The sequence below is a fragment of the Eumetopias jubatus genome, unplaced genomic scaffold (assembly GCF_037043125.1).
Source record: "Eumetopias jubatus isolate StellerSeaLion01/CBP00866 unplaced genomic scaffold, mEumJub1_p1.0 scaffold_3, whole genome shotgun sequence".
Lineage (NCBI taxonomy): Eukaryota > Metazoa > Chordata > Mammalia > Carnivora > Otariidae > Eumetopias > Eumetopias jubatus.
In genome coordinates this window covers 92,843,942-92,988,120 of record NW_028274809.1, presented here as the reverse complement: position 1 = coordinate 92,988,120, position 144,179 = coordinate 92,843,942, and the positions used below count along the sequence as shown (strand labels likewise).

Genomic DNA, 144,179 nt, shown 5'->3' with positions numbered 1-144,179 from the left:
GGGGTACCGGCACCTCCCCTGTTCTGGTCGCTTCTGCCCGCTCGGAGAGCGCTCTAAGTTTACGTGTTTGTACGTTTAAGAAAAAGCAGGTTGAAACTGGACTTACACGGAACCCGTCCATGGTAACTGCTCGCTCTCCAGCCGCAGTGGCTACTGGAGCAACCAAGTCGTCGGGGTCACTTTGCTACCTGCTGCCGCAGACAACAGACTGAAGTTTCTGGGTGAAGCTGGACTTTTATAAAAACACGCTTGGCAGGCGGCGCATGCGCCGCGCGGGTGCACGGGCGGGGCAGGGAAAAGGGAGGTGGGGTGCGGGAGAGGGGCCAGACGTGGGGGAGGAGGGCTTCTGGGAGGGGCGGGGGCAAGCACTCCTGCAGTCCCAGTGAGGTTAATTGGGGTAAACCTGGGAATCCCCTGAGCGGCTGCTGTTAGCTGGAGGTCACCTTGTGAGTCTTGAGCTGTGGAGGGCCTCCCGGAGGCGTTCCCAACTTGGGAAAGCTGCTTGCGCCTGAAGGGAGGTGGGAAGCGCGGGCGACCAACGCGTCCCTATGTGGCGCATCCATCCTTGCTCACGTGGATGGAATTCCAGACCCGGGAATGCTACAAATGGAGACACTGAGGCCCGGAGAAGGGTAGTGACGTGCCAGAATAACCCAGCCAGTAGGCGGCAATGCTGGAAGGGGGTCCAGCGTCTGACTCCATTCCCTGCGCTTTCAGCAGATGCAGTCCATTCAGAAAATAAAATGATTCTTTGGAGCACAACTGTATGTAACTATACACGCACCCACAGTAGTAGTACCGGCATCAGGTATACATAATAAGGAAACACTTTCAGAAGAGGGTAGGATTATTTGGCATAATTAGGGAGGGAGCCGGTGATAGAGAAGTAGATGTGTATTTCCGAGCAGCCAATTAGTGAATGGTACTCAAAAAAATACGTTGTGTGCTTTTATTATAAGACAAATTTAGCGAATAGTATTTTTTGTAACATCACGAGTTAAACTTGCACAGAATCACTGATTCATTTTCACAACAGCCTGTGGGTGTTACCATTACAGCGATGCATTTAGTCATTTAGATATTTACTGAGGGCCAATGTGTGCGACTCACTGTTCCAGACGCTGGGCATATAGCCCTGAAGCAGAGGATAAGGCCCCCATGCGGAGCAAACAGAAAGCTGCGGAGATATTTCAAAATAGCAGGTTTGGCCCAGGATTCCAAACGGACTTGAATAATTGTCCATGCCACCAACAGTCAGAGGCCAAGGAAGCTGTTGGCTGAAAAGGTGGTCTACGTTGGCGTCTGGATACCTGCTCTCCTGTTGACCATTCCTGATTTCATCTTTGCCAATGTCAGGGAGGCCGATGGGAGGGATAAGAAATTAGGTTGAAGGTTGGGCGGGGTGGGGCGGGGGTGGGGCTAGACGTTTAAAAGTGTCCCCGACGTACTGGGGTTTGCAGTGAACGCCCAGACAGTGCTATCCATCCTCGCGCCGCTTCCCGCCGGCGCGGAGCCTGGGTGGGGCAGGGGAACGATTGAGGGGCGGGGCCGAGAACTGGTGCGACCGCTGGCGCGGTGACCGCAGCAGTGACTGCAGGGGACCGGAGATATGAGCGTTAGCCAGCGAAAGCGATGAATGCGCCGTGACGCGCACCCCGGGACAGTCCCAAGAAAAGAACTTGCCCAGACTGGACCCGGAACACCAACCCCTTTACTTCAGATAAAACCTTTCAGTCTGGAGGTGCTTCAGAGATAGTCTGGGAGCCGGGAACCATTTCTCTAAAAAGCGTAGTTTTCCTCTTTTGTCGGCACCCCTTCCCTAATGTTTGTTGGTGAAGGTCCTCATCTACTGAAAGCTGATGTTGGGGTCAAGAGGTGGGACTCTTAGAAACGGCTAATTTAAGACACAATAATGATATTGTAATATTACATTAGGTAGAATTAAAAGAAAACTTTTAAAAGCACTTTTATTATGTCACTGAGTAAAACTTGGGATCCTCACATTTTCACATCCTAGGATAGGAGGCGATATGAAGGACCAGAATTTCAGACAGGTTCCATGACTTGCTTTTCAAAAAGCTCAGTAGTGGCAGAATCATTATGTTTTGACCCAGAATGTCAGCTGCATTGTACTCAAAACTTTTCTCTTCATTATGGTGGAAACCTGAAAGGTGAAATCTTCCAAACCTGCCCCCAAAGGGGAGAGAGAATAAATCCAGAGTAAAATGATTTGCACAATAAATATTTGTTGCTTGCAGACAAAGGAAAGGTTTTCCTTTATCTGTGGGCTACTTTAGATCCTTTAAGGTATATCTGCTAAAAGGAAGCAGATAATTAAGAGAACAATGAAACGCTGTTCAGTGACTGTCAAGCAAGAATTTTTCTTTTCAAAAGATAATATCTGGATATTAAGATAAGACCAGGTGTCTCTCCCTTGTGGCTGGTGGGGAATGTGGATTGGACATCCTTTCTCTTTTTTTAGATTTTATTTATTTGACACAGAGAGAGACACACAGTGAGAGAGGGAACACAAGCAGGGGGAGTGGGAGAGGGAGAAGCAGGCTTCCCGCTGAGCAAGGAGCCCTATGCGGGGCTCGATCCCAGGACCCTGGGACCGTGACCTGTGCCTAAGGCAGACCAGACGCTTAACGACTGAGCCATCCAGGCGCCCCTGGACATCCTTTCTGGAGAGCACTTTGTAGTCAGTAGAACCTTAGAACAGTAATTCCACCTATAGAAACATCCCAAGGAAATAGAATTTTGCCACAGAGGTATTCATGGAGACATTATTTATAACCCTAAATGTCCTTTAGTGGAACAGTAGAGAAGATTTTGGTATATCCATATGTGGAATTCCATATATGGCCATTGCCAATGATGTTTGTGAAGAAGAATTTTTAATGACACGGGAAAATACTTATGAGACATTAGGTGCAAAAAGTAGGACCAAAACTATGTATATAGTGTGAACTCAGTTATGTTATAATATGTACTAGCGAAAGATGGGAAGAAAAACCAAAAAAATTTTTTTTGAAGATTTTATTTATTTATGGGGCGCCTGAGTGGATCAGTTGGTTGTGTGTCTGCCTTCGGCTCAGGTCATGATCCCAGGGTCCTGGGATTGAGCCCTGTGGGCTCCCTGCTCAATGGGGAGCCTGCTTCTCCCTTTTCCACTCCCCCTGCTTGTGTGCATGCTTGCTCGTGTGCTCTCTCTCGCTTTCTCTCTCTGTCAAATAAATAAAATCTTAAGATTATTTGAGAGAGAGACAGAGAGCACAAGCAGGGGGAGGGGCAGAGGGACAAGCAGATTCCCCACTGAGTGGGGAGCCCAACATGGGACTGGGTCCCAGGACCCAGAGATATGACCTGAGCTGAAGTCAGACACTTAACTGAGCCACCCAGGCATCCCGAAAACCAAAACGTTTGTAGGAATTTTCACTGGGTGCAGAATTATATTTGATTTTTTACTTTCTTTCTTGCATTTTTCTATGCTTTCCAAATTTTCTGTAATAGGCATGAAACATTTTCATATTCAGAAAAAAGTCAATGTTTAAAAAGGAAACAGAATGCCTCCCTTCTCATACTTTCCCACTTCCTAAAGTATTCACTAGATAAGATGACTTTTTCCTCCTTTCTTCTAAGGAATGGTCTCTCCTTATTTTCCCCTGGGCAGAACCTACCTAAACTACTTTTTCAACTACTCTATGATGTTCTTCAAAAGAAAACAAAGCAAAAAACTCAAACATTTGTTGAGTGTTTGTATTGTGCAGCTGACCTCCTATAATCCCTTTAATCACTCCGCAAGGCATATGCCATCTCTGTGCCGCTGGTAGGGAAACTGACATCCAGAGAGTGCAAGGAACTTGGCGGAGATCACACAGTGAGCATCTGCACCCAGTCTGTCTGGCTCCAAAGCCCAGCTCTCTCCACTACATCACAATGTCTTCTTTCTCTAATGGCTGCTATTCACCCTATGAAAGCTCCCGCCTTGGAAAGGTCACCTGGCATCTACTTACATACTGCTTTGAGTGACATCTCTTGGGATGTTATTCAATGTTTAAATGAGTATATGTCTTTTCTCCTCTTCCTCAAATATTCTGGGTTCCTTAAAGTGAATGCTCAGATCTCCTCTACGCAGCTAGCCCACTGACGAACAAATAATGGGCTCTCTAATCGTTTACTGAAGCTCTATTTAATGAATTAATGACTTTCCTGTGTGGCTCTGGCAACAGAGCGAGATTTAGGGTCTGTCAGGGCTTTGGCAGCGTCCCCAAGTTCTCAGGCTGGCTTTAGCCCAGGGAATAACTAGCCTTGGCGACGGTGTGGAAGGGATGCTTGCAAATCCAGTGACATAGTGGCAAGCATTCTGCCACCTCCTGTTGCTCCGTGTGTAGCTGGTTGATTTGTGTGTGAGTGTGTTTGTATGTGTGTATCTGTGTGTGTATGTCCCCAAGGAGGCTCAAAGCCAGTCAGTCAGAAACCTTAGGGACGGACAGACCTCTTCCTGATGGTGGATGGTAGGAGGCAGCAACATCACAGGACTTCTGAATGCACCAAGTCCCCTGTCCCCTCACTGGCTCCTCCCGTCTTTTTTTAAAAGAGAAATTGCCACTTTTGCTTCTGAAAGAGAAAAAAAATACAAACTTCATTGATGGTAGTAGGGAATACTTCAAGGGACAAAGTTAATGTTTTCCCAACTCATTAAAAAAAAAACCCAAAACAAAACACAGGAGACTATTTCCCAAGGGGCATGTAATTCTACCAGAGGGTTACAAATCTCAAAGAGACAGTGCTATCAAATGTCAACTATTTCCAAGCTGGTGTTAGGTGGAAACAATGGTTCCTCACCCCACTGCAGAAGGTGGAAACAATGGTTCCTCACCCCACTGCAGAAGGTGGAAACAATGGTTCCTCACCCCACTGCACCCAACCCACTCCTCGTTTCTCAACTCTGTATGTCTCTAATGCCTACAAGTGAAGAATGACTTTGGGAAATAAACAAAATTTAGGAAAAGTATTACTGGTTTTCTGGGTACCATTTTTATCTTACATCTAAGTTATATTTTGAATTTCTAAAAGGTCTGACTTCACTGAAGTCAGATTATTAGTGATTTCCACTGAAGCTTTGTAGCAGTCAAGAACAGTCAACAAAATCTATACAGAGAGAAAAGCTAGATTGGTAAACAAATACAATTTAGAGTCACCCTGGTAAGTCACTTTAACAAAGCCACTTAATTAACAATGCAATGATTATTATTTGACTAGTTAGTTCCACTGCTAGGGAATGCACTGCTCTCAAAGTTGGCTGTGCTCATGTGGCAGGTTCAGTGTGGCTTTGTGGATCTGAAGAACAACAGACTCAGTGCTGTTTCCTCAAAAATTATGGTGTCAAGCTGGGAAAGAGGGCACGACTTTAGGAAATAATTGAGTGAGCAAACTCCGTTCTCCATGGAAAAGGCTTGTCCTTGTTTTCCTTAAACCAGTAATTTACTGGCGGTGACCTCAGGCAGCTATATAACAAGAGGAAGTGTCTACAGTTCTGTGGATGATCTACTCTCTAAAGAGAACTATGCATCCCATAGCAGAGCCAGGGGACAGCCAGAAATGTGGTGATCTGATCACCCATACAGATGAGCTTTGAGATCTCGCTGAGATCATTCTACCAAGAGTTTTATATTAGCAGAATGATAGGGTGGGAATTATTTGTGTGTGTGTGTGTGTGTGTGTGTGTGTGTGTGTGTGTGTGTGTGTGTGTGTGTGTTTGTAGGGGGATCCATGCAATGTTCGTGCAAGAGCAATTTTCTAAATCCTGAGCCATGATTGTGCCTTTGGAGCTACTTACAGGTATAAGGCACAAGTGACAAACCCTGCAGATATTGTAAATAAACAAGGCCATAGGGAGTGGTCGGGACTGTGGAGAACTGGGGAATCTAAAGGGGATAGCCACCACCCTTGATTTTCCTGTGTGGGAGTTTGGGCCATATCTTCCCAATTGTTAAAGAGAAGCTGAAAGGTCTGATTTTTTAAGGTGAAATCTCTTGACTTTAAAATGTTGATTCAAAACACACAAGCAAACAAACAAAAACTGTATGAGCTTCCATTTACACTGGCCTAAATTATGATACAAGGAATCAAAAGAAAGACTGGGGCTTGGGGGACCAAGAAGGATGGAACAGATTCATAAAAGACAGCAATGGAAATAGCCAGAGCTGTCCACAGAATTCTTTTAGGATAACCCTGTGCCATAATTTGTCCATCACTTTGAGACTGAAATTAATCACTTTGGATTTCCTGAGTTGGTCCTTCTTTGTGGCTCCCAACTGCACTCAGATTAATATCTGGGACCCTGAAGATGACTAACTCAGCTCCACTAGGACTCTATTATATTCCCTCAACCTCTTCCCCATCCTCGGGCTCTTAGTCTTCTCAGTTACCTCAATGCATGAGGCAAATGGATTGCTCCCCCATTACCCATAGAAGGGAGGTGAAGGGAAATGGAATCTTAAGTAAAGTGTGAAATGTTCTTACTTCTAATTATGGGGCAGAAGAAAGACTTATGTGGTGGGGGAAGGAAAGAGAAGTAATGAAGATTCTCAAATGTGCCTTGAAAGCCCTCTTGTAGTTGCAAAGACTCAGATTCAGGGTTGGAAGGGCTCTTTGGACCCCTTTGGTCTCCATTCCAAGGAGCTCCTTCTACAACCATATGGGACACTCCCACCTCTAAGGACTCGCAGGGATGGGCAGCCCATTCCTCAGAAAGTGAGCTCATCCATGGCTGGGTGAACTGAGCACTAGAGAGTCCTGTTCTCCAAGCACCTGCCTTCCCTATTTTCTTTCCTCTGTGTCTAATTTAACTAGAGTTTGGCTGGATGAGATGCCGTGGGAGGAAACCACAGTGAGCTGCAGCCAAAACCATCCCCAGGCTAAAGCAAAACCTGCCTTTCCAGAGATACTTATTCCTGCAGCCACAAGGATGAGTCTAACGAGAGCCCTCTTTATTCCATTAGCAAATTTGAGAGCGGAATTGGACCAGGTTAGGGTTTCTTTTCATAAAGGAAATTATCCCCAAACATGGAAGATTTGGGGGATTAAATGACTCAAAAGATTTAGTGCTAGACTTTAAGGCCTCCCGAGACTTTCAGATGTACTTGCCTGGAGAGAAAATGTGGGGAGGCAGCAGCTTCGGAAGCAGGCTAATAAAGAGAGAGATTAACCCCATCTCTGCTTGGCATTACATTAGGGGAAACCAGGTTAAAATGAAGGCTTACAAAAATCATCTGAAGATTAACTCCTAAATGGGAATTCTTTTCCGTAGGTGCTGAGGGGTACTTGGAGAAGACATTGCTTTATCATCCAGTTGCCTCTCATACTCTTTCCAACCAAAAACATAGGACTTTTCCTGGAATGCCTGTAAATTGGGGATGGCTTTGTGTTGGAGCAGTTTCTTTTCAAACAGAGGAAATGAAACAGTTTTCAGAGTCATTTAAATATACCAAGGTGGCGTGTTTCAGGTTTTCTTACTTGTTTTTCTACTCCTTTATTCCTGTAATCAGCAAGTTGTGGGATCATCCTCTGAGGTACGTTTACTCGGGTCCAATTTGCTGAGTGCTGCCCTCCAGGGCCCTGCTTGCCTGTGAGAGCACAGGTGGGGCAGCCCCTCAGAGGGAGCAGGGATGGAATATCCCATCTCTGCCCCCGTTGTCCCTTTATGGTTTGGAAATTGGCTCATGTGCTGCTACTTGATGGCTTGTTTGGGGCAGAAAACAGTGACATCCACAGCAACAGTTTGAACAACTTGGAACAACTTGGATGAATCCTTTTCACAAACAGGTCCCCATTTGCAAGTCCAGATTGCTAAAAGCTTTATCTTTGATGAAAGTGGGAGGGTATCCATCTCCATCTTCAAGCTTCTCCCCAAACTGATTTAAATTAAGCTCCCCAAGATTGAGGGGGATTTGTTCTCTGCCAAGTAAATTTTCACTTCAGGGTTAGGGTCCTGGCGACCAGTTATTTTTTTTAGGGGGATTTTTCCTCTCTTTTATGCCACCCCATATGGGGCGTGCTCAGGTTTTTGTCATAAATTGGTTATTTGTCATAAAAGAACCACTCTCTGTGCCCTTCAACCAGAGCCCCTCCCCCAACTTCTTTCTTTTTTACACACACACACACACACACACACACACACACACACACACACGAGCGCGCATGTCTGCCATCATAATCAACCATCCCACAAAACCAAGTCCTCTGGTGTTTCTGGATTTTTTTTTAAAGATTTTATTTATTTATTTCACAGAGAGAGACACAGTGAGAGAGGGAACACAAGCAGGGGGAGTGGGAGAGGGAGAAGCAGGCTTCTCGCTGAGCAAGGAGCCCTGTGCAGGGCTTCATCCCAGGACCCTGGGATCATGACCTGAGCCGAAGGCACGTGCTTAACGACTGAGTCACCCAGGTGCCCCTCTGGATTTTTTGATGTCCCAGCAGCTCCTGCTTTCTCTCTTCTCTGTCCTGTGTCTGCTCTGAGCCTTAGCCTTGGTTCAGGTAAGGGGAAGGCCTACTCTGGCATTGCCATGAATTTCTATCTAGGCTTCTGTTTAAAGAGTTTGGGTGTGCGAGGTCACCAGACTGGCCCAGAAACTGAGAAGTCCCCAGTTCCTGGTAGGGAAAGACTTCCTCTGCCCTCTTATGCTAAATATAAACATTTAATCGACCTCGTTTCTGATAGGTTCCAGGAGAAATCTCCAGCCTCTTCCTTGAAAGTATGAATATACAGAAGGTATTTCTTCTGTGCATTTCCCCCCAATCAAGAAAGTTTTGTTGAACTTTACCTATTTTCTGTGGTTTGTATTGTGAAAACAAACTTTTTTCCCCCAAGTCTGAAAAAAATACATAATTAGGTATATTTTTTCAAAGTGTATGCTCTTTTTTTTTCCCCTTGAAAATCTTTGCTTTACCCCCACCTTAAGTCACAGAGAACCACTTAAATTGGTCTGATCTTCTGACCTGCTGTCTGTGGTCTCTGGCCGCATGCCTTGTGTCTCCTGTGGATAGAACAAGCTCTTTTGAATAAATTCTGCAGAAGAAGGAGCTGAAAATGCAGGCGTGTGAGGCCTCCACAAGAATCTGACAAAAATAAGCCAATACAAAATCAGAGTTTCTCCCCTACCCACCTGCTGTCCCACTTTGTTGTAAGTATAAACAGTTCTTTTCTTTTCTCCTGAGAGCAAGGGATGTGGGTTTTATTATGCAGCTCTCCCTTCCCTGTGTTGCCAGGGACAGATGTGTATAGATGAATGTCTGTGATTTATCACTGGCCAGGGTTGTGGGTCCCCTAATCTCCCTGGTCCTGAGTCCTCTTCCAGAACTTCCATAGAAGCTGAGGCAGCCACAGAATGCCAGGTGTGCCTGTTCAGTGATGGATATCCCCTATCCCCCAGAGAGGAATCTGCAGAGTCCTTTCTATGCTGCTACTCTGGTTTCCCCCCTCCCCCACCAAGAAACCTGGCTTATAGAGGTGAAGATTGTTAAGAGCTAAAAGAATTCTACCCAGAGAACCATATGTGCAAGGACATGGAAGTGTAAAGCAGAAGGCTGCGTCCTGGAAAATGTAGTAGAAGGGTTTCCCTGAGTATGACTTGGCATTAAGGGAGTAATAGAAACGTGAGGAAGTACCGACAAGATGACTGTGTAAGATGAGGAGCTTTGCAGACTCTAAAGTGGCAGACATCTATCAGAGAATTGTAATTTATAGGCCAACTTTGTAAACTGGACCAACATTAATTCAGAGTTAACTGTTAGAGAGATAAGATGTTTTAAATAAATCTAGTTGAAGTGTAAGACGAAGGTAAATTTCTATTCATAAATCATAGGGACCAGGTTTCAACCTGAAGACCCTAGCCCTATTCTGAGAGGTGGGGAGATAAGGAAATAATAGGATCTGCCACTGGGATCAAATCAAGGTCAGTGTTAAGTCCTCTCATGGTACAAGCAAGTGTTCTTGGTTCTTCTTCCCTACAAATCTGGAACACACCCTCTCCCACTACCGGGGATCTGTCCAACAGCATTTTATTTAATTTTTTTCCATTTCTCTTTTGGAACTGCCTTCTCCTTCCATAGTGAATTCTCTTCCAGCTCTTCTTGGCCCCTTCTGAGCTCCTTTTTTACTTCTAAGAACATTTCATTCCCTTCCTTTCTCCTTGCCCACCACCCCCACCCTTCCTTCTTTCTGTAAACTGTTTGAATGCCTGCAGTGTGCAGAGCTCTGCCAGGCACTGGGACACAGTCCTTAGTCTCAAGACATGTAAGGGCAACCTGGGAGGTGATAAGGAACATAGAGAACTATAATACAAGCTAGAGCAGGATGGACAAGACACACAGAGTAGAAACAAGGTGCAGAAGGGAAGGACAAGGACTTTCACACAGCAGGATGTATATGAAAAATAAGTAGGATTTTGATGTGGAGAGAACTGAGCAGGAAGGAGGACATTTGGGGTGAAGTAAGGAAGCACAAATAAAATGTTGGCGCCAGCAACAGGGATCAGCCAGTTTGATTGGACTATAGTTGGAATTATCTCTGGGGAGGTACATTGAAACTAGAGCAGAGATGTTTTATAGGCAAGGTGAATAGGTCTGGACTATATTCTGGCAAGTAACACAAAAGCCATGAAGATTTTGAGTTGGAATATAATATGGTTAGAGTCATGCTTTAGAATAACTAGTCTTAAATAGAGTGTAGAATGGGTTGGAAGAAGGAAGCTGAGGTGGAGGGAGCAGACAAACCTATCTGGATAGCTTGGGCAGGGGATTGTAAAGGTCTGGGCTAGCTGGGGAGTGGTGGGAGGCTGATAAATAGAGATCTTGAGAACTAGCATCTGGTGCTCACTGATGTGGGTGGGTGGAGGACGAAGGAGATGACTGGAATTTCAGCTTGGATATGATGAAGAGAGGTCAGGGAGAGAAGCTATTTGGGAGGGGAGGTGATGCTGTTTGGAGAAAGTCTGAAGGCTGACCTTTTATTTTTCAAAGTCTGGGTGTTGGTTTCTTACCAATACCTGCGTCTGACTTGTGGGCCAGTGATATCCTGTTACTGATGTCATTGGGGTGACTTCATCTATTCGCACCTCTTGAAAAGATAACCATCAGAAGTGGCAAAACTTGAGAGACCAAAACAAAAAAATAATAAGGGTAGGTTTCAAGATCCTTCCATTATATGTCTAAGTTTTCTGTCTAGGAATGAGTTGGAGTTGATTCTCTGGGGTAGGACACTATGTCAGATCAAAGCATATTGATATGTGGTTTATTGAACACCATTTAAAGGTGGTGCTATAGGAGAAGAAGCAGAAGGAAAGGATGCAACTGTCTGAAGAGACTTAAGGTTCACATCAACATCTGCACTGTAGTAACAGTTCACATACAGATGTTCATAACTTTTATGGTCACAAATGAATTCTACAGAAAACAAGCAGCTGATGACACCTGCCCTCCTCAGACCTGCAGAATCAGACTTACCAGGGGTGGGGCACAGTAGTTCAGAGGAAGGAGCCATTTTAAACCAGGGTGCCTGGGAAAAGCTTTGCAAAGCAGTTGGAATCTTACAGGGAGTCCACAATGCCACTATGCGTTCACCTCCTGGTTGGGCACGTAGATGGGATGTCCTACCCAAGACACTTGCAGTTAAAATCATTTCAGGGATCCTTAGCTACAAAAATAAACTTTATCAGAACATTGAAAATAAGTTGCTGTACATTTGTGCCTTTACTTGTGAATTGTGCCACAGTCATTTTTAAGGAAGATAGGAACTTTTCTTTCCAGTCTTTACTCCACTGTAATATAGTTGCTTTGTTGGGTGTTCTGGTCTACCTGTGGGTGTCCAACTTTGGTTCTCAGAATGTGGCTAATGGTTATAGGCAGAGTTTATCTTCAGGTTCATTTTTTCCTTTCTTCTTGATCTTATATCACTTTCCTGGCCCTTTGGCTACTCACTGGTGGCTCATTTCAAACACTGCTGTTCTAGAATTGAATTCTTTGGGTGATATTTACTATTCAGCAGCAAGTGAGTGCAGGTGGATGGGCTACTGGACTTTGACCCTGACAGGGTGGCACATGATATTTCCCAATCTTCAGGTGCTGGATCCCCAGGAAAGTTTTTGTAAAGGGTACACATAGTCAAGTCCCAGATCTTACTTCAGACTGAATAAATAATGCACTACAACTTTTCAGATGCATGTGGATGCTTTGTGATTAATAAAATATCAAATTTTTTTGAAAGTGTCTTGAATTTTTAGTTTTGTTAGTTTATTTTTGGGTGTGGGTGTGTGCGCATGTGTGTTTAGAATGTTCTCCATTAACAGACACTGACAGCATAACCAGCTTTCATCTGGTGATTCACGAAACTTTGTGGTTGTTAAAAGTGATCTTCTTGTTTGACAGAAAAAAGGCAGCCCTGGAGGAAGTGCGTTTTTTGTCTGGTGCCTAGAGCTTACCCCTATTGGGGCTACCAGAAAGAGAGCTGGGGAGATAACCAATATGGAATGGGACAGAAGGAATATTTTTCTGTATACCAATTACTACTCAGCTTGCAGGAGGGAGCTACCAACCAAGAACCAACCAAATAAGAGGGTTGTTATTTAGAAGACAGCTCTCGGTCCTCTAAACCTACCATCTACCTTGGGCAGGAATCCTTTATGGAAACTTGTGGAAAGGCGAACATCTAGCTCAGCCCAGGCCCCCCCACAACAGGCAGCTTACTATTAGGCAAAATCCAGATCCCTGGACCTCAACCTTGGTGTTTCTGATTGGGTTGGGCTGAAGTGGGGCCTTTGACATTATGTTCCAGGTGATTCTGATGTCAGCCAGTGTTGAGACACAGGACTACCATGAAAGGACAAAAATACTCCATTACAATGCTTTTTGTTTGTTAAGTGCTCACTAATGCATGAACAGCATCATGGTGAGGCCCCTGTGGGCTTTATGTTTACACCCCTTTTCTTACTTCTCACACCCACCCTGGTAGATAGATCCCTATTTTAAAAAACCCCGAATGAATTAGGGCCCAGGGAAGTGAAACCAATGTACTAGCTGGGGAGTGACAGTTGGAACCCCAATGCACAAATGAAACCCGGGAACACTGGGTGTGACAAGCTCTTGAGGAGGGACAAACAGTTATGATCTCCAACCCACAGTTGAGACTGGTGAACATGAAATAGGCATTAGCCCATTAGTAAGAGACTGATGCTGCTGAAATCAGGGGAGGGGAAGTGCTCTGTAAGAAGCTTCTGACACACCCAATTCCTTTGTGCATCCAGTCTACCTTTGGCACAGGAGCAGAATCAGTTTAAAGCTTGGGTTCTGGAGCTAAGAGACCTGGGTTCACTAACCAAGGGGCTTTGGCAAGTTATTTGATGTTTTTAGGGCCTCAATTGCCTCATCAAAATGGAGATAATGCCAAGTGCTACCTACCTCTCACCGTGAGTTTAGCCATCAACATCAACATTTATGGCACACCTGCTCTTTGCCAGTCCTATGCTGGGGATACCACTCTTTAGAAGCTGATAGAAGCCCATGTCAAAGATTCAGGGGAAGGAGGAGGACAAGGGTATCAGAAGCTCACATCATTCTTTATGTGAAGGAGTGTAAGACCAAGGAAGCCAGATGTTTGCATGTTCTCTCTTGCACTGCGTAGTGGATGGATGCCTCACTGGGTTCCCCCAGAGGCTGGTGGTGAGCAGGAAGATGGTAGCCACCATTTCTCATGGCTGCTGCAGTGTATGACAAAGGGTTGCTCCCAGTGCAGCAGCCCACCCCCTACATTGCCTGCCTTGTCCCTGACGAGTGGACTTCTCATTAGGAGAGACTCTTCTTTTGGTCACAGGGATCCCAAAGATCACTGGGACTTGGGTTGTTTCAGATGCCATGTGGAAGTTCAAGTCCACTCCCAGAAGGGCCCAGAGAAAGGGATGGCTCCTATGGTGAAGACAATCACATGATATATCCTCATCTATATGGGGCTTTGCTGCCTTGTGTGCAGTGACATCTTGGCCCATGGGACTATTGAGATCTCTAAACTTATAACCTCCAGGTGACCTTCCCCTGGGGAGGAGCAGAACTATCATGAGCCAGTCTAGGACTCTTATTTAGAGAGAAGTCACACTTTTCTACTAAGTCTGCTCTAGGTTGGAGTTGAATGCAGGCAGGTATCCCTAAGAGTATGCTTCCTTTCTCTTCCAGCCTCTCATTTTCCTGGCTATTCCTCCAAGATAATGTCTTGTGAGAATGGTGTGAGTCAACGTTAGATACCTGCTGTGTTACCCCAAGGTAACACCTTCTGCCTTGAATGTGGGGGAGGGGCATATTTTATATCCCCACTTCTATTGTTCTCTGTGCCTCATTGTTCCTCCTTCACACCCCCTTCTCAGACAAATCATTTTGCTCCTTGATTTTGATAATTCTGTGGATGAGCTCTAAGATAGCAGAAACTGAGCCCTTGCTGCTGTTGACAATTATAGTTCTTTTTCTCGGAACTCCTTTCTTTTTTGTAAATGCCTACCAGGTGCCCCCAAGTGAAAGATGATACTTGTTTGTTTGGTAAAGGCCTCCAGATAAGAAGAGTTAGAACCAACAGCTCTCCAAAGAGAAGTGGTTTCCTTCTCTGAGTCACCACATTAAATGTTCATCCTGGCTCACTGGCTAAAATGAATCAGTGGTCCTTTTAGAATTCCCTTTAGCACAGTGTTTCATAGAAATCTGTAATTGAGATTGCAATTCATTTTTTCTTCACCACAGCTGACTATTTTGCATTTTCCCAAGGTGAAACTCAGCCTCTTTTCCGGTGTTGAGAAGAGTTGAAACTTAAAGTGGAGGAGTGAAAAAAAGCCCTGCTACCAAAGGGAAGCCCCAAAGATTTCATTGCCAAGTACAGGAAAATACTTCTCAAAATCGGATTCTAAAACTGAGTGAGTGGTTTGCTGTGTGCAGCTTTCTTGTGCCTTGGATTTTTAAAATTCTCTCTTTTTTAAAGGGTGACACATCTTCCTTCTGGTTGCCATCATCCTCTTTGCATCCCTGACCTCCCTTGTTGGTCTACCCAATAGCACCTTCCTAATCCTCTTCATCAAAGGTGACTGTTCTGTTGATGGGAACTGACTTTTCACCGGCCCAGATTGTGATGATTTTTCTATAGAGGTGGGATGTTATCCACCAATTTCTGGACGACCTTCTGCGTTGACACAAATCCTTCCAATCTTAGAGCTCACCCTCAGTCCCACTTGCTGACTAAAATGTTCCCAATGGACATTCAGGTCCTTCCTTCCCCAGACATTTACCGAGCACCAAGTATGTTCCAGGTACTAGACATGGGAATAAAACAGTGCACAAGGCCGGCCAGGAGCCTGTCCTCAAAGAGCTCACAGGGACCTAGACAAGTGCATAGGCACTTACAGTGCAACTTAAACTAAATCCAGGAAGGCTTCCTGGAAGAGACAAACTCAAAACTAAGATAAACCAAGTAACTTAACCAGGTGAAGGGAGTAAAGAGGGAAGAGCCTTTCATTTTTCCTGTGCTCACGCTATTAAGCATCTTCTTATACCCTGCTTTGAATTAGTTTGTATCGTTTGGATGCCGAATGTGTACATGTCGTTACTTTCAAGATATAGTAACTGCTTGAGGACAAGAGCCTGCGGTACTTTCCCACTCATCCTTATCAGGGTTTGGTACAGTGCTAAATACTTTGCAAGGAAGGACAGCAGCATATATTATGCCTACTCTGTGCCCATCAGGTTGTGTGCAAGTGATTGTTTGAATTACCATGTTGTGGGGCGCCTGGGTGGCTCAGTCGGTTAAGCGTCTGCCTTCGGCTCAGGTCATGATCCCAGGGTCCTGGGATTGAGCCCCAGCGTCAAGCTACCTGCTCGGTGGGGAGTCTGCTTCTCCTTCTCCATCTACCTGCCTCCCTCTGCTGGTGCTCTCTCTCTCAAATAAATAAAAACTTTAATAAATAAATAAATAAATTACCATGTTACTGAAAGAAATTGGAGGTAGTATGACTACGGCAATAATACCCACAGCCTGGAAATCAGGATGCTGAATAGTTGTGTGACTTTGGGTGAATCTTGAAATTGCATCCCGGCCTTGATTTCTCCATCTGTGGAATGAAGGGATTCCACTACAGTGCCTCCTAGCTCTGTAATCTACTTTCTCCTGTGGCCTCACAGGGCCATCTGGTTGTCGTTGGACCGGTAGGAAGATAACTGCAAAAGGTGGTTCAGGGGTTGAGTCAGGAAACCAACATGGAAATGAAACCACAGCCCCAAATGCTGAAGTGCTAGGCCAGTTGGAGATCAAGGAAAAGATGTCCTTAAGAAATGACCCCAGCGTGAGCCCCAGCACCTCTATCCTGTTCTCTGTGCCCAGTGCCCAGCATGCACAGCGCAAGTTGCCAACTAGGGAGGAACAGTGCTCACTGGGGCTTTGTTCTGAGGGGCCAGTGGAGCTTTCACTCCACAGCATCAACACCTGCAGTCTTGGAACCTAGGCTACAGAAATAGCAAGTGGGTGCGCAGAATGCAAGTTGATGAGATAGTGCTGGGTACAGACGCTCACAGCAGAACTCACTGCTAAAAACATCGAGTTGAGGACATCATGTACCAATTCAAGGGTGCCCCCCCTTTTTTCTCTCAAATTTTTCAAAACAGGAAGAAAGTTTTGTTGAACTGCAGGCACCAATAACCTACGTCCTTCTAGAGAGATCTTTCTGGAAGCCATCCAAGAAAGCTACCTTCACTAAGGGATGCTAATCACTTTTTTTTCTCTTTCTTTCTTCTTCCTCTTCTTTTTTTTTTTTTCTCTGAGCTTCTGGTACATTTTGGAAGGTTGGCACAAGGCCACCTGAAACCACAGTGGGGTGTTAGGTAATCATGTTCTCATTAAAATGCTGTTCTGTGGTTTAATTTTCAACGGTTTCTTTGCAGCTTGGAAACACACATACTATATTTTTGAGGCAAAGAGACTGTTACAAGGCAAAAAGGCGGGAAGATGGGCTGCTCATAAGCCACTTCCTTATGTGTTTCCAGAAAAGAAACAGCTGTTTTCGTTCTAGAGAAGGCAAACTGAGTGGAGGGTAGCACTCATGGGGCTTCCTAGAGATTGATGATATTTAATTGACCCTGGGAACAATACCTCCAAAACATCCCAAGACTGTCCAGATTGAAAGTATCAAGTAGCCTCTATCCATGACCATTTGTCCACTTAGTCGTTGAGTTGAGCACTTTAATTGAATGTCTACCAAATGTCAGGCACCAGCCTAAGTCCTAAGGACAGAGAGATAGAAGCCAGCACCCACAAGGAAATCACCACCAGTTGGAGTGTCCAAAGAGTAAGTGGGCAATGCGTTATGGGTAAGTGGGCCCTAATTCTCCTCATTTTCACCTCTGAGGAATTTCCACTTGGGGCCTTTGAATTTTATCAGTGAAGACGACAAACTAAAGCCCAAGGTTATCATTTCCTTTTTATTTTTATTTTTTTAAAGACTTTATTTATTTGTTTAACAGAGAGAGCGAGAGAGCATATGCAGGGGGAATAGTAGTGGGAGAGGGAGAAGCAGGCTCCCCGCCAAGCAGGGAGCCCGATGTGGAGCTCGATCCTCGGACCCCGGGATCATGACCTGAGCTTAAAGCAGACGCTTAACCATCTTGAGCCACCCAGGTGCCCCTCATTTCCTTTTTAAAAGAGAGCATGTGAAGCCTCCAAATGTTCCCATTAGATAGTCTTCTAGAACTGCCCCTGATTTCTCCCTTCTTCATCCCAGCCACTGTTCCCACCTGACCAGCTCTGGCTCTGTGACCGTGACAGGTCCTTGACTTGGCCACTCCTCCTCTGCTATTTGTGCATTCCCAGCAATAGGATCTTGGCTTCCTTCCTAGTTCTTCAATTTGGCTCTCAGCTTTCCCGGAGCCTCACAGGAACCACACTGGCCCCTGTCCTATCCTTTCAGAGGGACGTACAGAAAAGTAGCCAGAAATGCTATCTAGTATGATGAAAATGGTCCCAGGTAAATGGAACTGAATAAATTCAGCCCCAGACCTGGGACTCTGGGCCTGCTTTGAGCATTTCAAATCAGATGAGCATTACCAATCAGACCTATTCTGGTAATAGGTGTAATTCTACCTGTTCCAGAAATGGGTGAAAAAGAAATCCATCTTTGGATCTTCTTTCCTTCTAATGTCCTTCCTCTTTCCTCCCCCTCTGCCCTCACTGGTTGTGCTGTTTCTCTTTTTCTCTCTTTTGTTTGACAGTGTTACTGTATGCATATTAAGGGAGAAATTTGCATAGTTACTTTTGGCCTTTGCTTTGGGGGATTCAGGCTTTCACAAAGCACCTACAATGGGTTGAAATTTAGAAGTGCCTTTTTTTTCCTCTCTCAACCCTTAAATACTTAACTGAAATGAGACATTCTCGCAGGGATCTTTAAAAAAACATTTTAAAATCAACATGAAGGCTTTGGATTTAATTAAAAACCCTCTCATTGGTGAGCATTTTTGAGGCAAGTCAAATTTGCTGACGCTTCACTGGAGGTTTTTATAGAGACCAAAAGGTGAACGTGAAGTGAAGTGGACTGATTTAATGCTAGTTTCTCAAAACATTGACTTTAAAGCAGGTAAAAATCAGTGTGGTTTTCTTCATGGGGGGTTTCGCTTTGACTTTCAACATTGAAATCTAAGGGTTTGATGAACCCAGAAATGCAAAGTGAAACTTGGGAGTGTGACTGCACATCAAGCCAAACAGACTTCTATGAATGGAAGCTGAGTTCCAGGTAGTTTCTTATCACCATTTATTAGATGTCACCCTCTACTCAAAATATAGTCACAAAAAAAATATAGTCCCTTGTCTTTAAGGAACTTATATTTTAAAATAAGATATATTTTCAGTCAGCCATATAGCAAGGCATTTTCTCATTCTCCTCAAAGTTCCCACTCATAGGATCACTTTATTTAAACCAGAGTTGCCATCCTTGGAGAGTGGATTGCAGGGCCTTGATGCCTCTGTCTTCTGAAAGATTGGAGGAAAGGGAGTAGTGAAAGGCAAAAGCTCTATCTAACTTTGTTATCCCCTCTGGGAGAGGTCCCTCCCTCCCTCCCCTGCAGCTCCTCCCCTCACCCTCCTCCTCCTTTGGCTGTGGCAGCTCTGGAAAGCGATGGAAGGGCCAGAGAATGTGGAAGGGAGGCCTAGGGCCACAGAAAATGCATTTTTCTGTCTTGCCACTTTTGACTTGTTGGGCTGAAGTAAATCAATAAAAGAGCATAATGGAATCCTACCTAGCATATTGCTCTTGAGTATACATTCAACATCTTGAATGCTGAATTCACTCAGACTCCTGAAAGTAAAATGTGGAAAATGTACAGAAGAATATTTTGTTTTCATAACACTTTAAATGGATTTAGTGGTGTGGATCAAAGTGGATCAAAATGGATGTCTGGGTGTTTGCCTGTGCAGTGAATGTAGCCTGTAGGTCCTAAAATCCCGTTGAGTCAGGGTACCTGAATTGGAAAGGGCTCTCTCCCCACACCTCCCCCTGCCAATTGCTTGCTTACAGTTGTCCAAGTTTAGCTGAGGACGGATCAAAATCAGTGATTGAATAGCAAGGTGCTATCGTATGGCTCTGTGAGAGTTTATACATGCTCAGAATTTCAGACGTGATTGACAGAGGAGTGTGTGAATCAAACCCCTTGTTTGGTTTCGTGGTCACAAAGAGCCCTTTCCCTTTGAAACTCAAGAAGGTCCTTTTCTCTGGACCTGTGGAGGAAATTAGGCAGCAAATAACCATGAATTTAAAAAAAAAAAAACAACAACCCATTAAAACTTTAATCAATGTAGCATTTATGGGGCATTTAGGAATTTTAAGATGGCTTTCTTATCCTACCTTCTGAATGAAGCCACCTATAGAGAGCACTAATACTAGTAGGTGTATCATCTTCTCTAAATTGTCTGATCTGACCGTGGTTATTATTTAAACTTTAAATAAATTGATTTTGATCTAATTAGATGATACTAAGAGAAAACTGACCCAGTGATCAAAGGCTCTCTTTCTCTCTCTTTTCCTGATAATAATTCAGATCAGAATCCTGCATAGAGATTAGTGACTCTTTGGAACAAAGATTTTGTGTTTGGCTTTCAGAAATGGCTGTGCAAATATTCTGTCTGAAAGCCCTTTTAATGGCTGAAGATGGAGGAGTTGACAATCTGGGAAAGGCCAGGTGGACCTGAACTGGGATGAGTGGTTTCTTGGCAGGGAGCCCATTCTCATGATGAAAGCTGGGAAAATTTGCTTGGGGAAAGTAATCCAATGATATGAAAGGATTAGGCAGGCTTACATTTAGCAAACTCTAAACCATGAATCTGAATGGTGCACCTCTTCTCCACACAGGCAGCTGCTTTCCTTGTAAAATAGAGCGACCACAATTAAATGAGAGGAGAAACTAAAGAGAGAAAGGTGTTTCGAAATGATATTGCATGCATAGAAACCAAGTTTGCCATCAGTAATTCCTGATCAGTGCTAACAGAAGAGTCATCTCAGCAAAGAGAACAGCTCCCCGACACCACCCCAAAGACAGGTGGAAACTTATACCACCTCAAACTTGCACAGACTTCAAGTTCATCCTCCATCTCTTGCTCCTATTGGTCCAGCCACTTAATTATTTCACCTCGGAATACTTAGCTATTAGTGACACTAATTAAAACCCGCCTTGCCCTTAGATGTATTATGAAGCTGTTTGTAAAATGCTGTGAAGGCGAATTGTTCCAAGAGCTATCAATTCTGGTAGAGGCCGTGTCAGCTTCAGTTATGTGCTCATAAATGCAAATCCAACCTGGTCAATAATCTCCAGGGATAGTCTGAATTGCACAGCTGGCTTTTTAGAAAATGTGTGTGGAGGAACATGAAAAGATTGCTGAAAATGCCTAAGTAAGGTCAGATAATAAGTGGAACTATATGGGCAGGGGGAAGGCAGAACAAAGAAGATATTATTGGGCATCAGATATGTACTGTATTGTACAAAGGGGTGATTTAGGCTGGGTCAGCAAGGTATTGGGGAGGAAATTATTAAAATAAGAAGTCAGTACAAAGCATAATAAGATTGATAACACAAGTTCCCAATTGTGCCTGCTCCAGATGCTTTTTTTCTTTTGCTGGTTGCCCTCTTGTCATTGCCCATGGAAGCACTGGGGAAATAAAGGTGGAAGACGACTCCTCTAGTCACCAGTGTGTTGGGTCTATGGACTTTCATCTTAGGACTCCTTCTCCAGAATATTATTTCACATAATATAAATATAAAACTTATTCAGTCCTTGAAGTAGATAACAAAACTCACTCACTAGTATGCCTGGCTTTCTCATATGATGGATGCATAAATACATGATGGATACAGAGGTGAATGGATGGTTGAATGGATAAGTCAAAGCGTCATTCATTGAGTTATTCAGCAAGTATTTAGTAAGTGTGTGCTTTGTGCCTGGCATTGTTCTAGGTGATGGGGATACAGGGGTGAAAAGACAAGGTGTCTGTACTCAGTGAGCTTATATTTCAATCAGGAAGACATACAACAAACAAGTAGACAAATGTATGTGATAATGACAATGAGGATAATAAAACGGGGTAAAATTTGTGACATTATGGATGGACCTAGAGGGTATCATGCTAAATGAAATAAGACAGAGAAAGATATTGGCAATCTTTCATTAAGACTTTCATAATCTGTTTGTATCAACTTGAGTCATCGATCTGGGCTATACCAGGTACTCTTTTTTTTTTTTTCTTCTTTTATCTTTTCTTATTTCTTTTTTTATATTTTCTTTTTTTCCTATTTTATTAAATTAGGAAATCATATCTCAATTAGAAAGTTTGGGGAAAAGCACATATATTTGCTTCTGGATATCTCAGTCTTACACAGATCCAGAAATTTTGGTGAGAGTGCTCTCTGAACACTGCATCTGATGTTTATCAGATGCTCAGTGGATGAGCTTATCACACTTAAATGTGGGACAGTTGGATGCTGCAAATGTGGAGATAATGGCAAATAGATACCTAGTCTATTCTTGGGTTCCACTGGGCTCTGGAAAGTATTTATTTATGTCTTATTGTCACATTCAGGTGTGTGTTTAAATATATAAAATAATACATAGTAGGTTTTGCTTTCTCATAAGTGAGGAAAGCCTTTAAATGCTAGCAATGAGTAAAAAAAATATTATTATTATTTGTATTTTTGAGCTGTTAACAGCACATGATTCAGTCTTTAAAAAAAAAATCCGGATATCTTATCCTTCACATGTCCATACAGGTTGAGGCTACTGATAATGCTGAATATGTCAATGACATATATGTACCTTATGCAAGCCGATGGAAATCATAGAATTAATCATGAAGAAATTATTATTTTTTATTTTATTTTATTTTTTAATTTTCACTTTATTTAAACTACTTCATCCAATCCCTGCCTCTGGCAACCACCAATCTGTTCTCAGTATCTATGAGCTTGGTTTGTTTATTTAGAAAATTCCACATATAAGAGAAATCATACAGTATTTGTCTTTTTCTCACTTATTTCACCTAGCGTAATGCCCTTGAGGTCTGTCCATGAAGAAATTATTTTTATCTCATCTTTTGTTTCAAAACCTCCTTCCTCGTGAGTAGCCAACATATGTCATTATCTACCGGTGACTGCAATTTCATAATGTTCCCACTTTTCACCATTTCCTTTGTGGTGGGTGCTGTGGTGTCCACTGCACAGATCTCCCTCCAGAAATGAAGGACTTGTTCTCTGTCCCCCACATTTCCCAGTTGCTGGGAGTGCAACCAGAAGGCAGTTCTCAGCCGTCAGCTCTCATCAGTTCTCGTTGAAATGATGATGATGAAGAAAAATGCCTCATCCAAGGTCATTTCTCCTTCTAGGGGCTGACTGATCAGTGTGGGGATAGAGAGGCTCCATCTGATGTTCCAACTGGGGACAACTCTGAAGGGTCATCCCAGCTTCAGAACTCCCTGTGGGGCTGACTTAGGACTGAATCACAACTCAAATTCATTCCCTTTGCCCAATCCTGCTTCCTTTCTCTCTTTTTTGTAAGTGTTGGTTGTGAGAGTAAGCCCTAATAAATGCCCTGCATGTTAACATCTCTCAAATCTATTTCTGGAGGAAATCTAATATGTGATAGCTGGCACCAGAAGAGATGGGAGAAAGCAGTCACTGGGGTGGGAATTTGGGCCCAGGTCACATGCTGCGTGGTGGTAACAAGAACCCCCATCACTGGTGTACGTGGGGCACAGATAGCCACTAATTTAATGTGATAGCACCCCTGAAAGTCTTACCAGTGGTGAACTGGGATGATACGCAGATGGAAGACAATGTGATGGCTCATGCAATGTCTTAGGCTTTTGAGAAGTAAGGGGGAAACGGTAGCTTTAAGGATGGTGGAATTTGGTAGCTAAAACTAAACTTCACTCTGGAAACAGGACCAAAATCAGAGAGTCATTAACTGGTAGTTAAAATCTAATTGTGAAATTCAGAGGGCCTCCTTGGTAGCATACAAAGAGGTTTTCATCTCCTTCAATAGGAGAGAATGCTGAGGATCTGGCCCAGGATCTAATTTTAAGAGTAATTGAGCTCTAAAAATGTATTAAAATCCCCAGTCAAGGCTGGTGTGCTATTATAAGGTTAAGGTCTTGGTTGGGAAAAAATGGGACACTGAAACATGGGTTTGAGACACCTGGGTTGATACATCCAAATATCTTGAATCCTGAGAATCACCTGAGCCCTCTGAACCTGCACAGGTGGCCCACATCTCCCATTTGCCTGAAGATGACACAGAGACCTTTCCCTATAAGACAACATGCATTTCTCCCTTTCCTTCCTTTTCTGTTCATTAAATCAATGACTAGGGCTAAATCACAACATAATCCAGGTGAGGACATGCTGGCCATGTCCAGGGAGGGAAGTGCAGGACCTAGCCAACTTGTACCAACAGGATCCAGGAGAGCACTGGATGCTGAGAGTGCAAGGCTGAGAAGGGCGGAACATACATCTGATAAAAGAGAAGTTTATCGACATGGGAGCACTCTGCTAAGATACCGGATTTAACACCTTGGTAAGGACCCCCAGGAAATGATACAAACACGTGGCTAAGATGGCTCTTAGAAGCTTGAGAAAAGTGATGGTCTATACTAGTTGAAGCAGAAATGACAGAATTTCTGTGGCAGATGGTGGAAGAAGGAATTAAAAATGCTCAGAGAAGTGGGTACATGAGAGTGGATATATATATATAAGGGTATAAAATCCACACAATGATTATGTTCTTTGGAGGGGCCAGGAGGACCCACCATTGACCAAAGCAATAAGGAATGCTAGTGCATCACTAAGAAGTTCAGTGGTACTTGTGTTCTGTATTCCAGGCCTTACAGAACTGGGTTCATAGATATCGGGGATCAAAAGAATCCAGAACAGTAGAGGCTGTTGGCAGTGCTTTACTGTCAGAAACCAGGTGGGGACAATTATTGTAATGGGCAGCAAGGTCAAATGGCATCCAAGGAGGCCACCTGACCCACAGGTCATTGTAGAGGTAGTTAATAGAGCTCAGTGTCCTTAGGGGCAATAGAATTGGGCAGCCCATAAGTGTGCTACTCTAAAGGAATCCTGGATGGATGATCAGGAGCCATCATTTCAATAAAAATTCATGATCTTTTGCCCAATTTCTGGACATGAGTCAATTTTTGAACCAGGAACCTATCTACTGAAGGAGGCCTCCAGGAGGAAGGATCCTGAAACACCTCAGTGTGTTCAGAAATGAATCCCTCAGTCCTTCCCCAAAGGGACTGTGGCCACTTACTCTGATAACTTTGCATTGGGAAAAGGGGAATGCTCAAATATTTTCAAAGACTGTTGCACACAGAGCCAGAGTTGACACTCTGGAGACCTAGAGCATCATCTTGGGCCCCCTTTGATAGTGGGGGTATATGAAAGCTACTAATAAATGGAGTTCTGGATCAGGTATGGCTCACAGTGAATTCACTGGATCTGTGGACCCACCTGATGATTATTTCTCTAGTCCCTGAATGTATAATTAGAGTAGATGTACTTAGTAGTTGGCACAACCCCCATATTGGATTCTTGGACTGCGGGGTAAGAGATATAGTAAAGGTCAAATGGAAGCTCCTGAAATGGCCTCTCTCTACCCTGCCCACTGACAAGAGAGGAAAGCAGAAATAATATTGCGTTCTGGGGGTAATAGCAGATATTAGTACCCGTCTTAAATATACCAGATGGTGGTCCCAGTCATATCACACCTTATAGACCACCTGGCACCTGAACACAGCAGATCAATTCTGAAAGATAACAGTGAACCACTGTAAACTTAACCAACTACTAACCGCAACTTCAATTTCTTTGTTGAACAAATTCCCATGGCCTGAGGTATATGATATGTGGTCATTCCTCTGGCTATCACTTTCTTTTTCAGCCCTATTAGAAAAGAGAATCAGAACCAGCTTGTATTGACTTGGAAAGGACAAGAATATCCACTTATGGTTTTGCCCCAAGGCCATGTTAATTCTTCTTCCCTCTGTCATTAAATAGTCTGAATTATCTGGACATGCTATAGAATATTACTTTGGTCTACTGTGTCAATGATATCATGCTAATCAGGTTGCCTAAGTCTTACTTTGGTAAAAGGTATACACTTCAGAGGGTGGGAGATAAGCCCTATAAAGATTCAGGGACCCACTATATCAGTAACATATTTAGGGGCTCCTACTCTGAGACATGCCAGGATATCCGTTCAAAAGTGAAGAACAAATTATTGCATCATATACCTCCCACCACGAAGAAGAAAGCATAACATACAACTCTTGGTAGGCTTCTTCTGGTTCTGGAGGCAATGTATTCCATATCTGGGAGTACTGCTCTAGTTCATACAGTAGATTACATGGAAGGCTGCCAGCTCTGATTGGTGCCCAGAGCAGGTACAGGTTTAGGCCCTATGACCAAGTAGGCCCTGTAGTATTGGAGATATCAGTGGTGGGAAAAGATGCTTGTGGAGTTTATGGCAAACCCAGTAGGAGAATTACAATATAGACCCTTAGGTTTCTGGAACAAAGCAATGCTATCTGCAGTGAAAATTATATATAGCTTGTGGAGTCTAATAGAGACTTTATTCTTGACCATGACAGTACATCAAGTGACCATATGGATTGAATTCAGTCAGACTCCTAAGGCTGAGAAGACCTAATAACAGTCCATAGTAAAATGAAATTGGTACATCCAGGGTTAAGCATGAATAGGACTAGAGGGCACAAGCAAACTGCAGAGAAAGGGAATCCAGAGCCCCAGGTCATTTACCATGGTTGCACCAGTGCCTTTCCCTTAGCTCACTTAAAAAAAAAAAAAAAAGATTTTATTTATTTATTTGAGAGAAAGGGAGCACACAGTGGGGGGGAGGGGAGGGAAAGGGGCAGAGGGAGAGAGGGAGGAGCAGAGGGAGAGGGTGAAGCAGACTCCCAACTGAGCAGACTTCCTGCTGAGTAGGGAGCCTGACTTGGACTCCATTTCAAGACCCTGAGATCTGGGCTGAATGCAGATGCTTAAACTCCTGAGCTACCCAGGCACCTCTCCCTTAGCTCATTTCTATAACTATATAGACTATAACTTCTGTGACTATGACCAGCTGATAGAAGAGGAAAAGCTCTGAGCTTGGTTTGTGCATAGCTTGACTTGGTATGTTTAAACTGAAATTCATGGTGATTGCACTATGTCCTCCTCAGGGTGGCCTTGAGAGAAATGGTGATGGAAAATTCTCCCGATGAATAGGGCTTCTAGTGTACACCTTTGTGTAGAAGAAGTGACCTCAAGGTTAGAATATATTCAGACTCTAGATCAGTGGTGAATGGGTTATTAAGGGGCTGGAAGGAGAAAGATGGGAAGGTCAGAAACAAGGATGTCTGGGGCAGATTCATGTGGATAGACATATGGGATTAAGAAACAAGGGAGGAGAGCTTTGTTTTTCATGATAAAGCTCACAGAGAGCATCCAGTGTGGAAGAGGCACTAAACAACCGAGTAGACAAAGCAACTTGGCCAGATGACATCAGCCAGCCTCTGTCATCAACGCCCCCAGTGCTAGTCCAAGGGGGCATGAATAAAGTAGCCATGGTGGCCAGAATGGCGGCTGTGCATGGGCCCAACAGCATAGGCATTCATGCTTCTCATCCCCAGAATTCTGGCTTTATGTTTGAGAGATCCTGCTCCTAAAGGGGACCATGAACACTTCTGTCAGGTCCCATTGAACTAGAAGCTATGGCTGCTACCTGCACACTTCAAGCTCCTTGTGCCAAGTGATCAGCAGGTAAGAAGAGGAGTCACCATCTTGGGAGGGGCACTGGTCCTAATCATGAGGAAGAGGTAGGGGTGCTGTTACATAATGAGAGCAGGGAGGAATATAGCATTCAGGTGATCTACTGGGTACCTCTCTGAACTTCCTTATCCAATTTTGAGGGTAACTGGACAAGTTCAGTCACCCTGGCCTGAGACAGGCATGATGACCATTCACTTGTGAGGGTCTGTGTCATGCCACCAGGAAAACCAGTGAGACTAACCAATGTGCTAGCTAAGGGGGAGGGGAATCCAGAACCAGTTGTAGAGGTGGGAAATTTAGTTACAGTCCTGAGACCAGCTGCAGTGATAGGGGCAATAGTTTATCTCACTAAATCCCTCTCCTAAGTTTCCAGAGAATGTCAGAGTTGCTCCCCGAGTCATGTGAAGAAATGGATCTGAGTTGAGCAAGGGGTGGAGTGTGCTGGATACGAGGACGTACTTCCCAGATCTTCCCTTAGGGCTGAAGGACAAATTCCTCTTCCTGCTGGGAATGCTGCTAGAAGATGGCTCTCAGCTTTTAGCCCCTTTGGGTGATTGACTTAGCTAAAGAAACTTCCTTGCCCAAGGGACAGCTTATATCCAGTGACTGATCCATAAGGGGGTATGAAGTTTCAGTCCCATCCCCTCAATTCAGTTAAGCCCCAAGGAGCTATCTCCTAGATCCATGGCTCCATGGGGGATGGCTGAGGACTTTGTTGGTATACTGCAGCTCAGCTGCTGTCTCTGCTCAATCTTGCATCTTTTCTTTCCCTTCAACAGGTGTTAATCCCAAGCATATGCCTTAATTATAGCACACACATCCTATATGCTAATCTCCACCTCAGAGCCTGCTTCCTGGGGAAACACCTTCAAAACCATCAAGGCATCAAGACATGTTGCTGATGGCCAACTGATCTCTTTGAGGGAAGCAGTGAATAGATTGGTGTTCAGATGTGCTATCTTCAACTCACTGGGAATTCCTTCCTTGAAGCACAGAGATGGAACTTCGCCAAAATTGATGCGAATTTACTTTCCCACTTTACATCACAACTCACAAAATAAGTGTTGAAAATTGTCTTTACATAGAACATGGATTCTTCAGTGATAAACCATCATCAGATGGACTATATCTCAGTGAAAAGAGTCTTATAGATAATGGTGATGGCTGCACAACATTGTAAATGTATTTAATGCCACTGAATTGTTTGCCTAAAAATGGTTAAAGTGGCAATATTTATGTATATATTTTTACCACAATTAAAAAAGATCAATAACTCAACATACCCAAAACCACTGACTTGTGTAAGTGGGTGAATTGTATGGTATATAAATTATATCTCAATAAAGCTGTTAAAAAAAAGAGGCTTGGGGGAGTACTTCTCTTTCATATATGTGCCGTCTTGCTGCACTGAATTTTGTCCATATAGGAAGTGAAATATCTACGCAGACATGATACAGCTTTTTCCTATAGATATACTACTGTTATTATGCAACATCTACCAATGTTCTTTCACAGAGAAATCTTGCTGATAGTTCTGCTTCCCAACATAATCATTACCTTAGTAGCTGGTTTTACAAACTTCCTGGCAGTAGTGCGGCATATTCCTATTTTCTGTGAAGAGTACATCCTTTATGATGCCTCTGTAGTTTTGGTTTCTCCATCACTTTTAGCAATAAAATTCATCAGTTTTGTGTTGAGAAGCACTTACAACGTTTGAGGCTATTCTGAAAAACTTTATTGTTCTATCAAAGAAGTCATTGTACTTTGTGGGAAAAGACCACTGAAGTTTTCATGGTTTCCTGCTGTTATTGGAAATCATTTTTAGAATGGATGTCACCCTGGAGGGCTAGGGGCAAATGCATCACCAGTCCACTACAATCCAGTTTTCACATTTTTCTGGTCATACTTCCTATTCTTACAGGCTTACATTTTTGTTAGCTTATTATCACAGTCATAGTCTCACTTCTCCCAGCACATATTGCTTTACCTCACTTCATTCGTCCTTGAATCTGTTCTTTATATCTAAGATGTTATCTTGAGTTATGGTATTTACATAACTATTTTCATAAGTACCACTTTTGAGTCATTGATCTGTTTTTGTCAATTAGAGATAATCATAATATTAAAGACTGAACATACAAATTCAATAAGCAAGAACAATGACATATGTTAGCTGAGACAAAATATACTTACACTGTAACGGAACGTTGGCTAAATTGAGCTGATGTGATGCTGGGATAACCCAGGGGGTTCAAGAATCTCATTTTGATCAAACACACCTGTTCTTTTCTCTTTCCTTCTCTCCTTTTTTTTTTTTCCTTGTTCTAGCTGGTTTCCTCATCTACCTTCTTCACCTTCTTACTCTTCTTTCCTTTCCCCATTCCTCTGTGGTTTTTTTTTTTTTGAGTTATGATATTAAAATGGAAAGAGATCCTGTGATCATTAAGTCCAATGACTTCCTTTAGCAAGTGAGAAAAATTGAAGTCCAGAGAGGTTCAATGAACTAATCCAAGTCAGAAGGATCAGACCTGGTCTCCTGGCTCCCTTCACTCATGGCCAGTGTGTTTCCATTTTGCTGGGAAGCCTCCTCCTTCAGCTCTTCTTCCTGGTCTTTTCTTAGCACTGACAGTGGTTGGACCCATAGTGATTAAGGATGTTCATTATCAGAGCTAAGAAAGTAGCGTGTTAAGTGAGTCAAACCTTCCCTCTGTCTCCTCTCATCCCTGCCGCTATAGAATATTCACTCACAGTCTCTGCATTCTCCCTCTGAACATGTTTCGAATTTTTACCCTATGCTGGTACCATTGCCCTAATTCATGCTGTCATCATCTTTCTCTTATACTACTTCTACAACCTCTCTTCTAGTTGCTCTGCTTTTAAGAACTACTTCCACCCCTCAAGCCCTAAAATCCAAGTATCCATCCATCCAAGTATCCATCCATCCTTCCATCCATCCATCCATCCATTTCGCTGTGGCCAGAATGGCCTCGCAATGTCATTCTCATCTCTTTGATGATTCTTAAATCCCTACAAGATAAAGTCCAGCCTTTGAACAAGGCATCTGACCACCAAGTCTCTTTGTGGTCTGGTCTCTGCTCTCCTGTCTGGTGTTATCCTTATCACTCTATATTAGGCTAAGTTATGATATACTAAAAAAAAAAAAAAAAAAAAAGCTCCAAATCTTAGTGGCTTAATACAACAAAGGTTTATTTCTTATTTATACAAAGTGTGTTGCAAGTCTGGATGACTCTCCAAAGGGCCTGTTTTCTATGCACTGATTCAGAGATCCGGCTGCCATGACAATGAGGCATTTCCATTTCACTAGGTTTCCTCCACAGTTGCCATGAGGGAGAAAGAGAGAGCTGGAAGGTGAGCATGAGTTCTGTGCTTCAGACTGAAAGTGACACCCACAGCCCATTGACCAGTTTATCACTTAATTGCAAGGGGGCTGAGAAACGGGGGAATACTATTTCTACTGTGTTCCCTCCTTGCAACTAGAGATCTGGAAATACCTGACTACTTATTTCCTGAGTACAAACTCTTTTAAAGCCTCCTTGTCTTTCCACCAAGGCATTCCACCCTGCCTAGAATATCCTTCTTGCTGACCTCACAAACACAAACTCAAGTCTCTGTTTCTTCTAAGCCATAGCTGACTTTCTCAGGCTAACTTGGTGCTTATTCTCCAGTGTTCCCACAGCATCTTGTAATTACCTCCACCTTCGCTCTTTTTATATTGTTATAGACATTTGCCTGGCTGTTCCCCTCTAAATGAAAATTTCTTTGTGGATAGAGAAAGTGTATTTTCATCTTTAAGTCTTCAGTTTTAATACAGTGGAACATAGAGACTTTTCTTATCTGTGGTTGAACAAATAAATGAAAGCGATGACTAAAAAAGTGTAGTTTATTTTGTTATATCACACCCCTGCCACTACCACCTTAACCCAAGAAGCAACCTTCTCTTGCTTGGAAACCACAAGACCCTTTCTGATATTCCTCTTTCATTCTTGCCCATATCTAGCTCACTCTCCACTCAGCAACCACATCATTATGAAACATGAATCTGAGTGGGGCTTCCTATTTCCTTAGAATAAAATCCAAACATTTGAATTCCTTCCCATGACCCCCTGCCTGCCAATCTGGCTTGAGCTCACCCTCTATCCTGTGGCTCCCACAGTGGCCTCCTCATAGTTTCCTGAACCCACTAAGATTTTTCTTTCCCTAGGGCTTTCTCAGGGCTGGTTCCTATGCCTGGAATGCTCCTACTTCCTCTTCTTTCTTGGTTAGTTCTTTCCCAGTCTTCAGCTTAAATGTCACTTCTCTAGTAGTTATGATTGTTTTGTTTTCATTGCAAATGAGAAAATCCCACTCGAACTACTCTAAATAAAAAAGGGAATCTATTTGTTCCTGTATCTAACAAGTCCAGGAATAGTGCTTGCCTTCAAGAAAGGCTTGATGTATGTCACTGAGGACCCTATTTCTCTCACTTAACTGTATAGCTGTAGCTCTTTCCTCATGGTCACAAAATGACTATAATTGTTCTAGACTCACATCCTCACAGCATCATCTCCAGGAGAAGAGAGAGGATCTCTTCTGGTAACTCCTATTCAAGTACAGGTGTTCTCTCTCTTATTGGCCTAAGTTGTATCACATTCCTGTGTCTAAACCAGTCACCTTGGGAGGGACATGAAGACAGTGGGGAGGAATTGGACTTGCTTATACCAGAAGGACCCTTCTTTGGCATTGTGGATGGGACCCCACATAACCTAACAACATGTCTGCATATGATGGAGAGTTTACATTTCTAAAGGACAAAGAGTACTTTGGGTGGGAAAAGTGGAAAATAAATGAATGGAATTCAACAACAAAAAATTCATTATTCTTTCTCAGAGGAGTCTTCATTGTCCACCCCCATCTAAGGAAGTCCCTTCTGTTATCTTTTTTTTTTTTTTTTTTTAAGAGAGGGAGGGAGAGGAAGGGCAGGGCAGGGGAAGGGAGAGAGAGAATGTTAAGCAGGCTTTATGCCCAGGGCAGAGCCCGACGCAGGGCTCACTCTCACAATCCCGAGATCATGACCTGAGCTGAAATCAAGAGTCAGATGCTTTAACCGACTGTGCCACCCAAGTGCACCCATCTGTTATCTTCTGTTACTGAATCCTTCACTTCCCTCAAAGCACCCGCTACCGTTTGTACTGTTGATTTGTTTACCCGTTTGTAGTCTGAATCTCCCACCAGGCTCTAATTTCATGAGACCAGATACCACACATGATTTATGCCCTAGTGCTGAAACATACTAGAAATTTCAATAATTACTTTCTTAAAGAAAAATGAGCAATTTTCTTCCTTTTCAATTGAGCCCTGGTTTTTACCAAGGGACGAAGGAGAGGAGGAGGCGTTGGAAGGATAAGCGTGAACGTGAGTACTCTTGAGGGTTCATTTGGCTTTTCTTTGTCTAGGAGCTTCGTCCTCTTTCCCTCCCAATAATCCCTCAAAGTCCCCATCCCCAAATCTTTTCTCATTAACCCATCTGCTCCTGGCTCTCTGGTAATTTGATGTTCCTTTGCGTTTTTCTTTTTAAACCTAGCTTGAATTAGAGTCTCAAAAGGAATCTTAATTTTTAAAGGAGACTTAGTTAAATTATGTTTATTCAGAGAAGACAGGAACCAAGTCTCTCTCTTTGTGTTTCCTTAGCTCCTACAAATGTAGCCGGTGTGCTCTACAGAGTGAAAATTCAGTCTCCCTCATGGAAATTGACACTGAAGTCGATGCCAGGTAGTAGCAAGAGAGAGGAGAGGTAGCAGTGAGCCAGAAAAAAGAAAAAACTGCCAGGAAAGAATAAAGGTTGGTAAACAGTGAAGTGCGAAGTCTTTAGGTTAAAGGGACATGGCTCAAGAGAAGGAAAGTTAGAATAAATTTGGGAAAGGAGGCAAAACGTACAAAATAAAAGTAGAGCTGGAAGGATCTTCTTTCCTTCTTACATGTACCCATTTATTCATCAAGTATTGAGCATCTAGTATGTGTCAGACACTCTTCTAGGAGCCAAGGATACAGGGGTGACCATAACATACCAGTTCTTGCCATCATGGAGCTCATACTGTAGTGAGGGAAGATAAGGAGACGGAGATGATGGGCTGTTGGATACAGATGTCAGATTGAAAATGCATCTGCTTTTACTCCCTCCTGAGACCCCACAGAATGAAACAAAGGCACTTTTTAAGGCATAGATACTCATGGATAAGACAAAGGGACAAGGAGGTGACAGGACTGGGGCGGGGGGAAGCTGGAAGGCAAACTTGAGTTTACATCCTCAGTGGGCAGAGAAAGCTGAGAACCAACCCAGTTTGCATGCATCACCTCCCAATGTGCAGGAAGTGGTATGCCAGGTGAATCTGGAATAGTGTGTGTGTGTGTGTGTGTGTGTGTGTGTGTGTGTCTGTGTGTCTGTGTGTCTGTGTGTCTGTGTGTGTGTAGGAAACAGAAAATAAAATAAAGATCACCAGTTTGGAGTCAGCTCTCCAGACCCTCTTGTCTTTTCCACAGAGAACCAGACCCCTCTGGCAGGATGATGGAACCATATTCTCTGGAGATGACTTCCTGCCCTGTTGAGGATGGCGGACACAAATCAGAGGATTAAGTGAGTATATGTATACTGGATGCTGAGGCCCTCTTTCTCCAAGAATGATGGCAGCCAGGCCTATACCCTCCAGCAGGAGTTTGGAGAAATGCTCTCTGGAGAGCCTGACCATTTCAAGAGAGTAAGACCTAAAGACACTGATATTGGAGTTTTCCAACCAAATAGTGCAACCTGATCACACCATAGAGTGAAACTCTGTAGTCAGCAAACCCCACCTGTCTATTCAGAGCTATCAATCAGCATTTTGTTCCCTTTTCCTCAGAGAAGCAGATGGCCAAGGATTACCAGACATCTGAGGACAGGTTCTCTTAAGAAAGACCAAACGAAAACCAAATGCATGGGAAAAAGCAACCTGGAGGAAACAGACTATGTAGGAAGAAGAAAACTTATAAGAGAGAGGGAGAGAAAGGGAGAAAACTCATTAAGTGCTTAAAGAGATAAAAGATATTGCAACTTGGGAATAAGAACAGGATGCTACTTAAAAAAAAAAAGTAATATTCAGGGGACAAAAAGCAGTTGGAAATTAAACATATGTTGGCAAAAATGAAAAACGTAGTAGAATAATTGGAAAGTTGAAGAAACCTCTCAAAAAAGTAGAATAAAAAAAAAGGGGGTGGATAAGTAGGGGAGAAAAGGGGAGAAAATTAGAAGAGTAGCCCAGGAGGTCCAAATAACGGGGATTTGAGAAAGAGAAGAGAGACGACAAAAGAGGGGGAGGACTGGCAAAGAAGGAATTCAATACAAACTCCTAGACTTGAAAAAATGTGAGTTTCCGGATTGAAAAGGCCACCAAGTGCCCATCACAATTGCACAAGGGGTGGAGATGGTCCCACACTCACAGCATCATGAAGTTTCAGAACACTAAGCTGAAGGGCTTAAAACCCAGACAGCAAAAACATGTCACTTACAAAGGATCATTAATTAGAATGGTTTCTATTGAGAAACTTTGGGAGCTGGAATACAATGGAGCAATGTCTTCCAAATTCTGAAGGAAAATGATTTCAGACCTAGAATTCTACTTCCGGCCAAATTATCAATGAGCTGTGAGGGCAGAAGCAAAAGCATTTTCAGAAGTGCAAGGTCTCAAAAAATTTTTTTTAATAAATTAAAAAAGGAATGTGTCTTCCATGCAGCCTTGCCTGGGAAGCTTTCAGAGCATATGCTCCACCAAAATGACAGAATAAACCAAGAAAAAACAAAGATGTCAGAGTTGGGAAACAGAGGGTGCCTAGGATGGTAGTGAAGAGAAATTCTAGAAGTCAGCAATGTCCCACAGATACAGGGAAACCGTTTTATTATTATTTTTTGAGGAGTTTATTTATTTATTGAGAGAGAGAGAGAGAGAGAGAATGAGCGAGGGGGAGGGGCAGAGGGAGAGGCAGACTCCCCGCCGAGCAGGGACCCAGACCCCAGGGCCCTGGAATTATGACCTGAGCTAAAGGCAGACGCTTAACTGACTGAGCCACCCAGGCACCCCAGGGAAACCATTTTAGTCTGGACCATGTCAGAAGGTAAAGGGAGGATAGTGCTCCAAGAAATTAAAATGATGGGATACGTAATGTATTTGAATGCCTGTTGAGAACATTTAGGTCACTGGTGAAGTTTGGCTTTTTTTAGTGATAAGGACACAGAACTAAGGAAACAGTAAAATAGGAAACTATAAAATGAGTAATTCCAGGCAAACAGAAATAATTGTAAAGAAAAAGTAATAATATAATATTATATGATTCATTACATTTTCATAGTCATGGTTAAGTAACGCTGACTGTTGACCAATCTGTAAATTCTATATATTAAGAATGCAGAGGGGTGGAAATTGTGTGCTCCTGTGTGAGAGCAGAGGGAAGAGGGTCAAAATCCTCACCTTCCATAGTAGAAAATCAAGAGATAATGCCTAGAAGTGTTTTGGTTCTGTTTTGTTTTGTTCTGGATTTGGAAGCAATAACCAAAAAAAAAAAAAAAAAAATCAGTTACAGTTGTTGAAAGTGGTTGGCTTGAGTAGGGGGTATGGAAGAGGTAGGAAATGGCTGCTTTTCATAATAGATCTAGTTGGTTATTTAACTTTGTACACGATTAACTCTGAAGAAGAATAAAACCAAAAGAGGGGAAAAGGAAAATACTAGAAAGAAATATAGCAAAATACTAGTTTTTATCTCTGGGCTTATGGTAATGAATTATTTTTGTTTTCTTATTTATATTTTTTCATATTTTCTCCAGCTTCCAAAACAAACACGGCCTAGTTTTTAAATCATAAAATGCATATTTTAGGTTAAGGAGAGGGAGAAAGGGCTATAGTGAAAAGAAGCAGCTTTGACAGGAGGATTTGGGAAAGCTTCACTGATCATGACATTTGGCTATATCTTTGAGGGAGGAAGAGCATTCCAGAAAGCTATGCAAAGGTCCTGGGGTGGGAATGTGCTTGAACCATGCCTGGTGCCTGTGAGGAAAAGCACAGAGGTTGGGTGTGTGCTAAATGTGGTGGTGAGAAGGTGAGGTCAGAGGGAGAGCTCGGGGCCAGCCCCTGTGGAATCTTATGGGGCATGTTGATGACTTTAGATTTTATCCTGACTGCTAAGGGAAAATGGCTGAGTTTTGAGGAGAAAAGTGACATGATTTGATTTGCATTTTAACAGGAGGATCACTGTGGCTGCTGTTGTGTGTGGGGAGAGGGGTTGTGGGGGAGTGAAGAAGGGAGGCGGCGAGAGTGGAAATGGGAAGACCATTTAGGAGGCTCTTGCTGTATGTAGTTCAGATGAGGGATTCTTTAGGGCTAAACACTAATGTTCAAAGAGTTTTTACTTTCTTTTAGCAGCAGAAACCTTTTTTCAAAGGAAATCTTACAGTGACCCCTCATCTATAAAACATTAAAGTGAAACATAAAAGTGAAGGGGCTTTGATTGAAGTGGGGAGGTGAGGGGTCCAGAGGCACCCCCATCCTCCCCTCCCCGCCTCCTCCTCCTGGTGATCCCTGAGGTGTGCCTTTGAACCCAGGGCTCTGCAAACTCTAAGTCCACCTAGCTCCTTCCTTTCATTGAGGTGGTCTAGTTCAGGGAGGAGTTAGATGAGCAGTGGGTTTGGTTAGGAGCACTTACCAGGGGGGGTTCATGCTGTGGCAAAAGCTGGGTTGGTAGGAAAAAAGAATCACACTCCATGCCGCTGTGAGGCAGAGCAACAACCAAGCATCTGCACTCCAGCTCAGGGCACTTCCCACTGCACATACTGCTTCTGGCGGCTTTTGGGCCAGCTGCAGTATGTCAGGCTTTTATCAGGTTTAGTGCCCCAAGGGGACATGCTTTGACCCAACTAGAATCCATAAGGAAAGCTGGGGCAGGGCCGGGGTGGGGCGAGAATCAGTGAGGACAATGGGTGAAGTCTCTGCTGTAGGGAAGATCCAGGCTCTTCCCAACTTTCCCCGCCCCATGGTGTGCTAGTAAATTTGACAGCTGCTCTCTGGAAGAAGAAAGGAAGGGAGGAAGGGGGGGAGGGGGGAAGGAAGGAAGGAAGGAAGGAAGGAAGGAAGGAAGGAAGGAAGAGAAGGAAGGGGGAAGGAAGGAAGGAGGGAAGAGAAGGGAGGGGGAAGGAAGGAAGGAAGGAAGAGAAGGGAGGGGGAAGGAAGGAAGGAAAAGGGGAAGGAAGGAGGGAGGAAGGAAGGAAGGAAGAGAAGGAAGGGGGAAGGAAGGAAGGAAGAGAAGGAAGGGGGGAAGGAAGGAAGGAAAAGGGGAAGGAAGGAGGGAAGGAAGGGAGGAGGGACTGAAGTGGGAAGGGGGGAAGTAGGGAGGATGGAGTCAGGCACCTGATTTGTAGCACCTGCAGATTTCCATAGTGTAAATAGTTTCATCTGACAGATTTAATGGCAACAACATGAAGAGACCGAATGGGAGTTTGGGAAGTTGCCCATCACTATATAGTATTCCCACCATAGAGATACAATAGATGAAATAACCTCATGATCTTAGATAATAGTAAAATCTAGTAACATAATTAAAAAGTGATGAATTTTGAGTATTTAGTTCCTTTACTTTTAATTTAACTTCTCATGGCTATGTTTAGCAACTGGCTGGCACAATTTCTGAAAAGTTAACGGTTGGCTCTTACCAGCCAATTGGAAGCAGCACCCCACTGCCCCACCCCTCAAACAATCCCTCTGAACTTCAAATCAAGAATTTCAGTCTTCAGATAAACTGTGGTACATCCATACAGAGGAACACCACACAGTAATAAACAGGAATGAACTACAGATACACCAAAACCTCAAATGACACAGGTATTATGCCACATCAAAGGAGCCTGTATTAAAAGGTTACATAATGTGTGACTTCACTTTTCCGATAGGCTTGAAAGACAAAACTATGGTGATGGAGAACAGATGGGTGGTTGTTGGGGGTTAGGAATGACAAGAGGGAGTGACGAGAAAGAGGCAGCATGAAACAGGTTTTTGGGGTAATCACTATTTTATGCCCTGATTCTGGTGAGGATTATATGAATTTATACATGTGTTCAAATTCATACAACTGTAGACAAAAGCAGTTTTACTGTATAATAATTTTTAAAGTAGAACAAAATCAGCATATTGTTAAAAATAACAACAAACAGAATTTTAGTCTGAATTGGGCAAGCCATTTCACCATTTTGGGCCTCCTTGGAATCTGCCATGAAAAGAGAGGTGCAGATAGTCAGGAGCTGCAGAATTAAATGCCTATGAGGGTTGCAGTGGGTAATGCAGATGGAATACAATAGGGAGTGGTGAGGATTTCGGAGAACTAGTGAGTTTCCACCTTTCTACATGGAGTAGCTACAGCTTCTGCCTCTGCTGATGGCTACCATGCTGGATCGTGGGCCTAGTTGGTCTCATCTTCTGAATTTTTTTTTTTAAAGATTTTATTTATTTATTAGAGAGAGAGAATGAGAGATAGAGAGCACAAGAGGGAAGAGGGTCAGAGGGAGAAGCAGACTCCCCGCCGAGCAGGGAGCCCGATGTGGGACTCGATCCCGGGACTCCAGGATCATGACCTGAGCTGAAGGCAGTCGCTTAACCAACTGAGCCACCCAGGCGCCCTCATCTGAATTTTATGATAAATGAGGACTCTAGATTTCTTTTTTAAGTAGGCTCCATGCCCAGTGTGGAGTCCAACACAGGGCTTGAATTCAAGACCTTGAGATCAAGACCTGAGCTGAGATCAAGAGTCAGACGCTCAACCCACTGAGCTACCCAGGCGCCCCAGGACTCTGGATATCTTCAAGGTGAAATTTTCTAATTTGTAAGTACTACCGGAACCCAACAAAACATGCATATGAATCATAATCAGCCTAGGGGCTATCAGTTTGCAGCTGCTGGACAGGATGCTTTGTACCATTTTTAAAAACTCTTTGGGGGGCATCTGGGTGGCTCAGTCATTAAGGGTCTGCCTTCGGCTCAGGTCATGATCCCAGGGTCCTGTGATCGAGCCCCACATTGGGCTCCCTGCTCAGGGGGAAGCCTGCTTCTCTCTCTCCCACTCCCCCTGCTTGTGTTCCCTCTCTCTCTGTGTATCTCTCTGTCAAATAAATAAATACATAAATAAAATCTTTAAAAACAAAACAAAACAAAAAAACTCCCTGGGCCAGGATTGTAAGCCCCGATAAGCAGTTTCCTCATCAGAGAGTGCATCAGAGATTTGGAAGTAACTCTGAAGGTTCTTGCATCACTGAAAGTAAAATTAAGCCTGCTTTACCCCACGATTTAAAAGTTGTGCAATTGAAGTACTAAGTGTTGTTGTGGTTGTCAGAGTCCACTAATGTGGAAGAGGACCCAGTGCTGAAGTGGGCTCCGTGGCTCTGCTCCTTTTCCTGGCTGCCCTGCAGGAACACTTGGAAATGTATCATTTGGTCTGTTACAGATCATAGCCTCTCATAAATGGGCCTGACTTTTCTGCACACATTACTGATTTTGTGATGATGAGTGAGAATTGAGGCCATCTTTCATCCCCATTGCCAGACCATGATTGATGCTCTTGCACACTTAGATTTGCACTTGGCACGTAACAGGGGAAGGCCCATTATAAAGGGCTGAAAAATGGCATCAGAGAAGGAAACAACATGCATCTGGAGCACAAAGCTGGGGAATTGAGCATAAATGTGAGTAAGACAGATGAGCCATGGGTTGGAGGGCCTGGTCTCCGGCTATAAGGATGGCTCCTCTCCCCTGTCCAGTATAATTACATTACACACCAACATGGTACACCACGGGAAGAACCCTATTTCGGAGTCTGTAGGGGTGGGCCTGGGGCTGAGAGGGGACTAGAAAGGGGCTTGCCTGAAGGTGCTTTAGTCCTCAGGGTTGCATCCCCAGGAAGCCCAGATCCAGGCTGAAAGAAAGTAATAGGAAGAAATCTGTGGATTCAGTAGTTTCACTCCTCGGGCCTCAGAACCCTTGAAGGGAAGTGGGACCTTTGCTTGCCAATGTGGCAGCCAGAGCTTTTGCTCAACATGGTTTCCCTTTCCCATTTCTTCTAATAACCAAAACTTGTTTTTTGGAGGGAACTTATTCCACGTAGCTTGGCAAGAAAAGTGACCTTTCGTTCCCTTCCAGAGGAGAGAGGCCTCTCTAAGCAGAGCACCCACAATTCCCTTAGCTTCAGTGATGAGTTCAGGGACAGACTTGTGACACTGGCTGGTATAATCTGAGTTCTTCCTGGAACTTGTGCTAGAACTAAAGAGAAAGAGGTACTTTGCCAGCATTAGCTTTGAGGATGATACAACCTAGAGCATCTGGCCACCGTGTAGAAGAGTCTATGAAAGGAAAATTGAACTGATAAGTGCTGTTGATTGAGCTCCTGGAGACAGTCCTACCTGAAGTCCATCTCTGAACTTTGTTGTTACAGGTGCCAATTTCTTCCTTCTTCCCTTCCTTCACCCTTCTTTTTCTTTTATCTTGGTTTGTTACGATTTCTGTAATTTGCAACCAGAAAGTTCTGATTAATATTTCACCTTATATATGTACCTAATGCTAAACAGGCTGATGTCACATATTGCATATATTCATAATAAATTTAAAATTATGTGAATATAAGATTTATTCATTCAACTCATGTGCCAAAACTATGCTAGATACTAGCATCACATTATGAACAAGACAGACAATATGGTTGACCTCACCCCTAATGGCCTGATTAATATTAAATTAGGTATTTTGTGACCGTAGCATTCAAATAATTCACTCAGCTATTGCCTCTTATATGCCACGATAATGTCATGATAAAGGGTGAACGAAACAGATACAGTTCCTTTCCTCATGAAATGTTACTCCCTGTCCCAGTTCCCTCCTCGTCTATAGAATGAGTATAAGAGTCCCTAATTCCCAAGGTTGTTGTGACTATATGAGATATCTACAATACTTGGAATAATGTCTACCACATGGTCAGTCCCCAGTAAATGGTAGATTGTAGTTTTTAATACTGAACTTTTTGGATATTTAAGGTTTTTGTTTGTTTGTTTTTAAAGTTTGACCATTTTCTTTTGTACTGTAATAAGAAGTCAATTTGGGGGTCAGATAATACTAGTTCATATCCTGCTTCTTCCATTACTAATTAAAAGACTTCAGGTAAATCATTTAATTTCCCTGAGTTTCTGTTTGCTCATCTATAAACCGTAAAATGGAATAATCATACCTTCTTTGAGAAGGCACAGAGCAGGAACTTAATTATTATTATTAATCCATCCACAGAATATAATGATAACATTGCTTGAGAAAAATCATCTCAGAGAAAGCAGTAATAACTATTATTATTTTTGTGAATAGCTCTCAGAGTCTCCACCTAGTCCAGTTCTCATACTTTTCACCACAATACTTTTGGGAACAGAAGGGGAGAAATTATCCTGAGGGTGGAAGTCTAGGGGACAGTAATGACCCACAGTGGCCTCCTGCAAACGAGAAATCAATTTGTCTAAACCTATCAAGTTTTTGCTTTCCAGTCTATGGTAAATTCAGGCCTCTTTTCATGTGAGGATGTTTTGAATGACCTCCCAGGTAAATTACTTTCAGCCCTCTTCTCTCTATCTGATAGGCCAGTAGGAAATGTCTAGTTTAACCGGGGCCTTCATGTGGGCCCCACCCATCCTACTCACCCCTCACTGCCGCCCAGCGGGGATCTGTGCCCCCATTTTGAGAAGGACAGCCTCAGTGCATTCTAAGTGGCAGTGGGCTTGGAAAGGATGTCCTAGTCAATGCTGTGTCATAAAGGGGTGGGCCCCCAAGACACCCACAGCCCCGGGGTGAGAACAGGGGTGAGTGGACTTAGGTCAGCCTCTCCCTGCCTAATTTGGTAAATTTGTACTAGAGGCAACATATACTACATAATTCTGTCACCAAGATGATGAAAAGGCAGGATAAAGATGTGGAGAAGTACATCAGTCAGGGCCATAAATCCTAAAGGACTATTCCCCCCCCCCCCCCAAACCAGGCTGTCCTGGAAAGATGCCAGCAGAGGGAGAACCAGATACCACCAACCAAGCATGAGAGTCAGTAGGCTGAGAAGGGGGTCAGCAGAGCAAGAAAGGCAGGCAGCTTGGTCATTAAGAGTGAATTGCATGCATTTGGGGAGTAGGGGTGATGAAAAACTTTAGGATTGGGCACCCCACTGTCTTTTAATATGATCAGGGTGAGACAAACGAGCATCGAATTTGCTGGAGTTGACCTGGAGCCGGCTGCATGGGCCATATGGTTTCCCTGACCCATAAAAGTCACTAAGTGAGGAAGTAATTTATTGCTGGAGATCACTGTCTGCCCCAGAATATCCTGGTGTGTTCACTTCATTGTTTCCTTAATATGGGAATGGGAGAGGAGCCGGGTAGTGAGCGGGGTGGGGGTTGGGGGGCAGCAAACGGCTTTGGGTTATTTGCTGGAACAGTTGGACCTCCTTTGCGGGGGAGGAGGAAGACTGGGAAGTCTGATGCCTGGGCCGCTCGGCCGCTCTGTTCCTGCCCAGCAGCGGAGTCACCAGTGGGAGAGGGAGAGAGCTGGGAACCTAAAGAGGGAAAAGGGGTCATGAACTTCAAATGAATAACTTGGGATTTGCACAGTTTGAAGAGAGGACATTTCATAAATGGCAAATCATTCCAGAGCCTGGGGGAAAAGAGGCCAATATGTCTAATGAATTGGTGCCATAAAGGAGAGGGCTGTTTCCTCCCCTAAACACTGCCAATGAAGAAACATCAAAACAATAGCTGGTGACAACCTTCCAGGGAAGCAGATTCCTTTGCGAGGGGAGCTACCCTGTTTTAACAATGAGCCTCCGACAAAGGCTCCGGAGCTGAGCTGGAGGACCCTGGCAGGAGCCTTGAAAGTTTGCTGGTACAATTGAGGATCTTTTCTTCCTTCTGCTTCTCTTGTTAATAGCCCCAGGCTTCGCAGCAGCATTATTTCAGAGCAGATATCCTGGGTTTCTTACCTAGGTCTTATCAGGGGTGTCATCTGTATGAACTTGAAATAGGAGCATTGCTCCAACACCTGTGTGATCTGCTTCTGCTTTTAGTGTAAAAACACATGTTCTGATGGTAAGAACATTTCTGACTTTCTGTTTTTCAGGCTGTATGAAAACAGATTCTGCTGAGTTGCTACATGGTCGTTAAAAAAAAAAAAAAAAAAGCTTCCTTAGAGGATTCCTGACTTAGCTCTGGTAATTTTAACCATCCCATGGGCTAAATGAACCCTGGGATCATTTGTTAGCCCTTGGGCAGGTAGGATTTTAAGAAGTTAGGCCCACATGAAAATGCTCAAATAGTACCCAGAACAAACATTTCACATGGGCCTATATAGCCCACACAACCCATAAGGCCTCTGTCTTCTCTCAGACTGAATCATGCTAGCCACATTCTTTTGGATCCCTTCCCATGGATCTTTCCAGCTTTGGTAACCAAAGAACTAGGTACCACCTAGAAGGGTTTGTATCCAGGAAGGAAGAGAGAGAAATCTGGAGGAGAATACAAGCTCCAGTCATACCCTTAAATGACTGCCATTTGTCCTCCGAGACCGGTCTGGGAAGGAGGGGTGCTAGGAGTCACATGTAGAACTCAGAAGAGAGGGGTGAGGTGCTGTGTGTCCTGTGTGTCTGCTTTAGCATTGCAGTCCTACAACCTTGACCTTCCCAGTGAAATCATTTCGTTTTATGAAAAGATCAGGGACTGTGAAATCAGGTGACCCAGGTTTAAATCCCAGCTATATGGCTACCAAGCTGTGTGACTTTGGGCCACTCTCTTAACCTCTCCGGGCCTTTAGTCTCCTAAGCTGTAAAGAAGGGCTCATCAGGGGCGCCTGGGTGGCTCAGTTGGTTAAACCGTTGCCTTTGGCTCAGGTCATGATTCCGGAGTCCTGGGATCGAGCCCCACATCGGGCTCCCTGCTCATGCAGGAAGCCTGCTTCTCCCCTCAGCCTGCCGCTCCCCCTGCTTGTGCTCTCTCTCTCTCTCTCTCTCTGTGTGTGTCAAATAAATAAATAAAATCTTAAAAAAAAAAAAGAAGGGCTCATCACACTTATTTCAAATAGGTTGTTGTGAGGATCAAAATCTGGGGCATGTTGGGAAGAAAGTGGGATGAGTCCTTTGTTTGTGGTCCAGCAGGGGCTCCCTCTCTCTCTCCATAATACAAGAGACGCCATGGCCCCACTCATTTAGGCCATTACTTCCTAACTCAAAAGTCATGTCCTTAAACTTTCCTTCTCTCCAAGTTCTTCTTTCTGTGGGTAAATTTTCAAAGGCTTCTATTAAAGTCTTTGGAAGGGATAGCATCCATTAACACTTTAGCTTGAATTAGTTTAGGAACGAGCTAGATTGATGAAGACAAAGAAGGAGAAACATAGCAGAGAGAGGTATGGAAATAAGTGAAAGCTTTTCTGGGACAGGGAGCTCCATTCCTGGCTGTGACAGAGGGGAAGTATACAGCAGGGCGGGACTCAGGGCAGTGTTGAGGAGCAAGGAAGAAATTGAAAAATCCAAGAACCATTAGAAGATGGGAAGGGAGTACAGAAGAGGCAATGATGGGCATAGAGTGGCTGTTAGCCCCAGGTAGGAGGGACCACTCTTCCTCTGAGATACAGAGAAGGGAGCAATCATGGAGGCTGAGGAGAGAGGGAGACTGGCAGAAGTGGTTCAGTGGGCAAAGGGTGAGGCTTTGGAGACAAGTAGCATAGATATGTTCCTTTCTGGAACATGCACCATCTGATCTTGGGCAATCTGTGTATTTCCAGTGATACATCAGTTACTACATCTATAAATGGGGATGGTATCTAATTTGAAGAGCTGACTCAAACAGATACTGTAAAATACCCAGAACATGCAGGCTCTCAACAGACAGCCCATGCATATCATTGTCATTTTCATTGTCTGCTGGGTAGCCTGGGGACTCGATGAGAGGGACCAATGTTTGGAGGAGTCACTGTGGGATAGCAGCAGTAAGAGGAAGCAAGGGCTCAGTGGAAGTAAGACAGAGTGGATTAATAGTGGACCAAGTTCATGGTGCCTGGTGATGTCCAGCAACAGCCCCAGCCCTAAATCAGAACTACAGAACACAGAACTGGGTGAGGCGATGGATCTAGGCCTGGGACCTGATGTTTGGACCCAGCAGGTGGTTACAGAAGGATGGGAAATAGGTTGCTCCCGTTGCCTGCGCCGCTGACAGCCACACAAGGGGAAGGCAGAGGGGTTGAGTCCAGAGAGGTCTTGGTGGTAGTGAAGAGCTGATGCCATGGTGGAAGGATGCTGTCAGAAGGGAGAGGCCTCAGCTGGGCACTGAACAGGGAAACAGCCCAGAAATGCCAATGTAAAATGGGGCTGCAATGCAGGGACTATGGAGTCAAGAGGTCCGATGTGTTGTCAATAGGGATGTTGAAGTACTGAGAATTCCTTCGTGGCTAGAGATACTATGGACTGCAGTTATCCAGGAATGAATAACTGGGTCATGGGGAGGGTCAGTAATCAAGAAAAGCCATAATGTGAAGAGGCCTTGCTAGACCTAGCAAGTCCACTAGGGAGAAGGATAGGCTCTGATGGAAGAATGGAGAGCAAACTCTTGAGTGGACATGCCCATATTGTGTTTGGCTTGCATATTATTTAAAAAAAACCTGAGCTGACATTTATATATTTTTCGGAAAAAAGAATCTTGATTTCTGACTTCTGTAGAAAAGTAGGATTATCTGGAAATCCTGTGTCTATATTCATTTTATGTCAACACTTTACTATCCCCATTAGAAGGGGATGTGATTTGTCAGTTTGTCACACTCCCCACCGTTCCCTGTTGATCCCCAACACTGAGGTTAAATATCATTTGTTATTTATTCTTGAACTTTCCTTTGATTTCTCTATGGTAGGAAAATATAGGTGTACAGAAATATGCATGTGGAGGCATTTGAGTTTGTGAACTTGATTTGGAACAAAGGCTGCACCAATGAAGCTAGGCCTCGATCCAGTGACAGAAGAGGGGACCCTAGTTGTTCTAAGAGCACCTTGTGACCATACTGCCAGGTAAAAAAAAGGGCACAGGGAGACAGAAGTAGTGTGTCAGAAAGGACTGAAAGAAGGTAAAGAAATGTTATAAAAATAAGAAAACCATAGTTCCTAGGGCTATTTGCTTGGATCCCTTGAGAAACTTGTTCATTCAAAGTGGTTGAACCTAGCTCCCTGTCATGAGGACTGGGCCATTGGGAATGAGGGCTTTGTGGCAGGTCCTTCTGGTTGCCTGTCCAGAGGGGGATGTATGAGGTCCCTACTCCATCTACTTCCTTGCTGGCAGAACTTACCTTCTGCTATAGAAGTGTTTGAAAATGTCAGATTTTCCATTTTCCAGTGTTCCTTACAACTAAGGCTTAGGCACTACTGTCTTAGTCTGTTCTGGCTGCTATAACAGAATGCCACAGAGTGGGGGGCTTATAAACAACAGCCATTTACTTCTCACAGTTCTGGGGGCTGGAAAGTCTAAGATCATGGCACTGGCAGCTTTGCTATCTGGTAAGAGCCTGCTTCCTCATTGACAGTGCCCTCTCACTGTGTGCTCCCATGGTGGATGGGGGTGGTGGTGGGGAGGCAGCTTTCTCAGGCCACTTTTAGACCAATCATCCCATTCATGGAGGCTGTGCCTTGACCCAGTCACCTCCCAAAGGCCCCACCCCCTAGCACCATCACCTTGGGGGTTAGAATTTCAACATAGAAGTTTTGCGGGGGACACAAGCATTCAAAACACAAACAAGTCTTGGGGGGACACAGGCATATGGCTCAATTATGGCCAATGGAACTTGAGAAAAAGTTTCTTGGGGAACTTTGGGGAAACATTTTCTTCCCTAATTAAGCATGGCTCATGAGAGGGAGCATTCATTTTCGTCAGCCAGATGTTGTTGTGTTCATTTAGAATGCCTTAACCATGACACCCATCTTGTGTGCATGAGAGGACAAACCAAATGTGCTACCCAGCATACATTCTGAGACCGGCAGTATGGAAAGCTGCCAAGAACCTGGGCCCTTGATGACATTTTTGAGGCACAGAAACAACGTTGAACCATCCACCTCTGGAGTATTTTATGTGCAGTAATACATTTTTGTCACTGTTTAGGCTACTTTAAATTGGATGTGCTGTTACTCGCTGCTAAAAACATTGTAAAGGATAGAGACTTTATCCAGAGCTGGGCTTATTAATGGGGATACAGGCCAGTGAGCTGGGGCTACTCCCAACAATTGGATAAACACAGTGTTATTTTCCCAGTGGATCCATTTAACTTGATGACAGTTCAAATAGTACTTCATATGGAAACAAACATGGATAATATTGGTATAGAGTACAAAATTCTTAAGATAAAATAGGAGTCTTGAGGCTACTTCCAGACAAGGACCCCAGAAGCTTGGGATATCATAAGATATAAATACATAGTGTTTCTCTTTCTGTTGAGCACAAGACATAAAACAATTCAAATTAAACTGCAGTTAGAAAGATTAAGTTAGACACAGGGAAGGATTCTGTCTATTATGATTATTAAAGGGACCCTAAATTGGAAATGGGACAGATCAATGGAATGTCAGAGCTTTGGAAGTTTTAAAGAGAGGAGTATTGTGGTTTCAAATGGAGTTTTGCCTGGACTAGTTTTCTCCGTTTTCTAGATCCTTGTCAATGTCTTGCCATTGTTTTGTATTTGTGAAGAATAATTTTTTTTTTCTTAGATGATGATTGCATTCCAGACCCTCCAATGTTTCTTTGGTGATTTATCCTTTGTTTTAATGTAATGTGCTGCTCAAATACTGCCCTGGAGTTTTCCTTTAAGTAGTTAATGTGAATTAAAGGAGAAAATAGCCAGGAGTCAGCCAAATGTTGACACAGATTGTAAATACCTGTAGGGAAAGTATTTAAGCATTTCCGATAGGAAGGATACTGTAAATTTTACATGCAAGGGCTCTGCATCAAAGCCCAAATCCCAGCTTTTCTTCCCACTTTGTGACTTCTTAGACAGGGTCAGCACAAAGAACCCACTGTTTCCACAGGCATTTACATCACCACTCTATCTTGTTATTCCTGACTTCTTGCCAATCATATTGAGAATTTCTTAAGGGGAGTTAAAAAAAAAAAAAAAGAATAACCAAACCAGATTTGCCTCCCTGACAGTGAAGTATAGAAAGACAAGGCTCTCTCCCAGGAACGGGCTTTTCTTTTCTTTTTCTCCTTTATTTTAGCTGTATGTTTGAACTTGACACTCTGCCTTTGACAACCCCTGGAGTCCGAGCTGATGAAAAGCTGAGTCAGTTTTTTCATCCACAGCTCAAACTCACATTATTTTTTTTTTTAAACAGGAATTTTGGAGAAGCCTTGGTTTGGGGAATAGGCCCATCACACTTCTTCACTGGATTACAAACCCATACCCCAGGCCCCCAGACTGAGAATGTGGTTGCTCCTTTTGCTTCTGTTAGCAATGGCAGACACAATGGGCAACAGCAGGAGGGTGGAAGGAGAGATGGGAAAGTCTCCTACAATCTGCATTCCAGGGACGTCAACACCGCCTTTTGAGAAAGGTGTAACCTGTGATAGGCTGTTTGTCCAGGCTAGACTTGCTCTGTTCTGCTCTAGCAGTTCTCTGCTCTAGCCTTTAGCCTCTCAGTAAGCTAGAGTGGATCCTTCTTCCTTTATCCATGCATTTAATCTTGCAGCAAATTGATTAAACACCTAATCATTGTTGCAATAGCTGGCATTCTATGAAGACTTTGTTTGCTATTTCTCAGAGGAGTGGAGGGGAGCAGTTAAGATCATGGAATCTGAAGCCCAGTTGTTTGGGGTTGAATCTTGGCTAACCAAATGACCTTGGCCAAGTTCCTAAACCTCTGTAGGTCCTTGATAAGAGCATCCCACTAGCTTCTTGTGAGGACTGAATGAAGTATGTTATCCTTAAAGCTCAGCCCAGTACCTGGGAAGACAGGAGCTGGTAAATGGTTATTGTTAGAATCATTGTCAGTGGTGTTCAGGAACTCACAAACATGGTGGCCCTTCCCATGGAGCTCTTCTCCTTTCCTGAGTATTTTCTTACCTTTTTTTCTTTCCTGAGCTATTCTCTGCGCACCTCAGTGATTTACCAAGTGAATATTCAATACCTGCCAGGAGTTCTGCACTGTGTTTAGTGTTGTGGGGTGACAAAAAGACTGGGTGTCATTGGGTCTTCAAGGGGCTGCTGCCTAAATGGAACCATATGTTGACACACACAATGCCAGGCAGGACTTAATGTATGCTGATTTGTGTGCTAACCAGTGGGAGGGAGCCAGGGGGAGTCAGCATGTTAGGAAGGGAGTGGAGAAGGACTGCATTCCACCTTGGTCTATACCAAACCCTGGATAAGTCACTGTCCCTCCTGGGGCCTCACTTTCCCCATCTGTAATACCAGAAGATTGGTCAACAGTTTTCAAACTTTTTAGGCCAGGAACCACAGCAAGAAGTGTCCCCAGTTTTACATTGTGACCCTCAGAACTATAGACATAACTGAAACAATAGTTTTATGAAACAAGAATTACCATTACTATGTGAAATTCCCTGTTTTCTATTTTTAAAAAATGCTGATCATAACCCTTTATATTGACTTCCTGATCCCCTAATTGTTCAGTTTGAAAACACTGGACTGGATGATGCCTAAGGAGCATTTTAGCCTAAACTTTCCATAATTTTAGATCTACATGGGCTGTTTGATTTAAGAGAAGAGGGAATAATTAATCTCCCAGGGTAGTGACTGGCTAGAGCCCAGCTAGATTAATCTAAAAAAAATTATATGTATATGGTTGGCTCCCATACCAGCTTTCTGGAATTCAAGGACATAGTCTAATGGAAAAGAAGAGGCTAATTGTTGGGATTCATTTGCCGGAGCATGATGAGGCTGTGAACAGTTACATTGTGCATTGCTCATCTGAATTGGGTTTTCATTTGTGGAGAGAGAAGAAAGAATCCTGTCATCAAAGTTTGCTCCTGTTCTCTAAAGTATGGGAATTCTGGAAAGAATCCACTCTCCTCAGGAAAAAAAAAAAAAAAGCCAGCTTGTTTTAATCCCTAAATGGTTACAGTCCTGTGAATTAGGACTTGGGAGAAAGAACTTCCCCGCCTATGTAAATGTTTGTTTTTGCTCTAATGTGTTTGTCCATTTGCTCGACTGCTCAGGAGATAGCCATCTAGAAACACAAGCTTCAGGAGAAACTTAAAAAACAGAACAAACAAAACCTGCCACCACAACCCCCCAAGACAGAAAAACTAACCTGCGACCACCAAATGCAACATCCTTAGGCTGTCCTCTAGTTCACGTTTAAAAGAGAAAACTTACACCCCAGTGAGCCTTTCAGGACTAGGCTCTGTACAAGGGCTTACAAACACCCAGGCATTTCAGTGAAGCACCTTCATATTATCCTGAATCAAATCAATTAGAAGATTTCTCTACTAATTAATTAATTAAAACAGATGGCTCTCTCTTGCCCTTTGCACCCTAAGGAAACTTCTGGAATTTTCAGTGACTCTCTGAGATCGATGGCTTTTTCTTTTTTTTAACAGCTTGAGACTTTCAAAGTGCTTCCGTGAGCAAAGCCTGATCAGGACTTGCAGAGGCAGGCCCTTTGGGAAAATGTCAGCTCAAAGTTTCATGGATGCAGACTTTGGCTTAAAGAAGTCAAGGCTGCTTTTCTGTTCTTTCTAACTGTTGTCTGGCTTAGATTTTGGTCAAGAACACAGGATTCTGAGTTGGTGGGTTAAGCAAGTTCGTGAACCTTCCCTTCCTGTAAAACACAGTTAATAATAGTATCAAGGGGCACCTGGGTGGCTCAGTCGGTTAAGTGTCCAATTCTTGGTCTCAGCTCAGTTCTTGATCTCAGGTTTGTGAGTTCAAGCCTCCATGCTGGGTGTAGAGCCTACTTAATAAAAAATAGTATTGAATTTATAGGATTAAATTATGTAACACATATACCGTGTGTGGAACCACTGGTAGGTTAGTCAGTAGAGAGCAGCCTCTAGTTTTACTGTTGATCTACACACCATCCTAGAAAGAAGGTGGAAAAGTCAAAGACAGAGATGGCAAGAATGATGCTGAAGGAGGTACTACTTGCCTAAAGCCATGTTGCAAGTCCAGAAGGATGGAACCAAGATAGTATTTTGGCTCCTCTGACCCAGCCCATCCGTCCAGCTGGGGCATGGGAGGGAGGTAGCTATGCAGTCTTGGTGAAAAAGGGTCAAGGGTGAGGTCTTTGGGAAATGGGGATAGAGACACCAACCCTGAAAGATTGCTAAAAAGATAAACTAGAGGATGGAGCCTTTGACTGGAACTTGGCACATAACAGGGCTAGATAAATGGTGAATCTAGTAATAGGCTTCTCTTACCACAGCTTCACCCCTTCATCAGAGCTTCAGGCTTTCTGAATTCAGAGCCATCCTCCAGGTAAGGAAATGGCAGTTTGCTGGAATACAATGGTCTTTTTAAGGCCCCTCAGATATTTATCTTATTCCAAAATTTAACTTATTGAATAGGATTTAGGTGGCTTATTTTTCTATTCCCCTGGGGAGTAAGGTTTCACTGTGTTAAGTGGAATAACTTTTAAATGAAAAATGTATAAAACCTGAGAGAAAACCCTCTTTTGACCCAGGGGAGAAAAATGCTCTGGCAAAATCTGGCTGGGATTCTTCTCCACCCACAACCTTAGGGGCAGGGAACCCAAGGGAAAGCTGGAAGGAGTTAGGATGGTCTGAAATAACCACAGAGGTTTAGCAGGAATCCTGTCCAGGCTTGTGGCCAGGGTCATCTGGTATGTTCTAGCATTTGATTGCATATCAGTGGATGGTAACTTGTCCTGAGTGCAGAGCAGCTGTTGATTCCCAAGATACTGGGAGGCAGGGAGGACACTCAGCCTCTTCCACCCGACCTGAGCAATTTCATTTGTTCTCTTTAGTTGATGTGTGTCATGAGCACACTATGAAGGCTCACACACGAGTTTTGTCTTTCCACAATGGCGGCTTTATTCAATCATAAAGCAAAGTTAAATCACAATGATAAAGCAGGTTCAGGATTCCAAACTCAATGACAAGTCACCATGGGATTTAAACTTGGCTTCTTACGCAGCATACAGAGCAGGACAGAGACCAGCCACACAACAAACAAGATAACAGAAGGGCGCAGGAAGTGAACGAACCCAACACGATGTCAGTCTGGGGGCGTGCAGTTGAGATAGGGCCTCGCCACTTACTGCTTCTGATGTTCATGCAGAGAAGGCTCTCGGTTCTGTTTGGAGATCCATCGGGCAGAGCCTTTGGCAGCAGTTGCCTTTTTTAAGTGGTCAGACATAGAGGGGTCATGTCTGAAGAGTCTGACAATTTGCTACCCAAATCCTTCCCTTTTTAAAGGAATTTCATCAGTTTTGGGTATCTGCAGATCTCTGTTCTGCTTGTTATCCCAGTTCTGGGTGTCAGCTGACTTTGGCCCCGGCGATATCTCCTAGCGGCAGTACCTTAACTGCTTGCGTCATTGCTTGACCGGGCCCCTGCTTGACCCAGGCCCCTGCTTGACACAGGTTCCTGCTTGACACGAGAGACTCCATTTTGCTCTCTACAATGGGGGAGCCATGGGCAAGTGGTGCAGGGAGAAAAGAGTTGTGTCAGACAGTGGGCATTCTCCTAGTCTGTACCTTTCCTGCAAGCTGAGGCTGTGTGAAAAGAGAAAGTAGGTCATAGCTGCCCATGAGCTCATGAGAAAAAAAATTTCAACACAACACTTTAGTATTAGCAAAGCCCTTCTCCCCCAGACTTCTACCTTCAAACACGAGAATTTCCTCAGTGATATTTGAAAGTCTCCCATCAGTACAGATTTGCTTATTTGTTTTGTCCAACCCATAGATGTCTATTGAGAACTATGTGCCAGGCACTGTTACAGACACTGGAGATATAAGAATGAAAAGATGGACGGATTTGATGGCATTAGAAATAATAACAAAACTCTGATGTAGAGAAAGATTGTCCAAACAACATTAAAATTAATAGAGTAAGAGAAAATAGCACTATATATTCCAATTACCAGGTTAATATCCATGATATGTAAAAAAGCACTTATGAATCAATAAGAAAAGATACACTCAATAGAAAAAAGGGCAGAGAATAGAAAGAAGTTATTTCCGGAGCACCTGGGTGTCTTAGTTAAATATCCAACTCTTGGTTTTGGCTCAGGTCATGATGTCAGAGCCCCACATTGGGTTCCACGCTCAGTGTGGAGTCTGCTTGAGATTCTCTCTCTCCCTCTCCCTCTGCCCCCCCCTCCTCCCACTCATACACACACTCTCTCTCTAAAATAAAGATAAATAAATAAAATCTTTAAAAAAAGGAAAAAGAAACAAGTTATTTCAAGGAGGGGGAACCCCTTGCCTTGGACTCAGAATTTAGCCAGGGAGAAAAAGTCATTCATAAGTGGTAAGTGCTACAAATGGAAATAAGTACAGAGGAGTTACATCACCTGTGCATTAGTTTCTGAAGTTCAATGGTAGCAAAAATCAACCGAGTAAAAATTACCCTTAATAGATCCCTTAAATCCCCAATGTACTGTTTACCTGATATTGTGTATATAAACCTTTACCTCTTGGCATTTAAGAAGCACTTGGAGAGACTAAATGAAGGAACAGAAGGAATACAGGGTCTGGAGATTCAATCCATTCTGCTCTTAAAGACAATGGAAGGATATAGGCCAATTTGGGGCCTGTTGGGTTTGAGGTGCCCTGGGGACCTCTGGCTGGAGCTGTCCAGCACAGTTGTACACATGGCTTTAGGCTTAGCTCAGACCTGGGAAGAGAGTGTTGGGACATTGCATTAAATCATCTGCTCCTGTGAGGAGAAGGGCCCAGACTGGGAGTAAGGAGACATGGCTTCTTTTACTCAGTGAGGTCTTCTTCCCTGGAGAACTCATCTCTAAGATGTGAGTGATCTTATCAACACCTTCCTGTCTCTCAGGGGAGAGCTGCTGGAGACTCCTGCTTGACTGCTTTTCACGTAAGTGGCCCCATTGCTACACAGGATTTAGAGATTTTGGATGGCTAGAGGTAGGAGTTGGGGTAAGGAGGAAAAAGACATACCATAGCTCCTTCTGGCTGCCTGTGTAGTGTGGCCTCCTTCAGGGCCCTCAGGAACCAAAGTGGAGGCTCTCAGACTTGATTGTCCATAAAAATTATCTGGGAGTTTATGAAACTGCCTAATCATGGGCCCTATCCTCAAAGACTTTGAATTTGCATTAGTTTAGCATAAGGTCCTAGAATCTGCATTTTTAAAAAATTTTATTTATTTGTTTGAGAGAGACAGAATGAGACAGAAAGCCGCATGAGTGGGAAGAGGGAGAGGGAGAAGCCGACTCCCCTCTGAGCAGGAAGCCTGATGCGGGGCTCCATCCCAGGACCCTGGGATCATGACCTGAGCTAAAGGCAGATGCCTAACTGACTGCCACCCAGGCACCCCTAGAATCTGCATTTTAATAAACACTCCAAGCGCTACTAATGCTGGATTCTAAGTGGTCTAAAGGTATACACAGTAGAAATATATATTTAAAAATACAGGGAAGAGAAAGATAAAAAGATCCTTTGAGAAACATTGGCCTTAAGGACAGTCCAAAGGACTGAAGCTTCAGCACATAGATATTTAGAAAGGGCATGTCTTGGTTGAAAGGTGCTTTGGCATTTGCCTTTAGCCCACACTGAGAGATGTTAACAGACAGTGCATGAGACTCCAGCTGTTTATGCTGAAGGGCTGCTGGGCAGGACCCAGGCTGCCAGACCACAGAGCTTCTTCCCCTCTGCTGACCCAGGGAGCAGTGTTCTCGTGTCTCAGTGCTGGGAGACCTGGGCTTCTCCTCACTGACTGGTTTGCTCTTACCCTGTGGGATATGGGACTCACCTAACTGATTGACTGGTTTCTCCTTCTGATCTCTCTTCTGGGAATCATAGCTAAATTGGTGACCCATCCCTAGCAGCTATGGTTTGCATGTATAACAGTAACTACTCCAACTCCCAGGTTCCATAGTAATCTCTTTCCTTTGTTTTCTCCCATGCTTCATTACTATTAAAAAAATTTTTTTTGAGGTAAAATTCACATAACACAAAATTTGCCATTTTTTAAAAAAAATTTATTTATTTATTTATTTTTAGAGAGTGGGAAAGGGCAGAGGGAGAGGCAGAGAGAGAATCTTGAGCAGACTCCCCGTGGAGCACAGAGCCCGATGCAGGGCAGGATCCCATGATCCTGAGATCATGACCTGAACCAAAATCAAGAGTTGGCTGCTTAACTAACTGAGCCACCCAGGTGCCCCCAAATTTGCCATTTTAACCGCTTTAAAATGTTCAACTCAATGGCTTTTAGTACATTCACAATGTTATGCAACCATCACCACTATCTAATTCCAGAACATTTTCACCATTCTGAAGAAGAAACCCCTTATACATTAAGTGGTCACTTCCCCTGTCCCCTTCCCTACAACCCCTGGCAACCACTAATCTGCTTTCTGTCTGTATGGATTTTCCTATTCTGGAAATTTCCTATAAATGGAATCATACAATATGCAGCTTTTTATGCCTTACTGTCACTTAGCACAATGCTTTCAAGGCTCATTCATATGGTAGTGAGTATCTGAGCTCCATTCCTTTTTATGGCTAAATAATATTCCATTGTAATAGATAATGCCAATTTTTAAAAAATCTGTTTATGAGATAAAGGACATTTGGGTTGTTTCATTACTCTTTTTTAAAATATTCTTTTGTACTGTATATAGCTTATAGCCACCTCAAATTCTTTTGTAATAAGGCAGAACATGGGTAGGCAATTAAAATTTATCCATATGTCTATATATATATATGTAGCTGCGTGTAAGACTGTACAGCAACCAATACAAATAAAATACTGTCATCATTTCTGAGCTCAGATAATAAAATGTGGTTTTTAATTATTCAGCGAAGTAGTGATCTATCATTTGTGGCCAGTTCTGAGTCTCTCCTGGGTCCCCACATGTTGCTTAGCAGTTAAGACCACCTGGAGATGTGATCTGCTTGTCCTGGTGATGACCGCTCACCTGACCCACTACCACTCACCAGCACAGACACTCTTCTTGGAGGCAGGAACAAGAAAGGGAGTGGAATTGAACCACTTTTCCCAAGTCCATTTTACAACCATGGATGGGTTTCAATTAAAATGAGGTCATGGGCTATTAAGATGACTGTGCAGGCACTGGGGTGGGTGAATCACCTGTGCATGTGAAATGCCCATGGCTGTTTGGTAGAACTCGGGCTCCAGTCTCTGTTTGCTTCTGTGGGTGGGTTTAGGAGTGGGCAGCAGAAGCGTCATTGGAAATGAATGTGCTCCGTGGGCATCCAAGATCACCTCTCTGCCTCCACCCTCCCCCTTGTCTGGACTCATAGAACAAAACCATGTGAAAACAACCGGAAAAAGGGGCAACGCTTCAGTTGGTTATGTTCTTGGAGATCTTAGTTATATGTAGCACCGTGAACCAGACGTTGATGGTGGGAAATGAGGATGGGGTTAAGGCAAGGATGTACAGTGGGTGTCTTTAGGGCCACCCTACCTGATCAGTAGTTCTGGAGGGCAGCTGAGGAGGCCAGGAGAGATTCTGCCTGGCTGCCCTTGGCTGTTGTTGATGGCTGTCCTACTGTCCTAGGAACATGCCGAGAGAGACTGGGGGTGCTGGGCTGCTCTCTGAGAACAATGACAACAACAACACTGTGTCTGAAATCAGTTCAAGACATGCAAGGATGGACCAATTCCCCATGGCTTTTTTTTGGGTGGGGGGGATGAGCCTATCTGGGGACACAAATTCCTAACCTTTGAATTCTTACCAGAAAGTGTGACTCTAGTCCTGTGATGAGGTCACTCAGAGCCACTCGGTAGATGCAGAATTCCAGACCAACTGAACTGAGCAACTGGCTCCAGTGGGCACGGTTTTATTCTCTGATGATCTCTGGGACTGTCCTGCCTGGTAAAATGTACTTCCTACCATCCCATCCTCCGCCCCCCCCCCCCCCAACCCCGGCAACTTGATGAGCAAGGTAGGGCAGCAGCAGAAGAGGGTCTGCTGATGTTGGGCCCGCTGGGTTGGTTAGGTTGGGTCTCTGACCAGGTGAGAGACGTCAGAGTTGGATTCTTTAGAGGTTTAAGCTAGACCGTGGTTGTTTCAGATCTGGGTTGCAGGTCTCATGAGAAGTAAAAGAAATTATTCCAGTTCCAGTGGGCCCAAGGTGGGGACAGCAGGCCAGAGGTAGGCTCACGTATGCTGCAGGTACATGCACACATATAATGTTCATGTGTGAGCACACGTGTATGCTGACTGTGGTGTGTATGTGTGCATATGGGCTTTGTGTTTATAGAGTGTGCCGGGTGTGTTTATGTATTTGAGACCAGTGTGCAGATATGAATGTGAGCAGTGGGGCCCTAAGCTCCTGTATGGACTTTGGTGTGTGAACTTGCAGGTGAACAGTGGTGTTTGGGTTGTGGGTTGGGCTGCTTGTGAACTTGTCCCTCACATGTGGTCGAGGCCAACTGTGCTCAGTACCCTCTTTTGACGGTTGCTGTTCTTAAGGGCTGTTAGGAGTTAAGAATCTGGGGTTGCATTTAGATCTTTCTAGGGTTGCACTTACTGAAATTAATGGAGCAGTGAAACCTACTGAGAGAGGTAAGTGCATTTGCTGGGACTTTAATAATAAATGTGGGCTGACCATTCTCAAGGAAAAATTTCTTCCTCAAATCCGGGACTTCCTAGTTTCTAGTTCTAGCTTCTGAGTTCGGATGCCTTTCATAGGCTGTGACCTCAAAGGCAACTCATAGGTTTAAATTGCATCTTGAGCTGTCAGCAAGTCTGATGGAGTGTACTTGGGGGAGAGGGAGGAGAATCAGAGTCACGAGAGAGTTGGCGAGCCCTGCGGAGCTGTGGATGAACTCTGGGGTGGGAGTTTGGTGTGCCGAGTTCTGGATTGGGCTCTCCTGGGTGAGGCTTCTGGTCCTAGTGTCTCACGGGCAAAACCAGGGTGTTGTTGGGAGTGGGCTTTCCAGGCCCCCTTTAATTGCGGCAATGTCAGGACCGAAGGCCACAGGGAGGATTTCGGGTAGTGTTTGTGCTCCTTTTCCACCACTTTGGAAAGTGGAGCAATGCAGGTTTCTGGAAAAATGACCAATTGTTCCTAATGGGCAAAGTCCTTTACTTTCCGACCAATCGATACATGTTCACAAAATCAGTACTTTTCCATAAAGGTGTGTGTTTTCTGGTGTTTCAGGCAGGGTTAAAAAACAATAAAGTGCCCTGGCTCCTTCCGTGCACTGAATAGCTGCTGAGCTGCCTGACCTTAGCAGGTTGGACGCTGGACTGGTAATTACTCAAGCTTCTCAGCATCCCGTGAGGCACCCCTTTTACGAATAAGAAACAGAAACACTGAGAGGCTAAGGAGTGGAGGCTTGTGTGCTTTACCACTCTGCTAGTCTCTCTTCTCTGAGTCCCAAGCTCTTGGCTACATGGGATCCTTTTCTTGATCTAAGAATACACTGCTGGGAAAATGCACTGTGTTTGAAGGGAAAAGCAAAACCCCAACAGATTCCACGTGGTGAGAAAGTCCAATCCCTCTGCCCAGCTGGGACAACCCTAGGCACGAAGCAGCAGCTCTGAACAGCTGAATCCAGGAGCCCGCTTCCTGCTGCCCACCCATAGCCTCCTCATGGCGGCGGGGGCGGGGGGGGGGGGACCTTGTATGGGGGAAGGCAGGGGGTGGGCGTGTGGGGCCAGCCCAGCGGACCTTTGGTTTTAGGCCCTTCTAGGAATATTAGCACAGTGCTCTCAATGTCCAGTGATGGGTGGTGGGATTTCATCCTTCCCACAAAGACTCGTTCACACATTTATTAATGAATTATGAAGCATGATGTTTAGAGCCATTTTCCCGCTAAGGAATAATCCTCAAGCCCATGGAAATGAAATCAGTGCCCCTCCTAACTCCCTTTCAAAATCTTCCTTCCCACCAGCATAGCTGCGGGTTTGTGCCCTGGGACTGACTGAGGTGTCTTGCTTGGGCCCCCACTCTTTGTTTTTCCCTCCACACAAGTTAATTTTCCCAGGGTTAGGCGGCGGAGGTTCACTATGGACACAGCGTTTTCCTGCAAGATATTTTCTGAAGCCACCAACAGCCTTTTGGTTTTCAGGATTCTTATTTAAAGAAATTTGCATTAATAGCTCTTTGGGCCCCCTCATTTACATACATGTTTGAAAGGGCAGGGACTTGGGGAATGCGATGAAAAAAACCATGAATGTGCTGGCGATGTGTGCTCTGCAGGGATGCCCACGACTTTGAAAAAAGTAGAAATTTAACTTCCAGTTATCTTAATATGTTTCCATGCAGTTACGGAATCTGGGAAAAGAATAAATGCTGTCAATTTTTTCTTACTTTTGCCTCATATGATAGAGAACAATGTTACTAGTTTTTGGTTTTCCGGAAGAGAAGAAAGTTTTTTGTGTGTCATGGTTTTTCTGGGGGTGGGGGGACACAGGGTATTAATTAAGACCCATTAGGGAATGAAGTGGAATGTGTTCTAAGGAGCCAAAAATGTTTTGCAGTTAGTACCGGATCTGATTGGGTGCAGTCCCCTACAGGCAAGATTTCTTTTAGTTTATGATTCTGAAAAAGAGAGGCCTATGGGACAAAATACAATTATTATTTTTTTATATAAATGTATACAGGTTATTTCTTTTTTTTTAGATTTTGTTTATTTATTTGAGAGAGAGAGAATGAGGGATAGAGAGCACGAGAGGGAAGAGGGTCAGAGGGAGAAGCAGACTCCCCCGGAGCAGGAAGCCCGATGTGGGACTCGATCCCGGGACTCCAGGATCATGACCCGAGCCGAAGGCAGTCGCCCAACCAACTGAGCCACCCAGGTGCCCCAAAATACAATTATTTTTAACCAGTGATGTTTTGTATTGTTCAGAAATTAGGTTGTATCAATGACTTGCTAAATCCTGTTGAGGCATGAATATAAGTGTTTTGTGTTTCATATAGCAGATCCTAGGGTAATTACTGAACCACAAGTGTAAATTGTTCCAAGTTTTAAAATGAAAAAAAAAAAAGACAAGGAACCATGCTGCCATATTTTTTAAAAGAATATGAAAAATAAGGGCACCTGGGTAGCTCAGTTGGTTAAGCGACTGCCTTCGGCTCAGGTCATGATCCCGGAGTCCTGGGATCAAGTCCCACATCGGGCTCCCTGCTCTGCAGGAAGCCTGCTTCTCCCTCGGCTTGTGTTCCCTCTCTTGCTGTCTCTCTCTCTCTCTCTGTCAAATAAATAAATAGAATCTAAAAAAAAAATATGAAAAATAAGATGTACATTTGAATGGCATGAAGATTTATTTAGACTTGTTGAATCTGACTTAACGCTGGGGTCCTCCCCCACAAAGGAGTTCATACTTAGAATTCTGAATTTCTCTAATTGAAAATTGGTATGTCCTTTAATTATGAATGTAGGTGACAAACCACATAACATTGGCAGGCCTATGATTGTCACCAGTAGAAATCATAGCTATTTCCATAGCACACTAAAATTGTTTCATATATGTCAAAATATGATTTGCTTCACTACTTCAAAATTATGGTGGCTACTAGACTGGCCCCTAAATTTTGTTTTAAGTGCTTTAATATATAGTAATATCTGTCATTGCTACATATTACTATATAAAAAATAAAAAATTTATAACCATATTTCAGCATAGTTGCTGAACCATATTTCACCATAGTTGGTTTCCTTTTTATCTTGGGTATTTCATGTCCAGCATTGAAAAACATGATTCTGAGAAGAGGTTCAGAGACTTCTCCAGACTGCCACAGGGGACCAGGGCACAGAAAGCGAAGATCGTTCATCTTCATCCCTTCATCCCTTCTCTGCTATCAGACTGGAGGGACAGTGGGTGTGTGTGTTGGGGAGGGGAGCATGGGAGGTCCTGGCCCTGTGCACACGCTGCCTCACAGGCCATGCAGTTTGGGGCAACTGACCTCTGAGGATGTGTGTTCTGGTTTCTAAAATGGTGATGGCAATAATAATAACGTTGCTGTTTCTAGGAGGTCCAACTACATCCTGCTCATGTAAGTCACTCAAAATGACTTCCAACTTTCCTTTTCTGCTAAGCTAGGCTGAAGGCAGATGGAAATTTCCAGTAGCTCCTAAATATATGTTCAATTTGATAAAAATAAAATTACCTTCGAGGTTTAGGAATTACTAAGATGTGAACTGAAAACCATTGTAATTGTGTGTTTAGAAGAAACAGAACCTGTCTTCTTTTCCTCTAATCTACATGTGGACTCCATCCACCGACTCATCTCCTGAAATTGTCCTCCTTTTTTGCTGGTAACTTGTACCATCCAGGCCAGTGGCGCTCAAAATGTGGTCTTTGGGCCAGTAGTATAGGCATCGTCTGGGAGCTTGTTACAAATGCACATTCTCTGGCCCACCCCAGACTTCCTGCAAGTCAGAAGCAATGGCAGTGGGGCCCGGTGATCTGTGTTTACCAAGACTCTCAGGTGATTTTAATGTTCCTTAAAGTGTGAGACCCTGTGCTTAAATCATCCTTTATCCTACCACCGACTCTGGGATTGAATAAAATTGGAGGCAGCTGGTTTCCACCACATGCTTGACTCTTTGCTCCTTGCTCTTAGTTTTACCTGGGATGATCTCAACTTTGACCTATTTGAGCTTGCCTTGGCTTTTGGACCTTCTGGCTTTTTGGGATTTATCTTTGAGAATGAACAAATTTTACTCTCAGACTACTTTTCTTTATCAACGCTGCAAGTAAAAGCGACCCTCGTTAGCTGGATTCCAACAGTGGGAGTGGAAGCTGGGAGGTAGAGGTGTGGGTTGGATAAGATTTAAAATGAGTAGAGCGCCCGGGTGGCTCAGTTGGTTAAGCGACTGCCTTGGGCTCAGGTCATGATCCTGGAGTCCTGGGACCGAGTCCCACATCGGGCTCCCTGGTCAGCAGGGAGTCTGCTTCTCCCTCTGACCCTCTTCCCTCTCGTGCTCTCTGGCTCTCATTCTCTCTCTCAAATAAATAAATAAATAAATAAATCTTTAAAAAAAAATAAAAAAAGCTATTAAAAAGATTAAAATGAGTAACTCATTCTCAGTTCCTCTTAGCTTCACCTGTGCCCTTGGTCTTCATTCACCTCTTTTCTGCCCCGGTCCGTTGGTGTGAGGCAGACTCTTTGTGGGTTGAAATTGGCCACAGTGGGAGCATTCAGACCATGGGAATCACAAATGCTACAAATCAAGGTTTTTTTTGTTTGTTTCTTTGTTATCTAAAGAGTCGATTTATGAGCACACCACTGAATGCATGATTTATATCATAATTGGCACTAGTTAGTGTGAACTTGGGAATGTCACTGAACCTGTCAGCTATCACTATACAAAACCGAGAACACATAATAGGTCTAGATAAGAGAATGAAAATTACACATAATTCAAAGATAATGATATTTAATGTTTTGATTCATTTCTTCCATGCTATGCATTTTGTTTAAATATTTGAGATTATATAATTTGGTATCCTTTTAATCAACCACCATCATATCATAAACATTCTCCTGTGTTTTTATTAAAAGTATTTGAAAACATGTTTTTTAATGGCTGTATAATATCCCACTCTTGGGATGAAACACTTTACCTGACCTACATTTTAAATAATGTTGCAAGGTCTCTTTTTTCTGCATTTTAAGTGTTTTCTTAGATTATATTCCCAGGAGAAAAATACCTGGATCAGCTTTTGAGGCTTAAATACATATTTCCAAATTGTTTTCCAAAATGTTTGTACTAGTTTATATCCCCCCCAGTGGAGAGGAAGTAACTCCTTTTAGTTACTATGTTGACCAAATTGAGAGCTCTGTTTTAACTTAGAAACCAGCATTTTGGCACATTGCATTTGGATGTCTGTTGTCTGATAGCTTTAGAAGGAGACAACCAAATTTGGAGTGTTACTAAAAAAATGTTGGTATCAAGACAATTCCTTAAGCTCTACTGATGGAGGGAGGTTGGCCAACTTGAATAAAAATGATAGTCATACTCTTTTAATGTGCCAATCTTTTGTAATTTGAATGCATTGCAATGAAAGTTGGAATGTGGGTAGAGGTTTTGCATATGACCATACTGAATGAGGGTGACTGTGACACATGGTTTATCCCAGAGCAGCAGTGACTGGGGAAGTTAACCACCATACTTTATTCCTCTGTTGTCGGAAGCAATGTAGCCCTCCTCTTCCATCCAGGTGGTGGTAGGTGGGTGGGGCATGAGAAACAGGAGTGAGAGAGGGAGATGTAGCCAAGCTTGTACTCTCCTTTTATTTATTACAAATTTAAAAGAGCAGCACCTTTTAGTGTTTTATTCTTTTTACAAAAGGAATGTATGTTCAACATAAGAAATTTCAAAAATACAATCTAAAATAAACATGATTCAAAAAAATAAAATAAGCATTACTCATCAGTTGTATTCTTCCAGTCCTTTTTCCTGTGCACCTGTATGTACATATATATAGTTTTTGTCTTTTGCGTATGCAATTTTAGACCAAAAAAGCATGCTGTACAAGCTGTTTTATACTCTCCTTTTTTCTTCCTTTTACTCCCTTTAAACTGAAGAGACTGTAAATACCTCTCCATGTCATTTAATAGCCTCCTAAGCATCCTCTTAAATGTTTGTCCAATATTCTATATATGGACATACTATTTTTATTTAAGGCATCCCTTATGCTTGGACACTTCTGCATCATGTGTTTTACATTATTGTCAATAATACTTTTTATCCACCAAACTCTGGGTTTTATAGCTAGCAGCCTTGTTTGGGAACAGTTCAGAGAGAAGCTGACTCAATTCCAGAAGGTCCCAGTTGACCGACTCCAAGATGGATTGTTGTGCCTGCCCTTTTCATTTCTTCTTTTCTCTCTGATCATTCTCCTCTCCTCCTCTACAGATCTAGGACAGAGGGAGGTACAGGGTTCTCCATCTTACCTGCTCTCTCTGACTCGCTCTTCATCCCAGGAGCCTATAGAGCCTAAGGCTGAGTTAATTCTAACTATACCACACAGCCTCTGTTCCCCGTTTGTTTAAAGTAATTAGGGGCACTATTACACAGTAAGATAGTAGTATGAGGATTAGGTGAGAAATGACAATCTCCTGCCTGACCGCTGCCAGCCTCCAATTATATGTCACTCCTCAGAGATAACCAGTTACAATTGCTTAACTTGTTTCGTTGGATGTTTGTTTCCTTATTTCTATATAACTTGCTTATATTGCTTTTTCCCCCATTTTCCATTTTATCTATTGTTTTCTTACTATAGATATAAAGAGTATTCTGCTATCTTAGAATCTCCAATTCCACCTCCAGTTACATTCTATTGGTAGAGGTATACAACAGTTTTAATAGATCAATATTTGGTATTCACATCACTGTAACTAGATAGACATTGTTTTTTTTTTTAAGATTTTATTTATTTGACAGAGAGAGACACAGCGAGAGAGGGAACACAAGCAGGGGGAGTGGGAGAGGGAGAAACAGGCTCCCCACCGAGCAGGGAGCCTGATGCAAGGCTTGATCCCAGGACTCCGGGACCACGACCTGAGCCAAAGGCAGACGCTCAACGACCGAGCCACCCAGGCGCCCCTAGATAGACATTGTTCACAGCTGAGCCAAGTAGTGTACTAGAGTTGTAATTCCTTTTTGTGAAACATTTCATTTTCCCTGCAGTCCATAATTACTTTTCTGGGAGGGTATTTTCATTTGCACCTGTTACTAATATATCCCTAAAGTCTTTACCAGAGTTAAAAAAAAATTCCTCTTAATATGGTCAAAACTATCTGATAATTTTTTTCTTCCTAGTTCCATCTTTGGGAGCCATTTTTCCTAGAACTCTTTATCTACTTTCTCCTCAGCAATCCTGGGATTTTTCTTCATCATTATTTTTGGAATTCACTTAGCATTTCTCCTAAGTGGAATTCTCATTTCCAGGATCCCTTGTCTTTCTCTTTCTTAGTTTATTTCATTGGTATGCTGGTAAATATTTAACAACCATCTGGGGATGGGCTAAGAGACAGGAAGTCCTAGTTTGTACTGTTGCTGATTTCTGTGGTGTTCCCCACCTTGACCAATTTTAAGCCACCAATGGGATGTTACTAAATTTGGTGTATTAGGGTTCTCCAGAGAAAAACAAACAGAAGATATATATATATCTCCTGAAAAAATATATACATATTTTTCTCAAAATACATCTTTTCAGACTAATAAATAAATAGAAACCTCTGTCTGCCTACCTGTCTCTCTAAAGAGATTTATAATGAGGAATTGACTCAGGTGATTATGGTGGCTGAGAATTTCCATCTGCCTTCTGCAAACTGGAGAACCAGAAAAGCTGGTAGGGTAATTCTAGTCTGAGTCCAAAGGCCCGAGAACCAGGGGAGCCAAGGGTAGAAATCCCCATTTGAGGGCAGGAGAAGACCAATGCCCCAGTTCAGGAGGCAGCTAGGAAGCAAAAGAGGCAAATTCCTCCTTCCTCTGCCTTTTTGTTCTCAGTCCTTTCCTGGATTGGATAGTGCCCACCGCTGTGGGGAGGGCAAGATACTTCACTGAGTCTGCCAATTCACATGCTCATCTTATCCAGAAACACCCTCAAAGTCACACCAGGGATAATGTTTAATCTTGGCACCCCTTGGCCCATTCAAGTTGACTTAAAAGTAATCATCACACTCAGAACTGGGAAGAGATGCTCTTGTGGGCTGGTAAAAGCTAGCTGTAGCACATCACTGGATTACCACCTTAATTTTGATGGAACCCATCTTCTAATAGCTTTCTGAGAAAGGGTACATGGAAGTAAATGTTTTGAACACTTTCATATTTTTTTAAATGACTTTTTTACTCATACTTGATTGAAGTCTTGATAAAAATCTGGGTGGGGTATGGTTTTCATTCAGAACTTTGGGGGTGTTGCTACATTTTTTCCCCTTGTTTCCACTGTTGCTGGTGAGAACTCTAGTGCCATCCTGGGTCTAATCCTTTTATGTACCTTACATGTCTTCTTTGGAAGCCTCTAGAATCTTTTCTTTATCCCTGATGATAGGATGCACCATCATGAAATTTCCTATCTCCCAATTGTTCTGTATTCTTAGCAGATCCTTTTCAATCAGTAAGCTCATCCCTTTCAGTTTTGGGAAACTGTCTTGTATTTCTTGATTTCCTCTCTTCCATTCTCTTTTCCTAGAACTGTAGTTTGTTGGATATTAGATATCTTGTTTTGATCCTCTAATCTTCCTTCCTTCCTCCTCCCTCTTTCCTTCCCTTCCCTTCCTTTCCCTTCCCTTCCCTTCCCTTCCCTTCCCTTCCCTTCCCTTCCCTTCCCTTCCCTTCCCTTCCCTTTCCTTTCCTTTCCTTTCCTTTCCTTTCCTTTCCTTTCCTTTCTCTTCCTTTCTCTTCCTTCCTACTTCCTTTTGATTGCCAAGAGTTTTTTCTCAACATTATTCTAGACCTTTGGTGTAATGTTAGCTGTTCCTATCAGGTTGATGACACCTTGGGTTTGGGGTCATGCCCTATATTTATGTCTCCTCCAGAGTGTCTGCCTGGCACAATGCTTGACAGGATAAAGACATAGAACCAGCAAAGACTTTTGATCCAGGTAGATTTTGAATCACACACTAGGGACAAATTGTTTAACTCTCTGTTCTTTAGTTTTCTTGTTTACACCTGAGAGTGTGTCTCCTGATGGGGAGGGAGGCTAGAAAGCCTGAGGGGTAGTCTACCAGATCTGGTGCAAGGAGTGCGCAGCCCTCCCACCCTCCCATCAGCCTGCATTCTAAATAATGCATCTTAATCTTAAAAATATAGAATCTCATGAGAGATTACTTTATATTTTATGGTACCCAGTGCCACAGTTAAATAATTCTATCTTAAGAACAAGGAGCATTTTGGTACTTAAATAGGACTATTACTGTTCAATGATGAATTTAAATTGTCTTCTTCTAGCTGCCTTCCATCTGACCTCCCTTGACCAAAGTAATGACAATAATAATGGCTAAGGTTTATTAAGCATTTACCATATTCCAGGCCCTGTTCTAAGTACTTAACATGTATTTATTTAATTCTTACTAAAACCCAATGAGGTAGATGGTATTGTTATTCCCATTTACAGTTGAGAAAAAAAAGGCTCAGGCCTAGGGTTACACAGCTAGAATATGTAATGTTGAGACTTAAACCGTGCAATTAACTATGGATCCTTGGCTACTATGAAATCTTCTTCATGGAGTAGCTTCTGTATGTGGATCCTTCACTTGAGGGAAGCCAGGAGCCCCAGGAACTTCTCCCCATTGGGGAGGCTGAGTATATCAGGACTCAGTTCTGAAGCTGGGTGAGAATGCACAACAGGCTTAGCAGATGTCCCAACCCACGAGGGAGGAGGTTCCTTGGGGCTGAACACCCTTTACAGCTGTTCCCAAGAGCAGCCTTGACAGGCCTGGCCAACAGTGGGACCTCTCCTGTGCAAGCAGCCTTAACCACTAACGCTGTTTTGCCTCAGCGGCCGGGCTCATCTCCCGACAGGCCTTGTTTAAACAGGCGGCTTGTAACAGCTGGGGCTGGCTCAGCAGAGCGTGCGGGCAGCCAAGGATGTTCTGAGTGCAGGTGCCTGTCTCTGAATGTGCAATCATGCAAATCCGAGCACCCAGACTGACGTGAATTGAAAGCCTGGTGTTCAGTTCCAATAAACTCAACTGTCTATTGCCAGAGCAGCCTGGACTGCCAGTCCTCTACTCATCAATTCAAATGAGCATTTGTGGTGATAGAGGAAAGAAGTGTGGGGTGAATCCCAATCAGAGCTCACTCCCTTTGGGTAGGTAGCATCTGCAAAAGGCTTCAGACACCTTTTGGGGGATTAATTCTCATAGGAACTGGCCATGAGACAGAAGGTGTTGCTGGAGAAGGAGGGGAGGGAAATTACACCCTCCGCTCATAGGATCTTGGAGATCACCGGATCTTCCCTCCTTTTTTTTTTACACTGAGGTGTAAAGGTGAAAGCCAGAGAAGGCAAGCAGTTGCCCAAGGGCACACAGCTCACTACCAATGGGCTAGACCTCTGGATTCCAAGTTTTGGTTTCCTTTTAGCCATTCCACCCAGTAGATTGTCACTTCTAGCTTACTGCTCTGAGCACCAGGTCACCAGTGACCTTACCACCTACCACCACCTCTTCTCCCAAAGCCACTCTGGGATACTAGCGATAGCAAACTTGGTAGAATGCAAAGAACTGAAAGGATTGCTTGAAACAGAAAAGGGGAAGCTGAGGGCAGGTTGTGGCACAAATCGTCTCGGAAAAAAAGCAGCTCTCAGGGCCACAAGACCTGTCATCCCCTCTGCGGACACTCTGTTCTCGTGGACTCTCAAAGAACCTTCGGGTTGGATCTTAGCTATTAAAGGTCTGCTGTGTATGTGAGAGTCCCTGCAATTAACTTACTACTGCCAGTAGCAGTAAGCAACTCCAGCTAATGAAAAGCAAACCTGGGGCATCCTTTCTCTACTGGTAGAACAACATTCTCTTCTTTGGTCCATCTGGCCAACCGTGACTGTCCTACTGCCCATGGGCCATGTCACATAGACCTTTGACAACTCCCCACTGCCATTCACTGCACAGCCCTGCCCTCCCCTGGCCTCCAAAGTCCATGTAAATGCTCTAGAGATGCATCTCATTAGCCTTCTAATTTGCAGTAAGTGCCAGGATCACATTATTCAAACACTGCAGAGGCAAGTGCAAGGGGAATGAATTAAATGGTATAAGCTTCCTACCTCTGAATCACCAATTCAGGAAATTACCTTCATTGCCATCTTTAGGCTTGCCTGCCAAGCCGGTCTATACGCGTAAGCCCTCACACCATCCCTCCCAGCCAGGCAAACCAGCAGAGAGGCTATTTTGGCTCCAAATGATTGTTAGACAATTCCTATTTTTTTTTCACCCCACCCCCCACCTGGTATATCGCATCCCAGGAGAAATGGTAAAAATTAGGGTGGACACACCTAGGCAGTTGTAGTCTTTTTAAAGTTCAAGGTTAGAAGGCATGGATGGAGGATGGACATGCATTTTCTAGCTTAACCCAGGCAGCGTGCAAACACTGTTATAATCCCAGTCTTAGGTGGAAGCTGACTTATAGTCTCACAACCTCGAGTCTGAGTTCCTGGAAGAGGGAATCTGATTGGCTCTCCATGGGTCAGGTGTCCATGGTTGGCTTAGTCACCAAAGCGGTGGGGTCACCAACCCTGGGAGGCCCCTGTGAAATGCTTGGGGGAACTTTCTCAAGAGGAAAAGGGTTTCTGGTGACCTGAGCAGTCCCTGCAGAGATACTTACTCCCATTGCCTAGTTAAATATCCAGGTTAAATTGCCTCTCACCAATTAGTCCGTTTAAGTTTGGGGACTGCTAGCCAGTTTTCCCAAGGCCAGACAGCCCTGTATTAAATTAGCTTCTCAGGTGTGTGGAATCCAGGCTCTAGGCCTGGAATGGCAAAAAGTAGGGTGCCCTTGAAACTATCTTCTTACAACTCAGACTTGTAGCATTGGCTTAATCCCTTCCTTTTTACAGATGAGGAAACAGGTTTGGGGAAGATACATGCCCTGCTCAAGGTCAGCCCATCCCCAATAGGTACTTTGTAAAGTGGGGAGGCTGGAAGAACCACCTTGCTAAATCCTTCACCAGCCATCGGCACACTGTGGAAATGCTGACTGGATAAATACTGTATCACTGTGGCAAGATTTGTGGCTCTCGGAGGCCTTCCTGTAACAATGCCTAAGGAGGTTTTAATGATCTGCCTACTGGGCATTTCTGAAGCATTCATTTCAGAGAAGGCCAAGGTGCTCAGACTATAATTCTGAAGCTAATTTCTCCCTGGACTCTCATGGCCTGGCAGCAAGAGAGAGCGAACAAGGAGAATGACTAGGATTGCGCCAGCCCTTGATTCTTGCCCTTTTGACCTTGTGCTGCGGAAAGAAAATGGGCTTGGTGTGACTTTTTACACCTGCTGCAAAATGTTGTTACAGAGGGCATCGAAGGAGGGGATGAGAGAGGCTGCCATAGCCCAGTGCTTCTGCCTACAAAATACCTTCCTATAGTTCTTAAACTCTTAACCCCAAGATCAGACCATCACCAGGAACCAGTGGAGCATAGGATTGAACTGGGGGAGGAGGAGGGAGGGGGGCTGATGTGAAGAGAGGGCATTGTTGCAGCTTCTTGGAGCACAAGGTATCCCAGATCGTGAGGAAGTGGAAGGATTAGGGAGGAGAAGATGAAAGGTAAGCCAGAGAAAATAGGTGAAGGAAGTAGGTATTAAATAAGAAGTGAAATTCATGGGAAGCATATCCACTGTTTTGTCCATGCTCAACTGGATTAGGAACACAAAATGAAAGCAAACAGATGTAATGGGGTGGGGATGATTAATGGTGTCTTGCAATATGTCAGGAAATGACTTGGTTCAGGAGTGCCACAAGAGGAAATTGAACTTAATGCTTAAGTTTTAGTTGCTTAACTTCTTAGTACACACCTGTAAAACCAGAAAGAAAGAGAAGCTTGAGGTTTAATATGTTGTTTGTAAAGTAACGTGAGATATGAATGTCTTGAGCATGTGCTTCAGCTTTATCAAGGATGAGGTTTTTCCTAGGCAATTATTGTGGTAAGTGGATGTCTCCAGTGGTACTGGAGACTGATTAGAAGTCACCTTTCAATGAAATGAAAGTACAGCTTCTCTCCATCTATTCACTCCAGTGATTTGTTGGCTTTCCAGAGTCCCAGTGAAGTTTCCTCTGCACCATAAACCCCACGGCACATCTTTCCTCCTTGGAGTTCCTATAACCTCCATTTGCTTCACTCCTCTTTGGATTGCATCATGTATGCTTTTGTACTATTAGTGCACTGTAGTGGGATCTGTAATATGGGGACTTATGGCAAAGAATGGTAACTGTGCCCTCCTTACCTTTTTTTTTAAGAGTTCATTTATTTATTTTAGAGAGAGGGCAAACAAGCAGGGGGAGGACCAGAGGGAGAGGGACAAGCAGTCGATGTGCTGAGCACGGAGCCCGATGCAGGGCTCGATCCCACCACCCTGGGATCATGACCTGAGCCAAAATCAAGAGTCGGATGCTTAACTGACTGAGCCACCCAGGCTCATTACTTTTAATAAGACAGCCCCACCCCCTTGTAGAAGGCAATGACAACCTAGGTAGAATCTCCATTTCTCAGCCTCCCTTGCAGCTAGGTGTGGCTGATGATGGAATGTGAACAGAAATCCACAGTTGTTCCTTGCAAGGAGATTGCCTGGCCTCCCTTATCTCCCTCCTTTCTTCCTAATTGGCTAGAATATCCATCAGCATATACCCATGGAATAATGGAAGAAGAGAAGAAATGTGAGTTGTGGGTTGGCTTTGTAAATTAGAGTTGTCTACCTACTTTGGACTGCCCATCTACCCCTTGATATGAAGTAAGAAAGACATTGATATCTTGTTTTAGCCTCTGCAGTACTGATATCATTGTAGCAGCTTATCCTGTATCTAAACTGATGAAGTTCAGTGCTTTGTGTTTCTTTCTTTCCTGGTTGGTATAGAGATGTTTTCCCCAACCTCTTGGAAGGATATGAGGGTTCTATCCTTCCTGCTCCTCAGGAAAAGGGAACTGATTTTTCTCTTATTTGAGTCCTGGGTCTGATGGGCATCATACTGTGAAGAAACAAAAGAGGGTTTGAGGAGGAGGTAGAGAGGAGGTGCCTCTGTGGAAGGAAGGCTTTCATTTGTACTAAAAAGGAAATGGTGGTAGGTGGGCAGAAAAGAAGAAGGAGGGAACCTCAGGGTGGTTGCAGGAGCTAGGACTGAGCCTAGAAGTTACTAAGGAGGGAGAGCGTCTGTGTATGGATAGAGATGTGAGTGCAGAGCTAGCAAAAGACTAGCAAGAGAAGTATTGTTCAAGCACTGTGTGGAAACTGAGTCATGACAATTGGGATGAGCCCAGGTACTACGCTGGCAGAACTTTCTGTAGGTGTCTGGTGAGGCCTTCTCTTCATCAACATTTGGTAGCTTGACCTGTCACTGCCTGACCAGAGTGACATCCCTCCATGCTCCAAGACTGTGCTCAGCCCCACTGATTACCCTGTGTAGCTCTTTCCTGCATCCTCTACCTTAGGATACTGCTGGACTCAGGAAAGGACCAGGAGGAGTAGAAGTTCCCTTAGCATCTGAACTCAGAGGTGGAGTTGTCATATTTAGGGGGAAAAAACCAGGATGCTAGTTAAATTTAAATTTTGGATAATGATGAATAATTTTTTAGTATAGGTACACCCCATGCAATAATACATGTATTTTATTTGGCTACCCTACCTTGGAGGAGGAGGATTGCTAGAAGTCTCTTGAGCTGGGCCAGTGGTAATAACATCTCTGTTACCTTACTCATTCGTGAGTGTAGATGGTACAAATCTAAAGCAGGAAGATTAATTCCAGTGCTATCCATGGCATGAGGATGAAGTCAGGGTCCCCAACCTGACTGTAAACTACTTGGAGGGCAGGCACTTATCAGATAAATTTAATTATTCCATTCAGCGTGAGCACAGGGCCGGGCACATGCATTCAGTGAAGGCTTGCTGCCAACTTGAGTTGAAAGGCCCTGTGCTGAACTGGAGGGAGCACTGGGTTGGGAGTCAGGAGCCTGGGTGCTGTTCCTGGTGTTGTCTTCAGTTTGGCATATGCTTTTCAGCAGTTTTCTCTACCTTTTTAGTTCCTTTAGGTATAAAATAAGGGGTTTGGATTAGAATTTATGACTTTCACTTGCCTCCTTTAGGAAAGTGGGAGTGGTAAGAAGAGAGAGGATCCAAATAGGTAGGGCCAGATCTCTGTTGCCTCCTGGAAGCAAATTACCAGCAGCAGCTTGGTATGACACACAGCATCTATTAGTTATTTAACAAGACTGATCTTGTTTCCCCCTTTTCTTCCATTGAATGGATTTTGGGAAGTCCATCCTCCTGTGATTCTTCTCCCAGAATGCTCTCAGGGAGCTTCAGGGTTGCTCCCTGTCCCAGAACATCAGCTTGGTTACTGTGGTCAGAAAGTCTGGCCAGTCTGCCCAAGGTCTCGCCACCCATTGCCATCAGGGCTGTCATGTGGACAGCCAGGCCATCAAACTCAGCCACAGGCTTCTCTGCTCACTGCTGCCCTGCTACCCTGGCCCCTGACTTCCAGGAAGAACCAGCCCCTCCCAATTTGCTCCAAACCCAGTCACAGGCCCCTCCCCCTTCTCCTGAAGTCTAACTAGGGGTGGACTTCATGACTCAGACTGGTAATCCACAGCACATTTCCCACTTCTCAGGCATTTTTTAAAAAGATTTTATTTATTTATTTGAGAGAGCTAGAGAGCACAAGCAGGGTGAGGGGCAGAGGGAGAAGCAGACTCCCTGCTGAGCAGGGAGCCCACCGTGGGGTTCGATCCTGGGACTCTAGGATCATGACCTGAGCTGAAGGCAGTTGCTCAATGGACTGAGTCACCCTCAGGTGCCCCTCAGGCATTTATTCTTTTTTAAAAAATTTTTTAATTGTTATGTTAATCACCATACATTACATCATTAGTTTTGGATGTAGTGTTCCATGATTCATTGTTTGTGCATAACGCCCAGTGCTCCACGCAGAACGTGCCCTCTATTTTTTTTTTTAGAACGTGCCCTCTTTAATACCCATCACTAGGCTAACCCCACCCCCCTCCCCTCTAGAACCCTCAGTTTGTTTTTCAGAGTCCATCGTCTCTCATGGTTGGTCTCCCCCTCTGATTTTCCCCCCTTCATTCTTCCCTTCCTGCTATCTTCTTCTTCTTCTTTTTTTTTTCTTAACATATGTTGCACTATTTGTTTCAGAAGTACAGATCTGTGATTCAACAGTCTTGCACAATTCACAGCGCTCGCCATAGCACATACCCTCCCCAATGTCTATCACCCAGCCACCCCATCCCTCCCACCCCCCCACCACTCCAGCAACCCTCAGTTTGTTTCCTGAGATTAAGAATTCCTCATATCAGTGAGGTCATATGATACATGTCTTTCTCTGATTGACTTATTTTGCCCAGCATAACACCCTCCAGTTCCATCCATGTCGTTGCAAATGGCAAGATCTCATTTCTTTTGATGGCTGCGTAATATTCCACTGTGTATATATACCACTTCTTCTTTATCCATTCATCTGTTGATGGGCATCTTGGCTCTTTCCACAGTTGGGCTATTGTGGACATTGCTGCTATAAACATTGGGGTGCACGTACCCCTTTGGATCCCTACATTTGTATCTTTGGGGTAAATACCCAGTAGTGCAATTCCTGGATCGTATGGTAGCTCTATTTTCAACTGTTTGAGGAACCTCCATACTGTTTTCCAGAGTGGCTGCACCAGCTTGCATTCTCACCAACAGTGTAGGAGGGTTCCCCTTTCTCCACATCCCCGCCAACATCTGTCGTTTCCTGACTTGTTAATTTTAGCCATTCTGACTGGTGTGAGGTGGTATCTCATGGAGGTTTTGATTTGGATTTCCCTGATGCCGAGCGATGTGGAGCACTTTTTCATGTGTCTGTTGGCCATTTGGATGTCTTCTTTGGAAAAATGTCTGTTCATGTCTTCTGCCCATTTCTTGATTGGATTATTTGCTCAGGCATTTATTCTTAACCTCTCACTGGCTAGAAGGTGGAGAGAGCTGATAGTTCACTATGAATTTCTCTCTAGGGAAAGCCATTTTTCTTGTTTTTAGGTGCACGGTGTGGCTTGAGAGATTACTTTCCATCCCTTTCTGTGACACAGACATGCAAGTATAAGGAGCCTCACAGTTTCCTCCTAGGACAATGGGTGGGGACCTGTCTTTCACTGATGGACCTGAAAGGCCTAGGCACCTCCCCAAAGAAAAGGAGTGGGCTCCAAAGGAAATGACGACCTCTGCTTCCAGAAATCAAAAATAAAAGCCAACCCCCCACTACTAATTCCCTCACTGAAATTAAAAAAAAAAAAAATCTAAAATCTTCACCAGGTTCTCTACTAGATAGCCAATGTCCTTCTGTGTTAGGTTTCACCAGAGGCTAGAGTCCTGTGGAGGAGGTGAAAGTAACACGAGACAGAATGGGAGAACCTAGGACGGGACACCACTGAATGGCATCAGAAGCCAGCCCCGGGAGACATGAGGAGTGGGAGATGACGCAGGGCTTGGGGCATCTGGGAGCCTCCTTGGAAAGAGATGGAACATGAGCCAAGCCTCAAAGGATGACTCTGCTTTGAAAAACCGAAGGAAGAATATCCAAGTTCAAAGTCCTGACGTGATGATGAGATGCAAATGAGCATGTTGTGTTTGTGGGAAGGTGAAGGAACTCCAGCGGCACCATCTGTCCTCACCCCCTTTCACCAACTGGGATAGGAAGAGGGTTCATCTAGGTGACAACCCTGATCAACTGGGGATGGCTTCTGGGAGTGCTCTGCTGGGAACAGTATTAAGGCCACCGTGCTCAGCAAAGAGGAGTGTTGTCATTGATTCGTAATGTCTGCCATAGGTATAGGAGGAGGGAGGAGTGACATATGTTTCAAGAGTATGTCACTCTGGGGCGCCTGGGTGGCTCAGTTGGTTAAGCGACTGCCTTCGGCTGAGGTCATGATCCTGGAGTCCCGGCATCGAGTCCCGCATCGGGCTCCCTGCTCAGCGGGGAGCCTGCTTCTCCCTCTGACCCTCTTCCCTCTCGTGCTCTCTCATTCTCTCTCTCTCAAAATAAATAAATAAAATCTTAAAAAAGAAAAAAAAAGAATGTCACTCTGTCCTAGAAACTGTTGGATCAAGTTCAAAAGAACCTCCAGTGTGGGGACTTTCTTCCTTTCTCCTGTCCTGAATTTAAGCCAGTGGACAGTGAGAATAAAGTCTGTGACTTTGAACAATATCGTACTACATTTCTGCCAAGCCCTCAAGCCTAACGGTACCAATTCCCCACTCTTGCTTTTCAAGCTGCTCAGAGGAGCCAGGGTCCTTGTCTCTGCTCCTTTGTTATAAGAGAGAACAGTCTTTTCAACTGGGACAAATAATTTTGGTTCAAGGGAAGACAATGAAGGCACTAGGCACTAAAAGGTGGAAGAGAACAGGGGAAATTCTGCCTGTGGACACTTGCCAATTCCCATGTGAGCATGTTATTACCTAATGTGCGGTCCTGGGCTTGTATTTCTTCATGTACCCAAGCCTTATCTCCCTATCAGGGCTGTAAGTTCCTTGAGGTCAGGGATTGCTGTCTTTATCTTAGGAGTTTAAGAGACAGGAACTGCGTCTGTACTCTTTGTGTGTCTACCACGCTTTGCATATGGTGGACGTCGTGTCCTTCAGAGTGTTAGATGCTTATAGAATGACTGTTGGATTGCTTGAGTCCTGCCGATGACTTGTCTGCTTTAAAGAAAAATCAAATAAAATTGAGCTGGGATCCTCGAGTCTAAGCGATTGACACCACAAAACATTGTGCCATTCATTCCATCCCCTTTCTGGATTTTTTTTCTTAGAGCCTGAGCCTTCTCTCAATTCACAGTATCCTCCCTGGAGGGTGGACAAGGACTGTGTGGGGACAAAGAGAGGACTGACTGGATGGGGGCCCTTTTTAAATATTTTCCCTGGGGCCTGCAGAATGGCATTTTTCCGTTTGCGCTGAAGTTGTCTAACAGGTATTTTCACAGGATGGATTTCTGCAAAATTGGACCCTGGAGGGTGACTTTTCAGGAAATAGTCTCTGATCTTTGATTCATTTAAAAAACTGTATACTTGGTTGGGAGAGTGTGTCACTGCAGCAACAAGGAAGCCTGGCCTGCATGCTAAGAAGTGGCTGGGGTGATTCCTCATCGTGGTGTTCGTGATAAAGTAAGGCTGTGGCACTGTGGAAGGAGCAGGGGGTGGCTGGGGGGGCCACATCGAGTCACAGAGAGCCAGATAGACTTATAGAGCATACAATGGAAGGCCAGCTTAGCTCAGTTGCAAAAGCTCTGCAAAATTAGAAGACAGTTTTAAGAGTGCATACACCTTAAAATTGGATAGGAGGTGACATCTATAGAATATCTGTAGATATCATTATACGGAGTTTGAGTTTGTCTGCAGCTTCTTAAATTATCAAGATTTAAATCTTTGGTGCGAGAGTATTGTGGCAAATAAGACTAAGTGACATCTCCTTACTTTCAGATTTTGCATCATAGCTGTTTTGTCCAGGATGCTAGGCAGTCGACTAGAGGGTTTGCGCTGATCATCCCACTGTAGGAATTTAGAGTTTACAGGGAGCACTAGTGTGTGAGCTATCTGACCCCCTTTGGGTTATAGATGAGAATAATGAGACCTCTGTGGGTGCGTGGCCTGCTCACGTGCTTTATTAGCGGCCAGACTAGGCTCAGGCTCAGCATTCCTGCTTCCAAGTCTGGGCACTGTCCACCCCACCTCCCTGGCTTTCTGGCGGACAGGAGCTCAGCTGGGTCTGACTCTGGCTACCCTCTGCCCCGAAATGTAGCCCCACTGAAGTCCAGCCACCTCGGCCGCTACACAAGGGCAGCAAGAAGCACCTTGCCTGCCGCGAAGGAGTTAACCTAACTTACTGCTTAACCTAACTTACTGTAACTGTAACTGCTAACTTACACTCCAAAGTGTAAGTCTCCTTCACGGCAGGCAAGGTGCTTCTTGCTGCCCTTGTCGTGTAGCGGCCGAGGTGGCTGGACTTCAGTGGGGCTACATTTCGGGGCAGAGGGTAGCCAGAGTCAGACCCAGCTGAGCTCCTGTCCGCCAGAAAGCCAGGGAGGTGGGGTGGACAGTGCCCAGACTTGGAAGCAGGAATGCTGAGCCTGAGCCTAGTCTGGCCGCTAATAAAGCACGTGAGCAGGCCACGCACCCACAGAGGTCTCATTATTCTCATCTATAACCCAAAGGGGGTCAGATAGCTCACACACTAGTGCTCCCTGTAAACTCTAAATTCCTACAGTGGGATGATCAGCGCAAACCCTCTAGTCGACTGCCTAGCATCCTGGACAAAACAGCTATGATGCAAAATCTGAAAGTAAGGAGATGTCACTTAGTCTTATTTGGCCTCTGGGTAGGTCACTCAACCTCTTTGTGCCTCAGTGTCCTCATTTGTAAAATGGTGCCAGTAACAGCATCTACCTTACTGGGTTCTTGAACACACACGCGCACACACACACTTTATGGTCCTTGTAACGGTGTCTAGTACACACAGTAAGCACACAGAAGGACAGTTGCTAATACTTATGTAAGCGTGTTATTATCTAATGGTGGCCCTGGTCTTGCATTACTTCATGTACCCAAGCCTTATCTCCTTATCAAGGTGTAAGTCCCTTGAGGTCAGAGACTGGGCTCTCTTTATCTTAGAAAGTTCGAGAGACAGGAACTAGGTTCGCTATTACCACACTAGTTGTTCTATGTCTTTCTAAAAGGTTTTAGTCGTAGCTGTTTACAACAGCAATTGAACAGCTACTCTATTGTATACAGTAGCTCACTTAACGGTTCCATTGTCTATATGAATGAGGCATTAACCCCTCCCCCCACTGCCGGGGTGCTGATGGCATTCATGCCTCTTGCCCTGAGCTTGGGTCATCAGCTTCTCTTGTGACAGCTTCCTGCTTTGAGTGCTTGCTGACTCTCCCAGCTTTTCTTCTTCAGGGGTTTCTCCTCTGCTGTCAGAGGTCTGTTAAACCTGGGAAGGCAGGAGACAATACCCCCTTGACCAGTGAAGGACAAGAGGCTCCCATCTTTCTGAGGCTCTGCCCTGAGGTATCTGCTACAGTAAGACTTCTCACACTTGAATGGGTGCCAGAATCACCTGGGGATCTAATTAAAATGCAAATTCTGGTCTGGAGGTCTGAGGTGGGACAAGATTCTGCTTTTCTAATCTGCCCCAGGGTGATGCTGGTGCTGATGGTCCATGGACTACACTTGCAGTAGGAGGCTCTACAGGGTTTCTTTTGCAAGTTCCTCAGGGGCTAAACCAGAGTTGGCCTGTAGCAGTACCCAGCACCACAGCATGCTCTGATTGGTCTTCTCTCCTTCCCTGTCTCACCTCTCTCTGGCTTCCTAGGATCACCTCCCAAGTAAACCACCTGCTCCGCACCCAGTCAGCCTCAGGAGCGCCTGCAGTGAGACAGCCCTCACTGATGTGGATCACACACAGTTATACAGAGATGGGGCTCCAGCCTGAGCCCGAGCTCCAGGCTCTTTGTGCTACACCTTCGCACCTGGCGCTATGCTGCCACTCTAGTGGTCTGGGACCGCTTTGTTTTGAGCTCAGCTGCAGATAAGTGAAAACCCAAGTAACAATGGCTTAAGCACAATAGGAACTCATCTTCCTTGTGTAAAGGCAATTCCTTAGGTATTGAGTTGATGATGTTGATGTGGTAGTTCAGGGAGTTTTAGCTGAGTGCTCTATGAGTCTCTTGGCGTTTTCGTCATGGTTGGAGAAACACCGCTACGCCTCCTGTCACCGTATCTGCATTTCAGGAGGGAGGAAGAAGACCAAAGGGCGAAAGGGTACATGCCAGTTGAGAAAGCTCTTTTCCTCCTTCTACGAACTTTCTTTGAAACCCTGCAGAAAAACTCCCCCCTATATTTCAAAGGCCAGAAATTTCATGTGCCCATTGCAATTTATAAACCCTTCGGGAAAATGTACTTTTTCTGAAAAATTGGTGTGCTGCTGCCCTAGCACAATAGACTCTAGCCAATCATCCCTGTAAGAGATTAGCAAAGGTTTCAGGGGAGTTATTTTTGAAGGGCTTTATGTGATTTTTCCAAAGCTCTGTTGTGTCAAGTTGGGGGCGCAGAGAGGGAGGTGGTGGTGGCAGAGGGGGGAGGGCATTGTATCTCTGTTTTAGGCACCTTCCTAGGCACCTCCCTGGTACCATTCAAGGGTAAGATCTGGCCTGCAGGATTTGAGTTGTCAGGTGGGGACATGGCAGGGCTTTAACTCCAGGCTGGGCTGGCTTTTTCCTCAAGTATAAGAATTCAAAAATAGTTTACAACTTCCGGGACTGATTTTTCCCAAGGACCTCCATCCAGCCAATAGAAGAAATCCATATTCTTCCTATTAACATAAGCTTAACTCCATTTTCTAGTGGACCACCGATCCTTATTGTAACCCTGATCTCATTATACCAGGAGGACATCTGCCTCTTCCCAGTCTGGGTTATGCTTCAGAGCTTGAGAACATTGTCTCCCCAAGATAGATGACTAACTCAAATAATTTCTCCCTGATCTATAGTTTCGGGTCTCTTCACTCCTCCCAGCACATCGTCTCCCCAAGATAGATGACTAACTCATATAATTTCTCCCTGATCCATAGTTTCGGGTCTCTTCACTCCTCCCAGCACATCCTTCTATTGTGCTCCACATCTCAGCCAGACAGGCATTGACTTATTTAAGCAGGTATCTCATCCACTGGCTTGTGAGCATCTGCAGTTCCGTGTCTTCGTTCTTATTCTTCCAAGTGCCTGGAGGAGTCAGTTAATTAATTGATAGGTTATAGCAATGATATAACCCAGATCCCTTTTCTCCTGGAATTTGAAGTCTTTTTCTCAAAGTAGGTAGGGACTTTATGTGTTTGTTGATTGAATTAGCTATTCAAAGAATGGTAAAAATTTAAATATAGAAATGTTCTTGAACACGTTTTTCCTCTGTGTTTTGAGATCAGGCAGCTCAGTTCTACTACCTAAACTCCCTGTGTAAATTTAGGCAAATCAACCCATCTGTCCTGTTTTGCCATTTACAAAATGGAGCTAATAAAAACAATGTATGTTGAGTGCTTGTTATGTGCCAGGTGCTGTTCTAAGAACTAAAGCTGTGTAAACTCAGGTAAGTTCTTTTTTTAAAGATTTATTTATTTATTTGAGAGAGCGAAAATGAGAGAGAGTACATGAGAGGGGGGAGGGTGAGAGGGAGAAGCAGGCTCCTCGCTGAGCAGGGAGCCCGATGCGGAACTCGATCCCGGGACCCTGGGATCATGACCTGAGCCGAAGGCAGTTGCTTAACCAACTGAGCCACCCAGGCACCCAACTCAGGTAAGTTCTTAGCCTTGAGTTCTTATAAGGTGTAAATACATGGAAAATACTTAGCAGGATACCTGGCACATGGCAAGCTTCTGTATATGTCAGTTATAATCAGTTATAATCAGTTCTCAATCCTTGCCCACTATTAATGTTGGGTTTGAGATCTGTTTTCTGTTTGCCCCATCTATTACTTTCAACTCAGGGGAGCATCCTCCAGTCCTCCAGAACTTTCTGCCTTGTCTCTATGTTTCAACCACTCACATTGATTCCTCTGGGCTACTTGCTTCGAATTGCCCTGTTATTCTTTATCCTGCTCCTTCTCTGAAAACATTTCCTTCTCTTGATGGTGGAGGCAAAAAAGGAGTAGATATTTCAGGATTTCCAATGCTTTCTAAATTTCAAAGTCTATCTACGTAGCCTGACTGCCATTTTCTTTTCTTTCCATGTGACAATTAAAAAAAAAAATCGCAAGTGGTAAGAGTTGGGTAGAAGGCCGCCATTGTTATAATGCATTCTGTCTATGAGGTGTTTTACAGTTTATAAAGCCCTTTCACCTACATCTTACTGAAGTCTAGCAGCAACTCCAGGAGGTCCTCATTGAAATCGTGGTGATACAATTGCTCATTAAGTTTCAAAGCAGGTTTTAAGGGAGGAGACAGCTGCCTTATGCAATCATCTGGTGGATTCTTAGTTTAGAATTAGTTAAGCTCTTAATTAAGCTCTGTGTGATGAGCTGAAAAGTGGGCATTGTGGGTAAGGAAGCAAGACTGTATTTTTTTTTTAAAGATTTATTTATTTATTTGAGAGAGCGAGAATGAGAGAGAGAGAGAGAGAGAACATGAGAGGGGGAGGGTCAGAGGGAGAAGCAGGCTCCAGGGAGCCTGATGTGGGACTCGATCCCAGGACTCCGGGATCATGACCTGAGCCGAAGGCAGTCGCTTAACCAACTGAGCCACCCAGGCGCCCGAGACTGTATTTTTAATGATGAGCTTCTTGAGGGAAGGGGTGAGGTCTGTCACAGAGCATCACCTGGGCTCAGGGGAATAAATGCTTGTTCAATGAGTAAGGGAATGAATGGTGAGGAAGAGCTTGAACATTTCATTATTTGAATGACCACAGCCAAAATTATTCAAATTTTAAAAGAACTAAACCTATTTAGTTCTCAGTGAGTTGTCCATTGTAGTGATAATTAATTGCAGATGTGGGGACTCTTGAGTCCTCTTCAGGGGCTTGAGTTGTTCATGGGAGAGCAGGAAGAGATGATTTTGGTGAGGGAAGTCCTTGGAAGGGGTCTTTGAAAATCTGGATGCACTTTCGAAACGTACTTACAAAGGACTTACCAAGAAGGAGTTCCTGACTAGGAGACTTTGGAACGGGGAGAAATGGAGGAGATATATGAAGCAACAGAGCCAAGAATCTCTGCACACTTGTGCTTGAAGGCAGGGGATGGACCTCCTGGTTGTTTGACTTTAGAATTCTTTCACTGCGTCTTGTTTCACATTTGACCTAGTTTCCTGGGCAGCCCCCTAATGGGTCTTACTTTTTTGGGGGGGCGGGGGGAGGGGTAGGGGCGAGGGTAAAGAAGGTTCTGGAACCCTTATGAGATTCTGATGACAGTTATGCAATCCCTCTAGAAAAAAATGCACACATGCAGACAAATAGACAGCTCTGGTCCCCAAATCAGAGGACCTGGTTTAACACCTCCTGTCTCTCACCACACTTCCCAGGAGGAGGGATTAATTGTCCTTTCTTACAAATGTTCTTAATGTGCCCCATTGTTCCCCGCTTTGTCCTCTTTTTGAGAGCAATTATCACCCCACTGTCCAAATCACACTTTGTGCTATCTTGGGCTGTCTTCAGTTCAGCACTTTTGTCGTGAGCTCAGACAGCTGCTGGGGAAAGGAGGGATTATCCCTATCTCCAGTGGTCCATTATCTAGGAGCCACCTGCTTTCCACAGAACCGAGCATCGTCCTTAGCTTTGGCTGTATCTCTGGAAGCATAAAGAAAGAAGGTGAGGTTGATGCTGGAAGAATTTGCTGAGGAATTTAAAAAGCCAGCTGTAATTTATTTATTTTGGTGGTGGTGGGGGAATGGGGTCAGAAGGGAGGGAAAAGAGAGATGAATTATATAATGATTGATGGCTGATGACATCACCATGCTCTTTCTTGAATTGTACTTGTAGGAGATGATTAATCAAAGGTATTTGAGTTCCACCAAACTGTTCCCTCTCCTGACCCTCATTTTTTTTAAATTTTATTTTATTATGTTATGTTAATCACCATACATTACATCATTAGTTTTTGATGTAGTGTTCCATGATTCATTGTTTGTGAATAACACCCAGTGCTCCATTCAATATGTGCCCTATTTAATACCCATCACCAAGCTAACCCATCCCCCAACCCCCCCTCCTGACCCTCATTTTAATTTTGCCATAGTGCTCTACCAGGTTATTTTGCTTATACTGATTCCCAAAGTCGAGTGTTTTTGGCCAGTAGAGACAAGGCACGAAGCAAACTTTTATTACTTCCCTTCTGCTGGGTCTCTTGTATAAGTTCCCCCAGATGGGCTTTTTCCTTCCTGAGCTATTGATTGGCTGCCTTTGTCACAGGCTCAGTGATTTCGGATTTCCTGTTGCTGAAAAAAAAAAAAAGAGAAAGAAATAAAGAAGAGTTGTTGGTTGAGGCCTTCCTCAGAGACACTTGGGGCCGTCCCCTGAGTTCACCGTTCCTACTCTTTTGTTTACCTTTATAAAGATAACTTGAAGACATATAGAACACATCAATAGAGCCACCCACATTTGCAGTGAAAGCTTATTTTTAATGAAAATAATTATGCTAGAATATTCATTCAAGCAATGCTTACTAGGATCCGCCATGCACAAGGTGCTGTACTTACTTCAAGGAAACAAACTGTTGAAAATGTTCGCTGTTAGCTTTTGTGTTATTGGTATGTGAAGAACGCTGGGCGAGCCCAGCAGATGTTCCCATGCTTCTTTCTTCCTATCCCTCTTCCAGATGATGTAGGATCTAGACTCCCTTTGCTTTATGTATCACCTCTAAACTTGAATTGCCACCTTGTGTTGGTCCATCTATTTGGAATCTACACCTCTTTGTACCTCAGGAGCATTTTACTTTTTCTGGTATGTTTTTCAGTTTGCTTGCTTGGCTTGAAGGTAGCCATTAGTTAGCTACTTTAAATTTTACTTTGCTAACATGCAGTAATAGAAATATCACATTTCTAGCTTTTCTTGGTGTCACCTCAATACTCAGCATGGTCTCTCAAGTTTATTGAACCACCCAGGGTCAGAAATATGAGCTCGACTTTTTGTTGGGCTTGACCTATTGACCCAGGAGAGCAGCTGGTGTGGTTCCTACAGCTGCCCAGGCTTGTGGAGCTTTTTACCCAAAGGAGCTCCCTTTTATGGACTTCTCTGGGAGGAGGGCTATTCCTGAATGGATTTCTCTCTGAAGGCTCTACAAGGCCTGGCAGAGAAAACAATGATAAGGAGAAGACAAACAGAGAGCTGAAGGATTACCTCACAAGAACAACACATCAACAATGAGGAAAACTGCTTTGAAGTGAAGTGAACCCCTGAACTTTATTAGTTGTTCTACCGCAACTGGAGGGAAAACATAGAGCACAGACTCTTTCAGGTTGTGAGGGAGAGGCTGTTTCCCTGAGGGTGATACTGTGGCAGGGGAGATGTTAGTGCATTTGGGCATGGCTGACTGAGGGCCTTTGTTAGGAATTATCCAGAGATGCCAGTTGTCCAGCAATCTAGACTCCCCCCCGCCCCCCCACACTCTCTCTCTCACTCCTTGCACTCCTCTGAGATCTATTCAAATGCCCACGAAAGCCCTTATCTGCTGATCACATTATGCTGAGTTAATCTGCTTCCCCTGACTACAGAGCTCTTCCAAGATAAGGACCTTTTCCTATTTTCTCTGAATCCCCAGGGCCTGGCCTAATGTAGAGCCCAATAAACACCAATTAAATGCTGCCATTGCATCCTACACCCACTGCCATCCAGCGCTCTTACACAATGTGGTTAATTCTCTCCACTTCCCTGCCTCCCCTGCTCCGTTGAGCACTTAGGAGACCGGGGACCATTTCTAAGCACTTTGTCTTCGCAAGACCTGCAGGAGTGCCCAGGGCCTAGGAGGCTAACTACTATGTGGTGTTTGTAGTGTGCATGTGAAGCAGAGACTAACCAGGGTGGTCGCCCTGGCCCTGCCCCCACCATGGCTGACATGTGAAGAGAGTCACCTTACCTTGCCGGGCCTATAAAACCATCTTTATGGATCTGAAATATTCTATAAAAAGCTGAAATCTGGGCAGCTATTCTGGAGATCCCTGGTGGGATAAACTGCAGAAATCATTAAGAGTTAGAAGGCCTGGATTCTAGTTCTCAACTAATTGACTGATGGCCTTGGGTAAGCCCCAAAACACGGTGGCAATAATACTCATAATGTTTACCTCATAGAGTGTTTATTTTTTATATTTATATTGACTATTTTATTTATTTATTTTTTTAAAAGATTTTATTTATTTATTTGAGAGAGAGAGAGAGAATGAGAGATAGAGAGCATGAGAGGGAAGAGGGTCAGAGGGAGAAGCAGACTCCCCGCTGAGCAGGGAGCCCGATGTGGGACTCGATGCCGGGACTCCAGGATCATGACCTGAGCCGAAGGCAGTCGCCCAACCAACTGAGCCACCCAGGCGCCCCATTTATATTGACTATTTTAAAGAAATATAAAAGTAATATGTGCTTGTGATAAGTACTATATGATAGAAGAAAATAGGATGAAAAATCAAAGTTCCATCCTTCTCCCCCCATCAACCTCTCTCACACGGGGTCTACCTGCCGCTCACCCGGGTCTTTTGGCGATGTGGTGAAATCAAATGACTTAGCCTAGAAATGAAGTGGTGTGTAAACATAGGGTACTCCACATAGATGCCAAGTATTGTCATTACTACTACTGTTAGTAGTAGTGGTGGTGGTTGGAGATAAAGAATTTGTATTTGAGAATTCCAAAGTGAGCTAGCTGGGAGGTAGGGGGATGTATTTTAATAGCAATGCCACCTGTGGGAATAATGTTCTCTTGCAAATCCCCTGATGGCTTCAAAATGTCCACTGCTGAACCCTTCCAGGTTAGGAGGCAGGAGGAATGCGTGGCGATTTGGAGTGTGGGGGTCAGAATGCTTGCGGCAGACCCTGCTGCACCACTTCACACTATGGCATCTCTGGAAAGTGCCATGACCTTTGAGCCCAACTCTATTCCTCTGGAAAATGGAGATAATGAAAATATGCTCCTGGGTGGCTCAGTCATTAAACATCTGCCTTCGGCTCAGGTCATGATCCCAGGGTCCTGGGATCGAGCCCTGCATCGGACTCCCTGCTTGGCGGGAAGCCTGCTTCTCTCTCTCCCACTCCCGCTGCTTGTGTTCTTGCTCTAGCTGTCTCTCTCTCTCTCTCTCTCTGTCAAATAAATAAATAAAATCTTAAAAAGAAAAAGAAAGTATGCTCCTCACAGGATTGAGTTGAGTATACATGAAGCACTTAGCACAGGTCCTGATATATAGTGAGTGCTCAATAAATGTTAGTGTATGATTAGTGAATCCCTGGACAGATGGCCATAGGGGAGCTGCCCGAAAAGATATTTGCCAGTTATATCTACTTTGAAACAAACTGTTCTGGGATTCAGTGCCTCCTGATGGTTCAGCAAACATTCAGAAGAAGAGATTCCAGGTTTCTTGCATTTAAAAACAGCCTTCCCTGAATCAATAAGGACCCTCTTGGCATTTCCCATTTTCTTTACTTGAGCATCTCACTCTCCTGCACAGGATACCACCATGTATAGTCATCAGGTGTAAATCCCGATTTATGAGTCTGAAACCCAATGAGAATTCATTCCTTGAGCAAATGTACCCAGAACTTGCTTTGGAGAGAATCAAAGGCCACCTTGCAAGATGGCCTCTTTTTTATTATTACTATTTTTTTAAAATTTTTATAAATGTTTAAAAAGGTCTTATTTATTTGTCAAAGAGAGAGAGAGAGCACAAGCAGGGGGAGTGGGAGAGGGAGAAGCAGGCTCCCCTCTGAGCAGGGAGCCCAATGCGGGGCTCCATCCCAGGACCCCGGGATCATGACCCGAGCCAAAGGTAGACACTTAACTGACTGAACCACCCAGGCATCCCTATTTTTATTTTTTCATAAAAACATAAATTGACAAATGGGTAATACCATATATCAGTGTGACAGCATTCCTAATTAATTTATTGGCTTTGGTGCATACAACATGGGTTTTCTTACTAAAAATGTTCAGCTGGAAGCATGTCTTCTGCTCCTTGGATTTCCCATTAGGTTTACAAATAAAACTGTTGCCCTGACTGATGCCTTCTGGGAAGCTTCTCTGCCTTTTAAATATTCTCTATCAATCTCCCTGCTATTTAAACTGGTTCTTAAAGATTTTATTTATTTATTTGAGAAAGAGAGTGAGAGAGAGCACAAGCAGGGGGAGAGGCAGAGGGAGAGGGAAGAGAAGATTCCCCGCTGAACAGGGATTCCGATGTGGGGCTCCATCCCTGGACCCTGGGATCATGATCTAAGCCAAAGACAGATGCTTAACCTACTGAGCCACCCAGGTGTCCCTCCCCCTGAAGTTTAAAATAGTTTCTTTCCCTTACAATTTAGCTGTCAGGGGGCATGGCCTTTGCTTGGAGTTTGGGGGGTGGTGGGTGGGGTGTTCAGAAAGATGGCAGGGGAGGGGCAGTTTCTGCAGCCCCCAGCATTCCCTGGTGGAAGTCCTATGATGTGACATCCCAAGGACACTAGGTGTTTATTTATTCTTGGTTTCTAGGCTTCAGTGGGGGTTATTTTCACATTGTTTCCTGTGGGCTCCCCTTGGCCTCACATCAATTCTGCCTGATGCCCACAACTTCCAGGTCTGTTTTGACACACAGTATGGGTCTGGGAACCCCACAATGTCCTAAAAACATTTACTTGACCTGACAGGGCCATCTTTCTCTTTTCTGGTGAAATGAGGCCTGCCAGAACATAAGGGCTTGAGGACTTTGGACCTTCTTAACACTGTCAAAGTTTAGATTCCAAATGTAAATCTTGCTGTGGTTTCCTTCCCTAATTTCTTTGTCTTGAGAATCTATGCTCTTTGGCTAACAGCAAAGGGCTGGTTGGTTGCCTGCCTTTACAGTTTGGTCCTAAGGTCCATGGAAATCTGAGATCAGCTGTGAAGTATGCTCCTTGGAGGGAACAGAGCCCTGAAACCCAGCTTTGCAACCATTGTGGCTTGTGGTGAAGTGTCTTGGGCATGCTGGACAGGGATTTAGACCAGAACGTGGAGAGGGGATGTTCACCTGCATTTCCTGGAAGGCCGAGCAGAGAAGCCGCAGAAGACAGCCTGGGCTTGGCTCTGAATGCCAAATAGGCGCTGACTCCAAGCCTTCCCCACGGCTGTCCTGAGATAGCACCCAAAGGAATCAGCCATTAAAATGAGTGGCTTAGGCAGTGCTCCCCATCTTTTGCCCCCTTTTGGGAAATGTGTGAACACTGTGGACAGGGCCCCCCGGAGCATGCATCACCTTGCTCGACACTGTGCACTGGAGACTTATTTCTATCTCAGGGAGACCTGCCGGACTGAAACGTCCAGGGCTATCCTATCTTGAACGCCAAATGCATCATACAGGTCATTTCCTTGCCTTTGACGCGGTATCTGCTCTCCTGTGAGCCATGTTTATGCACTTTGAGCAGTCTTGGTTAAATCGCAAAGCCAAATGGTCATCAGATGCAGGAAGCACCCGGTCACTTGGCACTGAGGAAAACTTAATACAGCCATAAACATTTTATGCGGGTCTTTACCACTGTTGTTTAATTAAGTCTCACATTACAGTGCTCTGGGATTGCAGCACTGTGCAGCTGGGTGACAGATGGGTGGGGTAGGAACAAAAAGCAACCATGAGGAGTTCAGTGAGTCTGAAAGAGAACCAGCTTGGGAATTGGGCAGACTAGGACTTGAATCTTGGCTCTGTCCTGTAAGTGAGTGCCTGGACCTCTCAGAACCTTGCTTCCCTCGTCTGCAAAATGGGGTCAGTACAACAGAAACTCTTGAAAGGTGAAGATTTATTAAACAGTGTGTAGAAGGTAATTTCCGGGAGCTCACCACTTGGGTATGGAGGAGAATGCCTGACTCGAGGTACATGTGTTATCCCAGTGTTGGTCTCAGTCCTGGCATAGGACTGGCGCTTGTGTTTCATGTAGTTTGTTTGCAGGTTTGTTCCTCCTGATTTGAGTTTCCTAGTTTCAGATTCAGGGCTTGGCAATGCTGACAAAACGCTGGTCTCACTTCTTTGTACAGAAGTTTTTGCGGATCTACAGGGGGCACAGATGTGGGTCCCTGGATCCATCCTCTATTTTATTGCTGGAGGTTGCTGTGATCAGACCCCTCCTGTCTGAGAGAGGCAGCTGGCTGTGCTGGAAGGTTCTGTAGGATAAGAACAGGTGAAACCAACAGGCCTGTGTAAGGTTTGAACCCTGGCCTTGTTGTTTTCATGTGTGTAACAACTAAGTTGGGGGCATAAAGGCATAATTCAGGAAATCCCCATTTCCAAGTACTTCTTTTTGTTGTGTGGATTCAGATATAAAGGGTCAAGGAAATTAAGAAGGGAAAATTAAATTCATGAAACAGATAAATAAAAGGTCTTGATTATCTATCTATCTATCTTTCTATCATCTATTATAGATAATAATAGAGACTCACAGTGTCTAGAAGGATGTTTGTTTATATACATCCCTTATCATGGAGAAAAAAACACTCATTGTTGGGTCATCTCCTTAAGTGAGATTCAAAGCTCCTTTGTCTCTATCTACTTGTTGTTCATCTGTTCATCATCTGTCCATTGTCCATCTGTCTGTCCATCCACCCATCCATCCATCCATCCATCTGCACCTACTATATTCAAGGGACAGTGAAGGCTGAGAGGTTGTAAGTACCATACTTACCTTTTGTATGGAGCCAGGTTAGGGTAATGCTTTAGTTCTTTGGTTTAGGAGTTCGACAGACAGCCTTGGGTTTATAGTCCTACTCTTCATTGACTCCTCAGGAAACTTCAGTAGGTTGTTTACCTATTGAAGCACCAGTTTCCTCATCAGAAAAATGAGGACAAGAATATCCTTTCGTGAGGAACAAAGGAAATAATATATGGAAGTGTTTTGCCTTGGGTTGGAAATGTATTAAATCCTCACAAAAGTAAGTGACACATTGTGTGATGATAGTTAATGCTCACTAAATAAAATACAATTGCATAATTGGTCCATCAGTGAAGACAAAGCACCTCTGAAATGCTTACGTATTGTTTAGCTTGCAAAAATTCAGCATGGGTACAAGTTTCAGGCCCACAACCTATGTATATGCATGTGCATATCCATGCTTTGTGTGTGTGTGTGTGTGTGTGTGCGTGTGTGTGTGTGTACATGAGTAATCAAGGAATGCATACTCTGTGGAACAAAGTTTCCCTACAGGCTTCTGGTGACAAATTCGATATTCATTTAGATTCTCAGGTGAGAACTTTAGACAGTATTACCTTCCTCCCCAACACCAGTTTTATAAACTATAAAGCCTTTGGGAATCTGTATTTCAGTTGTATGCCTTATATGGTCTTTGCTATTGGTAGTTCCTGATGTTGTCTTGGTTGAGACCATTTTGTTTTTTTGTGATGAAACTTGTCTTCTGTTCTTGGAATGCCAGTGATTATAGCTATTAGCAATTTGTTGCCTTTAGTTATTGGGTATCCTTTCTTAATACCCTTATTTCTCACTATCCTTATTCCTATCATGGTTTTATTCAGACTCTTCACGTGCATCTTATAAAGTAAATTTAAAAACCCTTAGTATTCAGGCAAATGAAAAAGGGGAGATTTAACTTTCTGGAAGTAGGGGGCGATTTTCATGTCTTGATATAGGAGACTCTGGAAGAGGCTCTGTCTTCAGCTGGAAACCGATTTGTCCTGGTTTAATCATTGCTGGAGGGAAGGCCCTGGCTCTCATACCAAATATTTCCCACTTATGCTTACCAGGTTGGTTGTGACAGATATTTTATCTCAAGTGTCTTCATAGAAAATCTTAATGGCGTCTCTAGAAAACTATTTAATAGCATCTGGAAGCACAGATCAAAGATATGATACAGGAAATAAAGCAAACCAGGAGAATGAAACAAGCCTGGGACATGGCATTTTAGACCCTGATGAGGAGTGGATAATGATGCTTCTAGCCTAACTGTGGGGCTTGGGATTAGGGAAAATAAGCTAGGGAAATAGACCACCCAGGCTGAGATGGGTAAGTGTTCATTCCTGTTTTACAATTTGAAGTGTAATGAAAATTAATTTTTCAGGAGAGCATCAGTTCCTTTGTGTAAGAGAATAACAGCGGGTCAGATGTGTCATATAAAACCCACTCTCAATGACTTGGTTCTGTGCCGAGGTTCACAGCACGGGAATGCCACCTCCCTGGCCCTCCAGAATGTTGACAAGAGGCAGAACTGAAGACCAGGGAGCCTGGGGGTGGCATCTCCTGGAGTCTGTGTTTTAGGCCTCACTGATCAAAGTAGCCTGGCCGTATCCTTTTAAGTCACAGACAAGATGGAAAAGGGCCAGAGTTCAGGCTGAGGCAAACGTAGCTGAGTCAGAAGGAATTCCATTGACAAGTTAAGGAATAGCAATTCCTCTGATACTCAATGTGCAGCCGAGGATAAAGAAGATACTGGAAATGTGTGCAAGGAGCCATATGCAAGAATGTTCATAGTGGCACAAAAACTTTGGAATTAACTTAAATGTCTATCAAGAGGAGACTGGACAAATGAATTGGGCTGCATTTATGCAGTGGAATAATGGACAGTGATGACTAGGGAATAGATGAGCTCAAGTATTAGCACGGATGACTTGCAACTCTACAATGCCGAGCAAAAGAGCATAGTGAAGAAAATATGTGGTATGAAATCATTTAGATAAATTTCAAGAAAGTATAGAACAATACTATGTATTGTGTTTGGATGATTATGTGTGTGTGTGTGTGTGTGTGTGTGCGTGTGTGTAGAAAAGTATTTAAAAATGCATGGGAATAAGAAAAACCCAATTTAGTTTAGTTTAGTGGTTATCTTTGGGGAGTTGGGGAGAGGGGTATCACCAGGAAGTTCGGGGACACATGAGGTATCAATTGTGTGGATGTCTTATCCTTTAAGGCAGGCAGTAGGTACCCATGTGTTTTATAATATTACTCTTTCTAGATTTTTTGTAAGTCTGCAATATTTCATGACAGCTTAGGCACATCCTCCTTTTGCATGCAGAATGTGTTGAGAGTCAAGAGGGAAGCTTTGCTCAGGGAGGAATCTTGGAGGGTTACCAAGAAAGCTAAAGTGATGCCATGCTTTGCAAGAATAGGTGCTTCATGTGTATTTGCTGACTTAATGAAGGCTGGGAAGGAAAGAATACAGAGTCAGAAAGTTCTAGAGAAGGTTGAATGAGATGAAAGGCGTCTGGGGAGAAGAAAGTTTGGAGCTGGCAATGTGTGGAAAGTAGCAGCACATGCAATAAAGCAAAGCAGGAAGATCAGCGAGCTGGACAGGTGCTGTGAACACCAGCCAAATGCCCCACTTCCTTGGCTCCAGAGGTTGGGAAGGATTTTTACTGCGCTGGGAATTCCTGGTGCCAGAAGGTCGTCTTCTAGGTGCTGCCTGTCATTATGCCTTAAGTGGTTTCTTAAGAAATTATTCTTGCAAGGGAAAGGGGGAAAGAAAATGAGTTTGAGTTTGTCCCTACAAGAAAGTAATCAGAAGATGGTGACCAGTGTTATGATTAATGAACTGCTGTATATTAACCATTGGTACACGATGGGTTTTGGGGAGGCATACCATATGTCTTCATTATTATTATTTCTTTGCTTGAGTGATTTATTCTCCTGGACTCTGAGAATACAAGTGAGGCTTTTAGAGTTAGCAGGCAGGAAAATGTCCATTTTTTACCCTACTTAAAACCGGTTACTCAACAAAGCCCACTGGTACCCTGAGCCCCTTTGATGTTGATCAGTAGACGTTGCAAATGTATCAGACAAATTCATTTTTTTTAAAGATTTATTTATTTGACAGACAGAGACACAGTGAGAGAGGGAACACAAGCAGGGGGAGTGGGAGGGAGAGAAGCAAGCTGCTGGCTGAGCAAGGAGCCCGACGCGGGGCTCAATCCGGGGACACTGAGATCATGACCGGAGCCGAAGGCAGACGCTTAACGACTGAGCCACCCAGGCACCCCAGACAAATTCATTTTTAACTGCTCACTGAGGGCTTTGTGATTATCATCTAGTTGTTGTTCTAGCCATTTGGACAGACCTTTACTGAACAATGTTGAATTACAGAACGGAGGCCAGCTCTGTCCATTCCTTATGTCAGGTTGGAGTAAACCCTGGACTCAAAGCTCGTGGAATTCTGGGGCTGAGGGTGTCTCTGCCTGTGCTCCCTCTTGTTATGTTGTCTAATTTAAACATTATTTTTAGTTCGCCTTCTTCCCCCTCCCTTGCCTTGAGCCTCCATGGCTCAAACTAGTAAAGGTAGTTTTGAGGAAGGAAATGCAAAATAGCAAGAGATAGCACTGCTTGCTTTCTAGGTTAAAAAGACTATTTGGGGCAAATGAAGTTCTGTCTCTCTAATGACATTATTTAGTTTTGCATCCTATTTTAAGTCGGAGGGTGAAGTGAGCCAGATCTCTTTCCAGCCATTTTTGACTCTTTAATTCAGGTAGGGGCTCCCTCAACAGGGCTTTTATGTCCCAGTGGAATGCAAGGCTATTTTAGGAAATCCTTGCTGGATTGAGAAAAAGTGTGTAGTATAATTATGGTGACCAAACCATGTGCCCCAGATTTTCCAGGATGGTCTGTAATTCATGTTGTTTGAGGCTTTTTCAACAAAGGCAGTTTATTTTGTGTGTATCAACACAGAGTCTGATAAATGTATGTGCATATAATATATATGTACCTCCCCTCCCCCCCACACACACATACGCTTATGATTTGTGGGTTTATTTGCATGAAGTCTTCTTTAGGATCTTGTGGCTTCAGAACATGTGATCCAGCCAGTACTGTAGAAATAGCTAAGGACCTGAGCAGTCTTGAACAAGTCAGTTCCTGTCATTGGGTTTTCTTGGTTCCCCGCCACCCAGCACACAGCAGGATCTCAGTAACTGTGCTGGACAGGACCAAGTGTCAGGCCCTTCTGAAATTCTCTCTGGGTCTTTGTCCTTTCTTCCTGTCCCCTGTACTTGCCTCAGTCTTCACCTTATGTAATAGCTCACTGTTGTCTTACACATCTCTCTCATGCTCTGCAAGAGATCAGGGGCTGGAATGGTCTTTACATTTGTTATCACCATTGGTTAGCACAGTGCCAGGCAGATATACAATAAAAAAATGACTGGAAGGAAAGGTACCAAAAAGATAACAATGATGAGACAATGGGGGATATGCTATTCTTTATATACTTTTTCAAGTTTTCCTCCTTTCTTTTAACCAGCAATAGGTATTACTTAAAGAATCAGAAAAATAAAAACATGGTATTTTTTTTTCCTCTGAGCACTCAGGATCAGAGAGGGATCTGAGGAGCATGGTGAGCAGATTTCCATGCTGAAGACTGTTGCAGCATCCTCTGCCTCAGCTCCTGACATGTGGGAGCAGCTGACTCCTCCTTCAGCTCTCCCGCAAACCAGGCCATGCCACTGGGACAGACGGCCATGTGGGTGTCAGGGCTGAGGGCTCAGTCTCCTGTGGGCTGTCCCCTTCCAGGGGTTGATTTGAGCTGTGTCATGGTAATCAAGCACAAGTCAACTGAATGCTTCATGTACTAAATGTCCCAGCAGCTAGCAGTCACTCAGGATTCTCGACCTCCGCCTGTGCCTTCACTGGGGGCTGAGCTTGAGTGATGGGCCATGCCCTAAGTGGAAAGGCTGTGTAAGAATGTGGTTTTTTGAGATAGGATGTGGATTGTCTCCAATGGTGGGGAAAAGAAGGCCTTCCAGGGAAGGAAGCAACTTGTAGAAGGGCATGGTAGTGGGAGTAAGGTTGGCCTGTGTGTTTAGTGTTAGGGGGTAGCAGGGAAGTGGGTGACAGGTGGGAACAGGGAAGAAAATGTGCAATCTAGAATGGAAGGTGCTAAATTAGGAAGACTGGGAAATTAGAATGGAGAACTGGGGATGGGTCAGGTGTGGAAGGGCCGTGAGAACAGGACAAAGGCATAGCCTTGAGCTGGTTGGTGGTGAGGACCCATTGTGAGGCTCTCAGGGGAGGAGGTAATGTAATCTAACTCCTCAGGGCTACAGATTCTTCCCATAGATCAGAATGAGCCATGAAAATGGTTAAGAACATGGGCTCTGGGTGATGCTACCTGGGTTGATTCCTGGTTCCAAGTTGATATTACCCATCTGCAAAATGGGAATAATGATAGCCCCTTCTCACAGAATTGCTCAGGGGCCAAAATAGCTAATTCATGTAAAATATTTAGTACAAAGCCTGGTACATCTCAGGAGCCTAATAATCATAATTTTTTTATTAATTTTTTATTGTTATGTTAATCACCATACATTACATCATTAGCTTTTGATGTAGTGTTCCATGATTCATTGTTTGTGCATAACACCCAGTGCTCCACGCAGAATGTGCCCTCTTTAATACCCATCCCCAGGCTAACCCATCCCCCCACCCCCCTCCCCTGTAGAACCCTCAGTTTGTTTTTCAGAGTCCATTGTCTCTCATGGTTCGTCTCCCCCTCCGACTTACTCCCCTTCATTTTTCCCCTCCTGCTATCTTCTTCTTCTTTTTCTTTTTTCTTAACATATGTTGCATTATTTGTTTCAGAAGTATAGATCTGTGATTCAACAGTCTTGCACAATTCACAGCGCTCACCATAGCACATACCCTACCCAATGTCCATCCCTCCCACCCCCCACCATTCCAGCAACACTCAGTTTGTTTCTCAGGAGCCTAATAAATAGCTGTCATATGCAAATTAATATTAATACTCATTCGATCAGTATGGGAAGATGGTAATAAGTTTGAGAAACCAACTATTAAAAACAACTAGAAATTATTCCATTAAAGGAGTGAGCTTGAAAATCTTTTAGTATCTTTGTTGGAAATTCCCATCCCACAGTCTGGCTTTATTTACTGTCACTTAGCTTTTGTGAAATATTTACGTTGGCAGGTTACTCAACTATAATTTCTGTTCGTTATCCCCCTAAGGTTGGTGAGGAAGATTAGTTTGTTTATCTTATATTGCAGAATACAGACATAGATATAAATACGGTGATATTTAATTACAACATCTCTTCCGTTAGCATTTACCACAGTTATCAGAGCTTCTGTGGGGTAACACAGCGAGGTAAGGGGATGATGGTGGTCAGGCTCTTCTGTGCTACGAAGAAGAAGATAGTGAACAATTCAAAGAGACAGGGTGCTTTCTTCTTGGCCAGATATAAGGCCCAGTCCTTGAAGAAAGTTAGGAATGACTGGAATTGCTAAAACAGGACTGGCAAAGCAAATCAAATACTTCGCACTCTTCAGAACCTTAGTTATTCCTTTGGATGCTGTAGCTTAAGTTATCCCTAATGAAAATGTAACTACCTTTGGGAGGGATACTATTTTTGTGCCATTATCAGTGGACTTCTTAGGTGGAGAATTATAATCCAAGCCAGAGGACAACATTCCCAAGCTCAGCTGCCACTGTGACATTCCTATGTGCTGGATATACGTGACTCCTTTTAATTGATAACAATGGTGAGCTGAGAAGGTCCCCTGGGGGATATGACTCATGGTGAGTCAGGTGCACATGGAGGTTGGATCCAACCCTGTTGTCTTTTGCCAAAAGGTCTTTACCATGCTCCAGCTGGAATACCAGTGGAATTGTGTAATGTGGATCTGATGGAAGGAAAAGCATTCTTTTTTTTTTAAAGATTTTATTTATTTATTCATGAGAGACAGAGAGAGGGAGAGAGGGAGAGAGAGAGGCAGAGGGAGAAGCAGGCTCCCAAGGAGCAGGGAGCCCAATGAGGGACTCGATCCCAGGACTCTGGGATCATGACCTGAGCCAAAGGCAGACGCTTAACCATCTGAGCCACCCAGGCACCCAGAAGGAAAGGCATTCTACGCCAATGGTCTCTTGGGCTACCTGGCAGCACCAGTTAGCACTGAAGTGGTTGGCCCCAGGTCCAGTGTGCTGGTTCACCACACATATGAGGACAGTAGCTCAGGTGGGCTGTGATCCATGGTTGCTATTTGGTCTGTGGATCCCAGAGAGGAGGGTGTGGAAGAGGGGCCTAAAAGAGAATGAGAAGGGCACCAAACCTAGCCCTGTGCCTGTCACTGTTTTGCTCAGGGCACAGCCTTAACATTGGTGCTTCCCAGATCCCACCTTTTTCCCATACATGATGGCTGGTCCTTTCCGGAAATGAGCTAAGTGCCTGTGCGGGGCTTCAAACCACAGCCCATGGGACTGCATCTTGTGTCCTCCTCTCTGACCCACGCTAGGCTCCTTTCAGGGAGAGAGGCCCTTGGTAGGGGGAAAAGAATGACTTCCTCTCCTTTTGCTTCTAGAAATATGTTGTACCCCAGGGTCGAGCCCTTTGCATTTGGCCCCTTAGGTGGGTCATGTCTGTTGGTCCTTTTCCTGATATGTGTCCATTTCCCTTCCTCTAGAAATAGCATTCCAGTTTTTCTTTGGATCGGCATCCCTTCCTCAGTCTTAGCCCACGTGGGCCAGATGGGGCTGTATCCACCTCCTAAACCCCCATGCACATGCATGCGTATGTGCGTGTGTGTGACCTAGGCCTGGTTGACTGGCATCACTGTGCTTGGTTCAGAGATGGACATATCAGACTGGACGACTGGGCATTAGTTCTGGGGTTTTTAACATCACCATCTCCAAAGAGATGCTTTTTTTCTCCTGGGGTTGCTAACTTGGTAAATGATGTAGACTTGGAATTCCTGGTAGAAATCTAAGGGAGCAGGTAAGAAGAGCTTGCCCAGAAAATACAATAAAACTAAGAGATAGAGAGAGACATGTTCCCGAAGACATCATTCAAGTGCCTGGATCCAACTGTGCCTGAAGACACGATATAGATGTTTTTTCTTTTAGTTACAGAGCAGAATAAATTATCTTTTTTGTTTGAGCTGTTTTGAACTGGTGTGTGTATTACTTACAGCCTAGAAAATCTTGGATAATAAAGGCCACATTCTGGATTATCAAAAGTTGTACAATTAAATTTATAAACTATATTTTCCTGAGTACCTTTACATGTTGTCTCTGATATACCAGCAGCCAGCCACACCTCCAGGACTACAACAGTCCTAGGTGGCAGGAGGGGTGGTACTTTCCCATCTCTAGCACCTGTGGCTATTGGTTGGGATGTAGAAGAGAGAGTCCGAGGGAACATTCAGCTGAAGAGCTATCGTGAACCAAGATTTTCCAGATAACTTCCATTTTCTCTGTTTGTATTCTGTAACAGTGAAAAATCCCCAGGCAAATATTGGGACTCTGGGTTATGTTGAAAGGGCATAAAAACCATCTGCTGAAATGAAAGTCAAGTGTATCCTGAGTGGTGCTTTCAGGGATCTGAAACATTTCAGAAGAATATTACAAAGTTCTGAACTCACCCTTTTAGCACTTCTCTGGACCCTAGAGTGCTCCTCATCCAACTCCCTCATTTCAGAGGAGGCAAGATTCAGCAAGACAAGGGAGTTTCGGTAAGGCCTCACAGCTAAAGTAGTTGTAGACTATTATCCCTGAGAGAGAGACCCTCTGATTTCCTCATGGAGACCAGAGACTAGATGCTTTGCTTCCTGTATTAGGACTCTCCAGTTGCAAGTGACAGATAACAACTGAAACTAGCAAGAGAGGACTTTATTGCTGTCACAGCTGCATAGTCCAGGATCACAGTCTAACTCCAGGTAAGGATGGATCCAGGAATTCATAATTACAGCATAAAGACAGAGTCTTTTTTCCTCTGTATTAATGGCACTGCTTTCCCCTGTGGTGGCTTTAATTCTCCAGCAGATTCTTTCCCCCTAGTGGCTTCTGGCAGCAGGAAGATTTTATTCTATCCTATTAGTCATTCTAGGTGATAAAGAGCTTCTACTTTCCAATAGTTCCAGCAGATTCCCAGGGCTCATGTTCACTGGCTCAGAGAGGGTCACCCTGCAGTCAGCACGCCCAGGGATTGACGGTGCTGTGAGCATCATGGGGCCGCTCCAGGCTTCAGCAGCTCAGGGATGGGTGGGCTCCACTCAAACCAGCTGGATGGGCCAGGATGGGGGAGGGGTGGCCAAACGGAATATGCTGTTGCTCGCCAGGGGAGGAAACAATAGTTGCCCACTACCCTCACCTTGAGCCAGGAGAGGGTCTGGGGGATGCCAGAGCTTTTATGTGGGGGCTAAGTCCCCTGGCTCAGTAACAGCATCTGGCCCTAGGCTGGCAAGTTGCCCTTTCAACTCAGCAGTGTGACCTCTGAGGTTTTACTTAACTGTGGAGATGAGGTTTCCCAGCAGGAGTATCAGTTTGGCCATTTCTAGTGGCCTTGCCTCTGATAAATATCCCCATCTTGGCTGCGCGCCTCCATTTTCTGGCCATGGTAGGGCACTCCGCCAAGCATATCTCAGACAAATATCTGTATTGTTTGTGGCGTGATTGTGACTTCCTGTCTTCCAATTTAGTTTTCTCACTTGCTTCTCACTGTCTGGGTCATTTGATATTACATCTGGTGCTTCCTGTTTTTTAAGTCTCCGACTCTAGTCATCCAACTGAAGAAACCAGGGGTCAACTTCTTCATAAGTGATGCCCGCTTTAGTCACTTGTTTTGGTATACCAATTGACATTTGCGTAAGGAAAGCTGTCAGGTGTCTGCTGGTTTTCTCAGCCTCATATACTTCCCTATTTATGAGTTTTTGTTTTTCAGACATTGGGACTTTCTCTCCCTTGTGTGGACGTGGTGGTGGGGGGAGGGGCGACCATTCGATGATGGCTTTCTCTCCCTGAACGAGCTCCCTGCCCCATCAGGGTCCTGAGTCCCATGGGTCCACCTCTCAGAACAAGGCTGCTTTGGGCGTGACACACTGAGCCAAACTCCTGGTGCCTCCCCTCTCTCCTTTCCCAATCCTGGAGTTCACTGGCCTCCCTTTTCCTCTCAGCCTCAAAGGGGTCAGCTCTGATGAAAAGCCTTTATTTAGTCAGGCCAGCAAAAAAACTACTAAAAGCAGATTTGCTTATTCTTGCCCAACAGAGAAAAACGTTTTAGTCACTAAAATTTGCCCTTCATTTAACCTTTGTTTCCCCAGGATGGCCTGACTTGGGAGGAAGGGAATAGAGCCCTAAGACATTTATATCAAGGAATAGACTATTTATGATATCACTTGCACAGCTTCCTGGCTCTCTGGGGAGAAGAGATTTGCTAGCCTGAGCTGTCCCAGACTTACATCATTTCTTTCTTGGTCAAGGTAAGAGGGATACATTCAGGGAATTTTCCGAGATAACGGGGAGAGCAGAGATTTATTCTACCTTAAGGGTAATGGCAGCTTTTGCGGGGTCTTGAGGAATCTGTAAAAACATGGAAACCTGCACTTGAAACTTGACATTCTGCTCCATCTCTGTAGGAAGCCTTCACTGAACAAGGGAACAGGTGGACACAGCAGCTGTGAAGAATTAGGGCATTACTGTGAGCAGGTCTACTGGTGTCTCCTGAGGCTATAGTTGAACTCACAAAGGCTCAGTGCCCAGAGGAAAGACTCTGACCCCTCTGGTTCTTAGAGACATGAGGGGCAGAGGCCAAATGTTCCCTCATCCTACCTCACCTCAGGCCTAGGGACCACTGGGGCTTGGAAAATGCCAGGGCCTTTGGTGTTTCTGGCAAGCTTGGCACAAGGGTGAGGAAAATCCTTTCCTGTCTCTGAATCCTCCTGTCACTGTCTTTTCTCTGGGTGACCATAGAGGGGTGTGTGACCATCTGGCCGATCCTGTACTTCTGCATTTGTGAGATGTGCATAATCCACCACGCGGATTCAGCCCTTTATATTCCTCAGTCAGAGCTCACTGAAGAAGGCAGGACTGCTAAGTGTTATGACTTAAAACGGGGTGGGGGAAAAAAACCCAGTAAAATCCCAAACCAAAAAAACCCTGTTTCTGTGTAATGCTTTAAATGACCTTATTTCTTCTCTGAAGCTACTTCATGAGGTCAGGAGGACAGGTGTCATTGGTGGCTGGGAGAATTCAGATGGAGAGGGAAGGAACCTGTCCTATGTCAGTGGGCTTCTAAGGCCTAGTCCAAGAATGCTTGCATTTCAGTTTTGGTCGACAAATGAAACAAAGCCAAACAATTAAAAAAACAGGCTTTTACCCAGACAGTTGCTGGAGAAGCAACTGGAGAAGCCATCCAAAGCATATGGGACCGTCACAAAGTTATCATTGCCACTAGAAAGGGGCAGGCCGACATCTGGAGGGTAACAGGAGATTTCTAGAGTCCTCCTACTTCCCACTTCTAGGTGGGAAGAGGTTCTGCCACACCCCTTCCCTGTAGATCTGAGGCCTGTCAGCCAGGGGCTTGGGGTTTTCCTCGGTGCCTCAGGAAGGTAGCAGTTCAGCCTGGGCTGGACTCCACCTCTGCTCTCCCTCTACTTCTCCTTTCTCGCCCCCACCTCAAACCATTTGTGATTGCAGCCCCAGTGAGGACGTCCCCTGAGAAATATCCAATGTATCTAAGAAGTCTTATCTTCTGGACATTCTGCTCAGTGCTCTCTGTGGGAATCCACAAGAATCCAAAGGTGTAAGGATTCAGAGTCATGGATTCAAATCTTGACTCAGCCATTCTTACCTAATGAGTGACCTCAGGCTAGGCACTTAATCCTCTTAAGGCCCACCTGCTTAATCTGTAAAACAGAAGTTTTATATGGATTTCTAAGAGTGCTTTGTACAGTGCCTGGCACCTTGTAAGGACCCAATACAAGGAAGCTATTATTAGCATCCCGTGGACAAATACAGTCCAGTTTTCCTAATCCCATGTGAAATTCCAGTGAACTGCCACTTTTGATTATTGTGATAATCACAGATACTTTGATTTTTAGCCATCTTCTCTCTCAAAAATATATTTATGTATAACTTAGTATTACAGTAAAGTCTCTGGAATGAGTCAGACAGGGTTCATGTTCCGGTTTCACCATTTATCTGCTATGGGACACTTCTCTTAGTTTCCTCATCTGAACGCTAAGGTTAAGAGCAGCTTCTTCCAGATTGTATAGTATTGTATTTTTTAAAAAAGATTTTGTTTATTTATTTGACAGAGAGAGAGCACAAATGGGAGTGGCAGGTAGAGGGAGAAGCAGGCTTCCTGCTGAGCAGGGAGCCCAATGTGGGGTTCAATCCTAGGACTCTGATATCATGACCTGAGCTTAAGGCAGACACTTAACCGACTGAACCACCCAGGTGTCCCAGATTGGATTGTATTTACGAGAACTGTAGGAAAAGAGTTCAATTAGTGCTCGTCTTTGTTATGTTTTATTGAGTAGCTACTGTGTGCTCAGTGTTCTCACATTCAGTTTGTTATTTTGCCAACCCAATAATTGTGTGAAGTAGGTATTATTATTCCCATTTTTTTGGACAAGGAATCGGAGGCTCAGTGAGCCTAGGTAACTTGTCTGAGGTCCTACTCCGAGTAAGTGGTAGAAACGGAATCCTTCCACACTGCTCTTCCCCTAAGCCCTGCACAGCACACATTTTACTCCAATCCCAGGGCTCTAATTTCTCTTTAGCTTTTGGTGTTTCCAGGCTTTGTTCGTCTCTGAGTGTGTGGCTCTGTCCTCAGCCAGGATGTCTGGAGGCTTCCTGTCCTCACCTCTATCTCCATCTCTTTCCGTGCTCATCTCCTCCACCGGCCACAGGCATCCTTGAAGCCAGGGGTTGGACCAGTCCCTGCTTTATCGGTGCTGGTGGCTTACCTGGCCCATGGCAGACCCTCACCCAGTATGGGTCAAATTAGTAACTGGCGAATGTAAGGCAGTGACAGTGGGGGCTTCAGGGTACAGGGCTACCCCCCACCTTCTGCCTGTCTCCATTTCCATGTTACCTAGCATAGACGGGCTGCCTGAGATGTCCTGACCATGCTTGTGGCCTGTGGACTCTACTTCCCCCTGAGTCATCAGCACTCTCCCCATGCTGAGCTCATCTGTCTCTCTCTGTCAGGAAGGTCCTGGCCCAGTGGCTGGCATGGGGTCCCACATCCTGCCCCCATTCTGTACCACCCACCCTTCATGTGCTACTGATTCACCCAGAGATTCTGGGCCACACCAACTCCCCAGACCTCTGCGCCTGGGCCCCTACTGCTGACCACAGCCTCATGCAAGCTTCCAGGCATGTGGGCTTTTCATTCGTTCGTTCGTTCATTCATTCATTCATTCATTCATTCATTCATTCTCTCACTGATCTAGATCCTACAGATACCCGGGCAATAAGGAACTCACAATTAAGTCAGGGTCTCTCAAACCTAGTTTTGCCTTAGAACCCCTAGAACAGTTTTTACAAATACAGATTGCTAGACCCTGCCTGAGACCTACAGAAGCCAAATCACTAGGAGCAGGACTGGGGCAATCCGTGCATCTAAGGTACTCTCAGTGTGACTCTGAGGCACAACGGTTTGGAGAACCTCTAGTTTGGAAATTCACTCTGCAGCAAATGCCCTAAAAAGGCACAGAAACCAAGACAGAGGGCTGTAGAGGCGGATGTTGACCTGCCTTACCCCTAATCCTTTGTATTTGGGCTTGATGCCCTCTAACAGTCCTGCGGTGCTTATTTCTTCCTGACGGCCCCTGAGTGCAATCCTGCTGCCTAGCAGCCCACCATGGGGACAGGGACCATTGCTGTTTTCCTCGCTGCTGTGTCCCAGGGCTTACAGCAGGGCCTGGTATCTATTAAGGACCCAGGAAATAGCTATGAATGAGTGAATGAATGAATGAATGAACGAATGAACTCCCAACTGCCTTTAGGTGCAGGATGGGCCCCTCCGCTTGTTGGCTCCGTGATATGTGTATGCCCCTGGAAGGCCCAGGCTAAGATGAGAGACGCCCCCGCCTGCTTTGCAGTCTCAGGGCCTGGAGACAGGCCCTGAAAGGAGAATGGGGCCTCAGGCTGAGTCTGTGATCCTGCCAGGACAAAAGGGACTGTAGAGTGGGCCTTGCCCTCTGGAAGTATGGAGTTTGCCAAAGACAGAGATGGGCCTGGGCTGGGCTTTTGAGCAAGTGAGTGAGAGGTGGCTTGCATGGGGTAGTCATTAAAATGGCAGTTGACCTCCTGGCAGCTCGAGCGAGGCCCCGTAGACCTCGGCCCTCCCCAGCCGGCCTGCTGGGACCCTCAGAGAGAGGCCCATCCATCACGGGGGTCCTCTGGGAGGCCCACTGGCGTTTCTTCATGAGTCGGTTATGGGGCTCTGTTTTCAACACAGATCTTGTCAAATTCAAGCTGTCAACCGCACAGACCCTGAAAGCCTGCCCCAGCTCCCTGGGGACGCTCGTGTGGCGGGCAACCTTGAGGGGGCTCTGCTGAGTGTGGGACTGTGGTGATAAGAGGGACAAATGAGAAGAAGCCACCTGGGCCAATAGCCCATTGTGCTAGTCCACACCACCCCCTCTGTGTTTGTCCTTGAGGGACGTCCCAGCAGCTGCATGGAGTATGTCCCCCCCTTACCCCCCTCAGTTGCCTCTCTCCCCCTGTGCCGGCTCTTATAGGGAACAAGGAAGGAGCTAGTGCACAGACTGTGCTGGCTCTGTCACCTAGAAGCTGTGTGACCTTGGGCAAGTTACTCAATCTCTCTGAACCTGTTTCCTCAGGTCATGGTGCAGATGACATGAGATGATACATGGCCAAGCATAGGGCCTGGCATGTTGTAACTGCTCAATGATTACTAGCTATTATTAGCATGTTTATAGTGGTGAAGCACAAAACAGCTTGGATTTCTTGCTGGTTTTCTCTCATTTAAACTCCTCTTGGCCACATAACATCCTAGTACCCATTGAAAGATGAGTAAGTGGAGGCTAAGCTGGGATTGGAAGTCAGGTCTCCCACCTGTGCTGATTGCCATTTGGCCTTCCAATCATCTGATGAGGGACCGGACAGGCCCACCAGTCCCAAGTGTGGGCACAGCCATCCAGGTATTCTTCAGAGGGGCACCTGCTGGGCTCTGGGTGGAGCTTTTTCCTGTCCTGTGGTGAAGGGCAGGAGCTGTTCTGATAAGCAGGCTCTCCCCAGACCCGCTCTGGGGCAGGGGATATCTCCTCTGGGGCCAGGGGGAGCTCTATATCTGGGCCACTGAGTTGAAGGTTGAAATCATTTTAGCTGGAAAAGGCCATCTGAACAGGTTGGGAAATAGGAAGAAGGCCAAGAGCAGATATGGACTTTGAGGAATCAGGATGTTTTGGAGGTGAGAGGAGAGACAGCAAGACTGAGGAAAAGGAGAGCTGCCCAAGACAATGGCTGGCGCATACACTGACGTCTGTGAGGAGGTTGTTTTGGACTCCCTGCAGTGGCCTATTTAAAGGGCCCAGAGTGTTCTAGAAGGCTCCTCTGAGGGGAAGCCAGAGTCCCCTCACCTTGCATCTGTGGTGAGTACTGGCTGCTAGGACTGACCCCAAACCTTCTCCTCCTCGGGAGGAAACATTTCTGGTTAGAGATCCCAGATAGAAATGGCAAGACCTTCACACCCACAGGCTGGCTTTCACCAGCATTTGTCAAGCATGGGCTGGGTTAGGGTGAGACATAGGAGGTTAAAGGGCAAGGACTGTTAGCCGGCCTCTCCACTTCACTGGAGGGTCCCTACCTCTTGCCATCCTAACGGGCTTCTCAGTGCTCCTCTGGAGGGGGGCTTGTCCCTTGCTCCTCCCCTGCAATCAGACAGGGTAGCTGGAGGAGGGCAGTCAGAACCAGGTTGTGACCCAGAGGGACCTTGAATTGTGGGCGATGGAAACTTCCATGTGAGAGCAGGGCTGGTGGGTGGAGGGGTGATGGGAGAGGCTAGCGGTAGCCAGGGGGTGAGAGGGGACGGCATGGGTTATCGAAGGGCACTGCCTGCTTCCACAATTACTCACTGGCACAAGCTGCATTTCCTACTGGCCCTTTAAGAAAGGCACCTGCCTTGTGAAATGCCAGGGCAGAGTGGAAACCCAGAGTGTGTGACCAGACACCACTCCCTCTTTGCTGGCAGTCATGGTCACAGTCACGCAATCACTGGTCCAGGCCCGTGAGGGATGTGGGAACTTACTTGTGTGGATGTCCCAGGTTAACCCACTTGCCCCCCCAACACACACACACACACACACACACACACACACACACACACACGCACACACACACACACACAGAGCTAGTAAACAGCACTGGGCTGCCTCGGTCTCTGGTCACATTAAGGGTTGTGGACGAGTCATTTTTGATCTTTCTGGATATCAAAGAGTTTGGACCAGATTTGTGTTTCCCCAAATGTGGTTTTGTATACCCCTGGCAAAATACAAGCTGAATTTAGGTAGTGTGTGAACGAGCTATTCTATATATTTATTTTAATGATTATGAGAAAAAACTGGCATATCAGATTTGTGATTTCATGGTCATTATCACCTGGGATAAAGTTAAGTGCATTTAAGTAAAAAAGGTGAATCAAATGCAAAGGAAAAAAAATCAAGTAAAAGTATAGGTTAGTGCTGTCTACTAGAACTACAATGGGAGCCAAAAATACAAACAACATAGGTACTTAAAAATTTTGTATGAGTCACATTTTTTTAAAAAGGGACAGGCGAAAATAACTTTAATAATATTTTCTTGGGATAGACCTAAAATATAATTTTGACATGTAATTAGAAAAATTATCAGGGGATATTTTACATATTTTTTTTTATAATAGTTCTTCAAATCTGCTGTGTGTCTTACACTTATGTCACATCTCAATTTGGCCTAGCCACATTTCAAGGGCTCAAGACCACACGAGGCTTGAGGCTCCCATGCTGGAAAGTGTAGGTCTAGGCGATATACAGGCATGGCAACATTACGAAGGTGTAATGTGAATTTCTGCATTCTGGAGCCTTCCAGCTCAGCTTTAACATCTGTGCTTCTCGCACACACTCATTCTCTGCCCTACCCCACATCACTCTCCCTCATCTCCAAAGTGAAGCCCCTTTCCTGCCCATACTCTCCTCTCCTTTGCTCTCTGACCAAGCAGGTGTACTTCATCAGTTGCCCACTGGAAATTTTACATTGGGAAGTTTGTATGGAATGTATCTGGTGACTGTTTTGCAAGAAATGAATTAGAAAGAAGCCTCTTCTGATAGGCAGAGGGGAACGCCTTTCGGGTCCTCCCTGCTGCTGTCTCTTAATCATCAGCCAGTGGCAACTTGCATGCATGTATCCAGTGATGGATCTACCTTCTCTAATTCACTTGGCAGGTGGCCTGAGGGGATGTGACAAGCTCTTCTGCAAGTCCCTTAACATCATTTGTTATCAATGTTTTATATTCATCAGAATCATCTGGGGAACTTCTTAAGTATGCAAGGGTGATTTTGACACCATTGGATGGGGCATATGATTATGATTCTGGGCATATGATTTTGATACACACGGAAGTTTGAGAACCACTGCCTGAAATCTGTTCCTACAGTATATAGTCCGGTAATGGCTTGTTGGAAAACTCTAAACTGGAATTTTGTAGAGCTTGTCATTTCAGATGTAAGCTCTAGAAGAGGAAGCACAGACTCTTTCCGCCCAGGTCATGACGAAACTAATTGGAAATGCTCCTGAATTTTCCACAAAGAACTGACCATCAACCCAAAATTGCCTTAGAAGAAATACCTACTAAACTCTAACCCAGCCAGGCATTAGGTCCTTGGGCCCTTAATGACAATTATTTTCAAAAAGGGTGCTCACTCTCATCCCACATTTGTTATCCCTGCCATTTTAGCCCCTGTAATGCTCTCTAGGGACCAATTAATATTATCTGAATGGAAGCATGAGTCAGAAGTGGAAATGAGCTTGTCCTGGATCAGATTTCCGTGTGCACACGCACACGCATATGCAGACACACACACACACACACACACACAGCATTACATCAGAGGGAAAACTGCCTGTGCCCAGAATCTCAGGTCTTATCAAGCAAGCCATCCTCCCATCCGACTCCAGAAATAAAGCTCTTGTGACTCATAGATTCAGATGTGCAGGTAAAGGGAACTCAACTTGGGACGGTGGCAAACAAGAGAAGGATTCTCAAGCCTAAATGCATGGAGTTAAGGTAAGGATCCAGGAGAAAAACAGTAGGATCCTTAAAATAAGGGGTGAGGGGCAGATTTAGATTCGTTAAAGGTATGCTCTGTACCAAGTATTTAACATCTCTTACCTTTTGATGACCCTGTAGAGGAGATATTTCAAGACCCATGTGTAACAGAGTCAGCTGTTGAAGCCCAGAGAGGCGACTTGCCCCACGTCCTGTGGTGGGTAGGTGGTGGAGCTGGGTCTGAATGATTGGAAGCCTGACTCCAAAGCTAGTGTTTTCCTCTGAATGCCAAGTGATTTCTCAGGTTAGCAATTGCTCAGCCTCTACCTGGGTTTCCTATAAACTGCCTGACTTACTCCTTGTGAAGAAAAAGAAAGCAAGAAGACAAAGTTAAACTGTATCTTTGTTGAAGAGAGATCCCGATGTCCCTAGAGAGGCTGGCCTCTCCCTGCCAGCATCTATTCCCGTGGTGCACTTGGGAAGGTGACACACTCAGTCTGGGAGCTACAGCAACATTACCTGAGTCCGTGTGCATCGTACCAGCCAGGGACCCACTGGGGGGCAGATGGAACCCTCAAAGGGGTAATGGAGGAGAGTTTAATGAAAAAACAATTTGGAGGCATGGGTAGGGTTCGGGAACCAAGGAGGGAGGAGGAAACACCCAGGGGAAGCTCTGGGCCTGGAGGGGCAAGCAGAGGGAGAGTCTTCGCAAACTCAGGGACTGGAAGAGGGACCCCCTAGACAGAAGTTGTGGCATAGGTAGAGGCATGCAGCTCCTGCCAAAACAGAGGGGGATCAGGGGAATCAGTCCCCCAACCTCTCTCCTCTCACCCTTGGATCCTGCGCCTTGGTTAACAGGACTAACCAGCACACACCCAAAGCCTGCTGGCACATAGTTAGGGCTAAGTACGTGCTGGCTATTATTTCCGTCAGGGGTAACTGGGCCCTCTAGCCTGGGGCCTGCCTGAGGCTGTTTCTCCAGAGAATGAATAGAGCACTCCTATCTCTCTGCTGAAAACCAGTAGCAAGTTGGTTGCTTGGAGAAGTGCACTTGGCTGCTTGAGCCTCGTGTGATCGTCTCTCACATAATTGGCTGTGACCACATTCAAGTTACAAGGGAAACTCCTGTTTGGTTAACTCCAGAGTTAAATGACTCCAAATTAGACTGTCTTCCTGTGGAGAAATGTAGAGACTGACCCTGGATCAGGAGGATTTATGAGTTGTTTGATCACGAAATCAAGAGAGGATTTGTGCTGAGTTTCCACGTGTACCCTCTGACAGAGCGACACAACCGATTCAAACAGGAAGCACCGTGGAATGGAGGAGAGCCACAGTGTAGATTATTTTCCATTGGCACCCCCCTCCCTCCAGCCGCTGAGCCCATCTCCTCTCAACTACACGCTGCTCTGAGCTCAGTGGGGGCCGACTCCTGAGGACGGCGTCACTCGGGTGCCCTTACCAGCTGGCTGCTAGTTGGGTTTAGCAGAGAGGGGAACACCGCAGGAGACCCAAGTGTGGGAAAACAGAGAGGTGGGTTATTTCTCTGTCCTGAGTCTCTGGCAGTGGCCTCCTCCTTCCTTTATACAACTCCCACTGGGCAGCCGTCCTTCAAGTCTACAGCAGTCACTGGTCTCTAGTAACACTGCTTCCTCCTTGAGTCCCCTCAGCCCTAGGTGTGCTTATGGCTTCCCCCTGGTGGCTGGTCCCTGGGCCCCTTGCCATCGTTGGTCTGTTCCCTCACCCTGGTCCACACTTCTGTCAAGAACCCTTTCATTTGAACTCCTGTGATGGTTTGTGAGCTGTATATCTGCTGACCCAGACTTAACTCAACCTCTTCTAATCGACTCCTACCTAGCAGGTGCTCAACTAAGAATCTCGAATGGAATGGCCCCGTGATATTTGGGTACCTTTGAGGGCATGCCTAATATTCTCATGCAAATACAATGCTAGTGTGTATGTGTGTGTGCATGAGTGTGTGTGTGTGTGAGTGTGACAAATGCATGAGTAAATGGACTCTAAAACTTACTTCAAAGATGAGGCTATTCTATGGTAGATTTCAAAGCCAAGAGATATTAGAAATGATTGACAGTATCATGCCTGGCCTTGTCATTCACAAGTCATCAGAAATGTAGTATATCCTGGTCATGTTTAATCTTAAGTCAGAAGAGTTAAGGATTGACTCTCACTACATCTTGGGTTTACAGAATAATTCCAGACACTTGTTAATGTTTCTAGGGTTTTATTAAGTCCTGTCCATTTTGGACTGAGGACTTCATCCCATTTTATACCCCTTTGGTGCAAATAAGGGAAAGGAGATAATAAGGTTCTGTTTTCTTAGCCCCTCCAGATGACATTGTGGGGCCATGACACACTATTCCACGCCTATCTCTCTGGAGGCTTCCTTGGCTGTTGTCCTTAGCATTTGGCCATACTTGAAGCAAAGTGAGCTGAAGGGAAAGTTGGCTTTGAAACTGTGGACCCAATGAGGTTAGAGTGGTTTCCTGTCCCCATTAAGAAGAACCGTATCTGTCACACATGTTGATAGATGACTCTGATTCTCAGAGTTTTGCCTGGTAAAAGGACATGGAGATAGATGGGATTCCCACATCCTCCAGTGGCCACCCCCCGCAAGGAAATGAGTTGTTCCCAGAAAGTTCCAGCATCTTTAAGATGGGAGACATATTTTGGCGCACATGCCTTGAGTTAGTCCATCAATCTGGCTTTGTTTAACTTCCCTGAGAAGCAGTGCTATGGGAAGGCCTGTTAAATGTTTCCAAAACATGCTTTGAAAAGAAGCCACCAGAAGGAGAAACAATTTGCCAAAAAGAAGTCCCTCACCCACTGTGGCACTTTTGTTGTTCGCTCTAATGAAATGAAATGAAAACCCCAAACCCGCAAACTGAAGTGTGGCCCACATTTTATGGCCTGAGCTGAGGAGTTTCATTTAGAAGGACATACACAGGGTTACTTAGGGCTCTCAGGGGTCACAGTGGAGACTAAGACGGCCATGAGTATGACAATGGCAGGTGGAGTTGCCAGAGCCTTGGTGCTCATTACTTTCCCTTTCTGCTCAACTGCCCCAACCCCAGTCTTGCCCTCTTACTCCACTGCCAGCTGCAGACAACTACCCCTTTTCTCAGGAAATAGCTCGGACCCTTTCCCTTTGATTTCAGTGGGTTTTGCTGTTGCCCACCTCCCTGATTTCGGAGTTCTGGATCTATCCCTTCTCTGGTCCCTTCTCTTTGGCAATTTCTTGGTCTGTCTTTTTGGAATTCATCCTTCTGTTCTGACGCTCATTTGTGCTTGACCTGTAAGTGCAAAATCCCTGCTCCAGTCCTGGGTCTCTGGAAGCCACCATCTGGGCCCATCCCCAGCGCCCATGCTTCCTCCTGTCTCCACCTAGTATGTGTGTAGGGTGGGGAGGGGTTAGATTCTATTCTTGGCTTCAAAAATTATAACTGGTTCTCCACGATAAGGGAAATGCAAATTGAAACAATGAAATACCATTCACATCTACCAGATTAGCAAAAATTAATTAAGTCTGGTGACAACAGGGATGGTGAGATGTGGGCACAAGGGAACTCTGGTGGGAGTGTAAATTGGTATAGTTGCTTTGGAGAACAATTTGGCAATGTCTGTTGAAGTGAAATATGTGTTCCTGCTATGAAATATGAATTCTGCTCCTGGGTATATAGCCCAGATAAATTATATAGGTGTCCAGATTTGTGTGTTTGTGCGTATACATGTCCATATGCATTATAGACACACATCCATATATGTACATATGTATATGCACATGCACAAAAGAATTCTGATTACATAGGCCACAAGCTGTGGTTTATGGAATGTGTTAATGAAATTGACATGTATTTAATATAAATGTACTGAACCAACCTTTTGTCAACATGTATAAATTCTAAAACAATGATGAGGGAAACAACAAGTTGTAAAAGGATATATGTGTATGTTACATACACATACATAATATATAGAAACACAATTTATATTAAAATGTAAACAATATGATTTCTATTGACATATTCATATTCATTAAAAGGCAAAAACAGGGGCACCCGGGTGGCTCAGTTGGATAAATGTCCAACTCTTGATTTCAGCTCAGGTCATGACCTCAGGGTTGTGAAACTGAGTTCCGTGTTGGGCTCCGCGCTAAACATGGAGTCTACTTAAGATTCTTTCTCTCCTTCTCCCTCTCCCACTCCCTGCTCATGTGCATGTGTGTGCGCATGTGCGCTCTTTCTTTTCTCTCTCTCTCTCAAAAAAAAAAAAAAGGCAAAAACACACATAGGAATGATATAGGCCAAATTCAGGTTAATGGTTACCTTTGGGAAGGGCAAGGGAAGGATGAAGAAATGGGAAGAAATAGAACTGTATCCGGACATTTTTATTTCTTTGGAAGGAGAGAAAGGGACAGTGAGAGAGGTCTGAAGCAAGTAATATAAATATGTTTCATGCTGGCGATGGGCTTATAAAGCTGTAGTTTATTCTTTTTCCTACTCGGTAGGATTGAAATGTTCATATTTACAAATTAAAACCAGTAAGAAAGTTATTTCTCAGAATTAACTTTTGTCCTGGATAGCTGACATTAACTGGAGGATTAATAGAAAGAGATTTTTGGGTGGGGACGGGGCCTTTGAGAACATGTGGCCAGCAGTGTCTGTCTGGTTCCAGAACGTCTTCCGTGGCTTGCCTGTGGCCCTGGCTGCCCTGACACGGGTCTCCCCTCAGATGGAACTCTCCAAAAGGCACTACCTTGTGCTGAAATCGGGCCTCCTGTGGGCTTCTGGCCGTTAGTTCCAGTTCTGATGTCCACGCTCAAAATTCTCACCACAGTGGCCCTTGGAGCTGCTAGGAAATCAGGGACTTTGGGGCCAGCCTCGCAGGGGAACTAGGGAAGAAAGAGGAAGCCAAGGGGTTGGAGCCAACCCTCAGGCCTTCCCCTTTGGAAAGGCTGGCTAGCGAAGGGACTTGCCAGGACCAGACCTCGGAGGAGGAAGCCCGGCTCGCGGGGCATGATTCCATTGCTTTGCAGTGCACCCTGCCCCTGGGCCGCTGTTTTCCCAGGCCCCACTTCCCCAAACATGGGCACGTGAACACACTTGCAGTGCCTGCTGGTAGCACCCTGGGCTCTTCAGGGCCAGGCCAGCGGAAGGGTGGGATCTGAGCCAGTGATTCATGGGGAACCTCCATGGGACCCTCCTCTTCCCTGTCTTTTGTGAAGTCAGTTGGAAAAGGAGGTCACACGCCTAATTCCCCTTTGCCCTGGTCAGCCTTAAAAAAAAAGTCTGGCACCAAAAATAACCTCCTCTGATTCTCTTATATCTTGTTAAAACATAGCCGAACTTGAGGCCTGGCTACCAGGTAGAAAAAAAAATGTATAGGCACAGGGGAGAACCTACTTCCCACATCACAAACAAAACAGTGACTACCTTAATTCTTCAGAACCACCATCTCTGTACTTTTTATGTGTATTTTTTAGTATCTATTTTTTTAGGTGCTTGTTTTTTGTTTCTTGTTTTTTAGGAAAAAATGGTAAATGATTTGGTCAAAAAAAAAAAAAAAATCAGCTCCCAGGGTAAAGTCTGGAATTTGTTCAAGTTTAGCCTAATCCTTTTCATTCAAACTTTTTCTTTTTTAAGATTTTATTTATTTATTTGAAAGAGAGAGAGCACAAGCAGTGGGAGAAGGAGGAGCAGACTCCCCACTGAGCAGGGGAGCCCAATGGGAGGCTCGATCCCAGGACCCCGGGATCATGACCTGAGCCGAAGGCAGGCACTTAACCGACGGAGCTACCCAGGCGCCCCTCATTCCGACTGTTTTGAACAAGAAGCTTGAACTCGCTAAGGACACAGTGCTGCAGCTCTGGCTTCCTTCTCAGTGGTAACCTCCATGAAGTGGGGAGATGAGCTGATGTTGCAGTGGCTGTGAGCTCTGCTGCTCGATGGTCCTCGCCTTCCCTGTTCTCTGGTTGTCGGCTCAGTTCTGTACAGGAGTGTTTGTCCAGCTGGGCTGCCTTAGGAACTGCCCCCCCCCCCCCCCCGCCACCTGAGAGCTTTAGGCAACAGGAACCATGCCCCACGTGCACCCTTGACCAGTTGAACCAGAATCTTTGGGAGGGGGACCCAGGCAAGTATACTTTTTAAAACTCTCCAGGTGATTCTAAACAAGCTACATGTGCTATGCCTTGGAACAGCAGGGAGGTGTTCTTGGGGGCTTGTGGAAAAGAACAGACACCAACGATTTCATTATGTTAAGAATAACGTTAAGAACACTTGAGGGCGGGGCACCTGGGTGACTCATTCCTTGAGCATCCGCCTTCAGCTCAGGTCACGGTCCCAGGGTCCTGGGATCGAGCCCTGCATCGGGCTCCCTGCTCGGCGGGAAGCCTGCTTCTCCCTCTCCCACTCCCCCTGCTTGTGGTTCCCTCTCTCTCGCTGTGTCTCTCTCTGTCAAATAAATAAATAAAAAATCTTTAAAAAAAGAACACTTGAGGGCTTGCCATTGGCGGGGCCCTATCCCAAATGTGTTCTGTAGGTTATCTAATTAAAACTTTAGAGCAGCCTGCTGAGGTAAGTTATTTATATCAGAAAAGAGGAAACTGACCTTCAAATAGGTTAAGGAACTTGTCCAAGGTGATGCAGCAGAAATGTAGTTTCAGGGGCCTGGGCTTCAGAGGGCTGAGCCAGGCCCTGATGATGTTTACTAAAGTGGAAAATCCCTCTCCCTGAACTACCCCCTCCCTCCTCTCTCTCTCTCTCTCTCACACACACACACACACAATTTAAAAGCATTTTCAATAATATGGGTTTTTCTTAAAAAAGGTTTTGCCAATCCATTTCTTTTCAGTTGCTATCCAGAAACCTGAATTCTCATGGCACCACAGTTCTTGAACATTCTTATTATTAGTGTCTCATTGAGTATTGCATTAAGGCAAGTGAGGCATCACATCTGTTATCTGGGTACAAAGGGTCAGGAGTTACAGTCATGATTTCCCTCGGAGGAGAGGCAGAAAAGACAGTGTTTGCCTCTAGGAGACCTGGAAAATTGATGAAATTTCTCATTTTTCCACCACAGTATGATGATGGAACAAAAAGGACCCATGAGATCAGGATTTGTCTTGGTTTTTCCATCCAGGCGCTGGGTAACGCTGACCAAGTCACTTCCCCTCCCTGGGCTTCCTCCTCTGGCAAAGAAGGAATTGAACCAAGTGTTTGTTAAAAGGCCTTCCAGCCCCATGATCCAGAGGGTAGCTATTATCACAACAGCCTTCCTGATGCTGGGGTGTCAGCAGGCTGGCCTGCTGCCGCCTGTCCATTTACTAATGCCTGAGCATCATATTTGCGGGACCCATTTCCCCCAGCTTATGGGCAGCGATGTAATAAGGAGCAGTCACCTTCAGACAATGCACCAGCCACTTGAGTAGCAACATGTGATACAGGAATGACCGGAACAGTTACGCTTTATGATGTATTGAAGAATTTGTTTACAGATTTTAATTGCATCTGGATGAAAGTAGGAATAGAAAAAATATGTGCAAAGAAAGACAACCTTGTGCCAGATTTCTTGGATCTGAACTGGGTGTGTGGCACTGGCCAGTGCCTCAGCTTGGAGGGCGGTGCTGTTGGGCGAGGCTCAGGGGCTAGGCTAGCTGTCTGTCAGAACCTGGCACTCAATCTCGCGTGTCCCAAGACCCAGCTCGGGAGACCTGCCTTGAGATAGGGGCAATCATAAGCTGCTAACAATCTTGTTAACTTGCAGCGAAGGTTCTTTCTTCCCTCGGAAAGAAATTTGCGTCTGCCATCAGGGAAGAACCCATTGCTCTGGTCCAGGGAAAGTGGCTTGGAATCGGAAAGGTGGCTAGGTGAGCTTGGGTCCAGGTCAAAGGCAGAAAGACAACCACAGAGGGTATTGCCTCAGATGTGTTGTGGATATTGACTGCCCAGTGACCATTCCCAATTCCCAACAACACCCCAGTTCCCTTCTTGGGATTTTTCTCTCCTCCGTTGCGTTTAGACCTTGGAACTAACTGGTAAGTCCAGTACATACCCTCCTAGGCTAAAAGTGAACGGTTCCTCCTAATGGAATCTTCTGCCGAGAAGCAGGCACGTGACCTCAGCTTGCTCCATTGTACTCTCTCCCAGGACTTTGCTTCTTGAGTGGGAGCAATGGTTGGAGTTTATTTATACTGGGGATACCACCCAGGTGAGGCTCTCCAGTAGCTTCTGTGACAAAGACCTTCAGGAGTGACCTGGGTCTCATCTGTTCTAAGCCTGGTTTGCCAGCCCCTGTGTTAGTCCTGTGTTTTTCTAGATATTTTCCCTTTCAATAGTGCATACCGCCCCAGTCTCCCTTTTGTCTGGAAATAGTCCAGTGTCAGTTGCTCTATTTGTCGTCATAAACCTTCGCTGACGCAAGTCCTGGTTGGACCCTCCTTGCCTGACACCTCTTATGATGAAGTTTAGTCTAGCTAGCTGTCTCTCTCTCTCCTGGAAGTCACATGTAAACACTGCCAACCTCTGACCCTGCAGTTTTCTTTTCTCCGTGAACTCACCCTCTTTCTGTTTATACTTCTTCAGGCAGCATACAAAACAGCTGATTATTTCTCCGTTTGCTAAATTCAGTTGTAGTTCAATCCTGTCACCTTTAAGGGAGTCTTAGGTATTCCCAAACTCTCAGAGCACACACTGGCAGAAACTCTTTTATGTTGTTTCCCCCCATTTCTTTTAGTATAACAGCTAACCTCATCCACTGTGCATGGATTTCACCGAGCTAACTTTCCAAGGGCAACGGCATTTCGAAGTTCTCAGAAGTCACTTCACTTCTATTCTTCATGTACCATCTAGATGTTTAAATTCATCTTGAAATGATTAATAGCCCTCTGAAAATTCTTCCTTTCCTCTTGACTGTGGATATCCTCTTTGTTCAAGCTCATGTATTAACTCTTTTTTTTAATAAGATTTTATTTATTTATTTACAGGGAGAGATACAGCGAGAGAGGAAACACAAGCAGGGGGAGTGGGAGAGGGAGAAGCAGGCTTCCCTTTTAGCAGGGAGCCTGATGCGGGGCTCGATCCTGGGACCCTGGGACCATGACCTGAGCCGAAGGCAGACGCTGAACCGACTGAGCCACCCAGGCGCCCGCATGTATCAACTCTTGATTATACTCTATGTCCTGGATGAATAGGATACAAAGTGGGAGGCTGGTTTCTTGCCTATTAGGGTTTATAAACCAATTGCAGGTGAGATCTGTGTACGTGAAATAATTCTAGAACAACCTATACCTCCGAGGACCCCCCCAGTGACCTCTGATAATGGTTTTTCAAACTGGGTTTCTGAAGCTTTAGTTGTGTGGCACCCCTTGGGGGGTAACTGGGGGTGTGCCGGGGTGAGGAGGGGGCCTATCTGTTGCTCTGTAGGATGCCACTGGAACAGTTACCAAGGCAGACTTATCTGCCTTCAGATCAACACAAGCTGCTGGCAGACAACCATGCCAACTACAGTGAGGGATCTTTCTTCTGGAAAGTAAAGACCGTATCTGCCGCAGGGGAAGAACCGTTCCCCAGCCCGGCGAAGACCCACTGCTGCTGGAAAGGCAGTCCGCTGAGCATGGAGTGGGGCAAAGGCAGAAGGATGGCCTCTGAGTCTCTTTCCTCAGATGAGGGTTTGAGGACCGCGGGAGCTGATCTTCCACTAATGTACAAGGTGCTTCTCGATCTTCCTGTGGACTACAGATCCAGATCCAGGTCCTGCTTCCAGAACCTCTGGGGTTTTTCTATGCCTGGGCCTCCATGCGGCCCTGCCCTTCCATGTGTGGGTCTCTTTGCTTTGCGTGCAACACTGGCACCCCCAAAACCATAGCCCGCCTTGATGATAAACTCATCGAAGGCAGAGACCACATTTCATCTGTATGGATCCCCGGCAACTGAGCAAGGGCCTGGCACGGTTGTTCCATTAAAGACTAGGTTTCTCAGTCACCTTACAGACTAGGTGTCTGTAAGAATTACAGTAGCTGGAGATGAGGAGAACAATTTCTGGTTAGGGTGGTCTGAGAAGACTTACCCCCCAAAAGTCAGGCTTGTATGAGGCCTTTGAAAACCGTGGCATATTTAGTTCATGGGAAAAAAGGAGGGCATTTCAGGCATGGAGACATTGCTGAGTCAAGGTTCAGAACACAGTTTATGAGATCCCATAGAGCAGTAAAGTGCTGTAGGAAAGAATCAATCGGGGGGCATTTAAAATATACCCAATTCCTGGATCCCCTTGCGGACCAAATGAAGCAGCCTCTGGAATGGGCCCAGGCTTTGGGTGCCTGTACAGCTTCCTCAGTGAGTCTAATGTGCCACAGGGCTGCAGATGGTCCTGAGACTGTCAGGTCACATAGGAGGGGTGTAAAGAAGGGCTGGGTTTGAAGAACGAAGACTCCTGATGGAATCTCTTTCCTTTTTGCCCAGGAGTTTGGGCCCTGAGCCAACGCATATTAGGGTGCTTTTCGTGTTTTGCAAACTAGGTTTTATGGCAGGTTAATCTGGTTCAGATTCAAATTGAGGGAAGAGGGTGAGAGGCTTGCGACACTGGAGAGCAGGATGGCACAAAGTTCCAGGAGAGGCCTGTTCTCAGGTAGAGGATCCGAAAAGGGAAGATGAATCCAAGAGACATGGAACAGGAAGAATTAATATAACGTGGTGGGATGAAAATGTGAGGACATGTTTTCTCATCAGGTGTGGTAGCAATGGGAGAAATCTCTCTTTATATAAAGATTTTATTTATTTGAGAGAGAGAGAGTGAGAGAGAGAATGAGTAGGGGGGCAAGGGCAGAGGCAGAGGAAGAAGCAAACTCTCCGCGGAGCGGGGAGCCTGATGTGGGGCTCCATCCCAGGACCCTGAGATCATGACCTGAGCCAAAAGCAGATGCTTAACTGACTGAGCCACCCAGGCATCCCAAAGTCTCTCTTTATATAAACAGTCCCAAAGTTATGTAGGCGAGGAAGTAGGGAATGGTATTCATTCTCTACACCTGCCCCAGCGCACTCCCCACCACCCCCATAGTAGCTGGATATTAGGAGCTCATTCCTTCTTTTGAGTTACCCTCTCCTAAACTATCAGTGCATTCTATTTCCCCTTTTCTTCCTTGAGAAACTTTCTGAAAGGAGAATCTACCCTGACGTCCTCACTTCCCCACCACCCACACTCTTCGCTAACCACCTGCAAACTGTCATCTATCCTGAGTCCCTCTTGACGGCCTCCAGTGGCCTCCCACTCTTTAAAATCGAGACTTCTGTCTGAGGCTCATTCCCCTCCACCTCTTGGCTGCACTGAACTCTCTTTCTTAAAGCATGTTGCTCTTGGCTTCTGGGCTGGTGGATGCCCCTGGGTCTCCTTCCACTGCTTAGCTGCTCTTTCTCTAACTTGCGTTTTTCCTTCCACCTGGGCCGGATTCACCAAGGATCCATCCCCAGGCTCTTTCTTCATTTTCGTTTCCAACTGTCAGGAGGACACTGTCCACCTCATTGTCCCATCTGTGCCCCATACTCACTGTCATTACGGTCACCGGTATTTGCAAAGTCCTTTGTTGTGTGGAAGGTGCTTTACCCACAGTGTTTCACTTGAGCTTCATTGCCCTCCAACCCTGCTTCTTTCATTCTGCTCTTCCCTCCATCTGAATCTTGGCTCTGTTGCCTGCTAACTGAAACCCCAGTTTCTCGGTCTAAAATGGGGATAATTATACTTGCATCACGAAGGCCTTATGAGCCTTAAACGGGAAAAAGTACAACAGGGTAAGCTCACTGTCTTTCCCACTGACTTCTTTCTTGAAGGCAGGATCTAAGTTTGGTTTGGTTTGGTTTGGTTTCTCACTAACCCCCAAAGGAAATGCTCCTAATATAATGGAAGGAATGAATTCCAAACACTAGAAAGAGAAGTTGCCTTAAGTTGATGATTTGAGTAAATTTTGAGGAAGTGGCAAATTTCAACGAAACTAGGTCTGAGCTTATTTTTCCTTCTGAATACCTTCTCAAGGGCTGAGGGGGTTGCAGGTACTTGGGGCCTGAGTTTTGACGAGGTTGGCTTGTGGGAGGTACAAAGATGGCAGTGGGAGTGCCTTTGCTACTTGTGGCCTTGCGTGTCAAGGCAAGGTTCTGTCTTATCAAGGGGTATCAAGTGTTTGTCAGTTGTCTGCACTGGATGATTTGATGGCAAGATTTTTACTGTCTGAGCTTGTCTGCTAATTTCTTGTCAATTTTGATTTATGAGTTGTTTCAGATCTATGAACTGCTGAGTAACCTGATCTGTGACTTGCTACTTGGATTACTGCCTGCAAATATTTGGGGGGCTGTAAAGTGATAACGTCCTAAGGAATATGGTCAATAATCAGACAGTCCCCATGACAGGGCTGCAGGTGACTTACTTGTAATATGATGTTTTAGCATAACTGTGAAAAATTACTTGGTCTTGGGGCCTGAAATGCATTTAGGGTTGTTCGAGAACTATGAACACCAGCTGGCCTTTCTTTAATGCATCATTCTTAATTCACCTTTTTCAACTGCCAACAGTGATTTGGAACATTGTAATCAAAGCTTTTTGGACTTGGTCCTAGAATTGCAAGGGAAGTGTCTGACTGTTATGTTTGAAATACTTTGGTAGACATTGTGAAGGTATTGGATCAAATGTGGTAAAAAAAATGAGGAAGTGGAGTATATTCACATTATTTGGCCTCATGTGTGTGGGAAAGAAAAAGATAGTTTTCTGAAAACATCCTCACTAAGCTTACTTGCATTCTGTGATTATAGTTAAAACATCATGTAGGTGGATTTCCAATGAACACATGAATACATGGTGTTGGTGACCAATGCCTTATGGAGATAAATGGGCTGATAATGTCAGGAAAAGCTGCAGACAATTTAAGTTCAGTTTCAGTGACCTTTGTTACTCCTTGAGTCAAGAGGTGAAATCAATTATCTCATCCCCTGAAGCTGTGTGGTCCCATGACTTGCTTTTCCCTCAGAATGCAGTGCAAGTTACACAACCTTGGAGCCTAATTCTTGAGAGGCCTTATATCTTCTTTTCTTGTCTTCTTGAAATGCTGCCCCGGGTCTGCCATGTGAAGAAGCCACATGGAGTGGAGATGAGCCTTGCCTGCTGAGTCCCCCTGGATTCACCAGCTGAGAGTTGGCATCAACCTGTAGCCATGGGAATAATGTGGTCTTGGTTCATCTGAGTCTGTCCAGCCTCAGGAGAGCTCCAGATGACTGCAGCCATCTGAGCGACCCCAAGACATAGAAGAAGAATCAGCCAGCTGAGCCCAGCTCGGACTGCTGACCCAGAGAATCATGAGCAAATAAAAGACATTTTAAAGGTTGTTTTAAGCCACAGAATTTTGGGATCACTTGTTATGTAGGAATAGATAAGTGATCTAGAGGACAAATCTAAGAACACAGGCAAATACTATTGCTATTCAATGTTAACTTTATTGAGAAATAAAACAAATAAATTGCACAGTGACTTGTTAGATCCTAGAAGTTTAAAGCAGGAAGGGACTTCAAGGTCATCCCACTGATTCTGATTCTTGACGCTACTTTCATGGAGGCATGTTTGCCGTCACTAGGAGACTAGCTGGTCTCTGAGGGCTGGGGTCAGATTTTATGCTTCTTGGTATCCCTCGAGAGAGCTCAGAGCCCAGCTCTCACACAAGTCCTCAGTAAATCTTTGTTGCTTGCTGCATTAAATAAGAAGCAGCATGAAGGTCCTGGGGTCATGAGTTCCCAAGGGGGTGTGACCCTGGGCCCAGCAGCTGCTTAGTTCATGGTTTAATTCCGTTAGGCAGCTTACCTACTCTTGCAGTGGTGCATTCTGGAGACAGTGGGTTTGAATTGCCAAGGATGGCATGAGTGTGCATGTCTGTGGTGCCCAAAAGATCAGAGAAAGCAATCGTTAGCACTTCAGAACCACATTTTAGGGCACCTGGGTGGCTCAGTCGTTGGGCATCTGCCTTCGGCTCAGGTCATGATCCCAGGGTCCTGGGATGGAGCCCCACATCGGACTCCCTGCTCTGAGGGAAGCCTACTTCTCTGTTTCCCACTCCCCCTTCTTGTGTTCCCTCTCTCGCTGTGTCTCTCTCTGTCAAATAGATAAATAACATCTTAAAAAAAAAAAAGAACAACATTTTATGTACCACTTACTTTTGCTGATAGCACTCTTATTGATGCCTTAGTCCAAACAAATGGACCAAGGCATCCCTGTCATCTGTATCCATAATGGACACTGAATTGGGACACAGAAGTCTGGTCGATTCATAACCCAAAATCCTAGGCTGTGGGAACTTTCTAGTAGAGGGACTCAAACTTCCGTTACCATATACAGTTAAGGGAGAGTGACCGTCATTGGCCTGGGGGTGGGTTAAGAGTAACTGTTCTTTGAAGACTCTTATAAAATGCTTTTTAACTTTTCTAAGAACTTTTACTGCATTTGATCTTCACTGCAGAGCTGGAGAAAAGAAGGTTACCATCTATATTTTCAAGACAGGACAACAAGGACGCAAGTGTCAGTTTGCAATAAATCCCCAGGTTTTCTAGTCATCAGTTCAAATTTCTTTCCTCCAGACCAGGCCATCTCAATGACTGGGAGAAGGAGGGCCTTGGACCCCGTGATTTGATGACATGCCCAGCCACTTGTGTGTTCTACTGAGTCTGGGATTCTGTACCTCTGTGAGACATCAGGTGCACTGTCCAGATGTCCAGACCGTCCTTCAAGGAAGGACTTGTGGTCCAGCTGTGAGGGGTGGTCAGCAAAGAGCCTCTAGCACTGAGGTCCTTCCAGGTCAGCCTCAGGTGCCGAGAGCAGTATTAGATTTTTCCATTATAAAAGACATGCTCGGAAAAACAAACAAACAAACAAAAAAAACATGCTCATTCTTGATTATTTGGGAAACATGCCCCTCAAAGGCTATTAAAATTTTGCCAAGAATAAATATATTTCTCAATATGCCCTTAAATTAATAGTGGGCCCCTCAAGCCAAAGGAACAGAATAGCCAGTTTCTCCTCAGAAAGGGCCGCCCCACCTTTCCTCTCATTATCAGTGCTGCCTGTGGCCAGTTGTTCAAGGCTACAGAAAGTCCCTTTGCCAGCCAAGTCTCACCCCACAGCCCCCCAAAATAAAAACTGTGGCTGCTTCTTCAGGGGGGGTGGTAATTATAAGAGACTCAATTACATAACAAATTACATGTATTATAAATATAAAAGACTCAATTATATAACAAATTGCTTTGAAATGATGATTTAAATTGTGTATTGGCAGGAAGTGGATATTTCAATATAATGAGTTGCATCGATTATAAAAGTATCTTCTCTAAAGCTGGTACAATAGCCGCCTCTGTTGATTGGCTGCTCAAAACACCAGCCAGCTGGAAGACTCCGAAAATGTAAGTTGTTTGAATTGCATTTGGAATATGTAAGGGGATTGGCTCCCTTTGCTGTTTCTGTTCCTGGGTGATAAGGCTCCCGAGAATAGATCCGTGGCCCCAGTGTGGGGCAGTCGCTTTAGTAGGGCTTCCTGCCAGGGCAGGCGGGGCTGGTCCCCAAAGAACCAGGACAGTGCAAGGCTGGGAAGCCTATAGCCTGCAAGCCAGAAAGCAGGTGCTTTAAGCCTCTAGGCATCCAGTCCCCTTCCTCCTCCCCACCTGCTCAGCCCACCTGGGGAAGGAAGCACACGTCTGTTTGGTGGGCTGTGTCCTGTGCCAAACCCTCCATGGCTTTTCTGAAGGCTTGACACGTAGGGGTGGTGGATGCCAGGAGTGCGTTAGAACATTTGTCCTGCGTGAACCGTTACTGTAGGGAGTTGTGGCAGGCCAGAAAAGACTGCCTGGGTTAATGCAGAGGAGAATTAGGAAGGCCCTCAGCCCGTGAACTGGCTACTCTCACACCCAGAGCTCCCGGTCCAGTCAGGAGAGTTTAGCAGCCAAGCGTGTTCCGGTTTTCCCAGAAGGGCCTAAAGGAAACCTTGACAAATAAGGGCCATGCTTTTGGCCACCATGGACACTATAGTCCAAGCACTGACACACTTTTTCTATAAAAGACCATACGGTAAATGTTTTAGGCTTTGTAGCCATAGACTTCTCTGTTGCTTCTTCTTCATTGTTGTTGTTGTTTAAACAACACGTTCAAAACGTGACAGTCATTCTGTGCTTGTGGGTAGTGAAAAAACAGGCTTCAGGCTGGGTTTCGCCCCAGGGCCATCATTGCCATCCCTTCCTGGTGTATTATATTTGGTGGCGAGGCACTGGAATGTTTGCTTTCTATACTGAAGCACTGAGATGTGATGGTGGGCCCCCAGCAGTGAATCCCAGATCGAGCTAGTCCTTCAGGAAGAATTGGACAAGGACTGAAGTGTCACATGACCTCCCTGGAGACCTCTGACTGACCCTCCGGTTCATGGTCACCTTGTTCTTCTGGCCGGGCCTGTGGATCCTGCAGGACCCTCTTGGCAGTTAGCCTTTACTGCCTGGCCTTTGTAAGGGTGGTCTCATGGGTTGGTGTGCGCCTGGACTGTCCTCCTGGTCTCTTTCCCATACGCCATAGCCACTCTGAGAGCCCCTTGCGAGTGGCGGCTTTCAACCATTTCATCTCCTGTTAGTGCTCAGAGCAGTGCCTGCTACAAAAGCACTAAGTGATGCGGTGGCTGAGTGATGCTTCATGTTGCACACTGAGTTCCCCTCTTTTTTCCCTTCCTCACTGGCGAGGCCCAGCAGGTGGAGAAATTGAAGCTATTTTGTGATTTGTGGAGTCCTTGGCAATGTGTGACCCCTTGAGGGTATTCTAAGGCTCCTCTCGTGGTTCTGAGTGTTACTGTGCCAACCCCCGTAGTAACCTTTGTGATCCGCTCCCAAAGTGTGGAATGTGGCTGCCCCTTGGGTGGGTGGGGGTGTACCTGGGTGGCTCAGTCGGTTAAGTGTCTGACTCTTGATTTCGGCTCAGGTCATGAGATTCTCTCTTCCTCTCCCTCTGCCCACCCTCTGCCCCTGCTCACACATACACTTTCTCTAAAAATAACAACAACAACAGCTTATGGGAATACCTTGAGTTATTTTGTCTTGCCCTATCCTGCTTTTAGGCAAGAACTATGGGTCAGTCTAATCTTACCCTTGACCCTTAACATCACGCATGGCTTTGAAGACAGCTAAACTGTCGACTATTGAGCACCTACTATGTGCCGGGCATAGTGGGAGCGACTTTACATGTATGGTTTCTAATCATATGGTTACACTGGGAGGGCTACATTATTATCCCCATTTTACAAATTAGGAACCTGCAACCCAGACAAGTTGTCGCTTGCCTTTGACCACACAGCCTGTATATGGCTAGGCCAGGAATCAGCAAGGACTTTTTTTTTTTTTAAAGATTTTATTTATGTATTTGACAGAGAGATAGTGAGAGAGGGAACACAAGCAGGGGGAGTGGGAGAGGGAGAAACAGGCTTCCTGTGGAGCAGGGAGCCCGATGCAGGGCTCAATCCCAGGACCCCGGGATCATGACCTGAGCCAAAGGCAGACGCTTAACAACTCAGCCACCGAGGTGCCCCTAGCAAGGACTTTTTGAGCATCCACTTTGATCCAGGCGCTGCGCTAGGTGCTGAGGATACAGAAAAGAATCAAGCCTGGTCCCTGTCCTCAGGGAGCACACGGCCTGCCCCTTTCTGGAAGGTTGCCCTAGATAACATATGTCTCTTGTCTTGCCTGGAAAACAACTTTGGTTGGGCAAAGAAATGAGGCACTGTCATGTGCCTTCTACCTAAAGCCCTCCTATCTTCTGCCATGAAGCCCAGGAGATCTACAGCTATGGCTGAATGGTCTGGGAAATAGAGGCTTTGGTGTCATACCGTCTGGGTTCAAATCCCAGCTCCACTATTTTCTGGGTGGTGACCACTGGCAAAATACTCAACCTCTAAGTGGCTGCTGTGGGTTTAGATGACAGGTCCTGTAGAAGCGCAGAAGATCTCTGTGCAAATCAGCAGCTATTATTACCAACTTGCATTGTTTTTAAATGCATTTTTCTTATCAAAGAAAGATGATCAGAGGCTCAGCCTCCCTCCCCCCTCCTTTAGTCTCACAGCATCTCACATCCTCCCCCAGGCTTGGGCGGTGGGTGTCATAGGGTGCAGCGTGCAGACTGCTCTGGACGGCACCTGGCACTTTGAAGTGCGTGAGACACACCAAGGAGTGTGAATGGTGGTGTGAATGGCAAGCTCAGTCAGCCAACTCTCCCTGAAGCTTTGATCTGCTTCTGTGTGCTGGGTGGAACAGAACACAAGCTCTTATCTGCCTCTTTGGGGGCATTGGCCCACGCTTGGCTTTCCCACGCTGTATATATATACATATCTATCTGTGCCCAGATAGAGACGTGCCAGAAAGTGGGCAGGGGAACCCTCACGCTGGGCTCTTGTCTCCCAGCAGGGTTAGGCTGGGCCATCAGGAAGTCCCCTAGCCTTGGTTTCCTCTCCTCTGAACTGGGAGGGCCTTATCAAGCCTGCAGTCTCATTGAAAAATCCCCTGGGGAGCAGAACCGGAGATGGGTGCCTGTGAGAAGTAGGGCAGCCCAGACCGGCCTGGGAGGCGGCTGGTGTCAGGGAGTGTGCTCTGCAGCCTCGGACACAGCTCATCCATGTGGATGAGCTGCTGGGGGGTGGGGTACCCGCTGTGCGTGAGGCCACGCAGCCCAGTCGGTCTTTGGGAGATAACGCAGGCCCATACAGCCTCGCTGGGCTCTATCCGTGAAAGGTGCCATTAAGAGCAAGATAAAAGCTTAGAGCCTTGACTCAATCTTGAAAACAAGGCCCTTGCAGGCATTTTTCTTTGTCACGGTGTCCTCAGGAGAAAGGAGAGTCCCAGGAAAGGAGGAGGAAGATGAAGGAGCAGAGGGGGAAAGTGGTTTTTGAGAGAGTAAGACAAGAGACCATGAAAAAGAAAAAGCAAAACTTTGAGAGCGCCCTGAGCTTTTCGTTTTCTTTTCATAGCAAAGAGGAACACTGTGAGGGCCAAGTGGCAGGTTTGCGGGGGACACACACAGCACCCTCTCCTTTTTGTCTGCATTGCCTCAGGCGGAAGGATGGTCCTGAGCATCATTCCCACAGCGGGAGTTTGTTCCTTCAGAGGGGAACTCTATGATCATGTTCTCCTGGGTGACTGGGTGATGGCCTTGCAGTAACCCCCGGCCCAGGGTCTGTCTTTCCTTCCTCTTCTGGCTGGTTTTGCCCTCCTGTTTATAGGGGCTGGGTCAGCTCAGGAAAGCCTTGCATGGATTAGTTTCCCTGTGATCCTCAGAACTTTATTGGACATTTGCTCTTGGGGCTGAAATCCAGCTGAAGAGATCTGATTTCTCAGAAGTCATTTCAAAGGGAGTCCTTTTTGTGCCAGAGCCCCAGTTTGGTGGCCCCAGACCTGTCCCTTTGGGCTGTGAGTCTGGATGAGGCCCTTGGTCTCTTCCTTCCATCCTGCACGTGGAGCCTGGGATCCCAGCACGGGGGCTGCCTGGGACAGCTTGTGAAGTAGTGGGACTTGGCCCCTGTGTTCCTGGTCTCTGGCAGCTCCAGATGCCCTGCGTTTTCCTCTGACTCTGCTCCATGTATCTTCCCGTTCCCAAAGTTCTCCCTCTCCCCTGTCCTCATTCATTTTATTAAAACCTGCTCTAAAAACTGGAATTGACCCTAACTTTGGGGCTCTTCTCCTTCAAAGAGCCTTCTCTGCTAGGTCCTGCCCTCCCTTGCCCCCACCCAAGGCGAGGTACCCTTCCTCAGGGCTCCCACTATATTCTGTAATGCTCTTTAACTTCCCTTATTCACTTCCTATCACATTTTGCATAGTTATCCCTTTCTTGTCTGTGACCCTCAACAGATGATGAGGTCCTTGAAGGAAGAGGCTGTTAGTCTTTTGCCTTGGTCCTAGCATCGAGCACAATGCTAACACAGTAGGCTCTCAACCCTTGTCCAGTGAGTTAATGAATTCCTTCCTGCAGTTCTTTCAAACTGTCCTAGGGTTTGGCTGAGGTGGCTCAGGGACAGTCCAGCTTGGTGGGAGGGAGGGAGGGTGGGCAGGGGAAGTGGGGTAGGGCATTCTCCTCTCCCACCACCTCCTACCCATGAGATAATTTCCAGCCCCAGCCCTTGCTTTGTCCACAGCAAGTTTACTTTGATCTGTCTTATATTTATATACACATATATTAAATTATATATTATGCATATTACATGTAATATATACAATATATGATATAGTATAGGTGTAACATTCATATTACATATATGCACATGTAACATATCATCTGTATAATATAATATGACATACATATGATGCACACATACATACATATAAAGATATTTTGTCAGAAGAGTTCTGTTTAAAAAAGTTTTGAAAACCCAGACCTTGAACTTTTAATCCAAGGTCTCTCTCCCAGGGCATTTGCTTTTGAAGCCATTACTAATTACCACTTGGACAATGGAAAGCTTTGTGCCAGTTGGAAGCATTCTAACTCTGTAATGCCTCTGATGGAGGCATTACTTTTGGGATAGTGACTTTCTTCTGGTGTATGGGCCACCTACCCCACCGCCCACATCAGCAATCCTGGCCGGTGTTAGGGAATGAAGAAGGAATTGGATTATTGGAAGCCACAAAGCCATTAATGTCATTTATCTCAGAGGGTTTTGGTTATCATCATTGTTTTGGTCAGCTTTAGGCCAGCTGGGAGGCCAGTGTTGACCAGGTTGTTGTGTGAGGGATGAGAATCTTCACAGACTCAGACAAAGTACCTGTTTCTCTTGCTGGCCTGTGAGGCGGCAGCCGGTTGTCAGCTCTTGACCCCCTTTTTCTGAACTGCCCCCTCTTCCCCTTGGTGGGCAGCTCCTCTAACCTTCTGCTTCCTAGATGCTGAGTCCTCCCACCATGAGGGTCTCTGTGGGCCTGCCCTTCCTAGTACGGGAGCCCGAGCTCTGGCCCTTCACTCCTTATCAAAATCCGACCAGCTTCTATTGCATGGTGTGATCGTGGCCAGAGCACTGACTTGGGAGTCCTAGAACCTGGTCTTGAGTCTTGAATTACTCACCAGTCATGGGACCTCAGGTTAGGCACACATTCTCCAGAGTCTCAGTAAATGGGAATAATGGCCCCAACCTTCCTACCATGAGTTGAGGTTCATCTGAAACACTAGGTTGGTCTTTCTCAGCTTTTCCTGCAATTAGATTCCCCTAGGGAGCTTTTAGCATCCCAATCCCAGGTCAAACCCCCAAACCAATTAAATCAGACTTTCTGAGACTGAGATCCAGAAATTAGCATTGTTTAAAGTTCTAGAGGCAATTCTCACATGCAGGTAAGTCTGAGAACCACTGTTTAAGGTCCAAGTATTGTGAACACTCAAAATATAAGCAGATTCTGAACTTCCATCTGAAAGAAATTGCTTTCCATCTGAGAGCAGAAAATATGTAATTTTCTAATCTAACAAACAAATCTACAGAAGTTCTCAGTCCTGATTTGGTTCAGAGTCTCTTTAAGAATCTCCTGAAGGTTGTATAGCCATTTCTCCAGAAATGAACATACTCACAAAAGTTTGCACATAATTTCAACATATAATATCACCTTCTTAGTGACATTACCTGCTACACCATCACACCCCTCCACACCCACATACATTTCCTATCTTCCTGCCCTGTTTCATGCTTTCTCTGTAGTCTTTATCACTGTCTGCACACACATCTTCAAGTCCCTTACTACGCCAGAGTTTCTCAAGGTGTGGTTCCAGGACCACCTTTACTTCATCAAGATACGCAGGATGGGATTCAAGAATCTGCATTTTCAAAATCTCCCTGAGTTTCTCTTAAACACTGAAGTTTGAGAGCCCCTGGTCTGGGAATTCTAAATTCAGAATATTCAGGGGAAAATCTGTTGCTATCTCTTCCAGACCCTGCCCTGCGGATGGGAATTCATCTCCCTCAGTGTACTGGTGATCTTGAGTAGAATTTCCAATGTTCCAGAGAAATCCTAGGTATTTTCCAATTTACCTCAGGAGGTGTGGGAATGTGGCTGTGTCAGTAGTATGATTTGAGGGGCTTGGATTAAGGTCCCCTATCTAATGGGAAGGTTATCCCCTTCCCTCACCAGTCATGGTACTTGGAATTCCATCATTGTCCAGTCATGCTTCCTGAACTCCAGCCTCCACCTCTAGTACAATGAATAACAAAAACCCAGGCAGCGGGCATATTTGACCCCATCTCTCTGATCCAAGTTTTCCACTGGCTTCCTATTGCCCGCAGAGGGAAGCATACCCTGCTATTTTGTTGCTAAGAGGCTCTTAGCACACACTCCAGTGGGATGCAACCACACGTGGTTCTTGAAGTATCACATACCATTTCCTTCCCCGGTGGTCCTCTGAGATTGCTCTTACATCTCTTTACACATGTCACTCCTCTCCCCAGACTTTTAGATGATTCAGAGGGCAAGCCAAGTCTCCACATGGCTTCCAAGGCCCGGCGGGATCTGTCCCTCAGCCTCCTTACCTCTCAGGCCTCATCTTTTGCCACTCGCCTGTGTTACTTTGCTGGGGCAGCTGTAAGAAAGCTCCGCAAACTGGGTGGCTTCAAACAACAGACATTTATTTTCTTGTGGTTTCTGGGGCTAGAAGTCCCAAACCAAGGTGTTGGCAGGGCCACAGTCCCTCTGCAGCTGGAAGGGGAAGGATCCTTCTGTGCCTCTTTCTAGCTTCTGGTGGTTGTCATGTGGTATTCATTGCTTTGCAGGTGCAGCACTCCGGTCTCTGTCTCTGTTGTCACATTGCCTTCTCCCTGTGTGTCCCTGTGGCTTCACATGGCCATCGTTTTAGAAGAACCCACCCTGCTCCAGTATGACCTCATTGTAATTAATTCTATTTGCAATGGCCCTGTTTCCAAGCAAGATCCCATTCTGAATTAATGGGGTCAGGACTGCAAAGCATCATCTTTGGGGGGACATAATTCGATCCCTAACACCTCCATCTTCTTCATTCTGTTTCAGTCACACTGGCCTAGAAATGCCAGATTTAGCAAACAAAAATCCAGCACTCCTAGTTAAACTTGAATTCCAGATAAACAACAAATAATTTTTTAGTATAAATATGTTCCAGATGTGGCCTGGAACATTTTTTTTTTTTGATACAAATATGTCCTATTCAATATTTGGGACATACTTGTGCTAAAAAAATGTATATGTTGTTTACCCCAACTTCAAATTTAACTGGGCATTCCATATTTTCTCTGGCAACCTATACTCCTTGTTGTTCCTTGAACACAACAAGCATGCTCCCACCTCTAGGCCTTCATGTTGACCGTTGCCTCTGCTCTGGGATGCTCATTCTCTGATTGCCTTCAGCAAGGCTTTCCTGAATACTTGTCCCTTATATACATACTGCCTGCCCTCCTTTCTTGCATTAGTTCTTTCCCTTTGCCCCTTGTCTCTATCTACCCGGCTATCTATTTTGCCTGCTGATTGTGTTTATTGTCTGTTACCCCCAGTAGAATTTAAGATGGCTACTTTCGTTCACTGCTGTCTCCCCAGGGCCGAGAACAGTGCCTGGCACGTAGTTCAGTAAATGTTTATGGGATGGATGAGGAAATAAATCCTTTGACTTTTGCTCGAGCACTGGAGAGCAGGCCTCTGTAGGTGTTGCCTACCTAGGGTGCAATTGCGCATCTGGTATGTGCCCCTCCCTCACGCTCAGTGTAAGTAGTTTGGGAAAGTCCTGCCCCAAACTCTAGATTCAGAGGTGTAACATGATGCAGGCTGGCCTGTGAATTCCATCCACTTGGCCACAGGCCTTGGTTCAGGGATGGGCACAGGACCCCAGCCAGTCTCAGAGCCAGTCTCAGAGTTTCTGCTGGAACTACTAAGACAGAGCACTCTTTTCCTACAGGTGTTTCTGAGAGGAAGAGGATGTCAGGTGGAGCTGCTGATAGCCATCTTGTCACCAATAGAGGAAGAGCAAGGGGTCAGCTTGTGGCCAGAAGCCTATGAGTGATCTCTCAGGCCTGACCATAGGCAACTACAAAGGTGGTCTGTCAGCTTGGGTTGTCATCACAGAATACCTGTAGACTGGGTGGCTTAAACAATGTACATTTATTATTCACATTTCTACAGGCTTGGAAGCTTGAGATCAAAGTGCTGGCAGATTCCATTCTTGGTGAGGGCCCGCTTCCCGGCTTGCAGACAGCCACCATCTCCCCGTGTGTTCACATGACCTCCTTGTGTGTATGCATGCGCAGAGAGAAAGGGAGCTCTGGTGCCTTTTCCCCTTCTTATAAGGACACTAATCTCATCATGCGGTCCCCACCCTCATGATGTCATTTAACTCTACCTTCCAAAGGCCCTACCTACAAACACCATCATATTTTGGGTTAGGGCTTCAACCTACGAATGGGCAGGGAGAGGGGGGGTCCACACACACATTACTCCATAATATGTTATCTGGCAGGCTTCATGGGGGAAAGCTGCCCTTCCTACACCAGACGCAGTGCACCGCCAATGCATGGCAGGCTCTGAAGGGAGTTGCAATCAAGGACTAGGCCCCTGTGGTCAGCCATTCTTTTATGCATGGCTGCATTCCTGGTCCAGGTGCCTCCATCAGAAGCCTCTTTACTGGGGGAGGACGGGTGACTAGGCTGAAACCTTATGGTGGGAAGGGGAAAGTTGAAGACGCTTTTCTCCACTCTGACTCAGTACTCAGGACTTTTCTACTAGGTATCCCTGCTCCTCCTGGCCGCCAATCCATAGAAAGACAGGAACCTGTTGTTTGAGGCTCCCTCAGCAGTGAGCCAATTCCCCCAGGTGTGCTGATACAGTTGGCCTTCCCCAGGGGCTGTTTCATGGGGGAAAATGGAACACTGGGGAGCCGGCAATTTAGCTTCTTCCTTATACTATGGCAGTAAATAAATAAAGGCTTAATTGTTACTTTCTTTTTTGCCTTGTTGTCTTAATTGACTACTTTGACACCTGGCAGATCCGCTCGGCTCTTGACAGCCTGCTTGAGAATGAAACCAACACAGAGGAATCACAGCTGAGAGACAGAAGAGGGATAACTGGGTCCCTATAACATCATCCGAACTCCGCTAAATCTAGCTGTGCTGGAAGCCACTGTGACACTTAGACCTTTTCATTCTTGAGCATAAGCCAATTAGCTGTGTTTTTGTGCCACTGAATCCTGAGTCAAGTACATCCTCTCAGCGCCCCCCTCCCCCTGGAACTCAGGAACTCCCCCCACTGGGTTCCTGTTCTCCTGCGTACTTGCCTTCGCCGTGGTCCAGATCAACCTGTACTATTCTGTTTCATGTGCTTGCCTCTTTCAAGGGACATCTCTTAGAAACCAGGGGTGTGGCTTCTTTTTCTATGTCTCCTTTTAAATCCCCCCACCTCCTACATGCCTTTGCGCAGAATCACAAAAAACTCTGTGGAATGAGTACTTAATGAATGAAACTCCAGTGGGCTGTTTATAATCAATTAGGTAATTATAAGTAGGATGAAAAACTCTTTAATATTTAAAAAAATTGCATTAGACATATTTTTTAAATCCTCTTAGGAAATCAAATCTGTGTTAGGGGATACAACCTGTATTCATTATCTTTTGCTGCATAGTAAGTTATCCAAAAACTCATCAGTTTAGAACAACAAACATTTATCCTCTCAGTTTCTCAGGGTCTGGAGTCAGGTACAGCTTAGCTGGGTCCTCTGGCTCTGGATTTCTTACAAGGCTATGATCATTGTGTCCCTGAAGCTGTAGTCATTTCAAGGCTCAACTGGGAGAGGATCCACCTGCAAGCTGATTCAATGTGGTTGTTTGTAAACCTCAGGTCCTCAATGGCTGTTGGTGGGAGACATTAGTTTCTTGCCACATGGGCCTCTCCATAGGGCTGCTCATTATATGCCACTTGGCTTCCCTCAGAGTAATGAGAGCAAAAGAGAGAGAGAGAGATCCATGATGGTGGTCATAATCTTGTTATGATTTAATTTCAGAAACAATATCACAATGCTTTTCCTATATTCTCTTTGTCAGAAACTAGTCACTAGGTCAAACCCACACTGAAAGAGAGATGATTATATGAGGGCCTGAATACTAGGAGGCAAGGATCATTGGGAGCTATCGCAGAGGTTGCCTACCACAGTCCACCTTCTGACTTCCAAGATTCACATCCCTCCCACATGCAAAATACCTACCCTATCAAGGTCCTTAAAGCCTCATCTCATTACATCAGTTCAAAGACCAGAGCTGCATCTATATTAAGTTCAGTTGTGATTGAGGCTCCTCAGGTGTAGTGTCTTAAACACAGATCCTTTTGATCTGTAGACCAACGGAACTAAAGAAATAAGTTATCTGGCCCCCATCTATAGTTGTTGATCAGGAAGTCATTCTTGTCAAACAAGGTAGAAAATTGGAGGCACAAGGGTTCATTGGTCCGTAGAAATTATGAAAGCCTCCAAGTAAGTGCTGGAAGTTTCTTGATTAGATCCCAAGGCCTAAGATTAATTCTCCATGGCTCTTGGCTCCACTCTCTGGGCTGTTGATTCTGCCCTCTGAGTCATCTTTCCTTTTCTTATTTTATTTTTTAAAAAAATTTATTTATTTTTGAGAGAAAGAGAGAGAGAGAGAGAGAGAGAGAGCACGAGCGGAGCAGGGAGGGGCAGAGGGAGAGGGAGAAGCACACTCCCCGCTGAGCAGGGAAGCCTGATGTGGGGCTTGATCCCAGGACCCCAGGATCATGACCTGAGCTGACGGCAGCCGCTTTACTGACTGAGCCACCCAGGTGGCCCTCATCTTTTCTTTTTTATGAAAGGTAGCACATTTTTGTAGCTGAGCAGCTTTCTCAGCTTGCTTCTTGCCAGTAGAATTCTAGGGGTTGAAAAAGTCTCCTCATAATACGTTTCTGTCCCCTGTAGACAAGTTGGCTATGTTTCTACAAATATTAAGTCTTTTAAGAAACTTGTAGGTCTCCTGTGAATCTCTTTGGGATTCACTCCATTAGGCAAAAGCCATACCTACAGATTTCTTTGTGATAAGCCCCTTTGCTTTTGCTGAAATGGTTGAGGTCCAATACCCTTAACTTTCTAGAGGCCCTATAGTTTGAGAGGATTTGTGAAGCAAACCCTTAATCTCTTATGATAGTATAAGAAATATGTGTTTGCTCTTCATCCCCAGCTCCTGGCCAGAGCTCCTTAGGACATTATCTTTATAATGCCCTAAGGGATAATAGCAGTGGGAACATCTTTTGTTATAATATTTGAGTTTTGTCCCTAGCTCCTGAAACAGCTCCAGAGTGATAAAGCTGAAAAGAGCATCTTTTATAGGTTTGTGTTAATGAGGTGACTTTTGGAAAATCCCTAAGGTTGGGGGTGTGGGGCTGGTTGCTAGTGGAAACAACCACAGGATTAGAGAGTTGGAAATTTCAGCCCCACCCCCTGATTTCAGGGACCACTAATGGCAATGATTTAATCAATCATGATGATGTAATGAAGCCTCCATAAAAATCCTGACCGAAGGGGTTCAGACAGCTTCTGGGTTGGTGATTACTTGGGAGTGCTGGGAGGTGGTGCTCTCGGAGAGGACATGGAAGCTGTTGCCCTTTCCCACATTCTTTACCCCAGGCGTGTCTTCTAGTTGGCTGTTCCTGAGTTTTCTTTATTATAAATGGGCAATAGTAAGTAAAGTGCTTTCTTGAGTTCTGTGAGCCATTCTGGCAAATTATTGAGCCCAAGAAAGGGATTGTGGGAAGCCCCCTGCCCCCATTTATAGTTGGTTGGTCAGAAGTATAGGCGGACAAGTGGGACTTGAGATGGGCATCTGAAGTGGGAGGGGGAAGGGTTGTGGGATGGAGTCCTTCCCCTGTGGGGTCTGCACTAATTCCAGGCAGGTAGTGTCAGAATCTAATTAAATTGTAGGACGCCACAAACAATGAATCATAGAACACTACATCAAAAACTAATGATGGGATGTATGGTGATTAACATAACATAATAATAATAAAAAAAAATGTAGGATGCCCAGTTGGTGTCCTACGAGAACTGGAGAATTGCTTGGTGTGGAAAACCCACACATCTGGTGTCAGCAGTGTTGTAAGTAGATGGAAATGGTAGTATTTCTTCTTTAAGGGGGTTTTTATAGACTCTAAGGCACCACCTTTGATCTTTCTGAGGTCTTAACAAAAAGTTTTACTTTTATATGCTCAGTTTCTTATTTATTTATTTATTTGAGAGAGAGAGAGAGAGAGAGAGAGAGCACATGAGCTGGGGGGTGGGGAAGAAGGTCAGAGGGAGAGGGAGAGAGGGAATCCCAAGCAGGCTCCACTCTCTAGTATGGAGCCCAAAGCAGGGCTAGATCTCATGACCGTGAGATCACAAGCTGAGCCAAAATCGTAAGTCAGATGCTTAACTGACTGAGCCACCCAAGCGCCTCTCAGTTTCATCTTTAGACACTGTTTTCCTGGTAGTACCTTGGATTTGATATTTGTTTGAATGCCATCTGGAAAGGCTGAAAAATTTTAAAACATTTTTTTTGCCGCGGGGGTGGGTGGGTGGTAGGGACTATAATAGTCTTTCCCTCAGTTTATTTCTTTCCTCCTTCGTTTTACTCTAAGGAGCAAAAAGAGATCAGGTGGCACCTCCATCACTTTGGAAACACCCCTTAACTAATCACCTAGGTCATTAGGAATATTTTCTACTTTCCATATAACTGCAGGTAATGGTGTTGCTAAACTTTCTGCTATTCCAAAATAAGGTCCCTCCTCTTGCAGTTTCTAATAGCATGTTTCTCATTTCCTTCTGAGCCTTCACCAGCAGTGTCTCCAAAGCCAAGATTTCTACTGTCTATTCAAGACAATTAGGCTTTCTTTAACATGCTCCTCAAATTCCTCCTACCCTCTGCACACTGCTGGGTTCCAAAGCCGCTTGCACACATATCTGTTCCAGGAAACTTACTTCCAGGAACCAAAAATCTGTATTTATCCCTTTTCTCCTCTTACCTCCAGAGGTGACTATTCTAACATATATAAAGCATCATTTTGTTTGTGAAGACTTCATATAGAATTATACTCTTGTTTTATGAGCATATATTTTTACTTTCTTAAATGGTATTGTTTTAAATATCTCATTCTGTTTCCCACTCTTTCCAACCATCACTATGCTTTCAAGCTCCATCCATGATGTTATGTGTGACTAGATGTAGTCAGTGGCTTCCAACTGTGTGTAGTACACCATGGGTTACTCCCCCCGTCATGTTTTATATGTCCAGCGCCCTAGGGGTGGGTACCCAGGTGATCTCCATCTTCATGCCATCATCACAAAAAATGTGGCCATGAGCATCCTAATCCATAGCCCCTTAGGAATTTGTGTGAGGATGTCTTTGTGATATATGCATACCCAGAAGTGGAATTAATGATGCTTAGGATATACATAGGCTTAAATTGACTAGGAAGTGCCAAATTACTCATAATATTCACGCACTAGTCTTCATTCCCACCAGTCATGCATCAACGAACTTGTATGCCACATCTAGGCCGACACTCAGTATCATCATCCAGCTTAACATTTTTTTCAGTCTATTTGGTATGAAATTGTATCTCATTAATATTTTGATTGGCGTTTTTCCTGACAATGGATGAGTTTGAGCATCCCTTCATATACTTTTGACTTCCTTCTTCCATGAATTGCCTGCATATATCCTTCTTTGTATCCCTGATTTTTAAGATCAGAGAGCAGGTATGATTTCCTCTGCATTCTCCACTGCTCCCAGCAACACTGATGGATGTTGATTGATGACTGATGAGAAGGTCAATGTGGCTGTGTTATTTGAGCTTCTGGATTTTGAGGCCTACTTTTCCTCCACAGAGCCTGAGGTGTTTGCCTTCATGCATTCAGAACACATTCATCAAACAACTACCCCATGCCAAGTCTTCCTGTGCAACTCTCCCTCCCGGCAAAGCCCAAATGACCTGTCAGTCACTCTATCAATTGAACAGAAGAATGAAACTGGTCACACTAGTCATCTGGCATCAGACAGACTCTGGTAACATTTTAAGTGCCCTTTTATAGACTCTAATGCTCTATGATCCTCTGATTCTAACTCACTGACTAGTTGATTTTTTTCCTTAATTGTTGTTTTTAACTGCCACGTGCCTAAAGCAAGGCAAGATCCAAGGAATCTTAGCTATGTATTTGCACATCAACACAAGACTTTGTGAAGTGTCTCTGCTTATGAGGCACAATCCCACATTGTAGTGAACTATGATTGCTGGAAGCTATCATGTATTTCACTGTCAAAAAATAAACTCTCCTTACTGTATTCTATAAAGGTCACAAGTCTCAGTGTGACAACATTTACTGGCATTTCCAGAGAGAAGAAGTGTTCTCAGCCCTAACCTAGCTAGCTACTCCCACACCCACCCACTCCAGGGCAGGGTTAGGAGCCCAAATCTGTAAGTCTTGACTGAAATACCTCCACCCCATATTGTAATTATCTGTTTATTTGCTCTTCCTCCTCTAGATTTGGGACACACAGAGGACACAGATTGTGTCTTATTCATTTCTTTAGTTTACTATACTTAGCAAGGTATTTGTCACAGAGTAAGTGTTCAGTAAACATTGATTGATTGAATGAATGGACACATGAAAAAATATTTATTGAGCACCTACATGCCACATACTATGTCAGATTCTGGGAATTCATAGATGAATAAGACACAGTTTAATTATAAAATAGTGTGGAAAATGTACAGAGGAGAAACACTGCATCTTATGGGGAGATGAATCTCAAACAAGGAAGGGATGCCATTTGCAACACTCATCTTTTTCATCTCCAAAAGAGTTCTTCTGCCTTAAATTCTGGACATGGCTTGTACTTGACTTGCAAGAAAGAGGCTTTTTCTGTGTGGACATGTGTGTGAGAGGTGTGGGTATGGATGCTCCCTGTCCGTGTGTGCCTATTCCATTGTAGCCTAAAGTTAGTAAAGGGAGGTTGAGGGCTATTTGCCCACCTTCCAAATGGCTGGAATAGCTACAGAGCCATCTGGGGCTGTAGTGCAGACAAATAAGCAAGCATCACAATATTGGACCCTTAATGGCTTTGGTACGTGACCCAACAGTTGGGAAAATCTAAGCTGGCCTAGGAGTGAGCTTTCCCAGCTCCGTCTCAAATCCATGTCAATTTTCAACTCTTTGGTCAAGCGAAAGGGACTTGGGTCAAGTTCTGTTCAAAGGCTCGGGCTTTGAGGGAAACTTAGACAAGTAAGTTTGCTGAAAGGTCTAGTTACGTAGCCCTTGGAAAACATACTAGTCAGGCCTCCGCAGGAACCTTGTTTCACTTCATATCAGCTCAGTGAGAAAGCTGAACAGTGACTTTTAAAATGGGCAATAGGTATGGGGGGAGTGGGCCGGGTGGGGAAGTACGCTAGATTTGGCATTATGTCTTCCACAGAAAAACAAATACTCATTTCTTTGTTTTCACTTTAAAAGATACTTCTTATAAAAAGGGTTTCTTCGTAAAGAATCACTTAATATTTGGTATTTCATCAAGTGATACAAATTTGGGTTCTCCTGAGCAAATCCCTAAAGAGATTTCCTTCATTTCTGTATCTGTGGACTTTGGATAACAGAGTCTAATGTGAAATAATCTTCAATAAAATTTTTTTCATTGATATTCTACAGGGCAGAATTCTTTTATCTTTATTTGCTGCCTAATCTTGAAGCATTTGCTCAATAACCACAGTGTAGGCTTCAGTTAAATATGCAACTCCTGCCTCTGGCATTCTTTTACAAAATTATTGAACTAGTTTGCTGGCGTGTATTTACCTCTATTTTTAAGGACTCAGTGACTAATAACCAGGATAAAGTGCACATGAGTTGCCTTTGTTTGTTTGTTTGTTTGGGGTCTGTGAGCCTGTCTATCATAAACCAAAATAGTCAATAGAAGATGAATTGATGAAGGCTACCACCAATAATAATTGCACAATGTGAGGACAACCAATAGAGTAGGGGTTGGTAAACATTTTCTCTGAAGGGCCAGGTAGTAAATATTTTAGGCTTTGTGAGTCATATAGTCTCCATCATAACTACTTACCTCTGCTGGTGTAGTGCCAACTCAGCTGTAGACAATATGTAAATGAATGAGCATGGCTGTATTTCAATGGAACTTTATTTACAAAAACAGGCAACAGGCCAGATTTAGCCTGTGGCTATAGTTTACTGATCCCTAAACTAGGATAGAAATAAGTGGCTTTAGGGGCGCCTGGTGGCTCAGTCAGTTAAGCATCTGCCTTCGGCTCAGGTCATGATCTCAGGGTCCTGGGCTGGAGCCCCATGTGGGGCTCTCTCCTCAGCAGGCAATCTGTTTCTCTCACTCTCCCCCCACCCCTGCTAGCAAATTAAAAAAAGAAAGAAAGAAAGAAAGAAAGAAGTAGCTTTAGCTATGAAAAATATCATAAGGGCCCTCCTCTTTGAAACTCTAATTTTGCCCTGTATCTTAGCATACAGCATTTGCTGTCCAGTTTTGTTTCCTGAGCTTTAGGTTTAGAGGGGGAGTGAGGGGTTTGCAGAGGATTCAACGACAAGAAGCTCTAAGGGGTGCCCTTCCCTTTTGTTTTCAAGCCTCTTGTCCTGTCCTAGCCAGGTCACGGTAATGGGGCTGAAATAGAGAAGGGTCTGCACCGGAAACCAGCCACTCCGCTGAGGATCCGTGGCTCCCAGGGGAGTTGGGGTTTGGTGCTGAGGGAGAAAGAAGGGACGTGCTTCTGGGAGTCTACTCCAGCAGCCCAGAGATGAGCAACAAAAGAGACCAAGGTCCCCAAATTCTCCTGGGTGCCAGGTTGGTTCCGGTTTGGAAGAGGTCATTTTCAGAGCGCAGTGTGTAGGCACAGAGCTCGGCTAGTGGTTTGTTTCATTGGTAAAGAAGATCCTGCGATAGTTCTTGTGCTCTCTCTGCAGCCGTCCACAGGTGTGGACTCCTTATTCGGTTTCAGTGTTGGTCGAAGCAATGATTCCACCGTCTCCATGGGCGACACAAGGGACGCAAGTAACAACTAAAAGAAAAGTTAAGAAACTGAAGGTCAGGTATCCTTTACTTGGAAAAGGGCCAATAAGTGCATTAGTGAATGTATGGAGTGGATGTTGCAGCTGAGACCAAATTCCAAGATTGTGGTTAATTTTCTTTCTACCTGGAGTAGATCCCTAATCTTGCTTTTTGCTCTATCATTTTTTCCCCCAAGTCTGAGCAAACACAAGCCATCCTTGAGTTCCCGGCTCTGGTAGGTTCCCAAGTGAGCAGCATCTGTTGGATGGAGAAGTAGTTCATGCCCAAGATGTTTTTAGAGGGCTGACCCAGCGTCGGTGTCAGGGCCATCAATTAGACAGTGGGAGAGGGGAAGCAAAGAGGCAGCGATGAAGTTGGTAATTACACACCACAGTACCATTGACCTCCAAGAGCAGGTGGCGGTGGCAAGTGAAATTCCCGGCTCTGTCACTCAAGATTCATTTTCGCTCTTGTGTTTCGGCCTGAGGGGATGCTCACTGATCTGGAAGAGATTGTAGACACTGTTTTGTTAATAATAAGGACAATAAGCAAATAATGTATTTAATACAGAAGGATATTTTCCTTTCCTTAGTTGCTTGAAAGTTGCTATTACATTTTTAAAACCTCTTTGTTCCTCTCTCTCTCTTTATATGTGTGTGTGTGTGTATGTACACATATATACATCTACATATATATGTGCAAATTGGGAAGATCAGGATCTACATCTGTAGTATGAGTTCAATATTTACTGCTTCTTTATTTTTAAAGATTATTTATTTATTTATTTATTTGAGAGAGGGTGCGAAGAACACAAGCCGGGGGGAGGGGCAGAGGGAGAGGTAAGCTCCCCGCTGCGGAGGGACCCTGGTGCAGGGCTCCATCCCAGGACCCCGAGATCATGGCCGGAGCCAAAGGCAGACGCTTAACTGACTGAGCCACCCAGGTGGCCCAATATTTACTGCTTCTATAGAACTGGCCCTTTGTTGAGGCCTTTGCAGCCCTAATATTTCCATTTCTTCATCCTTGCCTTGTTTACAGAGCCACTATTACTCCTGAGTCACAGGTAGGTCCAGAGAGGAGGGCCCAGAGGAGGATACCCAAGCCCTGGCAGCAGATTTGGTGACATTATCCTTCTGCCTTCCCAGGTGTACTTGCCATTTTCAACGTCACTCTGAGCCGTGGTTCTGACTCTGTCTCCCTTCGTCTCCAGCTTCTCTTCATCCCAGTGAGGCAGCTTCGCTTTTGGCCTTCAGTGTGGTGGGGAGGTGAGTGAGTTTTCTTGGCTGCCTACGTTCAGTCCTGAGCAGCCTGGAGTCAAGGGGTGGGGGGTATGGACAGCGGGGCATAACAACTTCATTTTCCCTAGCCCTTGAGCCACGTCAAACACTTCTTACAATAACAGACCCCAATCTGCAATTGATGTCCGGGACAGATGGAGGTCTGGCAGAAGCTGAGATTGCTTTCCAATTTCGCTGAGATTATAAAAACAACATTTTTGAAATTTACATCCTAGCACTCATGACCCTGAGCATTTTACTTTTCTTTTGTCACTGCCTTCTTTGAAGACCAAGTCACCTGTTCCTTCAGCTCGAGACAACGTTTCAGGCGATAAGAAAAGACAAACTATCAGAAACTCCAGAGGTGCCAATTATCTACCCTTTCCTTGCTAACAACTTGTATGTCTACTCATTGGTTTATATAAAAATAACTACGTCTTTCTCTTAACATTCTTGGAGGGGGGGCGGGGGGTGTGTGTCTGTCTGTGCCAAAGTAGCCAGATCAGACTTTTTCAATGAACAAGAGTCGGGGGGGAAAAAAAAAAGGTAAATTGACTTTTTACAGGGAAGCAGGCCATTCCTCAAAAACTATTAAAGATTCTGTCATCCAGAATATCCCTATCCTGTTGACATTATTTATAGATTTCATGAAAAATACATCATCATAACATTGATATATGGACTCTTTAGCATCCAATTTCTTGAAGGCATCTGAACCTGATCAGGCTGCTGGTCATGCACTCATAAACGTGGGGGCAATATAAATGAGATGATGCCCCATGGACTATAATACCCACAGATGCTTTTCTAAAACATGCTCATATCCTTTGGAAACAAGGCAATTTGGCTCTCTACCTTGGCTCCGAATGAAATAATGTTCTGGGTGGGGGAGGCAGGTAATAAAAGCAACAATTGTG

General features: G+C 44.8%; 1 protein-coding gene and 1 long non-coding RNA gene across 3 annotated transcripts in view; one reads left to right on the top strand and one right to left on the bottom strand.

The window, feature by feature from the left end:
- The window catches only part of CXCR4 (C-X-C motif chemokine receptor 4), a 4,000-nt gene extending 3,771 nt beyond the window's left edge, over positions 1-229 (bottom strand). Inside the window, exon 1 of one of the 2 annotated variants that reach the window (XM_028101352.2) lies at positions 107-229. In XM_028101352.2, coding sequence (XP_027957153.1) covers positions 107-121 — 15 coding nt within the window. In that variant the 5' untranslated portion in view covers positions 122-229. The remainder of the gene's footprint in view (positions 1-106) is intronic. The other variant, XM_028101353.2, reaches the window with a different exon arrangement.
- A 32,939-nt stretch (positions 230-33,168) lies between these two features.
- Positions 33,169-143,208, top strand: LOC148164720 (uncharacterized). The gene is made up of 3 exons (XR_015767933.1): positions 33,169-33,222; positions 33,922-34,015; positions 143,131-143,208. It is a non-coding gene; the product is annotated as an uncharacterized LOC148164720 (long non-coding RNA).
- The last annotated feature ends 971 nt before the right edge of the window (positions 143,209-144,179 follow it).